Source organism: Notechis scutatus, chromosome 3, assembly GCF_049901735.1.
Source record: "Notechis scutatus isolate UNSWTSFEM ecotype Mainland chromosome 3, rNotScu1.2, whole genome shotgun sequence".
Taxonomy (NCBI): Eukaryota; Metazoa; Chordata; class Lepidosauria; order Squamata; family Elapidae; genus Notechis; species Notechis scutatus.
Window position 1 is genome coordinate 182924991 of NC_142011.1, and position 144179 is coordinate 183069169.

General features: G+C 37.2%; 1 protein-coding gene across 7 annotated transcripts; it reads right to left on the minus strand.

Moving 5' to 3' along the window:
* Positions 1-28954: 28954 nt before the first annotated feature.
* TRIQK (triple QxxK/R motif containing) lies at positions 28955-86298 on the minus strand. Of its 7 annotated transcripts, none has more exons than XM_087961998.1 (5): positions 86178-86278; positions 83907-83951; positions 65080-65159; positions 40619-40704; positions 28955-32641 (listed from the first exon to the last, which is right to left on the minus strand). In XM_087961998.1, the coding sequence occupies exons 3-5, from the start codon at positions 65138-65140 to the stop codon at positions 32528-32530; spliced, it is 261 nt and encodes an 86-aa protein (XP_087818124.1). In that variant the 5' UTR covers positions 65141-65159; positions 83907-83951; positions 86178-86278; the 3' UTR covers positions 28955-32527. The 7 variants fall into 7 exon arrangements, with proteins under 7 accessions (XP_087818124.1, XP_087818125.1, XP_087818123.1 ...); XM_087961999.1 differs by having other exon boundaries at positions 86007-86187; XM_087961997.1 differs by having other exon boundaries at positions 85975-86187.
* Between the last annotated feature and the right edge of the window lie 57881 nt (positions 86299-144179).

Sequence of the window (144179 nt, forward strand, 5' to 3'; positions counted from 1 at the left end):
ACTGAGATGTAGAAAAACATGTTGGACAAAGGCAATGACAAACCATTTCCATAGAGTTGCCAATAAAACTCTATGGACATATTCACAAAGTCATCAAGAACTTACTTTTCAAGTCAATAATACATTAGATGTAGGAGTAAGGGGATTCATTAGTTGATGTGGCACTAAATATTTGGAGGCCACAATCAATGGTTTGTATAAGGTAGGTCATTTTTAAAATTCTATTCTTAAACCAAAACAATTACCAAAATTAGTTGCAAATCCAAAAATGTAATAGTCCTTCAAAATTAGATACTTGGAAAGGAATGAAAAAATGAAAACATTACAGAAATGCATTGTATTATACTGTCCTTGTTTTCTTCTGATCTTTCTCTTCTCCTGATTGTCTTCATTTTTATTTTTCTTGAAATCAAACTTAGTCTTCTTCTCCACTCATATTTAGACCAAGTGGTTCTTCAGAAAGTTCTTATGAAAGGTCATCACTAGGATGTGGATGGTAGAATTCATCAAACTCTTCCCTTATCTGTATAACAGTTCATCCCTCCTGCACAAATGTACAAGATAGACCGGTAAACTGTAGGTATATCTATAGAAATACAGATTTGTTAATATTCTAACAATAAATAGAGTTAGTTCTCAGCTTATGACTACAATTTGGACTAGAATTTCCTTTGTTTAGCAATATAGTTTTTAAGAGTTTTATGACCTTTTTCCTACTGTTAAAAAGAATCACAGACATTATTAAGTGGATCATGCAAATGTTAAATGAATCCAGCTTCCCTCATTGACTTTCTTGATGGAAGCTAGCTGGGAAGACTGCAAATGGCAATCACATGGCTCCAAGACACTGCAAATATTGTGAATACATACTAGTTGCCAAACACCAACACCTTAATAAACAAATAGTTGTAAGCTGACCACTACTTCAAACAGCACTTCGTTTTCTGATCTTCTGAATTATTAATTTTGTGGACATTGTGAAAGTTTATTATTTCTGCAGCTTGGCTCTTATTATGATTTTCTAGTTCCTATTTTAGTTCACATTAATAAAATTCAGGATAAACTCACCTCAATAAATAAAACCCAGAGGTTTTTTTTAAAATATGTGTTTAGCATATGAATTTGGTATGTGTCTTTAACAACAAGAGAAACATTAAAAATCTTAAGCACCAGGTTAAATATGTCACTAGCTCACACCTCTTGGTTTTTATTTTGAAAAGTACTAATTGACAGAATTATTCAAAATCTTTTTTATTGTTGTTAATTTGCATGGACTATGCATCTGTTTATCTCTTGGTGCAAATTTTTAAATCATTGCAATGTACAATTATCTCAAATTAGGTATGGAGAGTTTCCAAGAATAAATATCCACTTGGGCTCATGTCATTTTCTATATTTTTAAAGATAACATGTTGGTGCAGAATGGGTGGCTTATTTGAAAAATAAATTCCAAAAACATAGTACTTACTTAGGTTTGATTTTATTGAATACATTTTCTAATATTTGTTTGTTTATACATCTACAGGTGAAGCATGGTGGTACAGTTTATAGATGGCTACATTCTCTGTTCGTATGAGACTATCATCAAGTTTAGTCAGGTTTTTTTCTTGCACATTAACTACAACATACTTTGTTGCTGAGAAGCTATTTTCTGAATATTTTTCCTATATACCTCATAAATATTTTAAATAGAACAACCATTTACCAGAATTCTAAAAGCAACAACAAAAACGGAAGCTTGTGAAATTCTCTGGAATATAATTTTAAAACCTGTTATGGCATAGGTGCATTACTGGTAAAGGTAATATTATTAAAACAGAATATTAAACATCTTTAAAACTTTTAAGGAAAAACTATTGTTAGAAATATCTACATTAATATCTATCTTCATTCAAAAACTAAAACCATATGTAGATAATTTCCAACTTTGTACCAGAATGTAAAATGCTAATGGCTTTTTTAAAATAAAGTAGATAAACTCTCCTTATTCTGAGGAGAATTACTAATTTTGAACTTCGGAAAATATAGGATTTATCTGATAAAGATGTCTAATTCCGCATTAGAATATAAAAACAATGTGTACTAAATTAGACTTCGGAACCATTAAACTCCCATAGTTGAAGTTGGTAATCCAGAGCATCTGTGATTTCAGACAAGTTATGCCTCAACTGATGCTCTATTTCTACCTGGACAAGAACAAAATCTGGCATTTTATGCATGTAAAGCAGGTATTCTATATTCAGGGCATCTTGGATTTAGCTTGGTCTCAGTTTCAATGTAACTTATGTTTGATTTTCTCAAGTGGTAGATGGCCTAGTAGTGAAGATGCTTACCTCTCACTCAGAAGGTTGAGAATTCAATCTGAGGTAGAAGCAGATGTTACTCTCCTAGGGAGCAAAGAAAAAAAACATTTGACTATTATTTTTTTATTATTATCAAAATTAGGGTTCTTCAAATTTTGACAGATCCCTTGTTGAATCTAGACTGAAAACTAGTAGTGGATCTCTCTGGTTTAAATCCAACATTTAACCACTATCCCAAGAAAGACACATTTAGCTTGCTTATCCATTTGGCCAATAGCGATCAACAACCAAGATTGGTGGCATTCAGGTGGATGTGAATATCAAGTACTTCCTTCCAGGAATCCTGTCACTCAAAATAGTACTGTCAAAAGCACTTGGTCCCCAAGAGATTTAAATAATTGGACTTCATTCATTCAAAAGACTTTGAATGGCATAGTTTTTAAAATAGCATTCATAGGCAAACAAATTACTCATTGAAACTGATTTTATTTTTTAATGAGTTTCCAGGGATGATAGCAACCATCCTGTCTAAGCAGCAGAAGCTGATATCTCAGCCTTTTAAGGTTCAAATGACAAAAGGAAAGAGCAGGACAGAGGAGCAGAATATAAAGAGATTGATGTCAAAGTTCACCTACTGAACACCTGGATGTCAGAGACAGCTATAATGATGTGCCACCTGCTTTCCTTCTTCAAGGAATATTTGCTACAAAATGCCTCCCATTGTTGGTCTCCCTACATACCTGGCAAATTAACCAAAAACTAATGCCTCACAGCCTGGAGGAAAACAATGACACACAAATGACCTTGCTTTGTGTCAGAAAGGCAAAACAATCTTCTTGGGAAAACCTAATTAAAAGCAATTAAGTCATAGCCAAGTGAAATGGGTAATGCTCAGGTTGTGTTTGCATGACATGGCTACCCATGTTTAACTGACTTGTTGTATACTGGCTTAACCTCTTTTTGTGGGTTTATGCAAACACTCTGTAAACTGAAGAGGCTGAACTCACAAAACAAATAAGGCTAAAATATAGTTGTTCAAATGATGCTACAAATGATTACCCCCTGCTTGCATTAGCATGGTGTTGATTGAAAGAATAGAACTCAGCTGTTGAGTAGAAAAAATTGGGAAATGTAATAGAATTTACTTCCAAGATAGGTGACAACAAACAATCTGTCCAGAACAGAATAGTAGTATTTTTTTTTCTCCTAGTGGCAATGTCTCATATCAGTTGAAGTAATGCTTTCTTGCAGTCTTGTAAACATAAAGTATACATCAGTTTTCCCAAACCTGCCACCTTCCAGATATGTAAAACCAATATTTCTTAACTACAGATATGCAGAAACAGGAAGAAAAGAGATTTTAAAGTGATTCCCTTGCAAAGAGAAAAATAAATATGTCTGTAGGAACAGAAAAAGTAATTAAGCAGAAGTTGCACAAGGTCACAAAAAAATGACTGAAATGAAGCCATTCATGGGAATGATTACTCCCCAAAATTTACTTATGGATTTTAGAGTTAATTTTAATGTTGACTTTGTATCTGTGATTACCCAGAGTGTACCACAAACATAACAAAATCCAAAATGTAAATAAATGTCCTTTAATGCCTCCAACTTGGACCCACTGTTCAATAATATTCAGTTGGAGATAAAACATACTCAAAAATAGTCTTCAAAAGAAAGCAGTACAGTCCAAATTTAATGAGCAGATAGAGGTGAAATAAAAAACCAAACAAAGTACAATGATGAAATTTCCACAACGGAACAGGAGAAGTATTTATCAAATTCAAGGAGATAGCAAGGCACAGTCTCTTGGAAGGCGCCAACCAAGATAACTTCAGACCAAAATAAAACATGCTTTGTTTCCAGTGTTTGCCAATACGCAGGTCCAAATTCTTATGCAGTTCTCACACCTGCAGCCCATGAAGAGGATCAAGGCCCTCTCCTCCTCAGTAGACCACATCTCTCCCTTATCCTCTCCTGCCTGTGTGCCCTAGGATGGATAGGGGATGGGCCTGGGTCCTCCTCTGCCTGCTCAGTCGGTCGCCTAGATACTTCCGATTTTACGTGGGAGAAAACTCGAATAACCAAAGACACACACACACACACACACACACACACACACACACACACACATATATATATATATATATATATATATATATATATATATATATATTTGTTTTCTGAGGTTCTCGCGGGTATTTGTATGTGGATCTTTGGTTATTTGGGTTTTCTCCCGCGTAAGATTCAAAGTATCTAGGCAACGTTTCGATGAAGTCTCATTCATCATCTTCAGGCTTGCTTCTTCGGCTCTGTGCTTGAAGTTACTTCTAATTTTACATGGGAGAAAACCTGAATAACCAAAGATCCACATACAAATACCCGTGAAAACCTCAGAAATACACACACACACACACACACACACACATATACACACACACACACACACACACACACACACACACACACACACACATGTTTTCTGAGGTTTTCACAGGTATTTGTATGTGGATCTTTGGTTATTCGGGTTTTCTCCCATGTAAAATTAGAAGTAACTTGGCGACGTTTCGACGAAGTCTCATTCGTCATCTTCAGGCTTGTGTCACCTAATCCAAAAAGAAACCCCAACCAAAATCCAAGACAGAGAACAAGAGAACGGCAAAGCCCTCCTCCCATATATAAAAGGCACTACAGACAAAATCAGCAAGATCCTCCAAAAACACAACATTAAAACAGCATTCTGCACAAACAGAAAAATATCCACCATCCTAAGAAACCCTAAAGACAAAATCGAGTTAGAAAACCAAGGAGTATATGAAATCCCTTGCACCGCCTGCCCCACCACATACATCAGACAAACTAACAGAAGAATAAGTGCACGCATTGAAGAACACAAGAACTCAATCAAAAAAGAAGAACCGACGTCTTCCCTGGTCCAACACCTCAAAGCCACAGGACATGAGATTGACTTTAAAAATACCAGAACTATCGCCAAAACCGAACACTTCAACAACAGAATAATCAGAGAAGCCATAGAGATAGAAAAACGCCCACACAGCATGAATAAACGAGATGACACCTCCCGCCTACCAGCCATTTGGAAACCCGCCCTCATGAACAGACTAGTATCTAACATGAAGAATGACACCAGACCCACACCCATGAGGGTCACACAAGATGCTACCACCACACTTCCACGTAGGAAGCAGACTCACACCCACACAGAAGATGAGACATGACCACGGACCAGAAGCCGCACTGCAGCTGCATCACTACCTGCTTCAAACCCCTCCAACCCATACATGAAGTGAACTGATGCCCACCATGAAGATGCGGCACGACCACAAACCCAAAGCCAAACAGCAGGATCACAGCTCACCAGCTCAAATCCCCCAGCAACTAAGACTAACCTGAGCACAACCAAGCCCCCACCTGAACAGAACACACCCCCAGCCAATCAGAACACAGCCAGCCCCCCCAACCAATCAGAACACAGCCAAACCCCCAACCAATGAGAACACACCCCCACCCAATCAGAACACAGCCAAGCCCCCACCCAATCAAGTCACACCCCCACTAGCAGTTAAAAGGAAGAAGCAGCTGCAAGCTCACATTACTCTGAGAAGCACAAAGCTGAAGACACAAGCCTGAAGATGATGAATGAGACTTCATTGAAACGTTGCCTAGATACTTCCGATTTTACACGGGAGAAAACCCAAATAACCAAAGATCCACATACAAATACCCGCAAAAAACTCAGAAAACACACACACACACACACACACACACACATATATATATATAATTTTGTTACATCGTAAAATATCATGGTATCAACAGCGTTCTTGGCATCTATACAGGTTTTTGGTTTAAATATAATATATTATATTACATTTGTCTAATATTAAATAATAGCTTTAACTATGATTACTGTTCTTATATCTTTATATAATTTACAGAATTTTGTTTTACTTTCTTAAGGATTATTTCAGTTAGGCTTTTTGTCTCACTTCTTAGTTCTGTTTGTTAACCATTTATACCAATTGTTCCAAATTGAAAAGAATTCAGTCATCTTTTTTCAGTTTCATTGTTAGCATATTCATCTCAGCACTTTTCATTACTTTATGTATTATTAGTTCTTCATTAGGAGTATTTGGGGTTTTCCATACTTGCGCAAAGGCTATTCTGGCGGCTGTTATGATGTGTAATGATGTGTAAGTATTTTACTTCTTTCGGTAATCTATCTTTGATGGATATAATGGCTTTTTAAAGCAACACCAATTTTTGTCATAACAGAGTCTGGCCCCCAAAAGGAAAAGACATTTTGTGAACAAATATATTATCTTGTATTTAATATAAAACAGAAATCCAATTTGAGGAATTTATAAAAAAAACAAGTTGCTCTCCTACTGAGCACATTTATACACACAGTTTACTGTGCCCTTGGGTAAAAAAGCAGGAGTATATGTGCAGATTTAATAAAAATTAAGGGAATTAAATAAGTTGCATTTTCACATGAAGTGTTTTATGCTCAATGTCTCAATATTTATGCAGCATGTTATTGATTTATTCTCATGTCAAAATTCAGGCTTTGTATCTTTCATTTCATCCAGTGTTTCAGGTCTTGTACCCAGGAGAATTATACACCCACATAATTTATGATGTGACAGCCATTATATAATGAAAATGGGGGTAGGGGTACCTTTAAATTAAAGATAGCTTTAATTTGCAATTGTAATACAGTGTAAAAGGATTATTACATAGCGGTTGCATGCTGAAGGAGATCTATAATTTCAAAGTGAAGAAGGTCTACTGTGAATGTGACATGAGAGAAGAAAAATAGAAAAATCAAATCAAGTTATGAATATATAATTTCATACTTCATAAACTCTTCTAGACAATTATCAGTTGATTTTTTTTTAGAACAGAACCTTTTAAAACTAGTAGAGATTGCCCCAAATACAATAGTTTGATGTAGCATAGTGTAAACCTCTATTTTATTGGTGAATTTACAAGTGTTTGTAAATCAAAGTCTTTCTTGAGGGAAATAATGTTATTTATAATAACCTCTCCCAGTCTGGCAATTTCCATTTGTGTTTAGGAGATTTTTGAAGTTTGCAATTCAATACATCTGAAGGTTGCTATGTGAATGTGTAAATGTAGATCATGTATGAGAAACAGTTGCTGTAGGATATACACAATATTGTGAGAACAATGGCAATGGCATTTAGACTTCACAGTGCTTCGCAGCCTCTCTAAGTGGTTTACAGAGTCAGCATATTTCCCTCAACAATATGATTCATTTTTCTGACCTCAGAAGGATGGAAGGTTTGAGCCAGTGAGAATTGAATTCTTCTGGCAGCCATACTGCATTCTAACCACTGCACCACCACGGTATGGTTATATTTGATGTTAGACAGGAATTTAAACATACCATTTAAATTTAAAGATATCCATTCAACCATGGAGATTCTTATGTGACTTTGAGCAAATCACTTTTTCTCAACTCAACAGGATTGTTGTAAGAATAAAATGAACTCCATTTTCCAGGTATACCAATTAAGGTAACTAGAGGAAAATCTGGATATTAATATAATAGGTAAATGAATGAAGGATACACCAATGAAGGCTCATAACTATTACCTCATAATGAAGCTCATAGTGCTCATATCAATATAGTAAATATCAGAAGGCATTTGTAAAACATGACAATCCAAACTGGAAAGAATTCATACTTTTTTCCATCTGCCTAATGTTTAGAGAAATAGGTTCATTAAATGGAAATTATTTTATTCAGATTTCCTGTACCAATATGCAAACAAAATTGTTATTTGTACTTCTTTGAATCATGCAATGTAATTTTCCAGTCAAAATTTATGTGATTATTAGTAAAAAGAGCAAACATGTATAATGAGTAAAATGGCAAAACTGCATATGTCAAGCCAAATTACATAGAGGAAATATATATGTTTATAAGAATACAACAAAATATGAAATTTAATGGAGATTACATCAAATGAACATACACTAGGAGAAATGAGAAACCATAATTTACAGTTTTACCCATTTTCTCTTAATAGTGCCCAAGATTGTGTCCATCAATTATTTCTTGATTATGATGCTTCTGTTATTTTCTTTTTCCAATAAATATTGTAAACATTCTTTATTTCCACTTTCCACTTTATCAAATTCAGTTGTCAACTAAGCCCAGAAGTGCTACTGTCAGCTGGTGCTTCAATTAACACCTTATTAACTTCCAGCCGTTCTATCAGGAGCCCAGGGTTTTCCCTTTTCTTTTCTAATTCAAAATTATAAATCACACCATACTTTTAAAAGGTACCTTTCTGAGAACACCCCAGTTAGGCAAACTGTATCCAGCTATTGTTCAAACCAAGGCATCTGTTTTCTCCCATGGTAAAGGGAGCACGTGAAATATTCCAATTAACTCTTTCAAAGCATGTTTCCATTTCAAAAACATACATAAAATACATAAAATTACATAAAATAGACAAAACCACCTTCATAATATCACCTGGGATATTCTGAATGGAAGAATGATCTACATTTAAAATAACAGAGATGCTTATGTTTTGTTTCATTTCTAGAATCAACAGCCAAAATTCAGTTTTTCTCTTTGTTTATTTATGTGACTATATCTTATGAAGGGTATGAAGAAGTTCCTGTATATCAGTAGGTTAGTCCTGGAGTAGACTCACCAAAATTAACAGTATAGCAATAAATGTAAACCATTTACAGGGAACAGTTTTCAAGTAAAACAATTATAAACAATTAAACTCTATGTTCAATTAACAATACAATATTCTCTTTCCCCAAAGCGTTCCCGATTTCTGTTTCCTTTGCTTTTTTAATATATAAAGCTGAAATTGCTCCTTTTGCAGGACTTCCCTACAATAACATGAAGGCTTATTAAAGGGCCTTGAATTATTTTTGCCTCTGCATGGCTCTAGGGATATTCTGAGTATTGACCCGGTCTTCTCACATGGTGTAGCAATATTTCATGAGAAGCCATGAAGAAGTGGGCATTACATTTATGTAGAAAGAAAGGGAAATGGAATCAATGTAATAAATCCTATTTAAAAGACTTGCCTCTTTACCCACTATTTTCACCTTATTTACAGGGACAGCTGCAATGCCAGAATTAATCCATTCAGCCTAGACCAAAAGCTCCGTATTATACAACAAGGGTTTTTACTTGATTTCATTGAGGGCCGCCTCAGGATTGTTTTGACTTTGGGCAGCCAGGGTAGGTGTGCTCTGTTTTTGCTGGCAGAAGGCTGCAGGTGGCCGTGGTGGTGGAAAAGGGATGCAGAGCAAGCCAGATCTAAGCACCTTGTGGACCGGATCCAGGCCGCAGGCCTTGAGTTTGACACCCTTGTTATATATATGGTCTGAGCTGCAGATTTCTTTCCTCAATTAGCAGATTCCTCCCTTCTTCTTCTATGCCTTTCTTCACTTCAAGTATTCTGAAGGAATGGAGATGCTTGGTGTTGCTGCAGATTTCCTTGGCAGCATGCAAATCTCATTAAAGCATTAAAGCAGCTCTGAATGATCCAATTTGGATTTCTGAATCAAATAATCACATCAATTCAATTCAGAAAGGTGATTTGAGTCAGAAACACAGCCTTCAGTATATGCAAAAACAAATTAAATCATAGAATTGGTTCAGAAAACTGATTCAATTTAACCATTCAATTTAAATCTGATTTAGAAAGTCAATATGATTCATTCATTCAATCAAATCAACTTTGAATTTAAACATCACATCAACCTCATGTGTAGCTCTCACAAAAAAAATCTTAATCAGGCCACCCTCAATCCTAGTAGTGCTATTAAAGATGGAGAATGATAATCAAGACAATTGCAAAAGATGCGACTCTTTGAAAGTCAAAAGTTTAACCAAATATTTGATCTTGACTAGGAAATCCCTCAGTATGAATCTCATATGAGAAACCTGAGCCAGTTACCAATTCTTCTTGCAAGCAAACCAGTGGTGGGATTCAATTTTTTTTACAACCGGTTTTGTGGTATGGCATGGTTTGGTGGGCATGGCTTGGTGGGCATGGAAGCGGAAGGATAATGTAAAATCCCCATTCCCTCCCCATCCCACTAACTTGCTTTCCAGCTACATTCTCCTGTGCAGGGCAACAAAAGAAGACCCAGCTTATCAGCTGGGACTCAGGAGGCAGAGAATAGATGGGGTGGGGCCAGTCAGAGGTGTATTTGCCGGTTCTTCAAACTACTCAAAATTTCCACTACCAGTTCTCCAGAACTGGTCAGAACCTGCTGAATACCACCTCTGAAGCAAACCACAGAATTGTTTTGAGGCTGAAATTTAGAACAAGTATTTAAAGAAAAAAATACAATTATAGTAAACAATAATTTATCTACCTGTAGATAAAGAAGAAGAAAGTATGAAAAAAGAGGAGAGAAGGAAAACATGGCAATTTTCATTGGACTTTGGGCTTTGTTTTTGCTTTTTTAGTGCTAATAAATAAGATGGTATTCAAATAAAGACACCAGATTTGATTAAGTAAATATGAAGATAGTTTTCTTACAAAGCAGTGGATATATAATAGTTAGCAGATCAGAAGGGTCTTGTTTTACAGGTCATACATCACTGCCAGAGTGATGGTCAATCCATATAAATACTATATGAGTGTATGTGATTTCAGATTTGGTTTGAAGTATATATTCAATTCTTTAGCTATACTTTAACTTGATTGCTTCCTTTGCTTATTAGTTAAATATACCAATACTTGAAGCAATCCAGTGTAAACATGAACTCATAAACACCTGGTGCACATTGGAAAGTAACTGAGCTGCACATCACTGCATTCTTCCCCCTTTTTACACAGATTATTGTTCACCCCATGGTCAAATTAAATAATAGTAATAATGCTCAAATGAGGCAGTATCTTGATGGGGTTGTGGAGTTTGTGTGCTCCGAGAAGGATGAGGTTCAACTATATTGTACAGGACTCATCAGAGGATCCAAATGCAGAGTGTATTAAAAATATGGTAAGATGTAATTTTCAGAAACCCATAGTGGCTTAGTTGTCACTCAGATCAACAAGGACTATGATCCATGTTAGAGTTCATGGACATCTAGTGACAAATGGACTATCAGACTCAGAACTGTTGTCTGAGCAACCAGGGCAGCAGCTGTAGAACTACTGAAAGAAAAATTGTTTACCTGTTGCAAATATATGAAAATTGATAACAAAGAAATAATAATCTGCTACTAAAATCAAGTCCAATAAGAAGAGGATATCTGAAAAGAGTGCACCAGTTCAGGAAAGACCAAAACCCAGAATCAGAAATACAGGTAGTTCTCAACTTACAACCAAAATTGAGTCCAAAATGTTATGTTGCTAAGTGAGAAATTTGTTAAGTCAGTTTTGCCCCATTTTATGACTTTTCTTGCCACGTTTGTTAAGTAAATCACTGCAGTTGTTGAATTAGTAACAAAGCTGTTACATGAATCTGGTTTCTCCATTGATTTTGCTTGTAAGAAGGTTGTAAAGGGTGATCATATTACCCTGGGACACTGCAACTGTCATAAATGTGAGTCAGTTGTCAAGCATCTGAATATAAATCCATGGGCTGCAGCAGTCAAAAGTGTGAAAAATGCTCATAAGTCACTTTTCTCAGAGTCATTGTAACTTCAAATGGTCACTAAGTAAACAATTGTAAGTAGAGGACTACCTGTCATAATAATAATAATAATAATAAAAAAGAGGCTAGCAGATCAACTTAAAGAATCTGGATAAAGATGATTGCTAGATAGACATCCTTTAAACTGCCAATGTCAAGCACACTGAAGTAAAGACAAAAGTTAGAAGTGAATATATTGTGAAAGTGAAGATGTTCTTAAAGTCCAAACTCAATGGAGAAAATATCATTAGGCAATTCCAGTCATTAAATACTCAGCTGGAATAGTGGCCTGGACTCAAGCAGAACAAAAAGCTCATGATAGGAAGACCAGAAAAATAATGAAAATGAATCATGCCCTTCATCTACGCAGCAGCATTGACAGACTCTACTTACCAAAGAACGTAGCTCAGGAGGAATGTTGCTAGTAAACCAGACAGCTGAAGAAGAAAAAAAGGACATTGGAAGAATATCTAAGGAACAAAATGCACTGAAGCTAGTACGCTTACTGTATATCATAAAGACCAAACTGACCTACAAAAAGACCAAAGGAAGGATAGAAAAAATGCATGCCAAAGCAAAGAATTACATGGCCAATAAGCACACACACACACACACAAATCAGAGGTGGTATTCAGCAGGTTTTGACCAGTTTTGAAGAACCGGTAGCAGAAATTTTGAGTAGTTCATAGAATGGCAAATACCACCTCTGACTTTATAGTATCCTTCCTCTGCCACGCCCACCAAGCCACATCCACAGAACCAGTAGTAAAAAAAAATTGAATCCCACCACTGACACACATACACATATACACATAAACATACACACACACAAATCCCCTAGCAGACAAAGCAGATAATAACAGAACCTGGCAATGACTAACAGTGGGCAAGTTGAAAAAAGTCAGACAGGGACTAATTGTGGCAACAGAAGACCAAGCCTTAAGAAGAAATGTATACAAACCCAGAATTGAGAAGATAGCAACAGATTGCAAATGTCACCTCTTACAAAGACCTCTGTGATCATATCAAGAGCAACTGCGTTCTCTTCGCTGATGATGTAAAGCTATTCAACACCACAGACAATACTACTACCCTCCAAAAAGACCTTGACTATGTATCAGAATGGTCAATCAAATGGCAACTTCAAATCTCAACAAATAAATGCTCCGTCTTACATATTGGCAGAAAAAAATCAGAAAATAAAATACAAGCTAAATAGTCAAGACCTTGTTGAGGATCCAGACTTTGTCAAGGATCTTGGAGTACTCATCTCAAATGATCTAAGTGCTAGAGCCCACTGTAACTACATAGCCAAAAAGGCATTAAGAGTTATTAATCTAATCCTACGTAGCTTCTTCTCTGGTAATATCACACTACTAACTAGAGCATACAAAACATTTGCTAGACCTATTTTTGAATGCAGCTCATCAGTCTGGAACCCATATCATGTATCTGATATTAACACAATTGAAAAAGTCCAGAAATATTTCACAAGAAGAGTTATCCGCTCCTCTACTCATTGCAGAATATCTTATGCCACCAGACTTGAAACTCTATACCTAGAAAACCTAGAACTATGCCACCTCCGGTCCGATCTAAATATAGTATATAAAATCATACATTGCAATGTCCTACCTGCAAATGAATACTTCAGCTTCAATCATAACAGTACAAGAGCACACAGTAGATACAAACTCAAGGTTAACCGCACCAAACTTGACTGCAGAAAATACAACTTCAGCAACATAGTGGTCAATGTTTGGAATACTCTACCTGACTCTGTGGTTTCTTCCCCAAACTCCAAAAACTTTAACCTTAGACTGTCTACTATTGACAGTCACCCCCTTCCTAAGAGGCCTGTAGGGTGCCTACCATCCCTGTCCTATTGTTTTTTATTTTTCTTATAAGTATCTATCTCATTTATACAAAACTATATTTATTCTTATACCTGTATCTTGTAAGCAATTGACAAATCAAATAAATACTAAATAGAAACTGTGATCTACCTAGTTAGCTGCTGCAAAGATTGCCCAGACTAGCTGCAAACAACAGTATAACAAAAGTAGCAACAATGGTGCATTGGAATACCTGCAACAAATACCATTCACTGCAAGGAAGAACTGGTGAGACCACAAAATAGAGAAAGTCATAGAAAAGGAAGAAGCTAAAGTTCTCTGGGATTTTAACAATTGTTGATTTTAAAAAAGACAAAAAACTTTGGAAAAAAGTAATTGTGGCAGTGCCTAGAGACTGTAGACTAAAAGAGAAAGAATTGGAGAAAATCACAAAATGCAAAGACCTGCAAATAGAGAATAACTAAAAGCAGAATAACTACTGGCAAAAGAAAGCAAAGAAGGTATCAGTACTAATAGGCATCTTGAGTGCAATTGCAAAACATCTGGAACATCATTTGAACACCACTGGCATTGACAAAATAACTATCAATCGTGAGAGATAGCTTACTTGGAACAGAGTACTTCCTGCAACAATACCTTTATCACTATCAAACAATAATTTTGCCTATCCCAGGTCCTTGACAGGGACTCAATAGGTGGATTAAAAAAACCAAATCCAGTCTAAACATTGGACTGACTGTGCAACCAACCATAATAATAATATAGGCATTTAAAAAGAGGACAGTTGCTCTTGGCTGAAAAATATACAACTGTAGCAAATCCCCCCAGGAAAAGCTCTGACACCAAGGACTTTTACCTCACTGACAGCCCATCGCAGTTTGCGTGCTTCTCTTAGGAACTGAAGTGGCAAAAGTTCAGGCTGTTAAAGGAGAGATTGATGGGTGCTGTCAGGCTTTACCTGTCAGTGTGCTGTAACGGCAGGAATGAGCTATCATCCCTTGGGACTTATCCCTTCACAACACAGGCACCCGTCCCTTTCAATGAGGACATAATGTCCTCTTGCCACTCCCTACAGCTTCCCCCATTAAGAAACAGCCTGCTTTATAGGCCTCACAGTCAGAGCTCAAAGTAAGACATTAGTTAGGCTTATTTCTGACAAAGCCTCATCTTCTATAACACTACTGCTTCCTGAAGCTGATGGCTGGCAGACGAACAACGGACCTACATTGCAAGGGCTGCCAAAGACCATCACCCTCTATCTGTTTCAAGAAACCATAAAAAGAGTCTTGAAATTGTACTTCAACAGTGTAATCCAGATGGACACAAGCCATAGTGTTGTGGCTGTTGGCTGCCAGCCCCTCCAGCAGCCGAATCAGAGAAGGAGGAAGAGGCGTGGGAGTCATGGTCAGCATCAAGGCAACCTGAGAGTTCTGAGGAAAAAGAGGGAATGGAACTGGCAGAGAGAGAAAGACAGAGACAGAGACAGAGGTTGAGCCTGGGCCGTCCGTCAGCCCTCAGATGGAGAATCAACAGCGCCCAGGTCTGGAGGTGGTTGATGAAGAAGAGGAGGAACAGCTGGGTCCAGTGCCTGACGCATGACTGTGCAGAAGACAGAGAAGAGGAGAGCAGTGGAAAGCTGTGGGCCGATCCTGGGGAAGGAAGAGCCACCACTGCGAGGTCCCACCCTAGCTCTGGGGATAAAAGGCAGGGGGTAGAGATGAATAGGTGTGGCAAACAAATATTCATCTTCCGGCTGAATGGACTTGTCAGCCTGAGAGAAACTTTTTTCCATTATTTTCCTAATAATGGAATCTTTTGAGTTTACTTCAGAGGGTTTGTCGTGTTTGGGGAGCTGGGTTAGAACACATAGTCTCTCCACCATTGATACATTACATACATTTTCCAAATTTGTCATTATATACAAATGAACTAGTTCCTGTATGCAATGCAGATGGGTGTCAGTTGTCCTTTCTTTTGATGATACACAGGTGAAACTCGAAAAATTAGAATATCGTGCAAAAGTTCATTTATTTCAGTAATGCAACTTAAAGGTGAAACTAATATATAAGATAGACTCATTACATGCAAAGCAAGATAGTTCAAGCTGTGATGCGTCATAACTGAGATGATTATGGCTTACAGCTCATGAAAACTCCAAATCCACAATCTCAGAAAATTAGAATATTGCATGCAATCAATCAAACAAGGATTGTACATAGAAAAATATCGGACCTCTGAAAAGTATAAGCATGGGTACTCAGTATTTGGTTTGAGCCCCTTTTGCAGCAATTACTGCCTAAATGTGGCATGGAAGTTATCAGCCTGTGGAACTGCTGAGGTGTTATGGAAGACCAGGTTGCTTCAATAGTGGCTTCAACAGCTCTTCTGCATTGTTCGGTCTCATGTCTTTCATCTTTCTCTTGGCAATGCCCCATAGATTCTTTATGGGGTTCAGGTCAGGTGAGTTTGCTGGCCAATCAAGCACAGTAATCCCATGGTCATTGAACCAGGTTTTGGTGCTTTTGGCAGTGTGGGCAGGTGTCAAGTCCTGCTGGAAAATGAAGTCAGCATCCCCATAAAGCTTGTCTGCAGAAGGAAGCATGAAGTGCTCCAAAATCTCCTGGTAGATGGCTGGGTTGACCCTGGACTTAATGAAGCACAGCAGATGACATGGCTCCCCAAATCAACACAGACTGTGGAAACTTCACACTGGACTTCAAGCATCTTGCAGTGTGTGTCTCTCCATTCTTCCTCCAGACTCTGGGTCCTTGGTTTCCAAATGAGATGGAAAAGTTGCTCTCATCAGAAAAGAGGACTTTGGACCACTGAGCAACAGACCAGTTCTGTTTTTCTTTAGCCCAGGTAAGACGCTTCTGACGTTGTTTGTTGTTCAGGAGCAGCTTCCCAAGAGGAACACATTTGAAGGATCAGTCTGTGTGTGGTGGCTCTTGATGCACTGAACCCAGCCTCAGTCCACTCCTTGTGAAAGTCCCCAACACTTTTGAATGCCTTTTCCTGACAATCCGCTCCAGGCTGCAGTCATCCCTGCTGCTTGTGCACCTTTTTCTTCTACACTTTTCCCTTCCACATAACTTTCTATTAATGTGCTTTGATACAGCACTTTGGGAACATCCAACTTCTTTTGCAATTACCTTTTGAGGCTTTCCCTCCTTATCGAGGGTGTCAATGATGGTTTTCTGCACAACTGTTAGGTCAGCAGTCTTTCCCATGATTGTGCTTCCTACTGAACCAGACTGAGAGACTATTTAAAGGCTCAGGAACCCTTTGCAGGTGTTATGGCTTAATTAGCTGATTAGAGTGGGACACTTTGAGCCTAGAATATTGAACACAATATTCTAATTTTCTGAGATTGTGGATTTGGGGTTTTCATGAGCTGTAAGCCATAATCATCTCAATTATGTCAAATCACGGCTTGAACTATCTTGCTTTGCATGTAATGAGTCTATCTCATATATTAGGTTCACCTTTTAAGTTGCATTACTGAAATAAATGAACTTTTGCACGATATTCTAATTTTTCGAGTTTCACCTGTATATGTGGCCAGCCACATTGGGAATAGATTCAAGATAAAGTGAAAGGTTTTCCCTACTTTCCCATTCACTTACAGAACTTCACAGCACAAGAGATGGTAATGGCTGCTAGTGTTATATCTCTTATGAAAAGGATTAGATAAATTCATGGAAAATAAATCTGACAAAGCCTATTATATGATAGAGCTAGAATCATTCAGATTCAGAAGCAATGTATTAGTTTTGGGATTTTATATTCCAGGCCTTGCAGGCTTATTGCATTTACTTGATTTTTTTTCTCTAATGGAAACAGGATGCTGCATTAGTTAAACCTATGACTAGGAGTTTCAGCTGCTTTTTAAAAGGAAGAGCAATGCACTCAAGAAGGATATTGTACACAGAAATGTAAATTGACCAATAAAATGAATAGGAAGAGAAATCAGATAGAGGTTGAAAAGGCGCTCCAGTGTTCCAGCTATAAGCAACTAATGTCAAGGGGCAGAAACAGTCTCATGTGATAATTGTATTAAACAGTACTGTAGTGAGATCACCCTTCAACTTTCTCTGTGAAATATATATACTTTTCAGAACTTTAGAAATTCTTTTGCTGTTATTAAATCGGATAGCTGATATGAAAAAGTCCAAGGGAATAAATTGCTTCACGTCTTTCTCTGGATTTTAAATCAAAAGTGAGAAGCTGGGATGATTGAAGGCACAAATGACATAATTTGCATCATAGCAGGACAATCGCAGGTAGCCTTTGGCCTTCTCATAGCTAAAGTAAAGTCAACCTATTCTTGAAAATTTTATTGAAATTTTCTTCTCAACATTTGTCTTCGCAAAAGTTTTCTCCCCATCAAACTGTATGAAAAGGATTGGAATAATGCAAAGGAATGTTCAGGGCCATATTCTTGTCATATGCTCACCTGTATCTAATCATAGCATGGACATGCTCTAGTAATTCTTTTCTGCCACGATATTCTGCTAAATTCCTCATTTCCTCTCCAGTCTATGAGTCAGAAAACATAAATTTTTTAATACCATCATTAAGACAGCTCACCACAAACCTTAATCTGAATTTCCAACTGCAGCCTTAAGGCATATAAAATCTGTTCAGCTTTGTCACCTCCTAGTTTGGAGATATAGGTGTCTGGCAGTAATATAGCAGTGACAATAGAAGCAAGATAGGGTTCAGGAATAGGACAAGACATGTCCCGCAAGTGTAGTTTCCTGTTAACTGAGGAAGGGCAATAGAATTCATTTCAAGAGTTGGGAAAGGCCATATCATTAGATTCTTCACAATTTGGCATTCTTGAAGTTGGAAGTAGCTCAGATTCAGTGTAAATTTGAAAAAGTTAAAACCAGTCTTCTCTTCTTGTTATCATGGAGGTATGGACAGGATAATTAATTCTTCTTGCTCCTAAACCCAGAGCAATGGTTATGACTGATTGACTGACTAACTGCCTTTTCCTAAAGTCAACTCCTTGGGACATCTGGAGTGTCTTATTCCATATAAAAAGAACAAGATTTTGAAAGATACAAATAAGTCCTGCATAGCAAGAATTCCATAGATCTCTAAGTTAATGAAAGGCTAATTTTCCAGCGAGGTGACAACAATGATAGGGGACTTTGTGATCAGCATGGTGGCTGATGCCAGCAGCTAGTGAGAAGGCCTCTGCTATTATTCAAACTTCTTCCTACATTAATTAATTACCTTCACAGCTGTATTGCTTAGAAGCAATGTAGATGGTAGTTAAGGAGGAAAAATATACATTATTAGCAGTTGCTTTGTGATAGTTATTGTTTCTGAGACCTTGTTGTTCTCAAACCCTGAGTGTTTGCATTCCTGTAGTGTTGTTTAAAAAAAAAAGCTATCCAGAGAAAACTATCCTCACCGTAGGCTTCCTTGGAGGCTTAAATGGATCCCTTGGTGGTCCTAAAATGACCCTTTCAGATACTTTCCTTCTGAGGCAAGAAACCCATGGTATTCCCTGTTCCTGCCCCCCCCCCCACCACCATCCCCAACTCAAAGTTGAAAGTTTACTTCTTACATTTCATTCCTGAAAAGCTTATTCCATCGTATTCTTGTGCTCTTTTCCTGGGGTTAAATTCAGATGTGTGTTTCCCAAAGTGCTGAAAGAGATTCAAAGATCCCTTCGCACTTTTGAAAACGATGCTAAGACCTCTTGCCTTCCTTCTGCACCGCTCCTGTGTTTGGTTCTTATTGACAGCAGAACCGAGAGCCAGAAAAATACCTCTCTACAGCGACAGAATGGCATCCAGAGGTTTGTAGTTCAGGGATGGCAGCTCTGTAGAAATGTAAGGGGACAAATGGAAGACCATGGCCAGCTGGCCGCTAATCAGTTTGGCTCTAACCATATTTACACCTCGGGATTTTGTCTTCTAAAACTTTTTTCGGCAGCTCCTAGAGCCACGAATAAGCGGAATGTTAATTGAAGGTCAGCTGCTTTCCAGAAATGTGTCTACATGGGGAAAAACAATTTTGGAATAGCCCCTCATTTATTTTTCAACAATTTATGGGCAGGGCAAAACAGCTATTTGTTATGTACAGTATATCCATCCAAGCTAGGAAAGCACCTTTGAATAAATAACAACAACAACAATAACAAACATCTTACTATTAATATTCTACAAATGAAACACTGCTTATAAGAACAAGTGAAAGATCCTAGGTATGATGCTTTTCATATTGGCAGAGTGAATAGTTGTGGTTAAAGACAAACAAAACAAATTCTTTCTACTTCCTGGAATATTCTCTCAGGAACCACAGGAATGTAGCCTTTAAAGTGTCCCTCCCTGTAATAAATTTGGGGATTGATTTTCATATTCTCTTGAGAAGTTTTTTTTTTAATCCCCCTCTGGCATTCCTCTGAAATAAAAGGAAATATCCGATATCACAGTGAGATAAATGTAATTCTAGTGTATTGTAGAGGACTGCTGACTTGTAGAACTGAATCCTCATTGATTGAAAGGTCCCACCCTGCTTTCCAAGGTGCAGAGCAACATTTCCCAATCTAGGTAACCTAGGTAACTTAAAGATATGTGGACTTCAACTCTCAGAATTTCCCAGCCATCTTAATGTTGTCCAGGTTGAGAATCACTGATGTAGAGGCTGGATCCTTAGCGTGGATGGGCTTCATGTTGCATGATGGAGCTGTTTATAGCATCCTCTTTTACAGGAAAGGTGAGAAATGTGTTTCTCAACCTTAACAAGTTTAAGAGAATTCCCAAGTCCCAGAATTCCCATCCAGGATGGGAATTTGGGGAGTTGAAGTCTACTCCTCTTAAACTTGCAAAGGTTGAGAAACACTGGGTTAGAAAGAGGCACTTGATTTGTTGTGGCAAGGACTGGGGACCGCTGTAACTACCAAAGGGTCTTGGGAGTCACAACAAACATTTTTGGAAGACATAAGTTGGGATGGATCATAAACTGGATGACAGCTTTAAGCTTCCCTCATTATTGACTATAGCAGAAACCAGTTAACAGCAAATTGAACAATTAGAACAAAAATTGCCACGTTGTTACTGTTTTTTAACTTTGTTTACAAAATAAAAAGTGCTGGAAATTGCAAATAAACATCAACACTTTTTGATGGGGAGACTTTTATTTCACAGAAGCTAAGGGCATAATTTCAAATATATATTTTATTTGAAATAAATTATAGTGAATCTACCTCAGGGCTAAAAGAAATCTAGGACCTAAATTTAGACAAAGATTTAGATAACTGTCTTTGGCAGGATGAAAGATTGTTATCAGCATCTATACAGGAAATACATCTTAAATTTTTTCATTGGTGGTATCAAAGTCCAGTAAAAGTCTCACATTTTTAAAAAAATATTCAGTAAGTTGCTGGGAAGATTGTAAATTGAGGGGAATGTTATTTCACATCTGTAGGAATGTAATAAAGATTTAGATTATTTTAGAAGAAGGGGTTTAATGACATGTCACATGTAAACATGAGATTAAATTCTTTCCAGAGTCAGATGCTACATATATTTGACACTTAGAACAAAAGAATGCAAAGTATAAAAATAGTAAGTTTCCATTTTATTAAGTTATTTCTAAATCATGTGATGGATGGCACAGTAAGATATATTCTATAGGTTGTCTTGAAAAAGTTGTGAGAAATTTTTTTTTTTCCTAAAAAGAGTGGGATTTCGTTGTTTGTATCAGAGATAAGCATCCCAACAACAGCTTACATCAAAAATTATGGGCAAGTTAAACAGTACCAGTTCAATGTAACTTTTCTTGATTTAAAATAAATAAATAAAGGAATTAAGGGAAAAGCTTATGTAAGCATCACCTTTGGAGTTTCTTTTAAGTATTTGCCAGCAGATGTACAAGAGAATCTGTAGTTGAGTCAGTAACATTTAGTGATTCATTGCTTTACAGCTTGAACATGTGTGAGATATTTGCTATTTATACCAAGTAACAAACACAGATGCTACAGAAAATAATGTTTGAACTTTAGTGTTGTATGTTAAAAATTAAATTAAAATTTAATTGACCTTTTAGAAGGAAAACTGAATTTTTGTGATATAAATAACGCACATTAGAATTTATTTTTTCTATGTACACAATAAATCACTTGCTAGTTACAGAGGTGGAAAACAGTAGTCTTTTAATATGGTACCCCAATTTTTGGGGGAAATTGACTTGTAAGTTGTCTTTTGGCACTGGGAAATTTCAGTTCTATTTCTGAAATTGTAAGAACCAACAAAATGCTTTCTTTGTTTTTAAAACAAAGACGAAACTTCCCAAGGTGATATATATTAGGGAGATCATTCAACTCACCACGTGTAGATATATGCAGAAAACAAAGTGTTACCTTGATTCAGTAATATTGGAGTATTCTTATTTATCCATTTATTTGATTTATACCTCACTTTCTCAAATTGCAGGATCCCATGGAGAGCAGCTATTTGAAGCTTATTTTTATGTTGTCAAGAGTTTCAATTTCTTTCATTGTTCTTGCTGTCTTACCAACAGCTGCACTAAGGAAATTCATTTATTCTATCAGCTTCATGATAACCCAGTTACAAGGTATATTTTTATGTTTTCAGTGGTAGAACACGACAGATATAAGATTGTAAAGCCTGATTGTTGGATGTTTCCTTTATTCTTGATGAGTATTCATGTTTGGGATATCTTAGCAGGTCATCTACTGGTCATTTCATTTTTTGTGCCTTCAGTTCAATGTTTACTCCTGCTCAGTGCCTGCATTTTTCTTTCCAAAGTGATTTGCCACTGTCTGCTTCCTAGGGCTGAGAGAGTAACTGCCCAAAGTCATCCAACTTCCTTTGTGCTCAAGGTGAGATTAGAACTCACAGTCACCTAGTTTCTAGCCTGGTGTCTCAACCACTGCACCAAATTGGATCTCACTTTTAATATTGGTCTTGCAAAACATACTCATATATTTATTGGCCACACTGCCTGAGTGGTATCATCCAGCTAGCTGCTGGAATTCTGCCAATTGTAGTTTCTTCTTTGGAGGTGCTCGGATGGGAAAACTGCCAAGGGTGGAATGGGAAATATACCCAAAAGCCCAGATAGGGGGAATGTGCCCTTTTGGGGCCTAGTCTCATCTGGACTAGGAGGCCAACAAAATGTTTCTTTCTTTTGGTGGAAACTGACATTCAGGAGTCCACCTGAAGAGCCTGTCCCTGCAGTTGTTATGTAGCTGCTCCATGTTCTTCCATCAGAAAATTCTAAAAGCATCCATGAATAATATTGACATAAAGGACATTGGTTTTACTGCTCTTTTTCAACAACATCAACAAATTCCAAGATATCAAGATGAAAGGTTTGCTCTTTATCTAAAGGGGTCTTGTTGGGATGGTGCATTTAAGTCAGTTTTGACTTCTGGTGTGTGCCTGAACAAGTCCCTGCAGTTTTCTTGGCAAGATTCTGGAAGTGGTTTGCTTTACCAGGCTGGAAACCAGGAGATTTCTAGGCCCTTGATAGGGATGAAAACCAAGGGAAGACTTTCAGCCAGTCACTCTCTCTTAGCCTGACATACCTCATAGGGTTGTTGTCGTATAAAAAACAGGAGGGCGAATGAGTATTAGGTATGTTTGTCACCTTGAGTTATTTATAAAAATATTAAAAGTAGAATTAAAAGGGTTAAAAGAAAGTGACTGTCCCAAGGTCACCCAACTGGCTTTGTTTCTAAAGCAGAACTATAATTCACAGTCTCCCAGTTTCTAGTCTGATGCCTTAACCACTATTCCAAAGTGGCTCTTTAACTATAGCTATATTTTAAAATATACAAATCAATGTACAAACCAATGTACAAATCCTGTAGCTTAATAACATTTTGGGATGTATAGTAAATGTGCTTACCCAACAGAGGAAAATTACTGCTTCATTTTACTTGTAATTGGTTGCAATAAAGTTTAAACACAGAATTCCCATCCCCATCTCCAGCTTAAAGGATAGGTAAGGTTTTTTAAAAAAAGCAATTCCTTAGGCTCAACTTTTAAGCACAGACAATCTGAAAAAAATGTGCAGTTTTTAAAGCTGCTTCCTTGGCTGTCATGCAAGAAGCCTTTTTATAAATGTGGACAGAGATGCCACCGGTCCCTCATCAAAGCAAGGCTGTTTGTAACAACTGTCTCAAGAGTTCTTGCTGGCTTAATGAGCTGGTAGCTGCCTGTGCTGGAAAGACAGGCAATCATATGTGTCTTTATCTGTTCATTAATCTTCACTATTCTCAAGCTGCTCTTCTCTGGCAATTCTTTAAGTTTGTGCCGCATGATCTCTCCCACAACTCACACAAGTTGTGATAAATAAAATACAGGAGTTCCAGGGCTCGGCTGTATCCTCATTAAAGACTAATAATGAATCTAAAATCTAAACCACATACCCAGAGAGGAAATTTCAACATAATAGGGCAGTTTTGTCTTTCCCCTTGTTTCACTTGAGAATTCAGTATCTTCCAAAATCTGATCTGCAGAGATGTATTCACTTTGACAATGTATTTGTCACAGAGAGCTTGCATTAACAAAATGGCACGTTCATTTAGGCACAGCTTCTATTTGGCCTTTTTATGAGTTACGATAAAAATCATGGTTAAACTACACATTTGCCCCAGAGCCTATGTAGAATTCCATTTTGAATTTCCTTGGCAAAATTTAATGCATATATATGATATAAAGCTCAAATGGAGCTTTGATTACTTTCACTGACCACAATTTCCTTACCTGAGTGTATAATATTGGTTATGCACTTCATATCATCATGAAAACATTGTTTGATATTCCATGGTGGTCCAAGACTAGAGTTTATTGCATTTCCCAATCTGGTGCCCAAATACATTGAGCTGTAATGTCTAACATCTATGAGCATAGATGGTGGAGAATAATGCAGTCCATTGCATCTGGAGGGCACCTGGTTGAAGAAAATTACACTTGGCTGGGTACACTAAGCAGAGTCATACCTGATTACTATTTGGATTGGAGATGATCAGGAAATATCACGCTGTAGATGTAAATGATTTATCCAAATCAGACCTTTTAAGTTGTTCTAATTTTTGGTGTACTCTATAGGGTGATGTTCACATGCATGGATATTTCATTTTGGTGTTTGAAGGCTGTATTAAATATGAAATAATAATTAGATTGATAGAAACTGGGAAGTCATTCTCCTGCTTAATTTCAATTTCCTACGCCAGTTTAAAGTTGAACTAGTTTTTCCTCCTCCTTTCAAACTTTGAATTCCAGTCTTCATACACATCATGTTGTCAACCTCTTCTGCCTCAGTGGTTAGAGCATCAACTTGGATAATCATTAAGTTGGAATTTTCAACAAACTCTAATTGACCTTACTCAGTCATTGATTGTATAAAAGCATTGTCCTTTCTACATCCTTCCCATAAAAGCAATGCTATTCCATTTTTTACATGTCTTGAATGATAAACAGTGCAATCTTCTGAAAGTCTCCATCTCTAGTCTGTTTCAATATACTAATGACTAAGATGTCAATGTACAGTTGCTTCATTTCAGTGTTACTCTCCCATATTCATGTTCCTTACTTTCCATGTTTTCACTATAATCCTATTTTGCAGCTTTAGATTTTCTTTTCGTACATAGAAAGGAATAAACCACAAGACCTTCCAAAGATTTTAATTTAGCCACATCATAAGCACCATCAGTACTCCCAAATATACTGCTCAGAAAAATAAAGGGAACAGTTAAACAACACAATGTAACTCCAAGTCAATCACACTTCTGTGAAATCAAACTGTCCACTTAGGTAGCAACACTGATTGACAATCAATTTCACATGCTGTTGTGCAAATGGAATAGACAAGAGGTGGAAAGCAGAGGCAGTTAGCAAGACACCCCCAATACAGGAGTGGTTCTGCAGGTGGTGACCACAGACCACTTCTCAGTTCCTATGCTTTCTGGCTGATGGTTTGGTCACTTTTGAATGCTGGTGGTGCTTTCACTCTAGTGATAGCATGAGACAGAGTCTACAACCCACACAAGTGGCTCAGGTAGTGCAGCTCATCCAGGATGTCACATCAATGCGAGCTGTGGCAAGGTTTGCTGTGTCTGTCAGCGTAGTGTCCAGAGCATGGAGGCGCTACCAGGAGACAGGCCAGTACATCAGGAGACGTGGAGGAGGCCATAGGAGGGCAACAACCCAGCATCAGGACAGCTACCTCCGCCTTTGTGCAAGGAGGGACAGGAGGAGCACTGCCAGAGCCCTGAAAAATGACCTCCAGCAGGCCACAAATGTGCATGTGGCTGCTCAAACAGTCAGAAACAGAATCTATGAGGGTGGTATGAGGGCCCGACATCCACAGGTGGGGGTTGTGCTTACAGCCCAACACTGTGCAGGATGTTTGGCATTTGCCAGAGAACAGTAAGATTGGCAAATTTGCCACTGGCGCCCTGTGCTCTTCACAGATGAAAGTAGGTTCACATTGAGCACATGACAGATGTGACAGGGTCTGGAGATGCCGTGGAGAATGTTCTGCTGCCTGCAACATCTTCCAGAATGACCGGTTCGGCAGTGGGTCAGTAATGGTGTGGGGTGGCATTTCTTTAGGGGCCGCACAGCCCTCCATGTGCTCGCCAGAGGTAGCCTGACTGCCATTAGGTACTGAGATGAGATCCTCAGACCCCTTGTGAGACCATATGCTGGTGCGGTTGGCCCTGGGTTTCTCCTAATGCAAGACAATGCTAGACCTCATGTGGCTGGAGTGTGTCAGCAGTTCCTGCAAGATAAAGGCATTGATGCTATGGATTGGCCCGCCCATTCCCCAGACCTGAATCCAATTGAGCACATCTGGAACATCATGTCTCGCTCCATCCACCAACGCCACATTGCACCACAGACTGTCCAGGAGTTGGGGGATGCTTTAGTCCAGGTGTAGGAGGAGATCCCTCAGGAGACCATCCGCCATCTCATCAGGAGCATGCCCAGGCATTGTAGGGAGGTCATACAGGCACGTGGAGGCCACACACACTACTGAGCCTCATTTTGACTTGTTTTAAGGACATTACATCAAAGTTGGATCAGCCTGTATTTCCCCTTTAATTTTGAGTGTAACTCCAAATCCAGACCTCCATGGGTTGCTAAAATTGATTTCCATTGATCATTTTTGTGTGATTTTGTTGTCAGCACATTCAACTATGTAATGAACAAAGTATTTAATAAGAATATTTCATTCATTCAGATCTAGGATGTCTTATTTTTGTGTTCCCTTTATTTTTTTGAGCAGTGTATATTCAACGGCTCCACAATAGCATTTTTACTACCATCTGATTTGAGAGGCCCATCATCTAGCATTATATCATCAATCACTTTAACTTGTCTATCCATGTTTTCTTAGTAAAATTAGAAATTCCTTACTATTGCCTTCTCCCATGCAGTATGAAATGGTGCCTTTGTCATCACAAAACTGATCAGCATCTTCTTATATATCAGCAGCATATTACTGCCTGCTTATTTTATCTGGGCACATGAAATAACTTTCATACGTTGAGTCTTCCTGATGAAGATAGAAAATCTTGGAATATAGTCTCATTATTTGCTCATCCCCCCAGGATCTCCAGCCCAACAAATGATGAGAGAAATACAGCATTACAAGATTTGGGAGGGTAAGTTAGACCACAAACGATCGGCATTCCACTTTTTTTTTATTATTGACAAGATCAATATATTGACATAACCCAAAAAATCACCAGGAGTCAAGCTCAATTCTTTTTAATATTTTTAGTACAAATCTGAAAAATGAGTTGTAGCAGGTTTGAATCAAGATTGATGGCCGTATTGAGAAACTTGGTCTTCGTCATTTTTGTCAGGTGTTAGATTTAGTCAAAGCTGACTGTTGAACTCTTTAAAGTCACACTCTGCTGAATACCTCCAGCAAACAGGTTTATATTATTAATACATTCCATGTGCTAAGTAGTAGACTTGGAATATTCATGCATGGCTTCATCTTTATACTCGAATCCAGAGATTATCTTTTTTGTTAAAGTAGAAAGTACAGAATATGTTAGCGAGAATAATCTCATATTTTTAACAATGGCATATAGTCTTTAAATTAATTGGCAAAGGAAATGTAGTAAAATTATATAGTAATTCCAACATTTAGCCTATGTGTATTCTTATGAAATTCCTAGCTACTTGCAGGGGTGGAATTCTATTGGTTTGGACTGGTTCAGTAAAACCGGTTGTTATGATTCTGCACAGTTTGAAGAACCGGTAAATTGTGCCACTGGCTGGCCCCACCCCTTCCTGCCCATCCACTCATCTCGCTCTGCCCAGTTATTCCTCATCTTGCCCGCCATTGCTAACCTGCCTTCGCCCACCATTGCTGCTTGCCTTCCACCACGGCCCTGATCTCCCTGGATGAGTGAGCCTACAAGCAAGCCCTGGTCGAGTCGACTCTAGGGACGGCCTAGGCCGCTGTGCTGTCCCCATCCCTGGGCTTGCCTGGCTTGCTTCACTGCGACCTAGCTAGCTAGCTGCCCCCCCACACCGCATGGCCATGCCGTGCTGGTTGGGAATGTTCTCCCCTGGCCACGAAGAAGCTGCAGGGATCCATGGCTGTGCCGGCTGGGAGAGAAGGGAAAGTTCTTCTTCTCCCCTGGCCACGAAGAAGCCATGGGGATCCATGGCCATGCTAGCTGTGAGAGAAGGGAATATTCTCCTTCTCCCCCTGGCCACGAAGAAGCCATGGGGATCCATGGCTGTGCCGGCTGGGATGAGTGCCAGCTGAGAAGCCAGACGAGGTGCTCCTCCATGTGAGTGACATTGAGTTGGCCACATCCACACAGTCACATGACCAAGCACACCCAGCTGGTCATATGACTGGGTGGGCGTGGCTTGGTGGTCACATGACCATCTGGGCATGCTTGGTCAAGCCACACCCACAAATTAGGCCACACCCACGGAACCGGTTAAGAAATTTGAATCTCACCCCTAGCTACTTGTTTGTTCCCAATATTTATAGGTCAAGGTTGCTATTGCTTCCCAAAACTGGCAAAATCCGATAGTGATATCTACAGAACTGGAAATTATTAAAATAAACAAATAAATAGCATCTACAGTGTAGTAATTCAGAATTATGCATGTTTATTCTTCCAACCACATGACAAAATTATGCTGAGACATCTGTTTGAGAAATACTAGCACCTAACATTTTGGCTGTTTCCTCACCAATTTGAATTTTTAGTAAACATGAGGAGAAGCTGTTGTTCAGTGAAGTATATTGATGTGCCATGTGAAATTGTTTTCGTCTTCTCAGAAAAAGACATATCTATAAAATGTATTTACTATACAACACATGGAATTCTGAATTACATTAAATAAGATTTGCATAAAGAATGATCATATCCAACTGGGGCCCAATCATATAAACTCACAGACCAGTTGTAATGGATACATATACCAATACATATCCCTCCTTGACCATAGAAATCCCTCCTTGACCAATTATGTAGCCTAAATTGCCTTACAAAAGGCAGAGATTATGCAAGGTGGAGGTCAACATGATTGCAGACTGATAAAAGTGACCCCTTCAATAAGAGGGAACATTTGCCAGTCAATTGATTTACTGGAATGAATGTAATTGTTTATTCTACATAATATCAGCAGAATCTATTAGCAAGGTATTGGAGAAACATTTCTAATATCACATTTTTTTCTGTCTCAAAGAACTGTATTATTATTTGCTTAGCCATAACAATTTTTCATGATTGAACAAATCTACATATATAATCCACACATTTTCACTATTTAAAGTAGTTGCTTTAAGTTTGGAATAATCAACATTCTCTCAATTAGCTTGTAAATAGAACTAAGAAGTATTGTGGTTCCATGCTAATAAACTAAGTCCAACTGAAACCTTATTTATTAAACTTTCTAATTCTGACCAATAATTAGGGTCATGTTACCACCCCAATGCTATTTGAATGGTTAGTGTAAGCATCCATGTTTGTGGATCTCATCATAACCTTTGTAGCCAACATTTCTGAACAGAAAAACACTAATCAAATACTTTAATCATCTATATTTTAAAATAATATTTCTTTGGAATGAAGGTTATGAAGAGAGGGCAGTCGTGATATAGCATAACTAGAATTATATCTTTCAATAAAGTTTAAAGAAACTCTAATGTTGTTTTCTGTATGAGAAAGATTTCAGAGACAGTATTGAGAAGAGATGAAAATGGTTTTAAAGCTACCATATATTTTTATATTTCTTGCTGATATTACATGATACAATTAAAACATAATTTTCATCTTTATGTTAATGAAGCAGTGTACTAATTAAACTCGACACTGAGTGAACTTTCTATTTACACGTTTTCAGTTAGCCCAAGAGGAAGGAACTTTGCTTCAGAGCATATGTGAATCCTAGTGTTTCTATCATCCAGGTGCCATTTCTGACAGAACACATGTGCTCTGAACAGTTGGCAATGAACAAAAAATATGACTACTGATACCCAGCTATAGAGGAGTCAGAAGAATGCTGAAAATAAATTTGCACCAAAGTGGCAATGAAATGGGAGTGATTTTTTTCTGAACAGAGAAATTTGATGTAGCCACCATACAGATAAGTTGAAATTAAAAAAATGAGTAATATATGGCTATTTGATCTCTTCTTTCAACTTCTCTTGACAACACGAAGGTTTTCTTTCTTATTAAGGTGAAACTTTTCAGTTTCCATAAAAAGATGTAGTAGAAAATGAGTCAATGGTGGCTTGAGATTGCCCTTTCTGTGAGACCATGTTGCATAATACCCATGCCATTTTTACTGGAGGCTTTGGAATAGATTTCCCTTGTTATTGTTTCTGGTTTTTCTCACAAACAGCCGTGTTTAATTTGGTGTTAAGAAATACATTCAAATATATCTCATATCTCTGATATCTTCTTGGTCTTGGTTTACTGTAACTATTATTCTAATAGAATTTCCAGGGTTTCTTTTTTCCTAAAAGAAACTTTGAAATCAAGGTAGCCATTGCAAATTGGTTTTTAAAAAATACATAAATTTGTTGATATCTGCATTTGCAGGGATGCAACCAGCTTGGTAGAATTTTTGAACACGTGTATTTCAGAATGGTTTCCACTTAAGTCAAAGGCCTTGTATTTGAATTAGGCTGTGCTCTGTGTTCTATTCCTAATAGACATACTATGAAACATTTTGATTTCTAGGGCTTTGCTACAGGGCTAAAATGCATGTTTTTCACATAATATTAACATCAATTATTGTGTTCTACAAAAAAAGAAACTTTTGAAGGATTACTAATGAAGTAGAATGTAAACATGTGATTTTCTGTCTTATTAAAACCAAAAGTATATGAAATGCGGTTTTGATACATTGGTCCTATGGTACAAAGAGGAAGCCCTTATAATATTATAATGACAGAACTGTGCATAAAACACTCACTTCCCAGCAAATCAGTTTAACTTATAAAGTAAAGTATGCTACAGGTAGTCCTCAACTTACGATTGGTCATTAAATGACCCTTAGAAGTTATGATGATCAACTGTGATGGCTCATTAGTTAGACTGCAATATTGCAGGCTAATTCTGCTGACTACCAGAGGTTCAATCCTAACCACCTCAAGACTGACTCAGCCTTCCATCCTTCCAAGGTCAGTAAAATGAGGACTTAAATTGTTAGGGGCAATATGCCGACTCTGTAAACTGCTTAGAGGGGACTGTAAAGCACTATGGAGCAGTCTATAAGTCTTATGTGCTATTGCTATTGCTATGATGGACCTCCCCAGTATTTCTAATGACCCAGTTTTGCAGTTCCAATAGCCGCCCCCCCATGGTCACATGATCACATTTTGGTGCTTGGCAATTGGCCTGCATTTGCAGCATCCCATATTCACATCACCAGTCACATGGTGATTTATGTTTTTTGCTTGAAACTGGCATTTAAACTGGCATTTTGCTAGGAACAGGTTTCTAGCAAAAAATGTCCATTGAGTACAATGGGTTTTCGTAACAACAATAGCATTCACTTAATGGCACCTGCAAAAAAAGTCATAAAATCGGGTGCAGTCACATGGTGACCCACTTTACAAGTGGCATGACTTACGACTCTAATTCTGTGCTCAATTACAATCATAAGTCAAGGACTAGCTGTATACAGTTTTTAATCCAAAAACTATCATGCATGACTCACATACATTCAGCACATATAAATTATTTTTGTTTTGGAGATAAGAATTAAAAATGGGCCGAATCACTCACACAACAATTAGTAGAATCTGGAAGTAATAGAAATATGTGTACAGATATCACAGTTCATATTGGTTTGTGTTTGAGTCATATCTGTAATTCGTATTTGTTTGCCAAGTTCTAAGGAAATCAAATTCTTTTCATCCACACAATAACACTAATGAATATAGAAAATTGTTTTCTGGAATGAAATATTTCCAGTTGAAAAACGAAATGAAGAAAAAGGTCAACTTTAGCCAATAAACTACAGTTTGAAAAGGAGAAGAACCTCATTAATATCCATAAGACTAGCTGAGATAGTCTCAAGTGTATTATTAATTTCAGAGTTGCAGGAACTGATTCCCATTTTGTCCACTTTGATGACGAGCAGCTGTTCATGGCTGAAGTCGACAAGAGTAATGCTTTTCTAGAAGAAATCTTCAAAAACAATTTGGCTAATTTCCATCCTTTTCCAGACCTAGGTCATCTTCTTCAGAAAGGTTAAGATAAAAGAAAGCATAACATGCCAATAAGAATACCAATATAGCCACAAGGATAAGGCTGACTTCCTGTATTAAAAAGAGAAAAAAATTAAGTATCTTTAAGTTAAGTATCTTTAAGTTAAGATCACTTTAAGTTAAGTAAGAGCTGATATGATAGTTACATTTATAAATATAAACATTATAATCAGTAACAGCTACTGAGATATCCAAAAACAGACTATTATCCTGCAATTTAAAATATATATAAGTATTTTTTGTTTTTAATCTTGTACCCAAGAGAATCATAAATCATGGCAATATCTATCTGGATAGAAGATTATGAGCAAATTTAAGGGATATAGATTGTAATACTATTTTTTTTTAATAATAACCCTGAAAGAAGGGAATGGCAAACCATTTCTATATTGCTTTCAATTAAACTATCTCTTTTTTTAAAAACAAGTTTTATTAAAAATTTCAACAACAAACAAATCATTACATATTTAAATCTTTTCCTGTCTTTCTACAAAATTTTCCCCAATATTCTCATAAAACACAAACAAACACAAACAAACATAAAAAAATCTTTTAGTAAAGTACCTTGGCCCCAGTTACCTCTCTTTGCATGGGCAGCGCATATCACTCTTCACAATTTTATCTTATTTAATCCATCTTAATTAAATCATTAAATTTATATCTTTTGCCCATTCATTATCCCTCTATCTCTTCTTATAATAAAAAGAATTTCTCCTGAAATCACTAATCAGAGTATGATGCCTTTCTATCCTCCCCCTAAGTTAGTAAAATTAACATTCAACATAACAAATACCCAATTCGGTTCTGCTTGGTACATTCTATCCACCAAAAATGTTTAAATACATTGTATCCTCCTTTCCTTCAATATTTTATTACATTTTAAAAATCAATCATTATTAAAAACTTCAACATTTTAATTTCTTATTAAATCTTAAACCATTCTAATTTACTATTTCAAATATAAATGTTACAATACCATCTTCTGTACCTAGCAGAATCTTTCTTACAGAAGTTTATATTTCATCCTTTGTCCCTAAAAAAATTCCTCTTCTCCCATCCAATTTTAAAACTTTGAGGCTTTTCTCCGCCTTTCCCCTTTCTTTCTTCCCCCACCAAATCTTCCTACCCCCCTTCTTCTTCTAACCTCTGCCTTGCTGGGATCCCTTCTCTGTTGTGTTCCCTTTTTCTCTTGTTTGCTATCATTATATTTACTTTGCATCATATTTTTCTCTTTCTCAAATGTTTTTTTAGATCTTAAGTCCTTCATTTTCCTTGCTCTCTTCCTTCCTTCTTCCTTAGATAAGTTTTGGGATTCAATAAAGATGGCGTCTTCGTCTTTTCCTTGTTGTTGTTCTTCTGGAACAACTTCTGTTTCCATCTGTTCCATTGTCTGTTGGTAATTGACCAGCGCCATTTCTAGAAATAGAAAAGCTTTTTCCATACCATCTTTGCAGGCTGCTTTTGTTTGCTCATATTCATCCCTCAGGTCTTCAAAAGGGAAAGCCATTATAAATAAATCTTTTCTTTTCTTTATTCCTCTTTCTTCTTACACCAACCAAATATTCCGAGAGAAAGGTAAAACAATCCCAAAATCCACAATCCTCAATAAATCCAAGCAAGCCAAAATTCCCCCTTCCTCTTCCAGGGGTGGTATCAAACAAATACAAAAAGAGTCCAAATCTATATTTTAAAGCCTTATTAAAATTATATTTCTGTCCTCAAATCTTAAAGGCATCTCCTCCAACAAGATCCAAATTTATATATTTTCTTTATCCTCTCCCTTCCGGCTTAATTCCGTCGGGAGGGAGAGTAAACTTTCCTTTCAGCACCTCAAAATAGCCGCTTTTTTTCTCTTGTGGAAAAAATCATCAAAAAACCATCTTTTCCAGGAATTAAATTAGATAAATCTCAAAGCCCTGGGTCGACCAAGAAGAACTTTCACTTTCAATAACTTTCTCTTCTTCCTCCTGCGCATACTTGCCCGGCTGCCAACTTCTTTGTGGCGGCCATTACGGACCGCCGCTGCACCGTCCTGGTAAAAGAGGGTTCTGCCGGCCAGGGAGGGGGTCTGCAACACCCCCAGACCCTTCCTCCGGATCCCCCTTACCTTCAGCTACCCCTGCAGGGCAGCCTTGCTCCGCACCCGTCCGGGTCGGAGCCCCAAAACGGCCAGCGCGGCAGGGATCGCGCAGCTTCGCGAATCCCTACCGCTCGCGAAGCCGACAAACCGGAAACTCCAATACATCTACATAATCAGAAGATTTGAGGAAGGTTTTTTTTTATTTTGAACTTCAGAGTGTATATCTTAACACAATATTATTTTGAAACAGCTATTTTTTGCCTATCTTTTCTAGACCGAAGCTATGAAATTGGTTAGCAAATCTTGGAGATTGGTTAGTAACTCTTGAAAATACAGTCAGTGGTGAGGGATTTGTGCTTATACTTCAGCACAAAGCTATTTCAGATTATGGCTTCCAACCTGTTCTAGACTATGAAATGACATATCATAAACACACCTGAAATATTACGTGGAGATCTGGAGAAACATAAGTCAAATGGGGGATTTAGTTCTTCCTGCCACAATCTTAATGAAACTCATTTCTCACCTCCCACTAGAAACACAGTTTGTCATAGGATGCTGTTTCAAACTGGAATAAAAGCTCTTATTATTGCCAGTCTTTATGGTAACAAGAGACTGGTAAAAATGGATTTTTGACTGGAATCAGGATCACCCTAATTGTGGTTTCAGTCTTGCTTATTCTCTACAGAGTGGTTATACCGATATATTAGCGCTCAGCACCATTTTCTATTGGTGGGCACCATCATGATTTCACATATGTATATGTACAAAAGGCTATGTGGTATACTCATTACAGTGCTAGACTGGAGTGAGTAGACCCAAGTTCTATTTTTCATTTAGGCCCGAAAATCAGCTGGATGATTTTGGACCAATCAATCCCACTTAGGCATAGAGTCAAAAAACATCTATGAAGAGGCATTCATTCTGCAAGATATGGAGATTCTCAGTCATCCAAGTCATGGTTGTCCCAAAGATGTTTTTTTCAATAAGCAACTGGACATTTTTTGTTTTTCCTTGAAGACATTTCAATTCTCATCCAAGAAGCTTCTTCAGTTCTAACTGAATAGTGGGGAATTCCCCATCATTCAGTTAGAACTGAAGAACCTTCTTGAATGAGAAACAAAACGTCTTCAAGGAAAAACAAAGAAAGTTGTTTTGTTTCTTGAAAAAGCACCTTCATTCATTCTGCAGGGGACTGATTCAGGTTGATGTGTGCATGTGTGTTGGTGTGTATGTGTATACACATGCGTACATGGAATATATACACACATATGATAGTTTTGATTAAGTAATTGTTCAGCCTAGAAATGTTTCTACTAAAAAAGTTTGGAATCATAGGGAATCATTGTCATTTGTGAGAGGCAAATTCACAGAAGACTTTAGGGTTATTTAATATTTCATGCCATCCAGTCATAAAAGAATATAGCTCTTTACATTCTTTCAGCTTTCAAAAGCAACTGGCCTAGTGCAGGGAAAACAACTGAAATCCATAATAGGTACATAAAACTTTTGAAAGATGTGAATTTTATGGAGGTTATAATCGCTCAGGTCTCAAATTTACAGCATGTAGCACTTGAGAAGACACCATATGCAATTTAAAAAATAAAATAAAACACATTATCAATAATGGTTTAGATAAAGTAACAAGAGGAGGAGAAAAGAGGTCAATGGGATTTGGAAACAGATTTCTTCTACATTACATAAATTAGAATAGACTGAATGATTTTCTCAAAGCAATGATTTTCTTTTCATGAACATTAAAAAAAAATAACCAAATTTAAAAGGATGAGATTGTTCTAAAGAGTTAAATTTCTGTCAACCTCTGAAAATGGGGAGTTCTGCTGGCTGATCTGACATGTTCTTCTGGAACATACTTTACTCGCATTTACAAGAATCTATTTTATATTTTTGCAGTATTTTAGATGCATAATTCAATATATGCCATTTACACACTTTTCAGTTACAGCTTCCTTGGGCTAAGTTCTCTGTGGATTATCATTCTGCTAATAGCCCAAATTTTCTTTTACACAAAAATAATTTGACTCATGAGCTCGTTTTAAATCCAAAACCAAAAAACCCTACCCTATTTAATATTGCTGTTGTACTACTACCAATCTCCATTTTTGTAAAGAATGTAAGAAGGTTAGTTTAAGCTTCAGTATTATCTTCTGGTTTTATCTAATAGAATTAAAACACAGATAATCTCCAAAATTATTCTAGGAAACCACAACGACAGATCATCGAGCATCTTAAGGAAATCCAATGCATGAATGGCACTCAACTACCAAGTTTTTTCTGGTCAGGAACAGATAACGAGATCCTACCATCTCCCTGGATATTATAGTTTCTATTCTGCCTGCTTTTCCCATTTCATTTTGTCTGGTAGCTGGCTTTCTCCCTAGGCTAAACTAGTTTCAAAATTGGACCCAATTGATTAATGGCTTTGTTGTTATGTATTTCTCTCATTATATGAAACCTCACCACAATCCCATCGTGCACTGAACTCCTCTGAAAATTATAGGAAATGCCATTTCTTTTCCACTTGTGCTTTTAAACTGAGTCGTAGAATCTCAACAGAATTTCTTCCTAAAATATAGCAGTGGTGTATAAAATTGCCTTAAAGTCAGCTTGTTTATTCCTGTTGACCTCACCTTGCAGCATGGCACTCCATGCTTTCTGTTCTTTTTTTTTTAAATAATGTTTATTAAAAAAATTTCAACAGAATTAAGAACTTCAAATGTTGAATTAAAAAAGAATAAATAAAAATAATGAGAAATGAAAAAGACAGAGAAGAAAAACCACCGTGCATGATAAAATGTCCACATTTCCAACTTAAATCTGAAGTACCTTTATACACTTTAGACAATTTTTCTGGAATCATACACCAATGGTACATTACTTTACCAAAAAAAATATTTTAAGTTAAGTTATAACATAGTACAGTATGAATGACAATCCGTTTAATCACATATTTTCACGGTGTTCAATCAATATGTTATGTTCAAAGTTCTCAGTCCATCTTCTCACACAGTCTTCCACTTGTTCTTCTTCCGTTTCAAATTTCAATAAAGGTTTATGTATGTCAGCATAATTACATGTTTTCTGTTCTCAGATGTTAGCAGTAAATCTTAACCATTTAATCTTTCCTATGAAGATTCCTAAAGATGTTCCTGATCTTTTGCAGCAACCTTTGTCAAGCTGATGCCCTCCAATTGTAGAAATTCCAGTTGGAGGGAAACACACAAAAATTTCTCGGATAAGTGGATACGTTAAGCATTCTTAGAAGCTTAAGAAAATCTATTGGCTTGTCCCCCATATTACATCAAGCCATAATTACTCAACTACAGCTTTCAATATAAGTTACAACTATCTGGGTTTGCTCAACATATGCCAAAAATAAACAAACTACACTTTGGTTTAGTCCAATATGTGCATGAGGTCACTATGTTAAAACAGATCAGGTGTTTAACAAAGTATCTTGTGAAACATGGCATGAAACTGTTTATTTCTAAACTTGGAGAAATTATTGATGATGGCCATGGTTTGGATACAAGCATGATTTTTTGTTGAAGAGCTAAAAATAATTCCCATGAAACGAACATTTTAATACTGAAACTATCAACACACGAATAGCTCATAATATGTATCAAAAAGCATATAAATACAGCAATCAAACAGTCATCCTTCTTCAGGAAGAGTAAAAAATAGTGGATATTTATTGCTCACAAGTTGCTACATTGACATTATCAACATAGATAAAAATCACTCTTTGGGGAAATTAACAAAGTATTAAATGGCAATGACTAAATGAAACTTTTTTATTTTCAAGCCTACATGAAAATGGCAGGCAATCAAAATATACCAGAGTAAACTAATTAACATGCTAGAGATGAAATCAAAAGTATCACACTGGGGTTGATTTAGAAAAGTTTACTCTCAGGAAAATAAGATCAAACTTTTGCAAACTTTTGTAAACCTACTTCAAGCTCCAGAGAAATTAGGAGATCCAGGGCAGTTCAAATGGGTATAAATATTTATTGTAAACTTAAGCTCTCTACAAGAATCTGGATTACTAATGGCTAAAGCAATTTGGTGGGAGATAAGGAATTCACAGTGGGCTGGACTTAGATCTCTTGTGAGCATGAAAGGATTCCTGACTGATTGCGTGTTTGACCCTTTCTTTGGGCTCAGCCTAGTCATCTCCTACATCTACATTCCTAATGAAAATTCAATCACTGCAGTAAACAAAGTAAATGTTGAAAGAATGTTTCATTGAAATTTTTTTGAAATGCAATGAAATTAGAGTTCCATTTTGAACAATAACAGATCGTCCAACCTAGTAATAGCTAGCACTTCCTTTCTTCATGAAATTGTTCTCATTCTTTATTTGTCTGTTTTCATACTACCTCAGGTTGTTCTTTCCAATGTAATGAAATCTAAATATAAATGGTTTATAGGAAATACATATCATCTTTATACTCATCACCACATTGCTAACAACGGCCTGTAATACTTGCTCTTGTTGGGATTGAATGCAAAGCTCTCGTAAACTAGCAAATTAATTTTAGGATTGTACTACCATATTTACAGGTAGTCCTTGACTTACAGCAGTTTGCTTAGTGACCGTTCAAAATTGCAACGGCACTGAAAAAAGTGGCTTATGACCATTTTTCACACTTATGACCATTGCAGCATCTCCATAGTCACGTGATTTACATTTAGATGCTTGACAACGGACACACATGTATGACGGTTGCAGTATCTCGGGGTCATGGGAACACTTTTTGCAACTTCTGACAAGCAAAATCAATGGGGGAGTTTGTCCTAGTGTACCATCACTTGTGCACCAAGTATGAGCCAGAAACGTGCTACAGCTGCCAAAAAAGCTAATGCAGTCCTAGGCTGCATTAAATCAGGGATAGTACCAATATCACAAAAGGTAATAGTAATACTTCATACTGCACTACCGAGGCCATACTTGGAATACTGCATCCAATTCTGGCCACCAAAATACAAAAAAGATGCTGAGATCCTAGAAAGATGCGGAGAAGAGCAACTAAGATAATAAGGGATCTGCAGGATAAATCATACAAGGAATCATTAAGGGAGCTAGGTATGCTTAGCCTAATGAAGAGAAGGATTAGTGGTGACATGATTAACTGTCTTCCAGTACATGAAGGGTTGCCACAGAGAGGTAGAGATTAAATTATTCTCCAAAGCTCCTAAGGGAAGGACAAAAAGCAATGGGTGGAAGTTCATTAAAGAGAGATCCAACCTGGAATAAGGAGAAACTTCATGACAGTGAGAACAATTAACAAATAGAACAGTTTGTCTCCCAGAGCTGTAGGTGCACCGTTGCTGAAGGTTTTCAAGAAAAGATTGAAAAACTGTTTGTCTGGGATAACATAAGGTATCCTGCCATAGGCAAGGGTTGGACTAGAAGCTTCCTTCCAGCACTATGATTCTATGACATAATGATCAGAATGACTTTAACCACAAACACACAACTTCTCTGAAACTTACTGAAATCAATGACATTTAGATTTTTTTCAATAAATCAATAAGATGTACAGCATTATATGGTATGCTTGGAACAATATTTATTTTCATCTAATGTAGATCATAAGCTGCTTTAAAACAAGGATGCTTATCAAATATGTGCATGATACCAACAATATGTTTCAGAAAATTCAAAGTAATTGACTCTCAAACAAAACCGCAGGTTTTTTTATTTTAGTAATTGTAGTTTGTTGGGTGGGTTAATTCAATGAATATATTAGATTCTGGCATTTGGTTTAATTAGCAGTGGCATAAACTAATTCTCGAGGAAAACATCAATGTCATAAACAATCTCTTAAAGAACAATATTCACCCAACAAGTTTTTTCTGGATAAAAGAAACTCAATATTTATTGGATATTGATGTAAATATGTATATACTAGCCATACCTTTATGCCTGGTGCAGTTTTTTTGGCCTCTGCTTTCAGTCTTGCTGCTTTTAACATTGGTTTGTTTTTTTTATAATCTTGTTTTCCTGTTGAGGAAGGGGAAAATGTATCACTGAATGCCTTCCAGGGTAAATGAGGGATAGTTGTTGTTTAATGACCGTGGCGTACCCCAAAAAAGAGACAATTGCTATCTTTAATAGACACAAAGAGCTACCATGGTATGGAATTGGTAGTTCAACCACATTGAGATATTTGCTTAAATGGGGGTTACATGAGACTCTAGTCTGAACAATTTATTATTTTGTGTGTGGGATGGTCACATACAATTCCAAAACACTGCTGACATAACATACCACCCTGTGGTGCCAAATCCAGTACATGCATACACAGAGAGAAGAAAGGCACATGAACAGAGCAATTATTTCATGAAAATTTTTACATAGTAATCAAAATGTATATAATGTTTCCATGCAGTGAGATTAATTCATTAAATTACATATTGAGGCCACCCAATTTCTTAAAAACTTTGGCTCTCTTGCAATTAAAAAAGAAAAAAAAAACATATAGAAAAAATTACAGCAGACTGGAAGTTATCTACACTACCAATAAAAAAACAACAACTCAACACCATGGAGAGTCCATAATCACTCTTTTCCAAGACCCATGGAAACAACCAAATTGTCATTAGGATGGGAGTCACACAAATCTCTGAGGATCTTGGGGGAGGAAGTAACTTCACAGCAGGGGCAGGCAGCTGTGGTAACTTGTGGACTTCAACTCCAGAATCCCTGAGCCATCCATCCACAGGATAACATGCTTTCTCTGTTTGCCATGAAAAACCATACTCTTTGGAAATAACTCTATTGTATATAAAAGATGCTTATTCCTATTCCCATATTCAGTCTTAAAATAAGATGCATTCCTCCTTAATAATGATAGGTTTTGATAACTTTGAAGTAATTTCAACTGCATTATAGCAGTTTGCCTTTCTGTACTAGCAGAGTCAGATTAGCTGAACGCTACACTTTATAAAGTTATTTAGGCTACAATCATAGGCAAATATATTGACAATAAGTGCAATGCCAAGTATTTGTTAGGCTCAAGTTTAACAATGGTGATATACCATTTGGGGCAAGAAGTGAGAGATCAGCAAAAGGTATCAGGAAAAATCTATTTCATAATGTGCTTTAATGCTGCACAAAGCCATTTGTCATTAAAAAAAGATTATCCCATGAATCTACTCTTCAGAATTCTTACATTATAAAAAATGTGTCCTATTCCACAATGAATGCAAACTTAAATGTCATTTCTGCAAATTTACCCTATCAAATGCCAATCTATGGTGTTTTTCTTGATTGCTAGTTCCTTTCTCCTCAGCTTTAAAAAACCAAACAGAATAGAATAGAATAGAATAGAATAGAATAGAATAGAATAGAATAGAATAGAATAGAATAGAATAGAATTCTCTATTGGCCAAGTGTGATTGGGCACACAAGGAATTTGTCTTGGTGTAAATACTCTCAGTATACATAAAGAAAAGATACATTCGTTAAGAATCAAGAATCATAACGTACAACATTTAATGATAGTCATAGGGTACAATCAACAATCAGATCATACTAGGAAACAGTCAATATAAATTGAAAGGATACAAGCGAAAAAATTACAGTCATACAGTCACAAGTGGGAGGGGATGGGTGATAAGGCGTGATGAGAAGATTAATAGTAATAGTAGTGCAGACTTTGTAAATAGTTGGACAATGTTGAGGGAATTATTTGTTTAGCAGAGTGATGGCGTTCAGGAAAAAACTGTCCTTGTATCTAGTTGTTCTGGTGTGCAGTGCTCTATAGCATTGTTTTGAGGGTAGGAATTGAAACAGTTTATGTCCAGGATGTGAGGGGTCTGTAAATATTTTCACCTTTTTTTGACTCGTGCAGTATACAGGTCGTCAACGGAAGGCAGGTTGGTAGCAATTATTTTTTCTGCAGTCCTAATTATCCTCTGAAGTCTGTGTCTGTCCTGTTGGGTTGCAGAACCAAACCAGACAGTTATAGAGGTACAGATGACAGACTCAATAATTGAACTTGAACTTCTGGTATCTTCCTTTTTACCTAGGGCTGTAATTTATTTTGGATGTTTCTAAGCATTATTTTGCTAGCATATGAAATGTAGGACATATGATAGTTTGCAAACTGTTATGTCTCCTTTCTTTGATATAGATATATAGTGTAACCCCATGATGGCAAACCACAGGTGGCACGCAAAGCCATTTGTCCAGCACGTGAGCTGCAGGCAAACTTCAATCAGTGCACATATGCACGCCTCACAGCTGATTTTTTGACTGGTTTGAGGCATTTTTGGGCGTCCCAGAGACTTGAAAAAATCCTCTGCAGGTTTTGCAGGCCAAATAATAGGCCCGTTTTGTCACTTCCTGTAATACTGGAAGTGATGAAACGGGCCTATTATTCAGCCTTCAAAGCCTGCAGAGGCTTTTTTCAAGCCTCCGGGAGGTCAAAAAAGGCCTCAAACCAGCCAAAAAATCAGCTGTGAGGCACAGTGCAGGTAAGGGGGCAGGGGGGGAAATTGTGCACGCATGCGCAGGGGACATGGGGGGGGTGCACTCATTGCCTCCTGGGTGCTGGCACGCAAGCGTGCACGTAAGCACAGACTCAATTTTTGGCACAGGAGCCCAAAAAGGTTAGCCACCACGGGTTTAACCTGTTCTAATATGTTCACCATTGGTTGTTCTCCAGACTTGCTGACATACTTTGGTTAGAGTCTTTGAGTATTCATCCTTAACAATTTCTTTGATTTAATTCCACAGTTCCTTTGGATCGCCATCAATGAAAAAATATTTGGACTCACAGAAACTGGAAAGTCATTCCAAGGGCATAGCGTCCAATTATCTTTTCTCCTTATTATTTCCAACTGGCATTCCATTCTCCAGCCACCTCAAGGACAACTAGCATATATTTAGTGTATGATGACAGCATGACAAAGAGGAGTAAACATATACACACAATCCACATAAATATATACAAAGCTTTTATGGGGATACAGCATGTCCTCATAACTGGATGTCCAATTCAGCTATCCTAGTATTGCTTCATGCAGATCTTCTAGGAAACCAGAGAACACATATTGTGGGCAATCCTGCATAATATGTTTAATGCTTTGCATATCAGCACCACAATTGCAATAAGCACAACTATGATAGCTTATATGCTCTTTAAATTTCATATTGAACTTAATCATAAAAGCTGTCAGCCTCTTATGTTTCAGTGGTTGAAGCATAAACTTGAATATAACAATCTTATGAAATGATAGTCCATCAAGTGTAATAGGTATTATTTCACCATTGATCCCACCTAAGTACTGTCCTTGTTATATTTTTCCTATAAAAGCAACATAGCTTTCTTTTTTGTGTCCCAAGTAATAAACAGTATGATTTACTGAATGAAAGTTTCCAACTGCAGTCCATTTCTATTCGCTAATACCTAATATGCCAATGTATAGCTGATTCATTTCATTTTTCATTGTCTGAGCTTTCCCATCTTCATGCTTCTTACATTCCACATCCCCACAGTAATTCTATTTCTGCAGCTTCTGATGTTCTTTTCCCACATAGCAACATCAGTAACTAGATACTACAAAAGCTTTTCTCTAGCTGTGTTATAAATACCACAAGTTCCTCAGTTGCTCCTCAGTAGCATGTTGAGTGCCATCCAATGATGATGTTGGGCCCATCATGCAGCAACATATTGTCAGCCAGCTTATCTTATCCATGTGGTTTTTCCTATTATCACTAAAGATCATCCGTTCGCAACATATTCCTTTACCTGCTTCTCAGTATAGATGCTTACTTGCTTTATTTGAGCAACTGGGATAACTTTCACGCCTTGGGTGAGTCTGGAGAGTCCTTGGCCCTAGTTCCAGAAATTCATTGCTCATCCCTCCCAGGAAGACTATCCGCATGACATTGAGGTAGCACAGCAAGATTTGAGGGGGAACTGCTTTTTAATGAACCTTAATTTTGTTGTCGAGAAGTTAATGGTTTAAATATTTAGCTTAAGTTATTGTTTTAATATGTATTTTATCCAGCCCTTTTTAGTTCACATTTTTAGATATAGGATTTTTAACCCTTCCTGAAATAAATGTTTAGTTTGAAGGCAACTTATAAACATTATAATAAATTAAAAAATAAATAACTAGCACCTGGTTTATCATTATCCTGATCTTCAGGTCTATCTATAATCATCAATAATTATTTTGCTCTTTCACAAAAAAACCTTAAATAAGACAGTATTAGGACAGATATTTCAATCAGCCTTACAGCAATCTACCTTCTTTTTCCATTAAGTAGAAAGATATAAAATAAAGTACCTTCTCTTTCCAATAAATCATTCATCTTCGAAGCAATTATGCAGTACAAAACAATGATATATAGGAATAATTTCTGAAGCAATAAATTTAAATGCAGATAAAAATAGTTTGGGCTGAAGCACAAGGTCTAAGGACAATTACGTGCATTGGATGAGCATCAGATCCATCTGAGGAGAAGTAATACAAGATTTTAATCGGTACCATTATGTCTTAAGAAGAATCAGTTGCTTTCAACAAAAGGTTATTGATGTGCTGCATGACTATGTCCAAATATCCAGAAAGAGCCCATTAATCAGGGCAACATATCAGTAAGTGGTTTCAGGTAGTCTGCTGAAATAAATTTTATGTTCTCTATTATTATTTCCTAAATCTGACTGTGAATCAATTTATAATTGGCAATATATGCGGAGGGAATTTAAAGTCAGTGTTAACAACTTGAAATTACATTTACTGCAAACATAGTTATGAAGAATTGAAACCACCTTTACTGTAAACAATCTATTTTTACAATGAATCTACAGCTGGTAAATCTCAATAACAAAGCATCTGTGATTAATTTTTTTACTCTCCTTTTTAAATATTAAAATCAGAGGAGAGAATACAAGTTTGAATCAATTGTGTGTAAAAATTTACAACAGACATAATGAAAGATAAAAGGAAAATAGTAACTTCCTTTAAATACTTGACTCATCCTTTTTAAAACATAAAAATAAAAACCCCAAGATAACCACCTATATGGCGAAGCTACCAGATGAACCCAAAAGATTGCAAACTGAAATATTTAGCTTATACAAGCAATGCAAACTCCTTTGAAAGTTCTTCAAATAATACATTTTCTAGATCAGAGTTTCTCACTTGATGATCTCCAGAGGTATCCAACTAAATGATGAGTTCCCAAAGTGCAGTCATGTGACTGCAAGTGAGGGTTATCATTGGAACTTCTAATCTGGGTTGTAAGTACTCAGCCAAACAGATCCATCAGAACTTTGAATGGTGGCAAAGCAACCAGTCATAAGTCAACGACTACCAGTGCATAACTACTAACCACATGCTGTTATGTCTGTCTGTCTAACAGATAACCTCTCCCCACAAACCACCCTTCCAGTCAGTAAAGGTAAAGGTGCCCCTCGCATATATGTGCTAGTTGTTTCCAGCTCTAGGGGGTGGTGCTCATCTCCATTACAAAGCCAGCATTGTCCTAAAAAGTCTCTGTGGTCATGTGGCTGGCATGACTAAACACAGAAGGTGCACGGAACATGGTTACCTTTCCACCAAGTGGTCCCTATTTTTCTACTTGCATTTTTACCTGCTTTCGAACTGCTAGGTTGGCAGAAGCTGGGACAAGTAAAAGGAGATCACTCCGTTACGCGGCGCTAGGGATTCGAACCGCTGACATGCCGACCTTTCTGATCGACAAGTTCAACATCTTAGTGTCCCTGTCTATATTGATTTGTGTTTGAGTCATTTGACTACTTCAGTCAGTAGTTCCCTTGAATTTTCCAGTCCTCCACCTCCTCCGGTGTCTACTGGCTAGACTGCAGAAGTATCAATGCCATACACTGCTAAATCAAGTATTTATGTAATCTTCCATTATTATAGTACAATTCTTAATGAATGAGAAGGCTTTCAAAATCCAACTGTACATAGAAGTAAAGGAACAAAATCTGTGTAACTCAGTGATGGTATTCAGCTGGTTTGCACTGATTTGGGCAAACCGGTAGCAAGGATTTGGCGTGAGTCGCCCAAATGGTAGTAAGTTCTGGCTGGCCATGCCCCCGACCCAGCCGCCCAGTCACCCAATCACTGCTGGCTCACTTGCCCCACCCACCTGATGCTCACTCACCCCACCTGCCTGATGCTCGCCCCTTAAGGTATTTTTCTGCTCCTGACAATCAGCTGTTCATACGATCAGCTGTGCCGGGATTCCCCTAGCCTGTCTTACTGCTTCGCCCAGGAGGATTCCAAGGCCCAGGAAGGCAAAAAATGGAGGGAAGGGCACAGCCCCCCTCTCCATTTTTTGCCTTCCTGAGCCTTCTGGGAGCAAAAACACCCCTCCAGGAGGCTCTTCTGAGGCCCAGAAGGCCCCAAAACAGAGCTGCACACCCCCTCCAAGCTCCGTATTTTTTCTTTCTGAGCCCCAGGGCCCAGAAGGCCCAAAAAACCAGGGGGGGAGGTGTGGCTGTAAAAAAGCAAAAAAAAAAAGGAGAAGCCATGCCCATCCAGTCACATGGTCACATCCACCTAGCCATGCCCACCAAGCCATGCCCACATAACTGGTAATAAAAAGTTTTGAATCCCACCACTGGCTGCATATGATACTGAGTCAGCTTCAACTATTAAGTATGAACAGGGGTGTCCGGAAGAAGAGTAAAACAAAGTCAAGATGGTCGCAATGACAAGCTGTTATTTATTATTCATTTTTCTCATTCATTTTTGTTAATTTACATAAATATTTGCATATTATACTATATAAACATGTATAAATATAAATACATACAACAAAAATTGAAGAATTGCATGTTTTGAGTGATAAATGCATTTTGATTCAAAGTATTTGTTCAAACTGGGCTTTCAAATGCCTGGCTGGTTTTTAATCTGCTGATCACTGCCCAGAGTTGCAACTGGTGAGATGGTCAGCTATATAAATCAATATAATAAATAATTGCAAACTAAGTGTACTATGTTTGTCCCCATCTCTATACCATTGCATATATTTCCACTCCAAAAAACACAGGTAAAAATATGATCAAGTGCCATCACTGACTGGAATCACTGTCAAATTTTCACTTATTAGCCTGCTATGATTATTCACATTGTGGTCTTTGTATGAATTAAACTTGTTCAACAGTTTAGCCAGATTCCCTACATCAGTCTACTCTGGAAATATCCTAGAATTTTAGTTGGCTTATGACTGGCCTTAAGTAATCACAAAAGTAGGGGTGTCAAATTCAAGGCCCATGGGCCGGATGCAGCCCGTGATGTGTTCAGATCCGTCCCGCACAGCCACCCAGGAAAATGTAAGGGGCTGGTCCACATCACTTTGTTATCCGGGTGGGTATGCGTGCGCCCAAGAGACGGCAAGCGCACACCATCCTGGGCCACGCCATCCTGGCAGGCGCATGTGCACACAGGAGGCAACAAGCCAGCGTCTCCTCTGCCCAGCCCACCTCATTTCAGCGTGGATGCCCCCATGTTGCAGATAAGCACCGTGCCCATACCAACATCTGTCTTTTCAGATGTGTGTGCATGTGTGTGCACATGAGCTGTCTGGTAGCAGAGGCTCTGCAGCTGGCCCTCCAAGAAACAGGTGTGGCGGTGGCAGCACCGGCAGCAGGCAGTGTTGGGGGGAGGCACGTGATGCGGACCACCGGACACGCCTGCTTCATCCCATGTGCCCCACCTACCCTGGCCCCTGGAGGACAAGCACAATGCTGATCCAGCCCTCAATGAAATCAAGTTTGACACCCCTGACCTAAAGCTACTTTATCAGGGTGTTTCTTTTCTCCTTTATGTCTTGATTGCAGCTATTAACCAGGTCTTCTCCTTTCTGCTTTGTGTTTACTGCTATCCAAGCATAACTAGTCTATTAGCATCTGGTGATGGTGTAATGAACATGTCAACTTCAGGACTTCCTTGGTTGAGACTTGAGCTCCTGCCCTTGGTCCAGCCCATAAATATTGTCATTATTATCCTCAGACAAAGTTGTTCTTTGCTTGCATTTGCAATTCTAAAAATTAATGCATTACTATTTCTTAAGTATCATCATAGTGTACAGTGTGCAGGATCACATTATGCTATCAGGCAAACACCCTTTTATAGAAAATACAGCTGGTTCAAATTCAAAAACATTTCTTTTCACCTGCAAATGGACTTGCTTCTAACTTGTTCCTCAATTCATTGTCTTTTATGAGTGCCTGGAAATATCTAATTGTCTTTAATTCAAAAACAAAACTAATTTCAGTTCTTTAACTCTCACATACATGTTCAAGATAATTCCTCCTGGGATGATTACCAAGTTCTATTCATTGCTCGATCTCCCAAACAAAAGTCCATAAATTTATTGCCCATTTATACAGACCACACCAATTATGCCACAATTGAATGACAAACAAGGAAGAGTCAAAATATTTGAAATGCGAAATATACAATCTAAATTTAATTACACAGGCAAAGTATCTGAAAATGAGTTATTTACTGCATGCCAAAAACTGACATACAGTAAAAGAAATCAACATTACAGATTTAAAATCCCTTTCAGCACTTTCTCTCCAATTTATATCTGCCAAGAAACTGCTGTCCTGAATATTTTTGTGCTTGTACCACAATAATAAAAATACATAGTTTCCTACATAATGCAGGAAACAACAGTGCAAGTAAGTTGCCTAATATTTAATTTTTATTAAGGACTTTTTTAAAAAATCATGATTTTTCTACATTAAGCAGTCCTGTTACATTCCTTTAAGTTTTCTATGCATCCTGTTCTGTGAGGTAATTCATTTTATCTTTTTTTTACCTTTTATTAAATGGATGTAATCCTGCCACTCCAGAACACAAATAAGCACATATATGGCGTTGGAATAGAAGATAATATAGCACCAATGCTCAATCAGCTTTTGTGTTTCCAGCACTGGGAGGTCAGCTGTTACTTCTTTGTCTCTAAATGTTAGGGATAATTTGATACCTACAACACCAATTCCTACTTACTAATTTATTCAGTGTGCGCTCCCTTTTTAAGTGTGGTTTAATTTGCAGATCTCTTTGCTAAATTTGTGGGTTTTTTCTGGTTTTATTTTCAATATCTCTCTTTTATGAAACACATCAAAGTTGAAAGCAAGCACATTCTCATCTATTGTGCACCAAATATCCTTGCTGTCTGAATTTATTATGAGCTCTTTTCCTAGTGTAATTTTACCTATTCATTTTATTTATTGGATGTGGCATTGTTAAAAGTATTCAGAGTACACAAGGGAAATCTATAGAGAACAAGGTAATCTAAAAAGACACATTTCTGAATTTATCATTACTGTTGAAAATATATCCTGCATTCCCAATATTTAGTATACGCCTTAATATTTGACATATATTTAAAAAAAGAAAAATATTTAAAATACATTTAGCCAGCCTATCAGCTTCAAATAAGTTCTTTTCTATTTGGTTCAGTGAGTGAAGGCTTATCATTTACCAAAGAGGTATACTAGACATTGTTGATGCCTTAACAGCAATTTACCAGAAAACAATCCATCCATAGTTGCTATCATACTCCATATTATACTCCCAATGTCACTTCTATTTATGCATTTATTAATTTTGTGTCCTGCCAATCATGAATACTGTAGATTCTCGATGGCTCATAACATTAAACAGTGCAATATTGTAAAATAATAAAAATACAAAATACAAAAACATACAACCCAAATCAGCATCTTGCATCAACTCTCAACCACAGTTCTTTGTTTTCAGCCATTATGAGTAGCCAAGAAAAGTTGGGGCTAACTGAACAACTTGTTTTTCTGTTTGTTTCCAGAGCAAGTGGATATAAAGCATTGGGTTACAGTCATGATTGTTATTTAATAAGAATGCTTAGTAAAAACTGGAGGCATTTTTAGAAAACAAGGATCGTGTTAGAGAGGAGTTCTTTGTATCACAACTTTCTATTTTTCAAAAAGACAAGAAAAAAGGGAAAAGGAAGAAGAAAACCTCTGTATGAAATTAAATCATAATAGGGCAGAAAGTTTCATAGGCATCAAGATACGATTCTCTGCCCACTATATGTCAGTCATTAATTCTATGAAGTTGATAAACATATTTATATGCAAGAGAATTCAATATTTGATGTTTGTGCTAAATATATGTGATTGTCCTAGATATGGACAAGTTCAACTGACCCGCACACAAAGCTATTTCGCAGTTAATTGACATGTTAGTTAATCATTATCTATTTTCACATGTATGCTGTGAAATGAGTTGTCCAAGAAGGGATGATATATAAATCCTATTTTTGGAAGTTTTCTCAAAACTCTGATAGAGGAAGAACTTGACTCATTCTGGTATCAGGTCCCCGTTTTCCTCTGGGTAATATCATAGGGCTAGGCACTATTACAAAGCATTCTTAGGAAGCCTATGGAGATGGGATGTTAATATTCACAAAGCTAATTGTGTTAGTAATATGAAACTTCACACTTCAAATAAAAGGACTCCAGCTACACTAGCATTTAAATTAATAGCAAACCTATCAAACTATAACTTCATCAGCAATATCACAGTGCCCTTTTTATTGGATCTTACTATTAACACCCATAGATATGTGGGGATTTTTCCTTTATAAAAGAGGAAGAGAGGTTTGATTTAATACCGTTTCAATTGCTGTGATTAAAGATGTTTTTGGAGTCTATTGCTAACTGAAACATTTTGATATGCATTGAATATAGTCAGAGCATAAGTACTTCAAGTGTGCATGAACCTCCTTCCCAGCACATAGCCTTTTTCTTTTTTTTTATTATTCAGGTTTAATGGTAGCTCAAATCATTGGCCATTTCTCAATCTTGAGAGATGGAACAGCTTGACACTAATAATACATTTGCAAAGGACACATCATCATTTAACACAACATTAAGTGCTCAGGAACAACTTTTTTTTATAGCAGACACAAGGCATTCTGAGCTCAGGGCTGACATATCATTACATTTTATGCCACAAAGATAATCCAGCCAGGCATTCATGAGAGGTAAATTAATTTTCAAGTAACTGTATTTCAGCTTTAAGCCAACAAGAAGGATGCATTAAAGTGAATAAGTTTCTTTTATGCTATCACCAAGGGTTTCTTTCCCTGAATAAAAGCCTTTCTTGAGCATAGCAATATATATACCTTCAATTAGTTTCCTTCCCCCTGCAGTTTCAGCTGAGAGATCTGCTTGCACAAGTTAAACTGTAATTTTAAATCCATAAAGCAATCCGTTTCTATATGCTGAAGCAGACTTCCTCAAACTGATACCTCCCAGTTTTGGTACTGGGAATTCTGGGAGCTGTTTGCCATAATATATTTGAAGGTCATCCTGTTGGAAAAGTTGTACAAATACAGAAAGCCAAATTGATACAAGTACATGCAAATCAAAGCTACCTATCAGGGATCATACTCATCTAAATCTTTTCTTGAGGGCCAAGTACGCCTGCAGCTAGTGTGGAGATTCTGCAAAACAATCACACTTGTCCCCATGCTTAAAAATAGTCCTTGACATACAAACATTCATTTAACAACAGTTCAGAGTTACGATGGTGCCGAAACAAGTGACTTATGACTCATCCTCAAAATTGTACTTGTTGCATCATCTCTATGGTCACATGATCGAAATTTGAGTGCTTGGCAACTGGCTTGCATTTACGATGGTTGAAGCGTCCCTACTGAGGCCCTTGCCAGTTGGCTTCCACAAGCAAACTAATGGGGAAAGCTGGAATTGCTTAATGATATGACTGACTTAACAAATGTGCGATTCACTTCATGATGATGGTAAAAATGGTTGTGAAATCAGGTCCAGTCATGTGATGACTTGTTTTAATGACTGCACTGCTTAGTAACCAAAGTTTTGGTCCCAATTGTGGTTGTAAGTCAAGGACTACCTCTAGCTCCTATTTCTATGTTGCATCCTAAAATAGAGCAACAGGGAAAAGAGGTCCAAAAGGCCCATGAATCAAGGGTGCAATGCAACCGGTATAATAACTGGTTGCACACGTGCACGCCAAATGTGTGCTGTGTGCACGCAGTCCACATTCAAAAAAAGCCCATTTTCAGCTCTTCAACTGCAGCCCCTGTGAATAAAACAGCTGGGGCGCAGCAAACTGCCAATCAGTTAAGCTCTAAAAACAGGAAATAAAGGACAGGAAAGAGCAGAGGAGGGCAGGGGGTGGGCCCAAAGCGAACTGGTTTGGAGCCAGCCGATTGTCAGAACAAGGGGTTCACCCGATATGGTCTGAACCGGTAGAATCCCACCCCTGCCATGAATCTCATCGTTGTATATTCTATGTAAAGCTTCCCACCATTGTCTGCATTCAAGCAGTTTTAAATATTAGGCTTATATCTTTCTGTTTACATGTGATGCGTTACTTTGTAATGGTCTGTACAGATTCTCAGTCATTTGAATCATGATCTGCTGAGACTGAGAATCTCTACAGACTTTTAGCTATACAATTTGGATGAACAATTTGGATCAACACCCTCTGAATGGTGTGAGAGTAGGAATAGTTTTCCAGAGGGGGGGGGGAATGCAGACTAGAATAGAATAGATTTTTTTATTAGCCAAGTGTGATTGGACACACAAGGAATTTGCCTTTACTACAGGATATACATTTGACTACAGGAACCAGGAGCATTACTCAGGTGACCCTGAGGACACAGATAAATCTCCAAGTGCTTCAAAAACCCTCTAAAACAGCGGTCGCCAACCAGTGGGCTGTGGAAAAATGTTGGTGGGCCGCAGAAGAAATGGCCCCCAAAAGCAATTAATCTGGGCCGCACAGTTCTCTCACCTCCCGGCTTTCTGAGGGACCCCTGAGATACACGCGCCAACCAGGTCCCACACATGACGGCAGCAACGGCAACAACAGTCCCCAACCCCCAGCGCCCACTGTTAGCTCTCCCCATTTACTGCTGCATCCATTTTATCTCTTGCTAAATCTATATTACATGTTACATGATATTATTTCAACAAAGCCTACTATACAGGTCAATACAAAAATTCAAATGGAAGCATTGTAGACTAATGGACATCTAGCTTCTGCTTGAAGACATGTTTCTTGCCTTTACATATTTAGAAAGTTTTTTTCTGCAGCTACACTGGTTTCCACAGCTGTCCTCCATATTTTCCTCTTCATTGGCATTATTTGGAATTGTTCTTACAATATTTTCCCCTCACTGCAAACTACTGTATCATCTCAATCTCTCTGAATCACTCATAATTTCTGCACTATATCATCTTCAGGGAACTTGTAATTCTAAACTACTTTCCTTCAAAATAAATGTCACTTGACAGGCCTTAACAGTTCAACCATAAAATAAATGACACCAATATCAGTTTACATAAAAGAATAGAGGCTGTAGATACTTATAACCAGATGGAGCATGAGCAGAAAAATGCAAAACAATGTGCTCCAACTGTATGGAGAAATATTAACTAAAATATCAGTCAAGAAAGGGACTGCAGCTTTGGACTGTTGTACTGGACATGTTAAAAAAAACACAGAATAAGCAAGTGTTGAAAATGATGGATGGAATGCTACCTTTGCAAATTTTCAGATCATGGAAAAGTGACAGCCATGAAAATGTCAGTGTGTGCAAAATGCAGAATAAAAATTAAATATTACTCCGCATCTGTTTATCTAGGTATAAATGCCATTCCAAAGCCTTTCTGTTTAGCTATTGGGGCTTAGACTTCGGTAGGGGAAAGGATTTTCAACAAAATAATTGTCAGAAAGCCACTGGGAAATATCTACCTGCAAATTTTTTTCATTTGATATAGAGCACAGATGGCACAGCCAAAAACATGTGATGAAGTTGAGGAACAATCTTACTGATTCCACCAATTCTAACAAGTTGTTTTCTTTCCATGGGGGATATTTTGGCTCGCCCATTTGTAATTTCAAATTACTCCACTGTTTATTAATTTTCTTTTCAGCAGGTTTCCAATTTTATACTGGGTTGGTTTGATTGGCTGGAACAAGTTTGAGCATTTCAGAGAGATTTTACAATTATCTGTTGTAATGGTATTCTTGGTTTTTAACATCCAGAAGAACTTCTGAACTGCACAAATGATAATTTTACTCAGAATTATAGAATGGCTATAAAAATCAGGCCCAATGTAAGGAATCCTTACTAAACAATCATTGCCTCTATTATTCAGTCTTCAAAATCTCTCCTCTTATCAGGTTTTCTCTAATCCACATTTTCCACCAGAAGATTTCTTATATTTAGATTCACAATATTCATATATTTTAATGGGATTTTAAACAAGCATCAGGACTGATTCTTACAATTAATTTCAAAATCATATTTCCATTCATCTGGTCCCTTAGTCTATTTATAAGTTTACAAAATCAGTGTTATAGTTATCCTTTTTGTTTAAAACTTACATGAAACTTCTTTCAATGACAATTGAAGGAAAGCAATCCAGTATGATAACTTGTCATTTTACAGATTTTTAAAATCCAAAAAGCAATTAACAAGCAAAAATGATTAGAAAAGGAAATAGGCAAACCCAGTGTCTGTCTGAAAGCTCCAAGTCATGGCTTGGACATAGTTGGGTTTTCTTGGCTCTCAGAATTCTAGCATCAGAGACCATTTTATGGTCTTCTTTGTGGGAAACCTCTGTATGGCTCATTTGTAGGAGATTCCAGATCTTCACCATATCCAGAGAGAGGAATTTTGAGGTGCTGATCCACTCACTGGTTTCTTGTTCTGCTATGGTGGTTCTCGTGAAAGCAAAGTCATCTTCCATCCATCATTGCTTCCTCAGAAGTCCAAAACTGGATGGTGTATTCTATGTGTGGTCTAACCAACACATAATAGAGAAGAAAAATGTTTTCTCTGATCTTGTGATTATAGAGGATAGTCTTTGCTTTCATATGAATTATATTCTTAAAATTGTAATAGTTATTTGGTGCTTAATTTCACTGCTGTTTAATGAACAGAATAAAAATTCTGTTGCTGAAAAACTTGGCTGATGAACTTTGTTGCTGAATTGTGAACTTTGTTATTTCATGAGTTTTGTTGCTGAAAAGCTGAGCAAGTTAGTTTTTATTATTAGAGCAAACCTAATGAAAACTTTTAGGGAAAAACAGTGGCAAATAAAAATCCCACTTTATCATCTATAGTTTTGTTTCTAAAATTATTCAAAAATCTTTTAAATTTTAGTTCTGCCAACAGACAGGAAGTTGGCAATAGTGCACTGAAGTTGTTCAGGATGTTAAAATAAGGAAAAATTCAACAAGACAAAGTTCACATTCATTTGAAACAGTAGGCATAATAAAGAAAACAACATTAATGGATTTGCTTGATGTGGTTTCAGAAATCCGCAGCAAAAGCTCTGATTTAGTTCAGTGGGAAACAGAAGTAGAAATTAACACACAAGAATCACCTTTGAGGCTTTTTCAGTGAAATACTAATTAATTCAAACAAATTGTTTGGAAGATTTGTTTACTCTACCAGATTGAACACTATATTATGCCTTTTTCCATCTGATTTCTATTCCTTTCACAGTATGAAAGTATAGCTTTTGGGTGTTGAGGTCTGATTTATTTTAGTATATAGATGCCACCATATGGCGCATGGTACCAAGAAGTACAAAAAAAAAACCCTAAACCGAACCAAAATAGATTTTATTAATAAAACCATTAGACCCAATAGAACAAATCCAAACAATCTATCTAAGAAGGGATATTACCACAGCCATTACAGACCAACTGCCAGGAGTCTGAAAAAGGAGGAGTCAAAGCAAGTTACGCAAAATCAATTACAACCCTAAGATGTAACTTACAACCAGGAATTTTTTACTTAGAAACTTGCAAGTGGGACTATTCCTAGGAAACTATGTCCCTTAACACAGAGACTCCCATTCCCCAGCAAAACAAACCACAAAACGTGACCAAAACTACAGAAGTCTAGTATCTGGACAGAATCAGCTCTCCAGCTATGTTTATATGTAATGATAATGAGTCTAAAATCCTGATTTATACCATCATATTGGGAGTTTCTTGTTTCCTCCTGCAGGTATGTGCAGGGAAACAAACTAGCTGAAAGAACGCAGTCTGATATTTAAAATTGGAAATAAGGTTTGTTTTTTATTATCATGAGTTAAACTAGGGTTTGTTACTGGACTTATAATTTTCCTCCTCCCACAAGTGAAACATTGTGATAATACTCTGTGGACTGACACTGTTTTTGGGTTACAATGACAACGGCATATTTAATCAGCTGACATGATGCTGTGTAGATATTCTTCACGCTCATTCTCACAGCGGGACAATTGCTGACAAATTTCAACTACTGAAGCTTTCATTTCTGCCATGCGAGAAACTTGTCTTGCACAAAACGTCTGACATTAGTAGAACATTAGTAATGTACCTTACACAATTCTGTGAAATGCCAAACTTCACAACAATTTTCTTTTGAAAGATCCACCCATTGACCTTGATCAATTCAACCTTTTTCACATGAAACTTGTCAGCTTCTGTCACTGGTCATCCACTTTGTTCTCCCCATATTATCCCCATATTATAAATCATCAACAGATGGCAGTACTGATATGCTAGAAACTCTGACATGTTCTTTAGCATCTTTTCTTTCACTTCAGTTGGTGGACAGTTGCTGTAAGAAAAAGTTGTGTTGCTGTTGTTTGTGAAATGGAAACCTGCAGTAAAATACTCATTGGTATGGTTTAAGCAACCTGCCCTGATTGATTTTTGATTGCCGAAAGAATCACACCAGTTGAAATTCACTGCCAAATGCAAGTTGTTTATGGTATTGATTATGTTGTTGTAAGTGTATCACTGGGCCAGAAGAAGATTGTGAATTGGAAAGAGCTTATTTAGGTGATCAAGAACAAAGTGAAAAGAAAATCAGAAAAGAACGATATACCAATTACAGGATAAAAATGGAATAATAGAGACAGATCAGGAGAAAAAAAAGGAAATTGTAAGAGAGTACTTCGAAAACCTTTACAAACAAGAAGTAGTTGATTTAAATAAAATAGAAGAATATTTGAAAGAAGGAACTCTCTATCCAATATCAGAGGACAAAAAAGAGATGCTGAATAAGGAAATAAGTTTAGATGAGCTAAAGGCGGTGATTCAAAAACGAAAAAGAAACAAAATGCCAGGCCCAGATGGGTTACCAAATGAGCTGTATAAAGAAATAGGTGATATACAAGAGATAATGCCATTAGAGGTTTGCAATGGGGTATTACTGGAAGCTAAAATACCAGAATCTTGGAAGGAAGCATCATAACATTGATTCCGAAAAAGGGCACAGATGCCAATCAAACAAAGAATTACAGACCAATATCCCTTTTAAACTCAGATTACAAAATATTTATGGCAGTAATGGCAGAAAGATTAAAAAAAATACTCAGTAATAAAATTCACCTGGATCAAAATGGATTTCTTCCCACGAGGCAGATCAGATATAACACAAGAAAAATAATAGATATATTGGAACATTATGAAAAGCATCCAGGAAGCCAAGTGGCTTTGGTCTTCCTGGATGCACAAAAGGCCTTTGATAACTTAAATTGGGACTTTATGAAAAAGCAGATTAATTTGATGGATTTTGGAGATAATTTTGTAAAAATGTTGAATGCAATCTATGTCACACAAAAGGCCAATGTATTATTAAATGGAGAAATTACCAAATCATTGGAGATAAGGAAGGAAGTCAGACAGGGATGTCTGCTTTCACCTCTGCTTTTTATAACTATTTTGGAAACTTTGTTGAACAGAATTAGATTAAATAAGGAAATTAAAGGAATTAAAATTAAAAATCAAGAATATAAATTACAAGCCTTTGCAGATGATATAGTCTTTGTCATAGAAGATCCAAAAGGCTCAGGATCAGCTCTACTAAATGAAATAGATAAATTCGGTAAATTAGCAGGATTAAAAATCATTAAGGAAAAAACCAAAATGCTAGTTAAAAACATAACAAATACTAAACAAAAAAAACAAAACGGAAGAAAAGACGGGATTACAAATTGTAAATAAAATTAAATATTTAGGAATCTGGTTAAGAGCTAGAACATTAAATCTGCGAGAGGATAATTATACCAAATTACTGAAACAGATTGAAAAGGACTTGGAAAATTGGAATAAGATGCAAATTTCATTATTAGGTAGAATAGCAACAATCAAAATGAATGTTCTACCTAAAATATTATATTTATTTCAAGCAATTCCGATATTACTGGACAAAAAATTCTTTAAAGATTTAGATGAAATTGTTGTCAGCCTTCAAGAGTCTCCTGTAGATAAGAATATCATCAAGATAAACCAACACCCCTTTGTATAAATGTTCATGCAACACCTGATTGATCATTTGCATGAATACTGCAGGGGCCCCCCTGTAGGCCAAATGGAAGAACGTTGAATTGGAAACATTTTCCTCCTTCCCAATCTGAATGGGTGAATGAGAAGGATGTTAGAGCTCCTAAGCTTATCAAGGCATTTTGTACTAAATATCCTGATAAACCCTAAAAAATAGTATGATGGTGTTACATGTATATTTTCTATTACCTTCTATTTTTATCTTTTTTAGGACTAACGTCTCTTTTGCAGGAGGGCCGAATGTCAGCCTTCAAGATTTTCTCCCTTTGCTTTGCATCTTTCGGCTGTCATAAGTAATGGGGGGAGGAGGGGGAAATGTTTAAGGAAGTGAGCTGGAGGTGTTACAAACCACAACTGTATAAGCTGGGGGGGAGGTAGATTCTTGCTTAGGTTTCTATCCTATGCTATGCGCAGCTGCAACTCTTTATCAAAATATGTCAAGGTCAACAGACAGAGGCCTCATCACCACCTGGAGATGCCCACATGATGATATACACAACTTTTAATTGGATGAGCCAATTGAACTATTGGGGGTGGGAACGTTGCCATTATTTTGTATATGTGATTTATGCGCCCATTTTCTCAGATTTAGAATTCTTTTGTTGCTACCACTTGATTTCCAGTAAAAGATATCTTTTCTCTGATTAATGAAGTCTAAGTATTTCTTTCTTAGATTTTGAATGGAGCACCAGCTGACATTTGTGATGAAATTTATCTGGGCAAAGAAGAAAACAAGGATTAAAAAAACTTATTTACAAGATAATAAAAGCAAGGGTGGATTCGGACTACCTGTCTGGCAGACATACTATAGAGCAGCAGCATTAGTGTGGATAAAAGATTGGATTGATTTAAGGAATAACAGGATTTTACAACTGGAGGGACATGATTTACAGCTAGGCTACCATGCATTTCTATGGAACCCGAATAGTAAAAACAATTTATATTTTACTAGACATGTATTCCGAAAGTCTTTAATTAAAGTTTGAACTGATATAAGAAAGAATAATTATACTAAAATCCCGAGGTGGTTTTCAACGATGGAGGCAATGTTTCATTTAAACACAATGGACATCAGTAAAAAACTTAAAATATTATCAAATATTAGACAGCGAGGGAAGAATTAAAACGAAACAAAAATTAGAATCACAAGAGATAATTTTGATAATTGGTCATATTTTCAAATAAAATTGAGATACAATAAAGACGTAAAGGAATATGGAATTGAGATAAAAGATACATATTTGGATAAAATACTTTTAAACCCTGAGAAAAGTTCAATTTCCAAATTATATAATTATTTATTAGAATATGAAATGGCCGAAAAAATTGTGAAAGGTCCCATGTTAGCTTGGGAAAAAAACTTTGGTTATAGTATTGATCTGGATGCCTGGGAAGAAATCTGGCAGAAAAACCTGACACTAACCAAATCAATAGCACACAAGGAGAATCTATACAAAATGATGTACAGATGGCATCTGGCGCACTCGAGATTGGCCAAAACATTTCCGACAGCCAATCCTTGCTGTTGGAAATGTAAAGGGAAATTTGGTACATACTTTCATTCATGGTGGACTTGTCCTGAGATAAAGAAATATTGGGTAAAAATAAAAACATGGATAGAAGAAATTATAGAGCATGGGCTGGAGTGGAAACCGGAATTATTTTTGTTGGGAATGATCAAAGGGGACTACTCCGCTAAAGTAAAATATCTGACCATCCATTTATTAACTGTGGCACGTATCTCACTAGCACAATATTGGAAAAACCCGAATGTACCACCGATACAGGTTGTTATTCGGAAAACAAATGAGTGTGCCCAATTGGAGAGGTTTATGCTTAAAATTAACGGGAAGGAGAATACAGATTATTACCGGATATGGGATAAATGATATAAGTTGGTAGATAATAAAAGGGGAAACATGTAAATGAACCTAAGATACAAATTATATGCAGCGGTTTATAATATATTAAGTATATAAAAACAGTTAAAGGTTTTAAACCTTCTTTTCTCTGTTACTACTATATTATTATTAGCCATTTATAATACTTTCTGTGTTTATTAGTTAAAAAACATGAATGTATTCATAATAGAAGAGTAGTTATAACCCAACGTGAAAATAAATGGAGTATAAGATGTGACTAGTACTAGCCAATAATGATTTTTAGGACTTACCAAATTTGACAACAAATGTAAAAAATTATGTGTTATTATTGTTTCTGTATTTTTGAAATTGTACATTTTTAAATTTGTAAATAAAATTGTTTTAAGACTTCAAAAAAAAAAAAGAACTAATGTTGCAAGTGGGTAATCTACCACAGCAAGGAAATTACTGAGGATTTTGCAAATTTCCTTTTTTGCTGTTATATATTTGGAATCCATGCTGCCTTCTAATTGGCATTCAAAGGCACTTAAAAAAAATTATGTGCAGAAAACTTCCATAGAATTAGTCATACCTAAGGGTATATCATAGTCCAGATATGAAGAGCTACACATAGCATTTGGGAATTTACTGGAAAATTTTATCTCCTTCTCCAGTACTACTTATAACTAAGGAAAAACAATGGATAACAGTGGGAGACTTTCACAGAATACAATTCTATGGTAGTGGAAGAAAAAAAAAATTCAATTTATGATGCAATCATAGATCCACTAGGGATCCTGACTAGTTCTTCCTGAGTTTATATATTCCAACATTCTTACAATGTAGTCTTGCGTCATGAGAAGTAATATACTTCTAACTGTATGTGTGATTAATACAAGGATGTGAAAAACAGAAGTGGTTTCTTAATTTGTGAATTACTGAATTTATCTTTTGACAAAGAAAAGTCAGGTTGTACAACTGCCATTATCTAGATCTGTGAAATAATTTTTATTTCAGTTATCTTTGCATGGCAAAGAACAAAGGAACATTGGAGACTTAATTCAGATTTAATGGTAGTAAAAGTCATTTTTAAAAATATATATGAATTGCATTACAGCACACAGTATGTATTTTATATGCAGCATTTTTAATCTATATTTTATGAAGATGACTTATTATGGAGATGACTTATATGTTTAAGACTTTATGTTCATTATTCCATTACAGTATGTGTTCTGAAGGTTTTGCTCGGTCTACTATAACAAAAGAATCAGTTTCCTCAAGTAATTAAATAACAATATTGGTTAATGGCAAAATTGGACATCAATTGAACACTTTTTGATAATGATTCATTCAGTGATTAATTACAACTTTCTGTCCTAATTAAAGTTCATCAAATAGTTCAATTATTAAAAGTTATTAAGTAGTGTTTCAAACTCCTCTATTGTAAAAAAAACTCCATTACAAGGGAAGTTTTCTCGACCTCTGCATCAGACACTCACAGCATTATCATGATATCATGCACATCTTTTTCAGGTGGTTATATTTTTATTCTTTTACCAATATTATTCTTTTATCAATTATTTTCTTTTTTTAGGCAACAGTCCATATTTATTATATGAGCTTGATAGTCAGTCTCTGTTTTTAGCAAGCTTAGGGCTATGCAAATCCTTTCAAAATGTTTGTACAAAAGCTCATACAAGCACACCACTTTGAAACATTGAAGCAGCCATAAACAAATTGGTAGAACTGCCTCATTAACTGAATGTACAGACAAACGGCAACAGATTATGAAGCAACTGTGCAAGTGTGGAAAAAGATATGACTCCTTTAATGATTTTAAGAAAGGGGGGCTTTTTAATGCATGTCTGCTTGTATAGTGCACATCATTTTTTTCAGAGGATCTGCACAGTTGTAGTCTTTTCCACAGCTGCTCACAGAGACAATTATCTATATTCAGTTTGCGTCTGCTGAGTTAAGATGCAACAGTGATGATACATAAACAAATATGTATAGTATCTCTCCTCAAAGCCATGACTCTGAGTTTAATAGCCTATAGTGAGTTGGAAATATTTATCCAAGATTTTTGCTGGTAATTTAATCAGTAAAATATGCCAAGATGTGCCTTGAAGGCAAACTATGACAGCTTATGATGCTTTGCAAAATTACAATTCAGTTACCAGTCACCCAGAACTATCTTTGGTGCATACTGTAATTGGCTAGTGGGCATTTCTCCAACTGTCCCGGTTGCCTTGAAAGAGTAACATCGTAGACACTTAGCAATCAGGTCTTCATGTCCTTGGACAATACTGTTCCAGCATTCAAGGCATCAGGGAGTAAGACAATCTACTTCTCCAGGGGAAGCAGTGAGTGCAAACAAAATATTCCAGTCTAAGATAGGAATGAATCACTTATTTTTCATTATCAATGCAAATTTCACTTTATACTATGTAGATAAGTACCCCAACATCTCAAGAAAGATACAGTAGATATGAATATCTCTATTTCCAAAAGTGTAGAATAGGTAGTCTTTTATTGCCTGAATTCTTTTGTTGCTCTCAGTCTACTTCACCATAGGCACACACAAAGTACAGTTCTGATTTATGAAAGCTTAATGATAGTAAATATATCTGTATTTAAGCTAGAAAAAGACATTTTACTTTCATCAAATTAGAAGTACAAAACTCTTGGGTGGACTGCTGAAATTGCTTCCCCCAAATTAGACATGGTCTGAGGTGTAAAGTGTTATAAAGGAAACATTTGAACTTGATATGATGTCAAATGAGTATATCAGAAGAGAAATGGTTAAGGAGTTCAAATCTATTTCAATTTCAAAAGCCTAACAACTCATTTAAAGGCAGCAAAAACATTATCAGATTCACTGAAATTTGTTGTACCTGTTGTAATGCAGATATAATAAGCAACATGTAATAAATTCAAGGTGGGGTTGGCTATTCATTGCACAAACATACAAATAGGAAAAAAACAGTTTATAAATAAGTAGGTACAGAAGTCACGATGACTTTTGGAACATTCACATCAATGTCTACTGAGTTTCCAAAGAAATCTGACATTAAAAATGGACAACAGAACACTCCACAGGCGCTTGAGACATGTTTCCTAGATCTTAATTATGCTTTTCAGTTGAAAAGGTATATCTAGGAACAAAATATGGAACACTCTTTCTTATATCTATTATTCCCAGCAAACCAAAGAAAAACCATACAGCAATCGGATGTAACTCTATAAATTCAATCCTGTAGTTGCTAAAAGTCCTGAACATGAACTGTTAGAACCAAAAAAAAATATGCTATGGTCTTCTTTTCCCACAGCATTTTATTCTTTTGCTAGAAAATTTTTTAAAAATGGGTTTATTGTCAATGCAGAGGAGACAGGAAAGAGCATCATAAAATATACTGATTTTAACTCTTTGATTAGTAGGAATTCATTTTAAATTTTTGCTACTTTTGTTTTTCCTTATTTTTTCTTTTTTCTTTTTAATTTATATTGGAATTTGGGAGACTGGCTGCACAATGAAATAATCACTTGTCCATTTTGTTGCTGTCTTCAACAGCTTCCTAACTGTATTATCAGGCATTAGTTTAATTAAGATGTTACACTGAATCAGTTGTACTTTATCCCAACTGACCCTAAAATTATCCTGAGCGTATAGATCTGGCCCATGGGGCTGCCCTAGAAATAGAAAAGGACTGGCCCGCAGTGCCTCTGCCAGCGAAAACAGAGCTCAGGAGCTCATTTGCACTGGCAGAGCATTCGGGCCGCCACAGATGCCCTCGACACGAGTGACATATGACATCATATCCACCTTGGCCACGTCCACGCAGCCCCTCGAGGTCAAAGACAACCCTGATGCGGCCTTCAATGAAATCAAGTTTGACACCCCCGGCCTATATTCATTCAGTTATTCTTATTTATTTACCATTTTGTAACCCATCCCAACCACAAGATTTCTAGTATAGGCAACACTGTAGAAACATAATAGCAATTATGTTTTCCCATGATTGTTTTTAAAAGGAAAACAAGTCTACATTGTGTTTTCATTAGGAAGCAGTATTAATGCAAAACTTTATATAAGATGAGAGGGATAAAGATAAAATCCAAGAAACTTTTACCTATTTGTTTTCTGTATTGATCCACAGGTATTTTTGCAGAAGAAGCATCCTTTCTACCCATTTTTCCGTATTTATGAACTCTATAATAGAAGATTAAAAATGCTTAAGAAACTTCACAGCCATTTTAAATGTAGGTCTCATGTAGCAACATAACTAACCAATCAATACATTATATACAGGGAATAAGGAGAATGCAGGGAAAATATAAACAGAATTTGGTTGTGGAGAAAATAATCCATATAAATGCATGACTACTACCACTTAAAATTACTTGTTTTGATTTGGATCAACAAGACTTCATACTCTATCTGAATGTAAAATCCACCAAATTCAATGACCTTTCCAATATGTAAAATTAATTGTTAATATGTACTCTCAGGAATTATTTATGGAATCACATATTGTCAATCACATTATAATCTCAAAAAGACAATTAAATTGTAAACTGAATGTGATGCAAGCTTATGCCTAGATTGCATTCTCTTGTCTGTTGCAGTTTCTCTAAAATAGAAAAACCTCAGGAAGAACATAGACTGGTGAATGTGTGGTGAAACAAACTAAATCTCTCTCTTTCAAGTCACATATGTTACATTGCTTGACAAAATGAAATTTATCCTGATTCTATTCGTATTTTCCAATAGTTTCTTCCTAACATTCCTGAAAGGTCCTCTTTGTCTCAATGACCTAAGCAACAAGTGCTTAAGGTTTTACCAGTCACCTGACAGCAAATTTCACCCTCCTTAAGAAGAAAAGCATATTTATAAAAGTCCGTGACTTATTTTAATTCTCCTTCTCTTATTAGTGGTGGGAAGCAGAAACCTTGTGAAATTTTAAACAACACAGTGGATGGGGGGGATATTAGCAAATCAAGGAGGAATCAACTTGATCTGTAATATATAGTACCAGGGGTGGGATTCAAATTTTTTAACAACCGTTTCTGTGGGCGTGGCTTAGTTGGTGGGCATGGCTTGGTGGTCATGTGACTGGCTGGGCGTGGCCAACTCAACTTCATTCACATTGAGGCATCCATTTCCTCGCCTGGCCTCTCATGACTGTGGGGATGCTGCAACAGTCGTAAGTGTGAAAAATGGTCATAAGTCACTTTTTTCAGTGCCATTGTAACTTTGAATGGTCACTCCACACAAGCAAAGTACCAGCAAAGGAGTGGAATAAAACTCCAGAGACGTTCCTGAGACAGGAAGTCCAGACCTGCCAAGAATGTAATAAGGATTAACAGAGAGGCAGTTTCTGTAAGCAACACCAGAATGTTTCCTTCCTGCCTTCCTTACAGGATTAGGCCAGTAATTTCTTCTAACAACTGGTTCACCAAACTGCTTAGAATGTTAACAACCGGTTCTAGCGAATAGGTGCGAACCTGTAGAATCCTACCCCTGTATAGTACCATTCAAAAACTTCTAAACCATGGAATATCAGATGAATGCCTGCATCAACAAGGCATTTCAACATTATTCTAAAGAATCAGTCTTTCAAAATAACTACACTATAGCTTCTGTGAAAGCTCTAATTATCTTTTAACTCTTCAAAGATACATTACAGATATTAATAGATTTATCCCCTTTCTTTGAATTGTGAGCATCACTCATAAACTATTCATATATTCCTACATGGAACATTTATAATTGCCCCTGCTGATTCTGTTTGTCTGTCTGTCTATCTACACACACACACACACACACACACACACACACACACACACACTGGAACTACACATAACAATTTAAATACAAAATCTATCTATCGATACACACGCGCACACACAATGGAACTACAGATAAATAACATAAATGCATTTTTTTATTTTGTCCCTCTTTATCCTACCTTCAATTTCAGATATGAGGAACAAAACGAAATAAAAACAGAGACAATTAGATGAATAGGTATTACACCCAGGTTATACTTTATTTCATTCATCAGAAAGAGCTAACTTAAAAAAAATGTTTACTGCAATTTAATATTTGCCACAAAACATCAGCAATGAAAAAAAATGTTTGAACTTCCAGTAAAATACTTAATGGAACATAATGTCAATGTTGTTATTTAAAACAAAGTAGTAGTTTGGGCTAGTAAGATGAAGCACTTAGATGTGTATGTGCTTCAAACTGTCACTGATTTTGTGGCAACCAATACCTTTAAAACTGCTGTGACTTTTCTTTGTTCCTTCAGAGCTGCTCAGTAATCATCATTCATTTCAACTGCTTTGATAGTTAGGTAGTAAACTCCCAAGAAACCCACTGAGACATTAGCACATGCAGCCACAATGTCTAATAAGACAGCTATTTGCATAAAAGATCAGCCACAATTTAAAACATCTTGCAATATATGTGAAAGGGAATAACGATCTATATTAGCATGTACAAAACCAAGATTGTTTTCACAATTGAATTCCCAGGGGACCAAAGCTCATCACCTTTCCCTGATTAAAAAAAAAAAATCTGAAAGTTGCTATAAGCCTGCTAACTAAAATATGGATTCATAAGGAAAAGAATGTTGATTATTTATTCATCCTCTTGAGGAACAAATTTGTTGTAATCATCATACCAGCTCACAAAATCTTTTACAAAGGAAACTGTCTCCTCTTTATACAATTAAACTCACCTTCCTTCTTTTTTCTTTTTGAAGAAGGAATGAGTTCAACCCTTTTTCTACTGTATGAATATGGGAAAGTCCTAATGATGGCAAATATAGCAGAAGTAAATGGTTTTCTTTGCTCTGGCAACATAAAGTGGAAATCGTGATTTCATATATAAGGATTTGGCTTGGGATTAAAATATTGCATTAAAATGCCATCACAAAGATAAGTTCCATCTCCCTGTCCCCACCCTGGCTTCCTAATTTATAAGGAGCAAAATAGAAGAGCCAGAACCCTTTTTCATATTGAAACAGTTTTGCTACAGCACATTGTCTCCACCTTAATATTTCTACCGACTCATTTCTCAACACAAGAGAGAGACAGAGACAGAGACAGAGACAGAGACAGACAGACACACACACAGAGAGAGAGAGAGAGAGACGTAACTTTTGAAACAGAACATACATTTGTAATTTTGAGGTTACATTCAAAGCCTGATTCAACTATTTGAAAAAGTGGGGGAAAAGTAAAATTGATAAAAGCTGGGTTTTCCAAAAGAAAGTGTTCATGTTGAATTTATATTTATAATTTATAACCTATAATTGTATCAATTCTGTCTCTTAAGAATTAAAGTTATTAAATAACAATAAAGTATCCAAAGTATTATGTGAAGCTAAAGCTATAAAACACTAAGAACTTTACCATCAACTTTAAACATTCAGCAGTAGCAAAACTGAATGTAATGTTTGTTCTTCCATATCACAGCCCCATTTTCTGTTGAACGTTCCTAGATTCCAAGTATTCATCAATGACGTATTTGGATACGTTTGATTTTTGAATTGGGCAAGCACTACGCGGCCTCTGTGTGTAGAAATGCAGAAGTTCATTTGGCTCTTTCTGTAAATCTACATTTGAAAGAAACTTTATCATAGCACTATGTAATAAGGAATTCTACTTCTGAATTTAGAAAAAAAAGTATTCAGGCATTGTGTACTGATAGAATTTGATAGAAATTGGCAATTCCTTGTTTATGTGTAAACCATCTGTTTTGTTAAATTTGCACTATTCTTAATTTCTTAGAGATTTTTTACCCAACATATACTTTAAGTCTTACCTGAGTAACACCACAAGAACTCTATATTTATAGAAAATATCACATAAGATATGAAGTGGCAAGACTGACCTGTTTGATCAGAGATAACATTTTTATTAAAGACTGGAAACCTGTTATGAACTTTTTCTTGAAAATGGGGGAAAAACTGAACTGGTGATTTGTGGATTTGCTGATTAAAAGTGGTTGAACATGGGAAGAAGAGAACTATGATGTAATTTTAATGAGGAGAAGGAATAAGTTTTAACAGCTATAAAAAAGATCAGAAGTTATTCCTTGATCTTTTTTTTTCTTTTTGAAACTCTTTGCACACTTTTTGTAGCTATTTTTTTTTCTTTATTTTTACTCTATATTGATTCACATTTCTTTTACTTTTGTAGTGTAAGTAATGTTACATTACTTCTGTACTACAAGTAAAATTTGTTAGATCCTGTTTCAAGGCTTAGAAATCGAACCAATTTTATCCAGTATTAGCCAGCCATTATGTATGCACTTTTCTTATGTACTTTTCTTCTTCAATCAACTCTCAGCAATAATTATATCCCATCCTTAAATGAAACATATTTAAATATACCCCTGATGGCACTTTTATTAAGTTGTTTATCTCACACTTCTTACACTAGCTCAAAAAGTCTATATTAGGGATTTAGATAATATTCCAATTTATTAGTGTGATCAATGAATAAACTGATGAACTGCTAAAGGCACAGATCAGCAATAAAATCATTTCCTTAATTGGATGACCATCCTATTTAAAAACTAAATACAAAATAAATAATAAATCAAATTGCTCAGTACTTTTCTTTTTGAAAGCGTATTCCTTCTGGATTGAGGTTTTTAGAGATAAGTCCCATAGTTAGAACGACTCCCAAGTATTTAATACTGCCTTTAATGCAGAAGTACACAATTTGAGTTCCACAGTGGAATGAATTGAAAAAGCTTCTTGGAGGAGAAACAAAAAGTCTTCAGAGAAAAACAAAGAAAGGCTAGTTGCCTTTTGAAAAGCACCTAAGACCTGAGCTGTTGAGATTCCGTCGATCCAGTATGTCTTTAAATGTATAGTTCCAATCCTACACAGGATTTCTTTTTCCACAAAAGCCCCATTCCAGTGTTTAATTTGTGGAACACTATTTATTTGTGCCTTTTATTTTATTCATTTGTTTGCTATTTATTAAATTTCTAAACCATCCAATTCTAGACAACTCTGAGCAAAGTCACAAAGTTAGAAAAGCAACAATTCCATAAAGAAAAAACAACACAATAAAATATCCAAAGGAACAAAACCATCTTTTATCATCCTCTCCAGTTCATTTATTCTATTGTTCTGTTCTGTTCACCAAAAGGGCCCATTCATCCATCTTAACCAAAAATCTGGGAGAAAGGTCTTTTTAAAGAGTGCTTGAATGCAAGTAAAATGGAAACCCACATAGGTCTTTGAGGTGGATGCATTCCAAAGGGGAGATACAATGACCAACCCAGTGTTTCTGATAATCTCTCTGCCAACGTTGCTGTCTTAACATCTGCAGAAGGAAAACCTACATATCAGTAGTGGTATTCAATTTTTTTTACTACCGATTCTGTGGGTGTGGCTTGGTGGGCATGGTGTGGCTTAGTGATGTGGTGTGGCTTGGTGGGTGTGGCAGGGGAAGCATACTTTACAAACTCCATTTTCACCCCACTCCAATGGAAGGATACTGTAAAATCTCCATTTCCCCCCCCCCCCTATGCTGGGGAAAGGTTACTGCAAAATCCCATTCCCTCCCCACCCCACTAACCTGCTTTCCAGCTCCATTCTCCTGTGCAGGGCAACAAAAGAAGATCCAGCCAATCAGATGGGACTCGGGAGGCAGTGAATAGATGGGAGCAGGACCAACCAGAGGTGATATTTACCAGTTCTCTGAACTACTCAAAATTTACGCTACCGGTTCTCCAGAACATGTCAGAACTAGCTGAATACCACCTCTGCTACATTCTATTGGCATCCTTCAGTCTCAAAAGACTATGGTATCGTGCTCTGAAAAGAGGTCCTAAAACAGCATGTAGTGTGGCTAAAATGGCCAATTCGAGAGTGGTAATCCCTTTCACACTGAGGACAGATACACTCTGTCTCCAGATACAGTCCACTCCCCAAATTTCACTCGTTCCGGGACTGCCTCTTTACCTCAGCCTGCCGAACGAGTATCTCTTCGAATTGGAGAAGGCTTTGCTGCGTCTTTAGCCTCCCAAGCTGAACAATCAGAAGTCAAGGTTTCCCAGCTGTTAATGTCCATTCCTAAGGCCTTTAGATCCCTCTTCAGATATCCTTATATTGCATATCTGCCTCTAGGGTGTTTTCCCTATTCTGCTACCCTGTTTCTCCAACAATATGGCCTCCCCCAAGAGGAAGTCCCAGCATGTTTTATAGGCATGAAATGAAATGAAGCCCCTCCCCCCCAATTAAGGCCTATATTGAAACACGTGAAATGGGGGGGAATGGTGGGGGGGCTTGCCGTTAGGAAGTACTTTTGTTGCACACCCAGATATGGTGCTGCCTGCGTTGACCCCGATACGAAGTGCCCCACCAACGCCGAGGTCAACATCCAAGCCGTTGCCGCCCGCCCGAAGATGCAAGGGGGGGGGAATTAAGTCACCCCCGAAAAGACGGCCTAGCCATTTTTTCGGGGCTCAAAAAAAAATAAGACCCAGCCTTATTATATGAGAAACACGGTACTTAAGTTACAGAATATTAAAGAGGACTCAGCATTCACAACATCCTGATTATAAGTGGAAGCCTCTCCACATGTTCTTGTACATGTACACAATTTCTTTTGGAAATGTCAGTTGAGACATTAGTAGGTGCAAAATTTAACCAAAACAGACAAGGGGTTCTGATTTTAGCAGCATCTGAATACAGCTAGTATTGATGTCACTATTTACAGTGTATTCTTTATATTCAATCAGATATGAATGATCAATTTCATCTCAGAATGGTCTAACATTAGGATCCTTAAAGATGCATAAAGGAAACATATTTGCTTTTAAGCATTACAAATGGAAAGATGAAGGCTGGTTACCTTTAAAAAAACTAAGACACACACACACATTATCTTAGGCAACATATTTGAACTCACTCATCATAAAGGACCTATTGTTTTTACATTTTATTTCCTAATCTCACTATCTCAGAAGCTATTCATTACACACAGAGAGAGATACATATATATATACATAGACGTAAATGTACAAGATATAAATCACACATACTGTTTCATTCACATACTGCAGTGATTAATAAGAATAATAATATCCAAAGGGACATTCTGTATGCATAGCAATATCTACTGGCATAAGAAAAATTCAGGAAATTAGTAGATCTTGTTTAATGCATTTTGTTTCAGTTGCAGAAGATGATAAAATATTAATAAGTGTTTTTGATCGTGAAGATAATGAAATTTTAAAAGGTAGTTCATTAGAAAGAAACAGAATTAAGAATTTGTAGCTAATAAAATGAACTAAGATTTTAAGTAGTGATTCAGCAACTAATGTTATATACTGTGTTTAATTACTGTAACTGTTCGGTTTTCTATTTTTTGAGAGCCACTATAAGGCAGAGGTTAAGATGTTGGAATGACATCAGAGAGAATTGGGTTCTAGTCCTGTCAGGCACCAAAAACCAAGAAAGACACATAGAGTTACTTCCAAGCAGGTTCCTAATCTATAAACAGAAATCTATACTTGCATCATTAAAGATACACTCTGAGAATTGCTAAGGAGGACCTATCATAGCCCATTTTCTCCCAACCAAACTATCTAAACTTCGCTATCTCTTGGCCCTCTGAAATGCAGTTCCTCCCTCTTGGAATCCAGGCTACATTCCACCATAAGACCATCCATAGTCACAGTTTATTGTGGATGAAAGGAAGGAGGAATTTCTAAGTTTCTATAAGTATCACAGGACGAATGAATCATGGAAGCTGATGATTTCACTGCTTTGGTAGCTGCATTGGTAATCAGTTGATTTACAGATGCAATTCAATGTGGTGGCTATCCTTAAGTTCTCTCGTGGTCCAGACCCAATTATCTTTTCCTGTATTCATTTGTCCCCATTCACCTGTTAAAATGCAATAAACTTCTTATAGATCTTGTCCTTACGAAGCTGCCACATGACAGAACAACCAAAGCAGGCATTTCCATTAGCTGGTCTCCCTCTCTGTAGAAATTAGAGTGATGGCAAACCTTTTAGGCACTGAGTGCCCAAACTGCGCACATGCACGCCCAAACTGCAAGGCTTCTGTTTCCCTGCAAATGACGGAGAGAAATGCCACAGAGAAATGTGGTGGACCTGAGCTGGGGCAATGGCGCATGCGCCCACAGAGAGGGCTCTGCGTGCCACCTCTGGCGTATGTGCCATAGGTTTGCCACCACCGAATTAGACCATCCCCATCCTTCTAAGGCCTCCAGAAAATGCTGAATACCTATTTTGTACAGGAGAAGTGTGTTCTGTGATTTGAATATGGGATTGTAAGCATTTATATTTCTTGGTGAAGTTTTTTTTAAATTTTTTATATTTATATGAATTGCAGGTTTTCTGGGATTTTTTTTTGTTGTTGTTTGCAGCATATTGTTAGCCATCTAGAGCCTGTGGAAATGGGTGGCAAAGTAAGTAAGGGAGATGAAGAGGAGAAGGAAGGGGAGAACACATGCTTAGACCGTGAAAATGGACACGTTACTATTCCCACTCCTATAGAAGTTCAAATTTTAGTTCAGAAAAATGAAGGAAAAAAAATCTGCCTTTATACAATTCAGCAATAGAATAATTGTTGAGCTGTAGAATGTTTTTCCTTGGAGATTTTCAAGATGAGGTTGGGCAATCAGCTATGTTTATTAACTTACAGAAATGCACGAAACATATAATTAATTTACAGAACTCATTTGTTCATGGAACTCATTTCCCTGAGATATTACAATAGTCAATAACTTTGATGGCTTACAAAAGAGACAAATTCAATAGCAGTAAGTCTATTTGTGCTTATTAGAAATCTAGATAAATCAGGCCTCCATATTTAGAAATAGTGTTTTGATGTTTATTAGATGCTGAGAGCAAGCATTATAATGCCTTAATGATAAGACACTACCCCTCTCTGAGCCACCTTGGGTGATCATCTTTGAAAACAGGGTTATAGGCTGATGCAACAAGGGGAAATTTAGTGATTCATGGACAGTTTCCAAGTTTCTGCTTTCATTAATTTAAAACATACCGATAAGAGATTCTTGTGGGTACTTAACAGAAGGAAGTGCAAGATAATGTCACCACATTGTCTTCCTACATAGTGACTGTCACAGTGCTTACACCTGCTGTAGATGACTCCTGGTTTTTTTTTTCCCTTTTGGACTACTGGGTCTTTTGGTTCATTTAAGTTGTTTTGGAGAGCTTTAATTGTTTTGTGTACAATATGATGCAGAAGATGATGCAGACAGACAAAAGACTAGTAGGGCACATACTTGAACACAAATAACAGTCAGATGACCCAGTGAAAACTCCATCTCATAATACATGGACAGACTTAACCATAGCTGGGAAGCTATGAACTTCTAGACCAAAATAAATCCAAACATTCTAGGGTTGTCATTCAGACAAATTAATCATTCACAAAGGAGGCGATAGTTACAGAAATCAGTACTAGAAACTAGTAAGTTCAAAATAAGGAAAATGTGAGCAGGATTTGATGGAAACAATTTTAAGATTCCTTTTCATCCTCCTTTGCCCCAATACACTCTGTGGAAAACTTCATCCAGACCAGGGATTCTCCAGAGCAACAGGGGTGGCAAGGAAAATTATATTACTTAGCCTGATTCCAGTAGAAAGCCTCTGTTGAATCATAGTGTTTTCCATAAATGGAAGTGTACCATCTGTTCATAGAATGACCAATCTGGATTCACACTATTAACCATAAATAAGCACACGTATTAATGGAAATGAAAATAACTGAATAAACATGTGTGCTTGCATGTGTGTGTAATTATACATAGAACTTGCACATCAACAACACGAATATTTTCCACTCACTAAAAATGTTTCATAAATGTTATTCAGCAGTCCTCTTCTCTTTTGCTAGGTAGTATTATAGTTTTCAACATCTGCCACATAAAAAATAAGTGTTCTTCCAAAGACTTACTATGCCTGAAAATATGCTTAAGAAGACTTACATCAATAATTACACTAACATCTGAGGATATAATTGTGCCTGTAAGGAAAGGAGGTTCCTCCTGCTGCCATATTCTGAAATACTTCCATGAATTTTCAAATTTAATTAAATCTGTGAATGATATTCTATGTAGAGTATAATGCCACTACTGTATTTCCCAATTCTTGTATTCAAGACAGTCAAGGTTCCAGGGAATAAGAAGAGTGACAGGAATTGAGTGAATATCAGCATATTGGAATAATGTGACTGTTTTACATTGATTTCCAGTAGATCTAACCATGAGGTAAGGGTCAGTTCTGAGGCTGATAAGCATTCTGAAACTAGTTTCCTAAAAGACACTAGTAAAATAATTAATTACCATAAAAACATACATCTTCTTGTTAGTTCTGGGAAAAACCATTAATAAGAAATTTTTAAAAGTCTTGATCCTTTCATTTTAGGAGGCAATTTTTAATAGTTCAGTTGGAGTAGTCCTTGTTATCCCATTCCTTTCGCTTCATTTATCTTGATAGTAGACTTGGTATGACTTGATCCTGGGGAAACTAATTGATTTTGGTTTAAATCTATTGATCTAAAGCCTGACACCAAGCTGGCTTTGAGATCTCACTGTGCCAGTCCTTCAAGGTAGTCCAGACAAGAAACCAAAATAATAAATCTAACACTACTTTTATCGTACATAGCTTGCAAGTTTTAAATCCCTTCTCTTGTTTTTCACCCTTGTTTTCTAAAGAACTAGGGAGGGTCCCTTTTGAGATGCTCCCCATTCCTTCTACAGCCCAAGACATCTTTTGTCTTACCATAACCTAGGCTGCATCTCCTCTTCCTGTTTTCCAAGGTTATTCTCACAGACCATTACACATTGAAAGAACTTTGGCACCAATATTTCAAAACTCTTTGAAGACAGATGTGTTATTTCAAGTATTTAGAATTAAGGCGATAGGTGATGTGTACTTAATGTATTGTCCTCCACATTTATGAATCCCACCTGATCAGACTAATGCTCTATTCAACGCAGCATCCTGCCAACCATACAGAAAGTTCATTAACAAAGGCATAGAGACAACTGTTCTTTCTCAGAGTTACCCTCGCTAACAGTGCTTGTTGGGAAAGGAAAAGCAGCTTTGCCATCACTAATTTTCTTTTGCTGCTTGTGAAGTGATCCAATATATACAATAGTTGACTAGCTTGGATATCCTTAATTTTGGCACAATTCCTTTGGGTGAAGCAATTATGTCTGAATGTAACTGACTAGCCTTGTAGGCAATACAGTCTAGTATGTTCTGTTCTCTACTTGGATGGTCGGGTCTGGCAATACGCCAGATGACAACAGATCCAGTAGAGTGATCATATTATATAAACAGACTGAATACAAATAAAGGAAATAACATGTGGAGTTATTATTAAAAGTTACATTGGCAAAGCCAAGACATCTGTCACTGTTAGGAGACATGGCATTCTCTATATTCAAAAGCAAGAACTTCCGGAGGTAATTAGAATTCTTCCACCCTAGTGATGAAGAGTATTAAAGAACAGCTAGATCCAAAGATCATTCAATATTCTAAAGCAGAGTTGTTGCAATAATATTACTGCATTTAAGATTATACAATCTGACTCTTTGTACATATCTTCTCTTCATTCTCTTCCTTCTTCCATCCCACTTATCTTCTTCAAGTCTGTTCTGGAGAGTCACCCAACCTTCCAAAGCAGAATAGGAGCAACCCAAAAGAATATAGAGGAAAGTAAAAATTATTTAACCAACAAATACAATTCTACCTTAAAAGGACATGATTGGCTTTTAAAAAATTGCACTCTGTAGGCCTCCAAAACTGCCAAATTTAGATATGGGTTATAGCATAAACATTTTGTAAAGATTTACAAGAACATGTTATAATCATTCATCCTTGAATTCTAGTTCTTGGTCTCTTATCTATTCTAAGCAGGCTTATGTTTCTTCAGTGATATATTCAGCCATCGTCCTGAGAAGGGAGACAGACTTTTCTGCCTTTCCATTGGATCTTAGCAGAACATGAGAAAGAGTTACTTCCAAAAAAATTCAACAAGAAAGGAGAATATCCTCCAGTCCAAAAGAGTGCTTGGAATTCAAATATAATTAATTTAATTTAATAATTTAATTTCTTTTGCTATGTGATCTTATCTGGATTCAGAAATTAAGACCTGATCTACTCCATACTCAAAAAGGATGCTCCAGTATGATAAGCTAGATTCAGAAGTTTTTTTAAAAAAAGCCATGAGGAGCAATAGCAAAACATTTTTGTTGCCAAAAAAACCCTACATGAGCTATGCTTGAAATCACCATAAGCTGAGCTTGAATTGAAGCAGAGTTTAATTTATTTATATAGAAAGGGCAAATGTGTTTCCTTTTGTTGAGCTTTCTATAGTTCAAAGAGTTTAAGCAGAGGAAAAGCAGCACATGCCATACTATGGAAGACTGTGCATAGTTTGGGAGAATTCATTCTGATGTGAAGGCTGTATATATGTGCAGTAAAGCTCAGGTGTGGCCATATGTCAGCTCACAGAACACTTTTTCAGTTCACAACTGTTCCATGGCAACTGTCCAACTCAGAGCTGATGGATTCATTGCAGACAACAGACTGGATTGCCAGATGTGCTTTATTTTAGAGGATTATCTCTTATTCCAAAACATCACAATTCTACAGAAAACAACAGTTGCCCTTTACTCTAGGCACAACAGCGTAAGAGTCTTATTGCTAAAACTGTGATCTGCCAAACCTGGCGATATACAAACTAGACTGATAAACAGCAACAAAGCATTTTGCTTTTAAATGTGAAAGTCAAACAATATATTGCCTGCAAGCCCATATAACACATGTTTCATGACAACAGAAAAGGCTGGAGTCTTTACCAGGATCTTCAATCGGTCTTTATCCCAGTCCACTATTCCATTTTGTTTGAAGGCTTCCACCATTGTTCCTCTGCCAAAGAAGTTCCCTATCAATAACCTCAACGATTACAGACCAGTTCACTCCTATCATCATGAAGTGCTTTGAGAAATTGGTCTGCCGGCACATCATTTCTGGTCTTCCGCATACATTTGATAAACACCAGTTTGTATACAGAAAAAATAGATCTACAGAGGACGCTATAGCCATCACTCTTCACATTGCTCTGACTCATCTAGAACAGCAGGAGGGCCATGTGAGGATGCTTTTTGTGGATTTCAGTTCTGCATTTAACACAATTTTTCCACATAGACTAGTGTCTAAACTTCTGGACTTGGGCTTTCTTATTCAATCTGCCTTTGGATTATGGATTTCCTGTCTGGCTGCTCACAAAGGGTCAGATTAGGTAATCATACCTCTTCAGCCCTTATTTTTAAAACTGGTACACTACAGTTGTGTGTTGAGCCCCTTACTCTATACTCTTTGTGTGCATGACTGCATTCCCACTCACGTTAGTAATACTATTGCTAAATTTGCAGATGATACAACAGTGGTGGGACTTATCTCCAGGGGAGAGGAGTCTGCCTACCAAGATGAGGTGGACCGGTTGCTTTCATGGTGTGGAGACAACAACTTGGTCTTCCCAAGCAGCTTATTGTGGATTATAGAAGGAACAGATCAGACATCCAGCCCTTGCTTATCAATGGAGACCGAGTAGAGCAAGTGGCCCGTTTTAAAGTTTCTGGGTGTTACCCTAAAAGAGGACCTGACCTGGGGTGCTCACATTGCAGCACTGGTCAAAAGGGCCCAGCAGAGATTATACTACCTGAGGCTTCTCAGAAAACAACTGAATGAGAAACTGCTGGTGACCTTCTACCGTTGCACCATAGAGAGCATTTTAACATACTGCACCTCTGTATGGTTTGCCAATTGCACAGTGGCAGATAGGAAAGCACTCTAGAGGGTTAATATCATTGCCCAGAAGATCATTGGTTGCTCTCCCCTCTTTGGAAGAGCTTTATAGCTCCCGCTGCCTTAAGTTCAAATCATTCTCAAAGATCCATCTCATCCTGGGAACCCTTTTTTTGAACTATTACCATCTGGCATACGGTACAGAATAATAAAAACAAGGACAAATAGGCTGAAAAACAGCTTCTATCCCAGGGCAGTAGCTCTTTTGAATTCTGCTGTATAGTGCAGTGTTGGTGTGGTGTCAGGGGTTTCCAGTTCAATGTGTGAAGGGTGAAGGATGTGGGTTTGTGTTTATTTTCATGGTCATGGTCACGATGTGCACTGAAGATGGTGTTTGATTTCGTTGTACGAGGTGCAATGACAATAAAGTAAACTAAACAGAAAAGCCTTTTTGCAAAGTAAAAATGAGATAGGAAAGTAAGAGCAGCTTACTCTTCCTCCTTGGTGTTGAAACGGACATTAAAGTCCCATAGGAAGCAGGGAGGAGGGTATTTAGAAAGGAAAATAAGCACACTACCCAAGCAATCTCTATGTCACAAAAAATATCATAAAGGTACTAATATGTACCATTGTATAAAATGTTTCTTCGCCCTGAACTTTAATATTCAGACTTTGGGCAACCAACGAAAAAAGAAATGGGGAAGCATGGATCTGAAGCCTGGAAAGATCAAAATTCTGAATGTTGTAAGTTTAGCTTTAAGAATGGATGCAACATGATTAGGGCTTTTCAAGGGAAACTTGGGCTTCCTTAGAAGTCTATCAAACAATTCTCCATGCATGGACATGCTCTCAAGAAGACACAAACATCCACTAGCAGCCTCCTCTTTTCCTACCTGATCTCCATTATGTTTCCCACATTTGTCCCCAGCCCAATAGAAGGTGACCCAAGCCATCCTTAGCTGTTCTAATGTTCTAACAGTGCTAGTTTACCTCTTATTCTAACATGGTCCAATGGTAACTTCAACACATATAAAATAGGTTAGTTTTGTTTTACCCCATACATTTGGGGGGGGGGGAGAAATCAGATGATTAGCAGTCCTTGGAAACAAAACAGAAAGGAGAGAGACCAGTGATAGGAACAGAAAAATTGAAACATTAGGTTTTGCTGATTCAGATTTGAGTGGATAGCACATAATTCTGGGGAAAGATCCTAAAACCCAAAGCCATCTGGCCCAAAATTGACATACTTTTCTTACAGTGCATTGGATCTTTTCTGACATTCATTATCAGGCTGAAATATCTGTAACAGCAAAAATCCACAAAGTCCTAACCTGAAGGGGGAGGTGATTTTTATCAGTACTACTGAAATAGTTTTTAATCATGCTGAAAGGGGGAAGTATTCCATTAAGCAAAATTAGAAGGTTCAAAGGCAGGGAACCTTCCATGCCTGTAACTGCTATATCAATCCACATTTTAACAGTCAGAAGACCCTCTGCAGATCCTTTTGCATCTGATTTGGTTCATATCTCTCACTGAATGATCAGATCAGACCAACAGACTTGTATCAATGTGAACTGAAAAATAAATTTCAGAATCTTCTGAAACTACACACAAATTTTGCTACCCATGACAAATAAGTAGATCAAATGTGAGCTATATCAAATCACTACATAATATTGCAAGATTAAGATTCTTGATAGGATTTGAGATTTTTCTGAAAAACGGAAACAATATTTTCTAGGTCCTGGGTAGCTGAACTAAAGTGGACTACAGGTCATTTATTTCCATATGTAATATATAACTCCCACTTTGGTAATGGGATATCTAATTTTATTTTGTCTTATCTATTATTCATTGTATATGGTACCAGAAAAGTCCATTTGATATTGATGATGGATATGTCTAACCATCAAGTACATTAGGCTTCAGTACACTATTTCTATGTCTGCTTTGGGACCACATATAACTCTGGCCTTTCAAATAGTAACTGGCAATATGCTTAAGCTGCCTGCTAATTCTAAAATGTAAATATCTAGACTGTTTAGAGAGCAACATACATTTTCAGTTCTGAATCTGTTTACATGAGAAACTGCTCACTTTCAGTATTTTAAAGTGTAGATGGTCCAATAAATAGGATCAGTTCGTTCATGTATTTTATAAAAAATGCAGAATTAAAGCACTCAAAACATGCAATGATGCACGATCCAAGTCTCCAAGGTTGCATTCAGCCCTTTTAAAAGCCTTGAATACAGCCCACTGAGACTTTCAAAAGCTATCGTGTAAACTGAAGTGGTAAATTATGATAGAAATGCCTGAAGAAAAGTAGTTTCTACATTTAATTTTAATCAAATGGCACAAAAATCAAATCTAGTTTCCTTTTTTCCTATTTTTGGAAGTGCAGGCATTCCGAGACCAAAGGCAAACTTCATCCTGAAAAAAAAAAACCAAGAATCCTGGCCTAAGGACAACAGAGTTACAAATAAACTACAGACTACACAGTTCAATATTCATAACCTGCTGAAGCTAGAACTGTAAAAGTTAATGATTAACTCTTCTTCATGTATATCACAAAGCCAACGTACAAGCTGGCATGTTTTGCTTGAGAAGTGAAATGGCAAATGCTACCACATGGAGCTGAAACAAGCTGATAAAGATTTCTGCAGAACTTCTACAATTCACGCCATCCCTCTCACCGCTGTTGAACCTAATGTGATTGCTATCTCTTCATCATAAGCACTAAATTTGCTGCTAATGTGTTGAAAAATTGTTGCAGCTCTGGCTTCAATTTACAGTTTGCCAAGATCATCTGCTCTGGAAAAAGAAACAAGGCCCAGCCAAAGACAGCATGAAATATTTGTAAACTGAACCTGTTATTAGACTCTTGGGGCATTCTTATTACAAACAGAAAAAAATAAGCAATAATACAGCATTTATATTATGCCAACAGTTATCAGTTCATTGAGAGGGGTTTTTAGTTCATTTTTATTAATTTTACATATAATGTATTCTTCTTAATGTATTTTCATTATTCTTTCTTTCATTTTTTATTAAATGGACTAATAAAATAAAAAAATGTAAAAAATGAAATTTCTTTATTTATTCATTTATAAATAAACTACAGACTATATTGTCGCCTATTCGCCCATGGCAACTCGAGGCGGCTTACAGAATGTAAAATCATATTTAAAATAAAACAACAATAAAAGCAAACAAAAAGAATCAAATAAATTAATAAAGTACAATAAAACAAAATCTGGGAAAAAAATAATCACCCCCAATTTCTACCTCCCCACCCCAACGACAACAGATCACACAAGCCATTTGATGGGCTCCATCCCACTCTGGGTTCCCCAGGCCCGCTAGCAGAACCAGGTCTTCAGTGCCTTCCAGAAGAGTGCTAGAGAGGGGGCCATTCTAATCTCTGGGGGAATGATGTTCCAGAGAGAGGGAGCCACCACGAAGAAGGTCCTTCTTCTGGGTCCCACCAGGAGTACCTCCCTCAGGGATGGGACCCGCAGCATTCTCTGCCTCCCTGCTCTAATGGGTGAGGTAGATGTGACCGGCAAGAGACGTTCCCTCAGATAACCTGCTCCCAAGCCATGAAGGGCTTTAAAGGTGACAACCAGCACCTGAATTGCACCCTGAAGCAAATCGGTAACTAATGCAGCTCTCTCAGGAAAGGTGAAACATCTGCACAAAACCATGCAGGCCACTGCATTTTGCACCAACTGGTGCTTCCAGATGTTCTTCAAGGGCAGCCCCATGTAGAGCACATTGCAATAATCAAGAGAGGAAATGACTAGGGCAAGAGTGATTGTGAGGAGGGACCATTGGTCCAGGAAAGAACATAACTGGTGCACACAATTTTGGAATCATCCCCCCCCCCAAAAAAAAAAACCAATACAATGACAAAGTATTAAGAATTTTCACAATGTACATTCTTAAAGATTTTTGTATCCGACTGAATTTGTGGATTTATGACAATATCCCTCAGTAAATATTAACTCCAGCTAATCTTAACAAAAAATCATTAATATATTTAAAATTAACAACTTCAATGAACACTTAACATAATAAATATTAATTCCTCCATACATATTCATCCCAAGTTTGCCCTGCTCTTTATTTTAAATTTTTCCTGTGTGAAGGTACTGACCCACGTTTTCTGCTTTTCTCAAAGTTCCACTAAGTGGAGAAATATTCTAAATAGACAGGAACAAAAAAACAAACCTATCCAAAGAAGCTCAGCTTACAATAATACCTGCCAAATGTGTTATATATGCATACGTCAGATAGATAAAGTATGAAATATTAGTAAAAGTAAACAAATATATGATACGTGCATGTGGCATTTACACACCCAAGTTTTGAAAAAGAATAGATACAGGTTTAAAAATACCAGCTGGGTTTAGAAATTCCTTCACTCTATTGTGGGCACCAGTGTGAACTCATGAATTTTGAAACCCCTGACCTATGTTTCAAAAAAGTACAGACAAAACTTATTTGGGCAGTTGAATATTTGCATTGAATAAACACATGCTCAGAGGCTTTTAAAAATCCAAATCCCATTATCTCTGCACCCCTAAGGCATTGCTCAAGTTTAAATCCATTGTTTTCCTGTTTAGGGCCTCATATCACAATATGATTCTTTTGGCTTGGCATATATAAATACAGAGTAACAACATTGAGCCTCCTTATTCTACTTTGATTTTAAAATTTTATTTTTCATTGGCTTCCAGTGAAATGTTCCCAGATTGCACCGAGCAACACTAATTCCCTCTACAATTTGCCACCAGGCTGACTTTTTATATGCTTGCATACATTTAGATAGCAGAAGAGCTGCCAACACAAGCTTCGATTCGGTAGTATAACAGCTATTTACAGGCACAATTTTCTTAGTATCAAAGGGAGTTTAGTGACACTACTTCTCATACTTGTGAATATATTACAAGATACAGTATAAAGGTAAAAATGTGAGCCTTCTCCTTCCTCAGCCCCAAAATTGCCTAGCCCACTACCCCCATGCCCCCCCCCCAAAAAAAAACACCTTGATGGGCCATCCAATATCCGTAAGAATATAAAACTTTTTTTTTTAGGAAAGTACTTACTGGAACTGCAATAGCACCACTGAAGATTGTCTTTAGGAAGATGATCTAGAACAGAAAGAGGTAATATATAGCTCTTAGACTAATTTCACATGATTCTTGGTCTGGTTCCAAGTGCTTTGGCCTCTTCAAAAAGTTTTTTTTTAACCTTTGCCTATTGCATAGGCAATAGACAGAAAGAGCCAAACTAAATTCATACAACAAATGCAACTATAAAGAAGTTCATTTGTTTTTGATTTTGCATACTGTGGAAGCCCAACTATTGAGGTTTATAGTTTAGGATGATGTATAATCCCTTATGCCTCTGATTTTTCAAGAAATCTGGCTCAAAAACAAAAATATGAGATCCCATCCTCTTTGGGATCAAAGCTTGTCTTTGTCTAATGATTTACAAGATTATCTGGTGTTACCATAGATAGCAAAATATCTTGGATCTATACTTTAAAGCAGGGGTCCCCAACTACCGGGCCCCGGACCAGTACCGGTCCGTGGATCATTTTGTACCAGGCCGCAAAGAATGAATAATCGAGATTAAAATATATATAAAAATGTTTTTGCTTCCGGGTGTCTTATTTTGAAAGACAACCACTTCCTCCCTCGCCTAACTTCCGTGCTTGACTCTTTGGTGCGTATTTATCCTGCATCAGCAATGCAAGCTAGCCCTCGCAAAATGAGCCAGAAACAGAGTCCACACCCACTCTGTGTAATATGCGGTGACAGACTTGCTAATGAAGCCATGAAACCATCAAAACTGCGCCACCACATGGAGACAAAACACCCAGCATTGATTAAGGTTTTTGTTATTAGAACCTTCACACCCCTACCCGATCCTTGAAAAAGTGTTTCTGCGTGAAACTGGTCCCTGGTACAAAAAAGGTTGGGGACCACTGCTTTAAAGGGTCCAATTAAATTGAACTTTATCATTGTAGAACTCTGCAAACATATTCTATCAACACCAGTCCTAGCACTGATGATGTTACCTAGTTTGGGTAATGAAACATGAGCAAAACAAACAAGCTCAGAGACCACCAAGGACTCCCCATCAGTCCTAGTGGGTTTATATAGTAATGAACAACAAACTGTGTAATTTGATAGGAAAGGGAGGTAATGAGAAAACTATGTATATACTTATACTTATTATCTTGTAAGCAATTGACAAATCAAATAAATAAATAAAATAAATAAAAGTCAATTGGATAATTCCTATCTATAGCCTAATCTTGGTTTACGGATGTTTGGGAACTACGCCTTTTGTGATTGATCCCTGTTCAGTGTATTCAAGAGATGTTTGCACATCTGAAGCATCCAAGCCTTTGCCAGTCATCTTGAACTTGGAAAGCCTTATTGCAGTCTTGTCTCAAATCAGGCTGAAAGCAGGTAGTAAATGGGTAATATATTCCATGAATTATATCAGTATTTTTCTGGTAACTTTAAGATCTCTGGATTTCAACTCCCCGAATTCCCTTGCAAGCAAGCTTGGTTGGGGAATTCTGGAAATTGAAGTCTACACATCTTAAAGTTGCTACGTTTGAAAAACACTGCGTTCTATTTTCTCAATTTCAATCACTTCTTGCCATTTAGCGCTAATTTCGCCACTAGATATTATCAGGATTAGTTTTCCCCTCCATCAGCGGACGCAAAGTAGGGACTATCTTATGCCTGGCTAGCGATTTCTAAAAATTGCGGACAAACACAGCAAAAATTCCCAAAGCAATCCCTCTAATTAAGCGAGACTGGCAAGAAAACCCATATGAAAAACAGCGTCCTAACAATCAGAGGGATGGCAGAAGGAATAACTTTTTAAAAAAAAAACGTATTTCTTTTCCCTTTGTGGCTTGAGGCTGAACGATTGGTTGCAAAGATTTAAATCAGTGGAGAAGAGTTTACGCTCCCCCTTGCCCGTTCTTCCTCTTTCCACCCCATTGCCCAAGTGATATTGCCCAAAATCAATATGGCGGTTCTATTGCTCTCTAGACAACGCCCCCGCCGAAGAAAATACGTATGCCCTGAGACCCTATTTAGATGGGCAGCAAGTTCTAACCAATAACGACCTAAGAGCTTCTTCCCCTACCAATCAGAGGGGAAGTACGAAGTTTGACTAACGGAATGGTCCGCCCCCTCTCCTCCTCGAAAGTGAGCTGTGATTATGATGGCGGTTCTTTCGGTCTTGCCGGGCAGAAGCTGTCAGACTAAAGCGAGAGCGATTTAGTCTCCGTCCCTTCCCGTCCCCCACAGCTGCCACGCTCCCAACCGTAGCGGTTACTGCCTCGGTACCTTCTGAATCAAGCATATCAAGCGCCGCCTCCGCTTCTCATCGATAGCGGACAGACGCCTCCCTCGTTAGGCGGAAACGACCCGCCTCTCTTGGCTGCCCGCGGGAGGCAGAGGCTGCTCTAGGTAGCGCCGCTGACTGGGGAAGGGCGATAGCCGCCCGCCTCCTTCTCAGCTGCTGCCCCGGCTGCTGAGATCTTTTTCCGAGGTTGCCTATTGTCCGACCTGCAGATGTGTTTGATCCTCCTGTATAGCCAGCCTATGGGAATTATAGTATAGGTAGCCCTCGATTTACAATAGTACATTTAGTGACCGTTCAAAGTTACAACGGCACTAAAAAAAAAGTGACCTGACCATTTTTCACACTTAATCCCATTGCAGCATTCCCATGGTGACATGACAACTGGCTCACACTTATGTCCTGGCGTCATGTGATCCCCTTTTGGGTCCTGACAAGCAATGTCAGTGGGGATCCAGATTCACTTAACAACCACGTTACTAACAAAACAATTGCAATGATTCACTTAACAAATGTGGCAACGAAAGTCGTAACATGGGGCAAAGCTCACTTTATGAATGTTCCACTTAGCAACATAAATGGGCTTAATTGTGGTCGTAACTTGAGGACTACCTCTATCTGGTTCTGGAGAAGTAGGGTGTTGGACGGAGTTATGACTTGGGAGTCATGAGAGCAGGTTTTTGTGTAGTGTGTAGTGTACCCGGATAGAAATCAGCAGACTCTGTGTTCATGTTATGGCTTAGGCTCAAAACCAGCTGGTGACCTTGGGCCGGTCACTTTCTCTCAGCCCTAAGAAGCAGGCAATAGTGGCAATACCCTATTTGTTGCCAAGAAAATGAGAAGTGCATCCATGAAGTCAGCAGAAGTTGAGCTTGAGCTTGTGGCAGGGTGGTATAGTGAGGGTGTCGTACTCCCAGTTCAAGAAAACATTTAGATAGGCACACTTAGATAAGTGTGTCTATTTCAAGCTTTTGGCTCAACTTTTTTCACAAAGGAAAGTGTTTTGTAAGATGTTGAAGACTCTTGATAGGAGCAATTGTGAAATGCATTACTTGTGTAGTAACAGAAAAGCTTTTGATACAGGCAGTTGCAGAGATTCCAGCAGCTGCTGTAGTAGCAGTCACAGCAGTAGTAAAGCTAAATCCATACATGTATTGACGGCGGCTAGAATATTATATGCACAATATTGGAAAAATGAAATCATACCTTCAGAAACAGAAATAATATGGCATGGAAAAATTATGGCATGTGCAGAATCAGATAGATTAACTTTAGAAATAAAAGACATAGAGTAAATATAAAACATGGAATAAATTTTATCAATGGTTATATAATAGAAGACAAGGTTGAAATATTAGTTATGATTAGATTAATTAGTAATTAATATATTAAATAAGGAGATTATAAATGATGAAGTAAAATGTATATATGTATAACAAGGATAAGTTGGATGTATTGTGTTGTATTCTCATAATTAAAATTAAAAATAAATTGAAAAAAGAAAAACTAAATCCATTTTCTATTACCATGCAAATATCAGCCTAAGTCTCCATGGCTATAGTCTTCAGGGACAGTGAGCAGATTTTCACAACCATTTTGGGACTGTGTTCCCAAGTACCCCCTTCATTTCCTGTCATATATATAAATATTTAAAAAACCTTTGCCCTTGGAGACATTGTTATCCCAAACACAACAATCTGCTTTGCATTCAGAGCTACCCCAAACATTCTTCAAGCCTATTTTTGCCTTTCAGCTGGGAAAATAGAAAATACAATAAATAAATATAAACAGATGTATTTTTTTTTTCCAGAATACCTCTGATACCTTGCTCTGCTTCATGGGAGGATTGGTTATATTGGTTGGTATAATCCTTATTTTAATGGATATTTATTGTTTCAATTCCGAAGAACTCTGACTTCACAACTACACCAATCAAATTATAGATGAATATATCAAGATTTAAAAAAAACATCAATTGGAAACCAAACCCCCCAAAACCAGTCAGTAACCGACCACATGCAACAGAGCTTTGCACATTGAGACACAACTTATGAATCCATATTCTCTTAGCTTGATTCAATGAAAAGATACAGTGACAATATGAGACACACAGAGTTGCTCTATGAGTTGCATGGCCATATAAATTTGTTTAATAAATCCTGAATGACTATGAATAATTTGAAGTAGTATATAATAATTTTATTATGTAAGCATCTCCTCACTAGGGAGTCCTCTGAAAATAAAATTGGCCATCAGAAAGTTGTGCACTATCACTTAAATCTCTGTCATGTGGGAAATAAGGAAAAATAGCTTCATATTCCATTATTTGAACACTTAGCCATTGAGTCTATTTCTCCCCATCCCTTGCTTTCACCCTATTGATTTTATAGCATTTTACTAAATGCTGTCATCCATACAGTTGTCCACTATCATTTTGTTGACAATGTGAGTCAATATTTCATTAAATATTGCCTTTTGGCTTTACCCTGAATTGTCTAGAGTATATAAAGGTTTTTTCATTATTTATTCAATGATGCCACTAAATTATGCATTCTTGATTTTAAAGATAATAAAATATTTTGTTTACAGTTATTATTGTTCTGGCATCAACTTTTGGATTTCTATATAAAATAATTAATCTTGTTTTGGGAAGGGAAATGAGAAATGACAAGTCCCAGCTCTTGTTGCCTCAGGGATATAATTATAATCAGAAATACAAAAATGGAAAAATCATAAACTTCCCACAACTGAGACTCTAGAAAGTTTCATCTCAGCATGAAACTATGTTTTAATTATTACTATTGTTTGCATTGTTTATACTGTAAATAAACCAGGCAGAGTAAAAATGTGTCCTATTTAATTCTTCATAGTACTTGTTTCACTGGAAGATACATTTATTTTTTGTCTCTCCCCATGCCAGTACTTACAAATTGTGTTTTATAGCCAGATTCAGAGCACTGACATATACCAGTACATGAAAATACGATGTAGCAAAAATTGAATAGGACAAATTCCTGAAGCTACAATTAGTCTTCCATATAACTTTTTATCTCCAAAGGTATTATTTATATTTTTTTAATCTTCCTTAGGAAATGAAAATCAGATTTGTTAATGGGTATGTATTTGTACATTTTACTTTGACCTTTAACAAAAAAGATTCCAATACTGCTTTACGTAGATTAGTAGTAAGATAGTTTCTCCTTTAGATATACAGTCTAAAATCATGAAACAAAGAGGGAAGCACAGATACAAGCTCTGGCACCAGTTCTATCTATCTATCTATCTATCTATCTATCTATCTATCTATCTATCTATCTATCTATCTATCTCTATCTATCTATACCATATATACACTTTAATACAGTCCTTTCGATTTCAAAGAAGCTTGCAATAAATATGAGAGTGGGACTGCAATTAGAGAAATGCATTGTAATGTCTTCTGGATCCATAGTAATTATTTATAATTATTTGCATCGTAAGCATGTATTCGTGTGGGTGCACAAATGTGTGTGCATGTGTGTATGTGTAAAAAAAAATACTATGACTTTTATAAAGAAGGGCATGCAAAAATACATAGATTTTAAATATGCCTGCTTTACTAGAAGAATGTTTTTCTTGTTCCACTTTTATAGCTCTTTGTCTTTCAACTCATTTATTAACCACACAAGTAATGGTATAAAGACTATCTTTATTTCTGTAAGTTTTAATCACATATATTTCAAGGAGTCAAGCGGAGTGTTCAAATAATGCATTTTAAAGGCCACTATGACACTGTGCAGTTGTATGTGATGAGGAGATGCTACATTTACTTTGAGAGAGAGAGAAAGGGAGAAAACTGTATTTCATTTGTTACACTACTAACTTCACTTTAGGTAATTGCATTCAGCTTTATTATTGCCCAGAGCAATAACTGATTGTTAGTTATTGAAGTCTGAAATGATTTTCTCATCTCCCAGGGGAATCTGGAGATTTACATGGTGCACAGCAGTAACTAATAGATATAATCTGGTCATAATGTAGCCAAAGAATGTGTTATTTACTTATTGAGAACATAGATGTTGAGCATTCTAACATTTCCTCATGAAGTGGGGCAAATTTTATTTATTATATTTGAGCATCATGCATGGGTTTTTTTGCTTTATTTTGTTTTGTTTCTTTAAAAATAGATTTAACAGGTTTTCCACCTTTGAAAGATGCTGATACTTAATTCTGTTTTTCTGTACTTGGGAGAAAGTTCCACTGCATTCAGTGGGTCTTACAGGATTCAATCTGAGGGATATCATAAGAGAAAAAATGTCAAAATCTGTTCTCTATAATTCCAGAGTGTAGATACAGATTAATTAAGAAAAAAAATCAAAGTAACAGATTTCATAGCACTTTGAACAATTCCAAATGGCAATCAATTGTCAAAATGGTGTAGGTTCCCTTCAGTGCATATGTTCAAGCAGAGACTAGAAAGCCATTTATCAGGGATGTTTTGTTTCCTGAACTGGGCAATCAATTTAATTCAGTGGCCCAAATAATATTTGGTTGTTTTATAATAATAATAAGCCTGTCTCCTATATTTCTATTAAAATTAGTGCTTTCCCATAACCAAGTTAAAGTTATATACATCAGTCTTTTGGCAACCAGAAAACTCAACATAAATTGTGATGACCCCATTGTTAGCTGCACTCTGTTACAGTAATAAAGACAGTAAATGGAGGTATTTCCCCATATTCTTTTCCATTCTCACCAACCATCACCTATTAGTGAGAAAATAACTTATTAACCCCTCTCCCTAAAATGGAGTGGAATAGTGAAGAACTCTTCTAGATTGACACTTAGAACTACAAGTGCCCAATTAATAGGTGGCAGAAAATAAGGATAGGGTGCAGGATAGGGTGGAAGGGACTTCTCGTTGTCATCACAGTCTGTAGTCCATACCTTTTATGTATCATTAGAACTATTTCTGAACATGGGTATCCCATGGCCAGGAGAACATAGGATGATACAAGAGAGGGCTGTTCTGATGCTTCTGCCTGACACAATTCTTTGCAAGGGAATACCAGTCCTGGTAGTGACCAAGGACTTCTGACATCATGGCCAGTACCTGAAAGTTGCCAGGAAATAGCTACAGAGAGCATGTGTGTTATAATTAAGTAGTTGAGATTGGTGTATGCTTGGCAATCATCACAATGGCACCTAGTGTTACTGCCAAAATGAAGTTAATTACAAAGGTATAGTACAAAGAGCCATTTGGGACAGAGTGGTATTCAGCAGGTTCCAACCAGTTCTGGAGAACCGGTAACGGTAATGTTTTGAGTAGTTAGGAGAACCTGAAAATGCCACCTCTGACTGGCCCCACCCCCATCTATTCTCTGCCTCCCGAGTTCCAGCTGATCAGCTGGGTCTTTGGTTGCTCTGCACAGGAGAATGGAGCTGGAAAGCAGGTTAGTGGGTTGGGGAGGGAATGGGATTTTACAGTATCCTTCCCTGCCACACCCACCAAGCCATGCCCACCAAGCCATGCCCACAGAACCGGTAGTAAAAAAATTTGAATCCCACCACTGATTTAGGAATTCTGCCAGCAAAAGCCCCTGAAGATAGCAAGTGTCCAGTTTCTCCTGCAGCCAGATCAAAATTATTCCATAAAGCAGTATCTAGCAATCCCAGCACTGTCAGTAAAGTGTGCTTAATTATGTCTGTTGCAAACAATGTGTTGGATGAACACTACGATAAAGACAGATCAGCTAAAGACACCTTTAAGCTACTTCTGTTATGGGATGGGGCTGAGACAAAGGGAATGATATGAAAATGTGGCATTGCATTCTAATAAAAAAAACCAGTGTGATGCTTAAACAAATAAAATACCAGAATTTGGCAAATAAAGCCTTTCTAGTAAAGTCATTTTACTTAAACAAGTTTTTCCCCCTTCAGCCTTAATTGGTTTTTTATTATATTGTTAATCCGTTCCTTTTGGCATTATTCTGGAGTTCAATCTTTTGTCAATGCTATGGAAATTTATGTCTACTCTTCACCTAACAGCTAACGAGTACTACAACTTGTTCATATGCAAGGATAGAATTGCAGGAAAAAAAACCTATGTATTTTATATACATATGATACAGTTTTTACATATTGCTGCTGCATTTCCTGCTTCTAAAATCTATTTTTATTAATATTAAATATTTTCATTTTTAAAAAGCAGAGTTTTTGAAATGTGTAATTCTGAAGTTTTGAATATCTTTCCTGTCATAATTTTGCTTTTCCATACTTAATTAAATGCTTTCTTATGCTCATACAGCAAACTAGAGTCACTAGCAATGTAATCCAGGAGTCAGTTGACCAAAGCAGTTCAAAGTAGCCCACTAACTACAGACGAAGTCACCTAAATCAAGCCAGGAAGACTCCAGCAGCTAATGTGACACAATATCCCATGATGGACTGCAGATAATGTGCACTAAAGCTGTCATATATTGCACTCAAGTTGTATATCATATTGGTCCACTCTTGGAAACTCACTCATGCCTCTGATACAGAGGAGAGTTTTCTTTTAAAGTAGAAGAAGAGTGCAGGTTAAATTAAAACCCCTTCTTTTCCCTGGAGCATTGTCCATCTCTACTTTCACATTCATCTTTTCACTAACCTTTCTGCTTCTTCAGTTCTATCATCTGCTCCTGTACACACAGAACTTGAAACATGCCAAAAGAAATCTTATAAAATATCCTACTCCACCTTGGTATTCTCTAGATGTCTTGGGAGTACCATTTCCTAAATTCTAGGCAGTAATAAAGAACAGCATTTCAGTTTACCAACATTGCGTCTTCAAATTGCCACCCAGCAAGTGCTGTCATATTGTGATCTAAAACTCCTTCTCAAGTTTACTCAAATATTTCTTTCATAGCTAATATTTCTCATATATAACTCCATCTTTAGATACTTTGATTCAAATGGAATTGAGTCAGAGATACTAGTTTTGTTGTCTTTTTGCAATTGCTTGAATCATTTGAGTTTGTTTTTTTCCTAGAAGCTTTCCCCTAAATTGATGCATCAAACAACATATTTATTTTGAGCTCTGGATTCATAAATGTGAGGCATGTCAATTCTTAAATTTAGATGGTTTATTTCATCTTATTTGTTAGCTACATAATTTACTCTGAAATTTGAAGTCCATTCTATATTTATCAAGTTGATTTCCTATCTAAAGATTAAGAATAACATCCTGTTATATCTGCTTTATCAGTGAGACCAGCTTTAATTTAATAAATATTTATTTATTAAATGTATATGCTGCCCATCTCCCTATCAAGTGACTATTAACTATTAGAACTTCCAATTTCATTTTTAAGAAAATGAGACTAAAGTATACCTAGGTTTTTTGTAATGTACTACTAGTGACTTAACTTAATGCATTGGATTGGATCCAAAGTCAAGCTATTGCATCAATAGGATTTAAGTTAGCCTTTATACAACCTATAATTCTGAAGTCTGCTTACCATGCGAATGGTCCCTATAAAAATACTTTTCCTGACACTGGTTGTTTATTTAATTATCTTTGCAGACTAAATATGCATTAGTCAATGCTGACAGTATTGTAAATAATTGATATATTGCATTACATAATTTAGACTGCAATATCATTAGAGAAATCTAAAGCTCTTCAAAATCAGTTTTTAAAATGAATTCTTCCATTGCTGTCAAATATTCCTAAAATCCAAATTAGACCCAATTCATTAATATAATATTCCTCAACATGAGAGGAATTTTAAAGGGTACATATTATTTGCAAAAATATTAGCATTTCAACAACAGTTAAAATGGCTTTATATATAGCTAGATCAGACTTTTGAATAAAGACTTTATTATTTAAATTACCTTTTCATTAATGCATATCTATGTTACATATAGCTAGAAATTGGTGTTTTCATCTGATGGATTCCATGTAGAGAAGGCTGCCTTGTATGACATCAAAAAAGCTAGTGGAATCAAAGTATTTACACCAAGCTAATCTGTTGTTTCCATTAAAATACAACTAAAGAGCTTATCAGAACAATAGCCTGAAATTATATGGTCATTTGCAACAGATACAATATTTTTTTTCAGTCAAATACAGGAGCTTTCCATTGAAGTGCTTCATTAAATTAGCATGTTAATATACAGCATGTATATATTAAATACATTTTAATATACAGTATGTACAATGTAAAAGAATGATGCCGATTTATAAATAGATAAATAATAAATAAAGTTTGTTCCAGTGGCTAAAATACTAGGCTAAAAAACAGGAGATCATGAGTTCTAGTCCTGCTTTAGCCATGAAGGACAATTCACCTTACATGGTGATTGTTGTAGGAGGAAGGTATGTTGCATATGTTTGCCACCTTGAGTTATTTGTAAAAAAATAATAAAGGCAAATAGAAATAAATAAAATTATGATGGCAGTTTATATACAGTATGTACTCTCAATGTGTTCTAATATCATGTCATGGGATTTCTCTATTTCTTTGGTATTAATAACAGGCAAGTAAATACAAGTGCATTTGTTTATTTTGTTTGCAATGAAAGCTGACCACCGAAAACAGCTATTCTGCCAAGTAAACAGATAGAATTGAGTAAGTTAAGAAGTTAGCAAATTTGGTTCAAAGACATGGCTCAACAAACACAAGCAAAAAACAGATTTTAAATACTGCTCCCCAAACTTTTGAATGCCAGGGATCGGTTCTGTGCAGGACAGTTTTTCTGCAGACTGGGGGTGCATAGTTTCATACACTGCCTGTATTCCATGCATGTGTGGATGGGGCTCTGCTCATTTACATGGGCCCGTTCCTGGTGGGTTGTGGATCAGTGCTGGTTCGCAACTTGGGGATTCGGGACCCCTGTACTAGAATACTTAGTACAATAGAAAAGGCAGATTTGAGAGTATTTGGTGTTCTCTTGGTTGGTTGCTTGCTTACAGACATTTTATTATCCATCTAGGTAACTTCATTAGTGCTCCTGAATGTGGATTTTATTCCCAGTTTATATACCAGATTAAATAGTAGCTTACACTTCCAGTGTTTGTAAGAGTATGATTTTCTTCTTGGTTCTGAATATTGTTCTGCTTAATTGTTTGTCTGATGTTAATCTCCACTTATCTGGGTGTTGGCTTCTAGAGAGATATGTTCTGGTCTTTTTGTTCCCTTCTAAAATGTTTTATTGTCTCTTTTGAATGGTTTGTGCATGTGGTTTATATCGATATGTAAATTGATGGTTGACTTCTTTGCATGTCAAGCTTCCAGAAATTCCCTAGCATCAAATTTCTCTTGGTCTAGGATGCTCAGTTTCCCAATTGAAACTATGGCTGAGTTGGATTATGAAATTAGGGAGTTTTTATTGTGTTTTCTGACTGCTAGATGTGTTCATGGATGCTCCTTGCTAGTCTTCTGCCTCTCTATCCTAATATAGCAGCTATTACAGTCCTTACACTGTAAATTGTAGATGACTTTTGCTTTTTCTTCTTGGGCTACTGGGTCCTTAAGTTTATTTAAGATATTTTCAAAGGCTTTAGTTGGTTTAGGCGCTACAGGGATATTGTGTGGATTTAATAGTAAGTTGTTTCTAAGGTGTTTTTGACATATGGCAGTATTTTGTATGGCAGTTTTTGATGTCTGGCAATGTTTGTATGGCAGTGATATATGGCATTTTTATATATTAAATTATTACATAAACAGGAGGAAAACCCCACACTGGCCAGCATTGATAATGTTACTTAGTTGGTTAATGAAACATCTCTAAGGAAACATCCAAGTGCTTGGTGGACATGTAAAATTTTTGGATTCAAATAAACATATTGATATAGAAGAACTTAAAATTAATGTTCAATTGAAACAATAATCAGATTTTTTAGAACTGATGGAAAAGAATCATGGAAGATTATTTCAAAGTATGATTACTAACAGTAAGACTATTATATGGACAAAGCTAGACACACACCCCCCACAAAAGGAATGGTTGGTGAAATTAACAAAACTTGCTGAGATGGTCAAAAGCACTTCTTTGGCCACTATTGACATTCATCAATGACTGGAAACCCCTTATGTGCTTTGATTATAACAGTATACTTCCAAGAGGAAGGTTGGAATTACTTTATTGTTTTTTCATGCTTTCTTTTTTTCTGATTTTTTTGTCTCTTTTTTCCCTTTTATCTTTCACATTTCTATATTTTTTCTTTGAATGTGCTTTTTATTGTATAGGTAAAATATTTTAACAAAAACTATTTTTAAAAGAATTGCTTTGCACAAACTCCATGGTTCAGATGGAGGAAGCATGATTTCTATAAAGCAACCCAATATAGTTGGGATAAAGCTTTGCAAGCTATTCGAGATATGTGAATGGTGCAAAAAATAATAATCCCAGGCATGGTCAGTACCAAATAAAATCAAAAGTGCTTTCATTTTCAACATTTTTGTAAGCATTTGCATAATAATGCTTCCAGTTTCAATGCATTGTGACATTTGTTGTAGCAATGTGTATGTGTAGAGGAATCAATACATAAGTCATTTTCACCATCTCTTCTCAGCCATGTTGGTACAGAAGACTGATATATTAATAGCTTCTATTTAATTACCTAATTCTGGAATAAATGTTAGATAATACACTTTATTTTGTTATTTTCTAACATAAAATGTGTAGAGGGAATTTTTCCCTCAGAATCCTTAATGAATTTCTCACTGACCCAGTCGGTTGCTGGAAACCAAAACAATATTTTCCTGTGAAACAGGGGTGTTTTTTTTTGTTTCCTTCGTACAAAATTGCCTGTAGTTTTTATTATTGCAAGAACTGGCCCAGTGAACTTAGCACAGAGTCGAAGGTCTCAATGAGAACACCATGATTAATGAGTTAGCCATTAATGCCAGTAGATTGAACAACTAAAATCTGATTATATTAAAGTGCTTCCCAAACATTAGGGTCACATTAACAGTTTATTGAAACAAGCTGATAAAATTTTAAATGGTCATCTAATTCCCCAGGGCTCCTAATTGTTGCATGATATATCACTCTGTAGAGAAATCTATTACATTGTTCCAAATGAGAAAATGCAATTTACTGTACCATTAGTGGGGCGGCCAAAGCATTTTAGTCCCTTGCAGAGGGAGCCTGGCCAGAAGACTACAAAATACATAGGTGCTTCCTGCACAAAATATTCTTAGCTTTCAGACATATTTGCTAAAGAGACAATTAATAAAACATACCAAATTCATATATTTAAAATACATATACATTCAGGATTTAATTCAGGATTGGTGTATGGATACGGCTGAAATTACAATAAACTCTTTTTTTTTAATAAATCCTCTTGAGCATCAGTGAATCAGAATATGCATCGTTTTCTTCTTTTAACTGATATAATACTTTAGTATCTGCCAGATTCAAGGAGGATTTAAAGTTACAATCCAGTCTTTTAAACATATATCACCCTTTTTTTCTTCAGCAATGTAGCTTTGTATAAATATAAGATGAGGCAGATCTTATGTAAAAAAAAAATTAAAAAATCCAATAATAATCAAGCCTAACTGAATTAATTGAGAAGAAAGCGCAGCTCAACTATTACAAAAGAATGTTATTGTTAGTAATGGGCAGAATCCAGAGGTGGTATTCAGCAGGTTCTGACCAGTTGTGGAGAACTGGTAGTGGAAATTTTGAGTAGTTCGGAGAACCTGGAAATACCACCTCTGACTGGAGATTTTACAGTATCCTTCTGCTGCCATGCCTACCAAGCCACACCCACAGAACCGGTAGTAAAAAAATTTGAATCCCACCACTGGCAGGATCTGAATTAGTCTGCCCACAGCTTTCGTTAAAGTTGTCCCTAACTTGATCAGAGAAGACCTATTGGAATGAAATTTTGCTGGTCCGATTTATAAAACTTTGAGCAGGTCAATGATTGTAATTGAGAATAAACTGTTTCTAATTTTTCAAAAAAATATTATTTTTAACAGTTTACATACCTAAATGCATATAATCTTGTTCATATTTATAGTTATCTGTAAAACAACTCCTTTGGAGATTACAAGTTAACCATTTCATGTATTCACAACTATGTATACACTTATACTTATTATCTTGTAAACAATTGGCAAATCAAATAAATAAATAAAAATAAATGTAGCAGGCCTCTGGTTGAATGGAAATGCAGGAAAACAACTACCTAACATTTTCCCTGCCGCTTCCTAAATTTTAAATTATCTTTAAGAGAGCAGACAAGCTTCCTCCTGCTTGTTTTAATGTCCTCCCGGAATTTTTAGATTAGGCATGCTTCCTGGTGGATTTATTTCTCTGTCTCTATAGAGTGATATAAAAATTCTGCCAAAATAGGTGCATCTGTTCTGGATAGATTATGCCAAAAATTAGACAAGATAAAAGAAAATAATGCAATTAGAAAGGCAGTTTGAAGACATTAATGATCAAAAAGGTTAATTTAGAAAGAGAATATCCTAATTGCTTTGATGAAATATTCCTACACCTTTTTCATCCAAAACTGCATTTTATCAGAAACCACTCAGATGCCTCCGAGAAGCTCCTAAACTCTGAATTACAGAATTTTATAGTCAGAACCAGTCATTTAGATAATTAAGTCCAATTCCTGCTTAATGCAAAAATCAAATTAAAGCATCTCTATTAGATGGCTGTTTAGTCTCCATTTGAACACTTCCAATGAAGAGAAACCCACCCACTGTCTGAGTAATTGTTTTGTTGTCAAATTGCTCTTAATGTGTTCTATTCTAATATACATTCAGAATCTTCTTTTCAGTGGTCTATAACTCTGTGTCCTAAATTCTGGAACCAGAGGGTTTCTACAGATAGTTTTGACCATCTTTTAAATACATCCTTTCAGGTATTTGGAGAGCATGCTTACTTTTTGTTAGATCGGGTAGATCGGTTCTCAGGAAGACGCGAGACCAACAGTGAACATTCAGCTCTTTATTGTATTTAGATCAGTACAAAAGCCTTGGAGCCGCGACAGCCCTTCATATAGGGCTGCTTGCGGCTCGCCGGCCAATGACGGGCATTCGAATTCCCCGTGATCAGTTTGGCCAATCGTGGGTGATCCGTCGAGACCCAATCAGTCGGCCAATCGGGTTGTGGTCCGTGTGGACCAATCAGTTTGCAGGGTTTCAAGAATGTTAATACAGAACACTTTTCACATCAATTTTTTCAGGATTAACTTTTTCCAATTTGATCATTCTCTCTTCAGAGGATTCAGGTTTTTTTGCCTAAAATTCTCACCTCTTCCTGCTTACATGGCCTGGAGCTATGACAGCAACTAGGATTTCCATTAAGCAATGTGGTCACATGATGTCACATTTACAACCACTTAGTGATAGTAATCCTGGTCCCAATTGCTGTTATAACCTGAAGATTATGTGTATGGACTGCCTATAAGTCTTCTATTGCTATTATAGTCCAGTGAGTCATCATGAGTCCAGTGGTGGGATTTAAAAAAATTTAGTACCAGTTCTGTGGGCATGGTGGGCTTGGCGTGGCTTGGTGGGCATGACTTGGTGGGCATGGCAGGGGAAGGATACTATAAAATTTCCATTTCTTTCCCACTCCTGGGGGAAGGATACTGCAAAATCCCATTCTCTCCCCACCCCACTAACCTGTTTTCCAGCTCCATTCCCCCGTACAGGGCAACAAAAAAAGATTCAGCCAATCAGCTGGGACTTGGGAGGCAGAGAATAGATGGGGGCGGGGCCAGTCAGAGGTGGTATTTCCCGGTTTTCTGAACTACTCAAAATTTCCACTATCAGTTCTTCAGAACTGGTCAGAACCTGCTGAATACCACCTCTGCATGAGTCTCTTAATTCCGTCTCTCTTCCCAGGACTTAAATGCTTCTGTGTTCTTTGTTTACCTAAAGTCTTCTGAACAGTTGCTTCAGGGCCTCCTCAGTGACCCTCTACAGGGAGGCAATCGCTATCTGCTTTAGAAGGTTCCATTATCAAACTACCTAGTCTGACTCTTCATTTTTTACCATTTTTGAAGTTAGGAACAACATTGTTCTTCTCCAGTTATCCTGTACTTTACCACTTCTCCAAATTTTCTCAGCTATTACCTAAGCTCAGGCCATCAGTTTCTTCAAAGTAATTAATTTAGTCCTGGAGATATAACAAGATTTAAAATTGTTTTTTCTCTGACTAAATGATTATAATTAGTAATCAAGAAGCTTTTAGTATTTTCCTTCCTTGGTTGAGCTGCTGGTACACCTTTGCTATCGTCTTCTGTTGTATTTATTTAATTATTTGAAACATAGCCGAATAAGCTCTTTTGTTGTTAGTATGCTTCAGCTCATTTTCCATTTTGCTGTTTTAATGTCCTAATATCCACCTTTCCATGCTACTTCTCTGTAGCCTTCCTTTATTAACTAATTCTCTTTCCATCTTCTATACATGTTTTTTTCTTCTTATATCTTCACTAAGCTTTTTTATGTGGCATGTATATTGACTTCTTCCCTTTTTGAAGTTTTCCATCTTTGGAACTACTTGCAATTGTATTTTAATAACTCCCTTTTAGGAATTTCCCCTTCTTTTGGGTTGCCTTTTGCTTTAGTTTCTTTTGCCATGAAATGCTATTTATAATTGCACTATGTTGATTAAAATCTACTTTTCTAAAGCTCAAGGGACACAAAGGACTACAATTAGGCTTAGTTCCCCTTGAGCTCAAGAACACCAAATTATATTTGCCTTGGCATTCATGTAATCCAGCCTTCCTCAACCTGTTGTCCCCCAAATGTACAGGATTTTGGCAAGTACAATAAATATGGAAAACATGAGATGAGAAAAGACTTATACAATGTTTATTTAACCATGTAAAATATCACCCCAGTCACATATTGCATATTCCAAGAAAATTCCATATAAAATGGCATGTCTCTTCATCAGATGTAGACCTAACCAGCACTAATTATCCAAATTTATTTACTATCATAGATATAGTATGGGTTAGGAGAGGACAGAGAAAAGATGAAACTGATAGGTTGCCCTAGTTTAAGTACTGAACCAATCTATGCTCAGGTTGCTGCTCCAAATACTATAGTTAAACAATTCAGCCTGGTTATTTTTTCTCCACTAGAATATCAGTGTTTTCTGACCCCACAAAATTCTCACAAGGCTGTACAGTTAAAGTATTTTTTAGACAAGATATTTCTAAAGGAAACTCATTGATAAGCATGTCATAATTCATATATCAAAATCACTGCAGGAAGCACAGAATTGCAGATTAGTTCTATGTCAGCCTGATAATGTAAAATATCAGTTTTATGTGCAATCCATGTTTAACTTTGTTTTAATGTTAGGAAATACCTTAGGTATAATTTGGGCCATTTCTTCAGAGAGTGTAAATTGGTTTCTATCACAGAAGGGAGATTGGCTTTTCATCTGAAGGTGACTAACTAAAATGAAGGATTTTTTATTGATAGCTGAAGTAAGTATCATCTGACAGCATCCTCTTAGCATCCTTTAAAATGTCACTGATAGCATAAATATCACAATAACATTTAATTAATGTTAAGTTGGCACATATCCAGGAAAAGCATCATAAATGTTGACATTCTGACATGTTTAGTGTGAGCGTAATTCAACTGTTTAAATTAAGGGAAATCAACTTAGTTAGAATACAGATATTCTTTTCATCTCAGATGATAACCTATGTTATCGTATTAAGCAGTATTCTTATTGGGAAACATTCCACTGTCCAGCAACTCAGTATTACTGTTAGAATGCCATAGAAAAAGAACCTAGAACCCTTCAAGTATGGGTACCATCTCATGCAAAAATATGAATGGGTTCCTCTTTGCATGTGTGTAAGTGGGAAGATAGGAGACAGACTTTTGAGCACCCAGAAATATAGTAAACATTAAATTCAACCAGCTCATACTCTAACTAGAGAGGTTTGTGATTTTTATGGGCTGCAGGATTGCATCAATTCTTGAACAGCATGAGAAAGCAACCGGAGCCCGGCGGAGGCACTCGGCTTCAGGCGCTCCTGTCGATGCCTTCCCTTTGCCTTTGAAGGTAAAGCCAATTATTTTAAAAATGACCCTACTACAACAAAGCCCCCCCTGCCCGAGAGAGAGGCGAATCTCCCAGGGCCGCAGCGCAGGATCAGCCCACCTCAGGAGAAGCGCCCAGCCGCCATCCCTGCCTGGCGCCCGGCAGAGCGTGAAGAGCTTCTCCTGGGGTGCCCAGCGCAGCTGACAGGCGGGCCCTCCTTCTGGCAGCAGAGCTCTCACCAAGGCAGCGAGCGCCTCCCCACCGGACCCTCTGCTCATCCTGCCAGGGCCGCGCCAGAGCCATGCGGGCTGGCAGAGCCAGGAAAGCGAGCTACGGGTGTGCACCCACCTGCCAAGCAAAAGAGCCGGGCTGACCTGAGCTTGGCTTTCTTTCCAAGTCCCTCCAGTGCGAATCCAAAGGTGCCACCGGGAGAGGCTGCCCGAGGCAGTGATAATGCCCACCCGTCCGCAGACAGGGAGGCGAGGTGATGGCAGCACTGCTTCCCTGGCTGGCAGAGAGAGCCCGAAGCCGCCCATCCTTTCCACCCCTCGCCCATCCCATTCCCATCCCCACACAAATGCTCCAGCAGCTCCAAACGCTGCAGCTGAATGGGCATCAGGCAGAGTTTCTGACTTGGCGGGACTCATCTCGGAGGAGGACGCAGCGCAGGCCGTCGCCTTGCTTCCCTGTCCATGATGGGTGGGCGCTATCACTGCCTCGGGTGGCCTCTCCCTGTGGCACCTTCTGGTTTGGGCTGGAGGGACTTGGGAAGGAAGCCAAGCTTGGGTCGGCCTGGCTCTTTCGCTTGGCAGGCAGGCGCGCACCCACGGCTTGTTTTCCCAGCTCTGCCCAGCCCGCACGGCTCCGGCGTGGCCTTGGTGGGATGAGTGGAGGGCCCAGCAGGGAGGCGCTCGCTGCCTTGGCGAGAGCTCTGCCACCGGGCAGGAGGGCCCTCCTGTCAGCTGCGCTGGGCGCCCCAGGCGAAGCTCTTCGTGGTCTGCCCGGTGGCAGGCAGGGATGGCAGCTGGGTGCTTCTCCTGGGTTGGGCCGATCCTGCTCTGCAGCCCCCTGAGATTCACCTCCCCATGTGGGGTTGGGCTGCCCCCTCGGGCAGGGGAGACTTTGTTGTAGTAGGGTGTCATTTTTAAAACAATTGGCTTTACCTTCGAAGGCAAAGGGAAGGCGGCGACAGGAGCGCCTGAAGGCAAGTGTCTCAGCAGGGCTCCAGGTGCAGGGAGGAACCCTGGCTGGCCACGCATGGCTGTGCCAAACGCCGCGGCGTTGCTCTAAATGCTGCGGTAGCAAGGGAGAAGGGAAAGCAACGGTGGTGGAAGGTCTCCCGATATGAAGTGCCCCACCAATGCAGGCAGCACCATATCTGGGTATGCAACAAAAGTACTTCCTAACGGTAAGCCCCCCCGCCATTCCCCCCCCCATTTTGCATGTTTAATATAGGCCTTAATTTTGGGGTGAGGGGCTTAATTTGATTTTATGCCAATAAAACATGCTGGGCCTTCCTATTGGTGGAGGCCGTATTGTTGGAGAAACACGGTATACAGGATTTTTGTTTAATAAGGAAAAGAGTGTTTTAATAACTGAAACACAACAACAGTGTCCTTGCTTTCTGTATCACCCCTTTCTCACATTTTTCCTCATCTCTTCCTTTGCTCTACATTCAACCTTCTTATTCCAGTGGATCTTCCTGAAACTTCATTTTATTGGGTAAATTCTAAATCAATTCAGATCCCTGCACTTCTTCCTTTGACCTGGATCATCCCCAGCCATCTTCTGCCATTCTGCTTCTCTCCATTTAGGAGGCATCAGAAATGAAGCCATATTTTGACTTCTTCAGCGACAGACTGAAACCTCGTCTCTGCGAGGCTTCCATCTGTGCTCGCCGCTGGAGCGTCCCAAGCCGGCTGGTTTCGGGCTTAAGCCACCCTGTAGAGGTGGTGAAGAGGGGGGAGACTGCCAGCAGGGTTGAGGAGAGCCGCATCTCTCCTCCCCAGCTGGCCATTACTTCCTTTTCCGAAGGCGGTTGCAGTGGTGGTCAGAAATGGCCACCACAAAGAAGAACTCGACCGGAAAAGAATGTGCAGGAGGAAGATAAGAAGAGAAAGTTTTGGTTGACCAGGTCAAACAGCAAAAGCAACAAATAAGGTACCCTGGAATTGAAACTGTTAAAAAATAATAACATTGTTCCCTAAGAAGATTTTTAAGCTGCGAAGGAGAGAGAAAAGGGAAAAGATTTGGTTTTCTCCTTTTCCTATACTGACAGCTAAGAGACTTAAGCAAGAAATTGGAAAAAAAATCCACTTTGACATCAATAGGCATTTAATGCTGAAAATAAAAAGTCAAAGGGATAATAAAGATTTCTGGATAATTAAAAGCTTTTGAAAACAAGAAAGGAGAGAAAAAGAATAAAAGGGCATGATCTGGAACGGAGGAGACTGCCTGGAATTAAAAAAGAACTTCCAGCAAAATCTCAACAAGACTTCCAAAAGATACATTCTAACTGAAATATTGCAACAAAAACCCCAGGAAGAGAAAGTTGAAAAAGAAATAAGAAGATATAACTCGGGACTATCTGGATTACTTGATGATTTCTGGATTCTTGGTTATTGTTTTGAATGACTAAAATCAATTGGGTGGTTGTTTAAAACTGTTTAAAATGGCTCCACTTTTAGAAGAATTGAAAATGGAACTTAAAAAGTACAAAGAAGATGCACAAGAAGGGAGAGGTTCTTTTGGCTTCGTATTTCAGTTTTTAGAAATGGAGATTTGGAATTATGAGAAACAACAAAAAATGCCTGCAGAACAAGAAGATTGCGACAAAGAAGAAGCCATCTTTAATGAACAAGTAATCTTAGATGGGGGAGAAAAAGGAAAGGGGGGAAAGAATGGAAAGTTTAAGATTGGGAAAAACAACTCCAAAAAAAAAAAAATAGAGTGAAAAATAAGTATAAAATCAGAAAGCAACAGAAGAGGGAAATGCAGAAGAGAGAATTAGAACTAGAGAGACAAAGGGGTAAAAAGGGGAGGGAGAAGATGAGAGGGAAGAGAAAAAAGGAAAAGAAGTTATAAAGGACAGAAGCAAAATATAGAGAAACAGGGCCTATTTAGAGATAATGGGTGAAAACTTAATGGAAAAAGGGATTCTGCAAAGGTACATAAGATAGTATGGTTATATTAGAAGCAGAAATAATTTTAGAAAATATGAAACAATGTATGATTAAAATGTCTGATAAAATAGCTACCATAATTCAGTGGAATGCTTGTCAATAAATAAATGTAACAAAAGGTATATTTAATGATTTATAAAACATATGTGAAGAGAAATAAGGGAAAAATTAATTATAGAGATTATATGTGTTTTTAAGGAAGTATGATATTTAATTGAAAAGAAGTGTTAAAGATGTTAAGATTTTAATGATTATTAATGATAGAACTGAACTGGAATGGAATGAGGGTTTATAATTACATATATTTACAATCTTTCTTTTTTTTTTTAAGAATATAGTGTGTATTATAAGAATGTACCAAGCAGAATTCAATTGGAGGTTATGTATTATGTATTATATTGAAGGTCATAAACTTAAGGTATATATTGAAGTTTAAATAAGAGTTGAATGGATGTAATTAAAAGATATAAAGGTGTCATACTCCAATTAGTAACTACAGGAGAAAATTCGTTTAATGAGAAAAGATAATATGAAATTGAAACAGAACAGACAAAAGTATAAATATAATGATTTGAATTGAGATTAGATAATCAAAATAAAATTGAGAAAATTGAAAGAGGGGAAAAACTATATAGAAAATGTAAAATAGTATAAGATATGGAATAGAATACAAAAAGGAGCATGAAATTGAGTTTTGTGTCTGTATAAAGAAGTCCAACCCGGGACCATGCTATTTTCAAAAAAGATCTTTTACTTGTATTTTGTATGTGTGAAAACCCAAATAAAACTTTATTAAAAAAAAGAAGAAGAAATGAAATGAAGCCATATTTTACATTTCTTTTATTGACAAATTGGGGACTTTACGGATTTCAAAGCAAAGCGCTGCCATCTACCTGCAGCATTCTTATTTCCTCAAGAATCTCTCTCTGGTTCTTTGTTGTGTACTGCAGTATTCTGGAGTGGCTGATCAGCTCTGCTGACCAATCAGGGGTGGGGGCGGGAAATAGAAGATATAATAGCTTATGAAGAAGAATTTTATATTGTTCACCAATATGATGCAGGAGGTTTCACAGCAGAGCAGCCAGCAGTATCATTGTGTATATCTTTCTCCCGTTTTCTTTTTTAATCTTTTATTCCAAAGGACATCTTTACATCATTTACATAGGTGAACAACAGACGCAGCTTTAGCCCGAGGCAACATGAGGTTGTCATTTTGAGAAGTGGAGCAGAAGAGAGGAAAATGTGAGCTATGGAAAATGCAATCTCTGTTTATGTAATTAGTCTTCTGCAGCAAAGATAAGTTTAGGACATCTTAATAACTAACAACTTTATTATCGGATAACAATTCATGGATTACAATCTAGTTCATCAGATGCCTGCAGTACAGAGAGTTACACAGAATTGATGAATAGCAGTGGGGGTTTCCAGAATTTCCCAGAGATTGTGCTCCATTTTAATTTGTCTTCATCGTATAGGTATCAGTTGGATTTGGGGGTCAGTCAGATGTCAATAAACTTAGGTTAAGCAGGAAACATGATAAGTGAACACCAATAAAAACAAAACTTCCCGAATGTTTTTCTGAATATTTATTCAAAATCCTACAAATTCATGGTGTCTTTAATGCTATTGTCATCCCTGAAATAAATCACTGTGTGTTCTTCCTGTGATCTTTCAGAAGGCAATAAAACAGATTGTTTTTAATGGCTGTTCCAGCAATGAAAAATATCTTTGTTAGGTGGAAACAACAAATTGGATGCTATTTCAATTCCTTTTAATGGCGCGAAGATCTTTGCAACATGCTGTGAAAAATATTCTCTTAATGATAGGCCTGTGGCACAACTTAAGGAGTCATCAAGAAATAAATGCTTGGCTGTCTGGCTGGCAGCTTGGTGTCCCTTAATTGAAGTATTATAAGATTCTGTGAAGAATAAACCCTCTGGGGTATTGTAGCTAAATGGCACGGACACCTCTGATGAGACATGTAGATGAAGACATGTCAATAGAATCTTCACCAATTTGCTGTAATAGGAGGGACTGATTAATTTCATAACCATGGCTGCTTCTATTAGCAAACTTAAAGAATGATTTGGACTTTATTAAGCAAGATGTTTCTTTTTTTCCAAGAGACTCCTGCACCAGAGTTATTTATTTCCAAAAAATGAAACAATGTTCTGTTCTTGTAAGGATTTTAGTTTGTTGTTTTGCTTGTTACATAATAATGTAATAGACAATTAAATAGAAAATGAATAAAGAATAGAACAGAACAGAACAATAACTTTATTGTCATTTTGAATGTACACCAATTGGCATGCATTAAAATGAAAATTCATTGCATGCAGCTCTTAGAAGGTCACCACCTCCAATATACACTACATAACCATGATAGAATAAATAACTAAATAAATACAAAATAGACAAATAAATACAAAATGAAGAGGCTAACATGTTCTGGGACTGAACTCAGACTGAAATTCAGACAAGCATCTGCAGTACTCAAGACTTAACAATTGTTGATAAGAAAGACAAAAATATCTGGATAGTGGACATCTCAATACCTAGAGACAACAAAACAGAAAAGAACTGGAGAAAATCACAAAATACAAAGACCTGCAAATTGAAGCAGAACAACAAAGAAAGCAAAGATCAATAGTTATAGGCATCTTGGGTGCAATCCCTAAAGTATCTGGGGCACTACTTCAACATCATTGTCATTGACAAAATTACAATCAGTCAATTGCAAAAGGTTGCTTTACTTAGAACACCTTACATCCTGTGACAATACCTTACATACCATAGCATCTTCTGGGATACCTACTTGTCCCAGCCCATAATGACACAGAAGAAAAAATGTCCTGGATAGAAACAAGAGTTTCAGACTCAAAATACAGATGGCACTCCTTTACCATTGTCCATGGTTCCATTACCACAGTATCCTTTGTCCATACTTGCTGAATAGACCAGACCCAGATCCAGGTAAAGATGTGCACTTATCCAATGTTCTGGTTTATTTCCTTACTATATGCATAAGCCAAATGGCTGATGGGCTTTTGTGCATATATGAAGTATTTTTTTTCCATAATTTTATGATCCTTGCTTTTGTTAGCCATCTTTGCTGGGCTAGAATGAAAGCCCCAGGATTAATAAGGCTCAGAAACAAATTCACTTCCCTTATTATTTCTAGAAATGTTCCAACATAGCTCAGTGTCAGGTGAGTCTGCCAGAAAAGGGGGTGAAAAAGTCAAAAATGTAAAAAGAGGGTAGAGCCCCAGTCACGTGGTTGTGGCTGCCGTGTTGTCTTTTTTGAGCCACATCCACAGACATCCTGACTGAAATAAAATATCTCTAAAACTATGTATGACATTTTTGTTAAGTTTGTCATAAAAGCTAATGGAGGGATTTACTCTGTCTCTGTTTAAGTAGGTTAAGCAGCAGCAACTCTGTGTGACATTTGGCAACTCACCACATTAAATTGGCCTGATATTCTGGTTTGGCGGGGGGAGGGGGGAAGCAGTTTCATATCCTTTTGCAATGAAGATGGTATTTCTTATACTGTATACATTTTTAATGTCCAAAAATGGAAATTGAAGCAGCTAAATCAAAATTATGCAGCTTTATATTTTTATCTCTCCTCCCAAGCAATGAAATAGTTTTTAATATTTTAGTATAATTGCCTATGGACATATAGCAGCATTTGGTTAAATATAATCAACTAATGTTTTATGTTTTAGGACCAGATTTAATAAAACATGAATTTTCCCATGTGATCGGAACTACATATTCCAAAGCTTCTCTGCACAGGAATCTGTATTTCTTATGTGGGCTCTAAACTAAAAATGGCTTTTGATTTTTCCTTTTGTAGTAGAGAATAAGGCAATAGTCATTTCTAGAAAATGCTATTTTTACATTGGTCTTCAACACCAGAGAACAATTGCTACTTTCTCTTTTCTAATACATTATGTTCTAAGCCTCAGCTATTTGCAATGAACTAGAATGTCTGTGTTCCAATATGTGTTAGTTTAACTAATAAAGGTATTGTCAGGCTGTAGCTTTAGATAGCATACTTTTCAGTTTGATGGATGATTGCCTCCAACTACCAGAATTCCTTATACATCAAGTTCAACACACAGGTCACCAGGGGTGGGATTCAATTTTTTTTAACAACCAGTTATGTGGGCGTGGCTTAGTTGGTGGGTGTGGCTTGCTGATCATGTGACTGGGTGGGCATGGCCAACTCAACAACACTCACATCAAGGAGCACTTCTCCTCGCCTCGCCTCGCCTCTCATGACAGTGGGGATGCTGCAAGGTTCATAAGTGTGAAAAATGGTCATAAGTCACTTTTTTTCAGTGCCATTGTAACTTTGAATGGTCACCAGTTTTAGATCAAAACTCAAAAAGGGTATGTAAACTCACATTTGAATGTCAATCTTTCTAGCTAGCCAAGAAGCCTTGCTGAATGTCACTCATCTTGGTTCTTTGTCATTAAATGCTTTCTGGCAGCTCTGCTTCATTATTCAATTATTTCTTCAAAGTGCTAACTCCAACAGGGGAGTATTTCCTCCCAACAGCAGTGTAAAAAGCTTAAAACAACCCTTCCCCTTTAAGAAAGTACCAGCAAAGAAAAAAAAAACTCCTTTGGAGACAGTAAGTCTAGGCATACTACCAAGAATGCAAGAAGGGTGGAAAAAAACAAAAGGAGATTTCTTCCAACAACCAGTTCTCCGAACTGCTTAGAAAGTTAACAACCGGTTCTAGCGAATAGGTGAGAACCTGTAGAACCCCACCCCTGCAGGTCACTATTGCAGGGAGGAAATATCACACCACCGTGAGTGGTTTTACCTTAACACATATACTCCCTTTTCCTCAGACATTTGAGCTTTTGAATTGGAGTGAGAGCATCTTACCCCTCTTTCCTCATTCACAGGTTCTCATCCACAGAGCAAATTGAGGGTACGTCTCCAGGTCTCCCACAGTGGATGTGGCTTCATGCCAAGATGCTGATGTTGCACATATGGCACATAAACTGGCTATAATCCATATGGTTTGGGGTGGTTCTGAGCAGAGGACGGGCACAAACAGTAAATTCCATCTAATTGTGAAGGATGGCCTTGGCCATCAAAGCTGTAGTTTCCCACCAATAGTCTTCTGTTAGTTATTTCCACCACAATGTAAAAGAGGGGCAGATTGTAGTCCAGTGCTTGTTCAAGCTTCACTTAGCTTTACATCTGTTCCTTCAAGACATTCTTCTCCAATGGAATTAAGTCTTTTACTTTATACTGAACTTGTTAAGCACAGAGACAATAGATTAAGCTCAGTTCTTTCCTGTATAAGTTCAAGGAGAAGCTATTTCTGAGGACCATAAAAGCATATTGGAGTTGTTCATTGGCTGAACCTCTTGGGAAACAAAGGATGAATGTATGCTTGCCAGCCTGTATGGCTAAAGGTCAAGGAAACATTGTGGTGACAATTTCTCCTACTGTAGAAAATTCCTGGAAGTGGCCCAAGCAAAGAAGAAGAAACAGACATTTTCCAGAAGAAAAGGCCCAGGCCATTTAGTGTACTTTCTACCAGCAGTGGCTTCAGCAATCAGGATTGTGGTTCTATTATGTGATCCAGATTCAGTTTGCAACAGCATGCTTGTAGCATTGCCAGAGAGAAGACCAGTGTCACCTGTTAAATTGCTTACCATGGCCAAATGCTTCATAGTCTATTACCTGAGTAAGACAGAAGGTAGAAAAATCTAGGTTTGTGCCAATTGAATTATATGCAGCCTATCCTGGGGGTAATTAAAAGAATAAACGAACACAGCTAATTACATATTATTTTCAATTACCACCTTCATGTCAATATCCTACTAACTGCTCCCTTATAGTAAATAAGTGCTTTGTTTTTGTACTTTCAATGTGAGTTTTATTTTTTTTAATTCAAAATAATAATTGGTATTGTAGATGATGCAGTCCAACAGCATCTAGTTAAAAACAAGCTCTTTCCACCTGGGCTGAAAAACCTGCCCAAACTGCAAAGGAACAAAAGATCAGCTGCTAATTGACAAGATGATTTTGGAAAAGAGAAGGAAGGCAAGTTGAATGTGGCATGAATTATTACAAGAAGACTTTTGACTTGATGCCACGTATTTTGAATAATCAATTTCCTAAAAATATCTGGACTCAGTATAAACATAGAGAAGCTTTATGGAAAGATCAATGGCACAATGGAAAACATAGTTGTTGGTCAGTGGTGATAGATTGGGAGATATTAATATCAAAAGAAAAAGAGTCTCTCTTTCAGGAAGACTTACTATTTGTCATTGCACAGATTCCTCTGACAATAATGAACAAGTCAGACCATGCCTATCAAACATCAAAAACATCTGCTAAGCTTACCCACTGCCTTTACACAGATGACCTCAATAGAATCACTGCCTAACACTGTCCATAATCAAGATGCCTTATGGCATGGCTGTCAAACTCCAGGCCCACGAGCCACACCTGGTTTAGCAAAGGGGGAGGGGGGAAAGTCCCAATATATCACATGACCGTGACAACATGAGTTTGGCACCCCTGCCTTTTGGAAAAACATCAAAAATCTGGATGAAGACGATCACTAGAAATACCTACTAGCACACTAAAGTAAAGAAGAAGAGAATACATCATGAAATCATAAAGACCTGCAAATTGAAGTAAAACTCCATGACAAAGAAAGGAAATATGGTACCAATAGTAATAGGTACCTTGGGTGCAGTCCCAAAACATTTGGATACTATTTGAACACCATAGAAATTGACAAAATCACCAACAGTCAATTACATAATGCAGCTTCATTTGAAACAGATTACATCCTGTGATGATACCTTTAATACCATTAAACAGCAAAATCTGCCTATCCCAGGTCTTTGTGAAGGGTTTGATAGGTGGACAAAAATGTCAAATCCAATCTAAACATCTTGGTTGATTATGTGACCAACCATACATTTTTAGCTTTATTAATAATTATTAATAATTAACAGGTCTATGTATTTTATGGTTATGCTTTATGGCCTATAGGTGGTAATAATAAAAGATTTTAAAAAATATTACAGTTTAGCACAATACCCAATTTTCTATAAGTTCTGGGTGACAACCAGCAATAAGGATTGCAGCACCCTACATACTTTTGTGATTTAATTGTCAAAAGGGAGCAAGCAGGCCACACTGGAATATGACCAGTATTTAACTGGATTGCTCAGAACATACTAATTTTCATCTTGATAGAGTACTGAAGTCCTCCTGACTTTGTGCAGTCAGAACACCTCCAATTCAGATTGTTCCATTGGAAAATTCCAGATGGGACTGCTTTGTTTTGAACTCAAAACAAAATGTGTTTTTCATTTTGTGCAAATCCCTTAATTTTTCCCAGCTAGCATCTGCTTCAACAGCTGCCCACAGATAGAAAAGTTCCTTGCAGAATTACTAAGGGAAAGTATAGCATCTGCAGAGACAGCCTGAGTAGTCCAGAAACAGAAAATCTTTTAAATGAATCTCTTTCATTTTATACATTGATATAAAATCAGTTGCCTTAGGAAATGGCAGCTCCTAATTGATCAGATCTGGGTTCAGTTCTGGTTAATACTTCATCAGAAGACTACCAGAGAGGGCTTGGGAACATCCCAGAAGACAATTCCCATCCTTCTTGTTGCCAAGAAACGTGCCTAGTTATATCCCTGAAGTTATATCTATATGCTGGTCTATCACCATAATAAATGTTTGATTGGAAGTTAGATTTTTATCTGTCATAGTATTGCAACACTTTTGGAACTTTATATTACTATGGTTCACTCTCTGCTTCCATACTGAGCTGAGGTAAAGAAGCAGAGAGCCCACTGATGTAAGTGTGGGCAGTCTCTTCCTATTCTTACTCAAGGAGAGTGAGAATGCTTTGAAAACAGAGACTATGCTGGTGACACTGACCCCTACATTAAAGGGTTTTTCCTGCTGAGAAGCCTATGAAATGCAATAAAATGGTAAAGAAAAAAGCCATTTCCATTTAACACCATTTTAGCTGGGTTGTTAATAAAAGCAACACGGCAAAAATGTCCTTGCTCTTTATTAGCATTACAGGAGTATAAGCCTATACTTTTACAGTGCTATTATAGTTCCCTTATAAAATAGCTTTATAGCCATATAATGCTCCCCCACCATTATAACAAGGTGATCACTGAATGAAGTGACTTGCATAATGTCTATTAAAATATTTTAATGAGTATTACTGAGGTCTTATGCTATACTTCTGTAATATATTTCTATGGAATCCTTATGATTAAAAAGTAACCTGGAAATCTTTTTTAAATTTCTAAAAACTCTATCAATGGGAACTTATCAGAACTTGAGGGTTATCTGAAACAGCATGATTAGCACCAAGAGCCACTTACAATACTTTAATTTGCTTTCTGGGATAATTTCATGACATGGATATTTAGGGTATCTTGTCTTACCATATAATCCATATTTTCAAGACAAAAGAGTAAATAAGAATAAACTAAAGCTTCACATAGTGTTTCTTCAAAGGGTTTCACATGAATTATGTCAAGAGCAGTTAAATTAATCTTAAAGTGGGAATTCAAATGTCTTAAACAAAACCACAGCAAACCATTTCTATACTGGTACCAAGAAAATTGCACAACGGTGTTCATGAAGTCATCAGGAGTCAAGCCCAACAATGTGAAGGGGGCTGCCCTTTATATCTCAGTGTTATATAACAGAGAGAAGCCTAAAGCAGGGGTGTCAAACTCACGTTGTCACAGTGGCATCAAGTGACGTATCATGACATTTTTTCCCCTTTGCAAACTCGGCATGGGCGTGGCCAGCGCATGACACATCCAGCATGCAGGCTGCGAGTTTGACAGCTCTGACCTAGAGCTATGATCTAGGACTTACTCACCTGGGACTGAATCACGCTCTACTGTATATATTGTGCAACTTCTTTCTAAGAGAACAATGGATAAAATTGAGCTGCCCAAGCACTTAACCAAATTCATATCTCTGTAAAAGAATTCTTCCACATATTCATTCATATCTGACTGGACTTTGCAAAAGGAAATCAGATTAGTTAGGAGTCACCTTTTGCTGATCAAAGAAGCTATGAAATGGCACATTAGTGAATATTCTATAAAAATAGAAGAAATATAAAAACATTCTATTAAATATTTAAGTGATTTGTTTTTCCTTAAAAAAGCTTAACATTGATTTGCTTTTTAAAAGTGTACTTTAGAGAAACTTATATTACAAAATGATTAGAGATCATTTATATTAACATTTTTCATATAATTGTTATTAAGAATTTTAATTACAATATGTACACATATGGAAGATAGCTTGATGTTTTTATGTTTTGTTTGTTTATGCTTGTTTTTAAAAACCAATAAAAAAAATTTTTTAAAAAGAATTTTAATTACAATAATAAAAACTAATGCAAACTTAGCTTAGCGAAAGAGAAGAAAATAGTAAGAGCAGGGGGGAAAGAAAAGAAAAGAAAAGAAAGAACATAATAAATGCAAAACAAAAGAAATATATAAAAGAATGATTTCCAAACTTCATCACAGCAAATATAAATACATTTAATACCTTTATGCTCTTTATAAGGTTGCAAACGTATCTCTTCATCTCATACCACATTCCTTATCTATAAGCAAATCCATAAAACAAACTTTTAAACCTTGATGTCAGAAAAAAAATATTCATAAAAGGTTGCCAGAACATGCAAAAGGTTGATCAATAAGCATTGATTAAGTAAGCCAAGTTTATATCCCTGCCTTCTACTTCTAATAATCTTAATATTTAATTCAATAAAATATTGTTGTACAATAGGTTTTAATTTCTCTTCAGTTCTTCAGTTCTTTCCATTACACAGATTTCTTCAAGGCTTTAACAAGCCTGTTTTGTAGCTCCAATAAAAAAAAAAAATCCAGTCAGTCTCTTCATTTTGCATTGGTTTTTCCTTTTTAATTTTTACAATTTTATATAGTAAAATTGTATATTAATTGTATATTAAGTAAATTGTAAAATTGTATATTAAGTAAAGCATTCTTTTCCAAATCATTTGCTTAGCTTGTCATTTGTAGTTCCATATTCAGTATCTTAATCCTAAAAGTTAGTTTTCTAACAGAATAAGAACTGTAGCAAAAATTCCCAGAATTCTTCAGGATAAGCTATGAAAATAATACTTTTGGGGAGGCATTATAACATCGATGGAAATTTGAAATCTAAATGAGCCTATAGTCATGTGAAGTATTTCACTCTTAGCAAGCAAAACATTACTGTAAGATACTAAAAAAATCATGCTCTTTTCAAATATCTTATGAAATAATCACAAAACAAAAATAAGCAGAATTATGTATTCATATTTCAGCGTCTTCCTTTTACAAGCATGGCTTGCAGTTTGTTAAATGAAACAGTTGCTCCCTCAAGATTACAATCTAAAAGGACTCAGAGCAAAGGGAATTGGGGTGAAATGTGAAGATGAAAATCAGAATGCTTAGGTTCTGGTTCTTAAACCGTATGCATTCTTGCTGTCCAAATGGCTGCCAGATAGCAATTGTGTGATAGGCAGAGCCTTGATGGTGATATAGGACATGTAGTAGAAGTAATGATGTATAAGAAAATAAAAATGGTATAATCAATGCATTTCTGTTGTTGTTCCAATTAATTAGTGTACAATAATTTATTATACACTAATTAATTGGAACAAAATTAGTACAAAAATTTATAATGATAATTTTTCTACATATTTCTCTGTAAAGCCTGAAGAATGTAGTGAAGTCTTCAGACAGAATAAATCTCATGGATTCTGGTGAGATTTTGCCTATGGTGGGATTCAAAATATTTTACTACCAGTTCTGTAGCTGTGGCGCGGTGGGTGTGACATGGCTTGGTGGGTGTGGCTTGGTAAGTGTGGCAGGGGAAGGTTACTGCAAAATCCCCATTCCCTCCCCACCCCACTAACCTGTTTTCCAGCTCCGTTCTCCTGTGCAGGGCAACAAAAGAAGACCCAGCCGATCAGCTGGGACTCGGGAGGCAGAGAATAGATGGGGACGGGGCCAGTCAGAGGTGGTATTTGCCAGTTCTCTGAACTACTCAAAATTTCCACTACTGGTTCTCCAGAACTGATCAGAACCACCTCTGAATTTTGCCATCTCCATGCTGAGCTATGACTATTAAAAATTATTATGATACTGTAATTGAAAACTTTTATAAGGGCTGATTTAGGCACTGATAAAAAATTATAAAAAATTAAATGAATGAAGTAAGCTAAGCCTATTCCAGAGTTCAATGAAGCACATTTTTCTCTGTGTATGTCTGTGCATATAAGCATTAAAAATGTGCAAGGTTTCTGGTGGTATATACTTTTAAGGCACCTAAGCCAAGAGCTATTTCATATGTAGCATGTTTAAATAAAAATAACGTGTCTGGCAAGGTCTAAAAGCTTTTGCAGCTGCAGGGGCATTTCTTAGAAATAAAGTTTGTGTTTACACAGGTGCAGCCATATTTAACAAAAAAAAATTATATGCAATGAAAACAGCTGCTTGTCTGTTTTCTTTGGCAATACTCATTCCAACTGAAACAATTTATATCAAGCCTTTCTCTCTGTTATACCTACGTAAATAACAGGCACAAAATACACACACACACACACACACATACGGAAAAACAAAACAAAAATCAGTGTAAAATATTGAGGTTGCTCTTCATAATTTATCTGTTAGATAAAGTATCAAGCCCAATTTGTACTAAAATCCTTTGAACAAATTTTTGCCAGTAGAGTGTGTGTGAGCACATGTACGTTCATACACACATGCACATATTCACAGTTCAAATGTAGGAACCTGACGCCTTGGGTTGAAATTGAACACAGTGGGAACCTGTTCCTTAGCACAAAGCAACTTACAATGTTTACATTCTTGGCATTATTCAAGAAATTAGTGCCAAAAACTGAAGATATCATCACTGAAGGTGCTAAGCTGTTTCCACCTGGAGCACCGAAATGCAAGCAGGATCAAGTTCTCTCCACCTCTCAACTCAACAGCAGTGGAAATTTGTACTATTCAATGAAAGAAGAGGGCAAGAAATCCTTGTATTGGATTAAGGCTAGCAACTGAAATGCAACTGGGGACAGAGATAATGGGGGGGTCATTTTACTGTACCAAAAGACACGTGCTAAAGAATGAAATAATTTCTCCACCTTCCTCAATAGTTTTCTGTTTTTAGACAAGTCAGTCTTTAATCTAAGCATACAGACCCTGGGGGGTCTATATTAGAACTTGTGCAACATATTTTGTAGGGTTCATTGAAAACTATAGCAGATTTTGGAGGAGACGCATGCTTCTCCCCCTTTTGTTCCAATGTCTTTGCTGTTTACTCCCTTTAGGATTTCTTTTTTTAAATTAAGAAACCCAAATTCTTCTGTCTTCTTCCTCTGCCACTTTGCTAGCCTAGCATTCTTGGCTAGAGGTGATATTCAGCTGGTTCTAACCAGTTCTGGAGAACCGGTAGAGGAAATTTTGAGTAGTTTGGAATACCACCTCTGACTGGCCCCACCCCCATCTATTCTCTGCCTCTTGAGTCCCAGCTGATCAGCTGGGTCTTCTTTTGTTGCCCTGCATAGGAGAACAGAGCTGGAAAGAAGGTTAGTGGGGTGGGGAGAGAATGGGGATTTTGCAGTATCCTTCCCCTGCCATGCCCACCAAGCCATGCCCACCAAGCCACACCACGCCTACCAAGCCATGCCTACTGAACTGGTAGTAAAAAATTTTGAATCCCACCACTGATTTGGGATGAAGAAACGTTAACTTAAGGAAAATAATAATGCTGGCAACAATTAAGCTGATAAGGTAAAAAAGAAGAAAGAAGCCATGTGCTTAAAAACATTTGAATAAGATAGTGTAGAGAACGTGTCAACATCTTAGAAATATACAGCCATCAGCAGTGTAATCATGTATTTAACAAAGCCCAGCAGCTGACTGCAAAGTTTATCTTCAGCTTTTTGTGTAGGGCAGATGTTTCATTTTAATACTCTTCATATTGTACATTAGGATTATGTATTTTTCTTTCTTTTTCTCTCCCTCTTTTCAACAAGAGTATAAACCTGACATGTTACTAATGTCATTTCACACTGTGGGCCAGATGGTGAAAAATGCAAAGCTTACAGATCTGTTTATATAGAGGGGTAGGGAAAGGCAGTCATTTTTTTATTATTATTATTATTATTTCTGAAAAACTTCCAGCTCCATCATTTGTGCCTTTCATCTGAAAACTTGGGGGTGAATAGAAGAAGAGTTTCAAGAACTTCAGGAAATAGACTTGAGATTAAATGGTTAAACATGTAATGCGATGATGGGGGTAGGCAGATAGAGAGGGCAGCAGTCCTGTTATTTGTGGCTGCCACAGCAGGGCACTGCGAACATTTACAGCTTTGACACAGGTCATTTCCAATAGAACTAATTTGGCAGCTGTTTTATTGTAAAACATAAAATTAGTGCTGTGCCGAATTTTTGTCAAGTTTTATTTTCAATGGGAACAGTGATGCTTTAGGAGTTAGAACTGTCAAGTGGAAGATGAAAAATACACTCTGCTTTGTCATACTTTTTGCATTTGTTTACAACCATCATTCTCCCAGTCTGCAATCTTTCATGGAAAAAGTTTCTTTTAGATATGTTTCCATCCAATCAAGAGTTGAAGTAGTAAAATGTATGATCTCATAATTGCATACAGCAAGTCAGACATGTGACATGACAATCTTATGGGGCAAACCAACCAGATGGCTGTATCCTTACAGAAAAATGAAGAAATATATCCCTATGGCCTGCACAGGTTTGCCAGTAATCAATCTCTTCTCTTTAAAATTACACCCTGCACACTCCTAGCAATGAGGGAGAAGTGGCTCTCCAATGTAGAAAGAAGAAAAAAATCAGGAGTCAATGAGCATTGACATCCAAGAAAACAAACAAATGGATTATTAAACAAATCAGCCTGGCATTCTCATTCAAAACACAAATGACCAGACTCAAATTATTCTACTTTTCACACATTATGCAAAGACTTAGCTCTCTGGAGAAAGTTGTAATGTTAGGAAAGAAGGAAAGAAAGAAAGAGAAGAGGACAACCAGCAGCAAAGATAGACTCACTTTTAGTGGCAAAGAATGTATTGTTGGAAATTCTCAAAGACTAGGTTAAGGACAGATCTATACGGTCTCTAAGAGTAAAAAAAATCTATATGGTCCCTAGCAGTAAAAAAATAATTTGATGGCACATCAGTCAGTACACATACTCTATTTGTTGTCCTTGTCAATTTTACATCAGTTCAATATGTTGCATCCCATTTCTCTATAGATTTTTTTTAATACCCACTATATAAACATTTGCTTTATTTTTTACATTGGAAGAGTATTTATGTATGCCACCTCTGTAAGCACTGCATTCTGAAATAGGTAGTTTATGTGTGTGTACAGGTGTATTTTATGCAATGGGATAATGGTAAATTTGAACAGCAGGTACTCTTAAAGGTACAATATAAAATGCACAAATACATACCATAGATTGCAATCCTATACAGCAGGGGTCTTCAAATTTGACATCTTTAAAACTTGTGGACTTTCAACTCCCAGAATTCTTCCTCCGGTCCTGTTAGCTCAGGAATTCTGGGAGTTGAAGTCCACAAGTCTTAAACTTGTCAAGTTTGAAGACCCTTGCTATATAGAGAGAGAATAAAATCTATTGCACATAGGAAGTTATCCTTAACCATCTGAAAAGCAATGCTTAATAAAAATCTTGCAAGCATTGCTATTTAAACTGATAACATGACATAGGAATTGCCATTAGAGGAAAGGAACAAAAAGGATCCTGATAATGTCTTTTCCAACTATCAAATTTTATCAAAAGGCATGTCAGAAAAGATGCGAGGAGACATCTTCTGATTTTTTTTGCCACCATAGACGAACAAAGCTGTCCTACGTCTACAGTGGGAAGGAACAATTCTAAGCTTGATCCTTATTCTCAAGTTTGCTTCATGATAATATTATCACAAACAATAATAAAACTTGAAAGCCTCATTATCACCTTATTCACCTATTAAAACAAGGGAAAATCAATTCTACTGGCCAGTCAACTTGTGATATCATTGTTTCTATTCAAATTTAACTTAAAACAAGCATAGTCCTTTTCTCAGAGTCTGGATATGTCTATTTCACTTTTAAAATATGTACAGAAGAGTTGATATCTGAAACTTTTTTCCTTGCTTTCTTAGATTCTAATTTGGATAGCAATCTATTATTTTCAACTACTGTATAAAGCCCCTTCCATGTTTTGGCAGATAAACAATATAGAATAGTACAATCCTATGCATATCAGAAACAAGTCCCAGTGAGTACAATTAAATTTACATCCTGAGAATGGGTTTAGGATTTCAGGCTAAATATAGCTAATAAAAATTAGTCAATCAACCAGTAATGTTGACGAACATTACATTTGACGTTGAGAGAGAGAAGAAATCTTATAATTACCTCTATCATCATTTATTAAAATTAAGGGACAACCATGTCATTTTTCCCCCTTTAACATTCTAAAAGAAAGAAAGAAAATCTGCCTATTATCTTTTTCAAGAATCTGACACTATGACAATGGAATAGGAGCTTGTCACACTATAATAGTCCCTAACTGCTGGATAAATGCTGTGCTAGAGCAGAGACATTTATCAAAAATAAACACTGAAGGAGAGCTGACAGACATTGATCCTGTGATAATGCTCTGTTAAAATGACTATTTCTCCAGTGCCAAGTGACTGATGTAGATGTAGTCATTATGTCTGAGGAACGCTCATCTAAATGCCCTCTCACTGTGCCATATTCCAGCCGTTAGCTTTTAAAAGTTTAACATGCTTTAAAAATAAAAAATAAAGCATGCTATCCATATTCATTTTTATTTGGGAAGAGAAAACAGCCTGCCCTGCATAATTTCATATTTCTAGTCCTGCTTTATTTTTCTTGCTCATTTTCAAGATATGGTTGGGATGGGAGAATAGCAACCTTAGAAAAGCTATTATAGTGTAAAGAATGCAGTAGGGAGAACATCAGAATAAATGACCAGATATCTAGATGCTATAAGTCAGCATTTCCTAAATTTTGTTATCTCCCAAAATTTTGTATGTCATAATTTTATGTGCCTCTGTCAAATTCCCTGTCCTATCTAATATTGTGACTACACTGTCCATTTCATGACTTTCATTAAAGTTTCAGGCATGGCTTAATTCTACAACTGATCTCTTCTATATGTGTTTGATTATCCTATGTTTAGCTGATTTCTAGCCCAAGATAATTGGAATAGATTACCTTATACATCTATATCAAATTCGATTGCATCATGTGACATACTGTGATGTATCGCAATGTTTTTTGCCTTTGCGGAGCTAGGTGGATGTGGCCTGCACATGACACATCCAGCCCCACGGGCCAGTTTAACACCCCTGACCTATATAAACCTGTAATCTTTAACCCACTTTATTTCTTGGGGCCAAAAAACATTAAGAACAGTTTAGGCGAGTCTTCTCCAGCTGGGTGTCTCCCAAAGATGTTGGAATATTATTTTCAGAAGTCACACAAGTGATGATGGAACATATCTAATTGGACAAAAAATAGCAATAGCACTTAGACTTATATACTTCTCCATAGTGCTTTACAGCACTGTCTGGGCAGTTTACAAATGTTAGCCTATTGTCCCCAACATTCTGGGTCTTCATTTTACTAACCTCAAAAGGATGGAAGACGGAGTCAACCTTGAGCCACATCAGGATTGAACTGCAGGCTGTAGGTGGAGTTTTGCCTGCAGTACTATAGTACTGCAGTGTAACCACTGTAACATCAAGGCTCCAAAAGATTGCATATATTTATTGAACAAGTGAATGCTGAGAAGTAAAAATAAAAATCACCCAATCTACATCTTTGATATATTTTAGTTCATATGTAGAAAGAGTGAGAGAACTTTCAACACATAGATATTAGATATCAAGGACCAGCAACTAAAAATAATCTGCAGATGAGTTTGGAGGCACATTCATCTATTAAATAAATAAATGAGTTGGTAATATGCCAAGCAAATATGAACACCTAACAAGTATCCAAGCCAGGCATTCCATAACTGAGACAATACAACCAAAATGGCACTCTTCTAACAAACTACTAGAAGGTGACAACACATTTCAGTTTACTTTGTAGTATTCATTTCCTTGGAATGAATGCACTGGGCTGCAGCCTTAAGTAACTAAAAGGACATATTGCCAGAAGAATACAGTACAAGCTAGTTTGTTTAACTTTCTGCTTGATGTTTCCAGTTTCTTAGCATAGTGTTACACATCCTGAGCTTCAATCACTGACCCCCTCCTGTGTAAAATTTACAAAACCTCAGAAAGTTGGTGGAATAACCAAGGAAATCATTTTTCAGTCAATTGAGTTCATAATGGCAAAAAGCCCTGTGAATGCTATCTTATAAATTAGAAGATCCCCTGCTTTCTAAGTAGTTCAATTGAAATCAGCTTTTTGCATTTATCCTTTAGGTCATTCATGCTCAAAATGCTGTTAGCTCAGAGTCCAAAAGTCAGATTTTAAAGGGAAAATGTCAAGTCCTTTTAGGCTGCTACTGACCTTTTAAACCAGATTAGAGACTTGCAGCATTACACATGAATTTTCTACATTTTATAGTATAATAGTTAACAAATGATCAAATGCAGCTCCCAAGAATGTTCTTTGTACAAGTTTGACATTTCCAGTTTTAAAAAGATATCACCATTTCATTTTGCAGAAAATTACTCTAGAGAAATTAATCATTTCCTGCCCTGTGGGTGTGACATACAAGAAATGACCACATGCAGCTTACTTTAAAATTCTTCACCTCTGATCCAGCTATACTTCTGCTTAGAACTCTAAATCATTTCTAAAGTACTGTCTGATCTGTTAACATATACCTGTCAGTCAGAGAAGAGAATGACTTGGTTTAACACCATCTGCTTTACTTTAAAACTCTTTTTATTCTTTAATTTCATCTTCAGAATCATTCTTTTATCTTCAATGCAAGCTGCTGAGAATTTCCGAGTTCCACTTTTGTAAGTCATAATGTCATGGATTCTTATCCATCCAGTGAGAATGTCAATAAATAACCTATTACTTTGGTTCTTGCCATTGCTAATATGGGTTTCCTAATTCTTTTCACTTATGGGATTTTTTAATCCCTGTAATTTATTTACCTACAGGGCAAACCCACCCCATTGCACAATAAGTTCCTCTATAAATGAAAATCAGCAGACCAACAAACAAAAATGTAAAATTCACACAAATATTTTGAAATGCAACAAATTAAAAATGTGATGATAGTTCAGCATAAAATAGATTTTAAAACTGAACAAATATTGCTCGCTTCTAGTGGCGGTTCTTAATTTCAGATTAGGACCTAATGAACCCTTCAAAAACCCTCTTATCTAACAATGTCAATTATATCAATCATTTATTCTTCTCTTGGCCAGAAAAGCAGTAAAAAAAATTAACATATGTGGAACTCTCTTCAAAAATTCTATTATTATAAAGAAGAATGGATCCCAAGAATATGTGCTTTGACCTGACACAATTCACATCTAGCATCTATCTAAACAATCAAGGTCTGAAGACCAACTGTAGTCCTGTTGGGCTAAGCATACAGAGAAGACAATTTCCTGTGTTAAAAGTGTTGCATTAGCTGCCAATTCATTTTGAGTCAAATACGAATGCTTGCTTTTACCTTTCTATATGATTCTGTTGATCTCTGAAGACATGAAGAAAATTTGTCTTCAAATGCCATGGATTTTCTTGCTGATAAGCCTGCTCTCTAGCTACCCCAGTTTTTTCAGACTGTTGAACCAAAGAAACAGGTTTTCTTATTTTTCTTAAGAACTTAAAAGCACTTTTAAATGGACTTTTTCCTTGTCAATAGCTTTAAAATGATTTGTTAATATTTTAAATTCCAGTTTATGTTTCTATAATAAATTTCTATGAAAATATAGCAGTATGGACATTAAAATTTAAAAGGCAGTTCTAGTGTTCCATAATATTGGATCTCCTGATTCTGAAAGGAACCTTTCAACCATGTGTAATTGTAGACATTCTTCAACTCAGGAAGAATGGAAACACGTTGCTCTAGTTCATTTAAATGAAACTTCTGCACAAAACCTTTATTTTCGTTTGTACCACACCATCTCAGGGTAGAATATTTTTATCTTCATGTTTGGCATTAAAAATCTCGCTGCTTGGGGAGAATCTTATCTAATGTTGATTGGCTATTCAGAGTGCTGATAGAGAGACAAGGAGATATCCTTGAAGCAAATATTCAGAAATCCTTAGGTAAACAAAGGACAGAAGCATTCCTTAATTTGGGGGGGAGAGAAAAAAGAGAGAGGGAGGGAGGGGGAGAGGGGGAGGGGAAGGGGGAGAGAGGAGGGGGAGAGGGAGGGAGGGAGAGAGGGGGTTCAAGATGATTTCTCCCTGAGTCATTAGCACACATGCAAGATTTTGTTTCTCTAGTCTATCTCAGTAAAGTCAAGTTTTGGTCTTCCTCTGGAGTCAATTTCCTCATCTGGTCTACCTCAATGGGCTGACATCCAATTGAAGTGGTGTACAGGAGGCAATTTAAGAAGAGTCCGGCTGGATTGGGTGTAGTCCAGTATTCTATAACAAAAGTGAAAAAAATGCCTCCAAGAGCCTGAAACGTAGGAAATGTTAAACCCAACAAATTGTAATCCAGAAATTGAAAAATAGCATCTCCTGCAACTGGTAATATGTATGTGTGAACACACACACACACACACACACACACACACACACACATGCACACACACACACACATTACTTTTGCAAGATGAAATTACCATAGACATTTGACAGATGCCATTTCCACTCCCCCTTCCCACCCCTGCTATTGTCAATTCTAAAAGAATGCTATTTTAAAGATTGCGTCAGAATTCATCAAATCGTTTACCTATCACTATAGATAAGCTCTGCATAATGGAAAAGCTCTGTAGTGTGACAGGAAGATTAGGTTAAACTGAAGCAAATCAGTGTGATAGTTTTCCATTACCTGAACTCCAAACAGGATTGTCAACAAAGGCTGACATGGAATAATGATTCTCCTGCCATCTCACACTGAGCAGCACATAAAGGATAAAGGCATATTTTGATATATGTAACTCCTCTTATTTTTCTCAGGTATATCATGTAAGTCAGCAGGTCAACCTATAATTACATCTCACCAAAGGCAAGCAAGCAAAGGTTGAATGACTCTCTTTCTTTTCCTTGCAAGCGGAGCTGTATTACAATTAAATCCTTAGCTCTTCTTTAGCCTACAAGTTATAGAAGGAACTATTTCATTTAAAAAAAAAAACTGCCTACAATGGTGTTGTTGCTGTTTAACTGCTATCCAGAGGAATTTCTCTGTGGAACTTGAAATTTCTCAGGCCACCAAGTCAATTTTCTGGATCCCAATGCAGACGAAGAGCAAAAGTGGCTGAACAAAAATTGTCCAGCATCTCAAGAGGTTTCCCCCCAGATCAGGGGGTTCTGCAGGATATGATTAAAAAAAGACAAGACAGTGGCCACAATAGTGTGATCAAAGCTCTACCTATTTCTTATGTGCAACCCACTGCAGACCACCTATGACAATTGTAAAAAAAATTTGTCAAATAAAATTTACACTGGGTTGTGTGTGATAATATTAATTGGTTAAAACTAATTTTAATTATAATTAGCATTAAAATTGAATGGGTTAATTCAGTAGTCCCCAACCTTTCCAGCTTGGTGGACTGGCTGCGGGGAGGACAGGAGATAGTTCCATGCAAATGTCAGGCGCATGCGTGAGAAAATGGCAGGTGTGCACTCGCTCGGCTGCCACTTTTGCGGCCCGGTTTCAAACATGGCCCAATAGTGGACCATGACCCAGGGATTGGAGAATCCTGGGGTAATTGAGTCAAAAAATCAGAAGAAATCCTCTCTATTCTAATTTGGTCAGATTAGACCTAGAATGTTGCTTCTAGTTTTGAGCATGACAATTTATAAAGGATATTGAAATTAGGCAGCACGTCCCAAAAAAATGACAAGGATCTATATCTTATGGGGAACAATCAGAGGGGTGGGCTTCAAAAAATTTAGCAAAGGGTTCTCTGCCAGGTTGCTGGGTGGGCGTAGCCATGCTGGGTGTGGCGTAGTCAGCTTCCTGCACCATGGTGGTAGTGGGTGTTTTTGATCTCCCCAAGTTCCAGAGGCTTTCTTCGAGCCTCCGGGAGGGCGAAAGCAGCCTCCCTGGGCTCTGGAAGCTCTCTGAAAGCTGGAAACAGGCCCATTTCCAGCCTTCCCTTCCATTTTTTTGTCCTCCTCGAGCCTCTGCACATGTCCTGCATTTACTTGCATCCAAAACAGGCTGTGTGGGGGCTCCTGGGAGGGACAGGATGGGTGGGGCCAGGCAGGAGTGGGATTTTGGGGTTCTCCAAACTTCACAGAATTTTAGCTAGGGGCTCTCTTGAACCCCTGAGAATCCCCAGAAGCCCACCCCTGAACAATTAGCATTGGGTAACATGGAGACCCACTACTGCCTGTTGTCCTCTAGTAACAGAGGGATCTCATGTAGAAGAATCATTCAAAGTTGGTTCAAAAGTGTCTAACCAGCAAGTGGATGACCATTCTAGGTCATTTGTTAGAGATGTGGATTCTTCTAGGCAATCTTTCAAGGATATGGAAAGTTTGGATTTCTGAAGTAGGCTGTGGATATTGGTTTGTCGGATATCAGATTCCTGGGTTTTTTTTTGTTTTAAATAACAATGATAGTCATTAACTTGAAATTTCTCAGGTCACCAAATCAATTTGCTGGAACATAATGTATCATTCGATCAACCTCAAGATAATAAATTTGCAATGAACTAGCAACTATCTAATAGCAGAAACTATAGCAGTCTGTAATCTAACTGCTGAAGGGAAGGAGATGTGCCAGCTGGATCTACTACTAGAAGAGGTAAAATACTGGAAACCACATTCACAAAAAGGCTTAAGACAACTTGGGTTGGAAAACAATAATTGTGAGTCAAAGCTAGAAAACATCTTTTGAGGTCCATTTGCAATAGACTGAGACTATTGCACAGTTTCAGCACTCGGGAAATGGTGAGCTACTGATGGGCCAAGCAGAAAATGAATCCACTATTAGAATCATTCTATGAAATTAATTGGCAACAAGAAGGAGATCCTGTACTTTAAAAAATTGTATGTTATTGAATATTGTCTGATCATGAGATGGTTAAAAAAGTGGGAGTAGCCAAGTTCTAGGAAGACATGTTTGTCAACAGCTGTTGCCTATCCCATGTCCATTCAATTTCAGAGCCAGTTTTTCCTTAGTAGCCTATTCCTCAACATGATAGCAGAAGAGAACAGCTTGCATTGGCTAGAAAGCAATATCTGGATCCAGACATGGAAAATCAATGGCTGAATCTGATTGAGTTTTGATTTCCTGGGTGTACCTTTTTTGGGATGCCATGATAGTTTACTGAATGTCCAAATATTACATCAGAAAATATTGCCCAAGTGCAAGTTGTTTTATGATAGCCTAAAATTCTTTGTAAGCATTTTCTTACTAGCAATATTTAGCAAAGTATGGAGACAATGTGGCTAAAAGGACTGAAAATCACTGTGTTAAGAGAGTACTTTTATAAAATAATTTACATTGTTATACGACACCAGATAAATTATCTTAAGATGTACAAAGCTACTTCTAATCAATGTTAGAAATGTGACAAACATGAAGGGGATTTTACCATGCATGATGGACTTGCCAAATACAAAGTAAAACTATCTATATCCATATCTATATATCTATATATCTATATATCTATATATCTATATATCTATATCTATATCTATATCTATCTATCTATCTATCTATCTATCTATCTATCTATCTATCTATCTATCTATCTATCTATGGATCTTTGGTTATTCGGGTTTTCTCCCGTGTAAAATTGGAAGTATCTTGGCAACGTTTCGACGAAATCTCATTCGTCAAAACCCGAATAACCAAAGATCCACATACAAATACCGCAAGGCTTGGTTCGGAGTATTTTCCCACGTCATTGTAGTTGTTCTTTTAAAGTTGTAGCAACGTTTCAGCAGAATCTCATCTGCCATCATCAGGCTTCTGTATAGTGTTTGTCTGTGAGTCAGACTTTTACAGTGGTTTCAGATTTAAATTTGGGGCAGCCTATTGCTGTGCAAGAATGGTTTTTTCTTCATCCTGATTGGTTGGGAGTCTTGGTCTGTGTTTATTGGTCTCGGAGTTTGCTGTGTTCTGCCAAAAAACAGACAGAAGATATTAGAGATACCAATCAAGCAGAACACAGCAAACTCCGAGACCAATAAACACAGACCAAGACTCCCAACCAATCAGGATGAAGAAAAAACCATTCTTGCACAGCAATAGGCTGCCCCAAATTTAAATCTGAAACCACTGTAAAAGTCTGACTCACAGACAAACACTATACAGAAGCCTGATGATGGCAGATGAGATTCTGCTGAAACGTTGCTACAACTTTAAAAGAACAACTACAATGACGTGGGAAAATACCCGAACCAAGCTGAAGGCCATACATGTAAGTACCCGCGAAAACTTAAGAAAACATATGTGTGTGTGTGTGTGTGATAATGCAAATAATTTTAAAGATGAATTGATTCAGATGAAACCAGAACTTCTTTTATTGGGACTTATGGATAGCCAATTAGAGGAAACTTATGGTAGACTGATTTTGTAAATAACAAGTACAGCAGACGAGGAGTAATTTTGAGGTTGCTAAGCTCTTTTCAATGATACTGAAAAGTAAGGAAGAAAATTCTATGTGAACTTCAATAAGAGACCATGTGTTAATGATGTCGGACCATTATCTGATTTATTAGTGAGCTGACAACTTCCTGTTTGGTTCCTTGGCCCATTTCATCTGATTCAGCCTTCCAGGTCAGAATAGTTGCTAAGGCAGAGGAGGCAATTGCCATCACTACAGAAGAATTTAAAGCTTTCTAGTCCTCGCAGGCAGCCACCATCTTGCCCTGTGTTTACCAATTTCACGTGTCATTAAATTAGCCCTAAGACACCTTTTGTGTGACATGTGGAAGTAAAGCACAGCCTGTAACTTTAATGACCTTTTATGCGATTCAGTCTATAAAACACAAAGCCTGCCCAGCAACGGTTTACATTAATGGCATTTAAAAAAATATTTTAATATTCAAAAATACATCCGTGGTGAAAGGATTTGGCTGGTTCTAAATTAAGGCTAGTTGCATAAAAGACATAGAGGGAGAAACCTTTAAGACTGGTAGATTATCTTCAATAGATAAGTTCATTTGAAAGAAAAAGAAAACAACTATCAAGTTCGCAAAATGAAACTAGAAGGGTTTCAATCCTGCACTTAGTGAAGCTGCTTGAATCCTATTCAGGTTAATCGAACCGAAAATATTTGGCTGCAAACTGTACTGTAACAGTTACTGTGGCATCTGAAAGATTAACCAATTTATTATCGCATTAGCAAGTGTGATCCAAGAACCCTTGGAGCTCTCCTCTCCATTTGAGATCAGCTATGATCAGTTCAGTGGCACAACTGACTACAGAAAAGGTATTCTCACAAACAGCACTGTTTTAAGTTTGCATCTTTGCTCATCATGAAAATAACAAGAAAGATAATCTTTATTTAGCCAAACAACCTCTTAAAGCTCTTTAAGTGTAAAGAAGACAGTACTGAATATGACCATTCATAAGAATGTAAACATTTTGAAAGCAGGATTCTCTGGTTTAGCAGGATATTGAAACTGTCTGATTCTGAGCTTCTCAAGCAATTTAAGTATGTTTGGTCAGCAGGACTATTTAGCATTCTGGAAAGCACACCATAGGGTGATGTGTTTGTCTGGGGGTTGGGGTGGGGGATAAGGTTGTCAAACATCTGAGAATGACAGCCTCAAAGATAAAGTGAAAAGGTGACATGTGTGCAGACAAGAATAATCTTTGGGGCAAATATGTGCTTGGGATAATGAGGACCATCATTTAATTCCTTTTCTGAGATTTTCAATAGAAAGAATAGAATTAAAGATCAGAGACCACTCCACACCGCCTGTCTTTTATTCATTATTTGTATTAGATGTAGCCACAGGATGTGAGTACAGGGATAACTTCACTTGCAAACGGAGGCAAATATACATGTTGCAAGATAATGTTGCAAGATCCAATCTGGGTCAGTCACGGGGAAAAGAGATTTCGTCTTCTGAGCTTTTGGAATTGTGCGGGAGCCCAACCTAAGGGAACTTCTCTCTCACACTCTAATGTAAAGTCGTAGAAATGCGACTTTAGCAACCGAGTGGTCAATGTCCACAATACTGTACCTGACTCTTTGGTTTCTTCCCCAAACCCCAAAAACTTTACCCTTAGACTGTCTACTACTGACCTCACCCCTTTCCTAAGAGGTCTGTAGGGGGTGTGCATAAGCGCACCAACATACCTACCGTCCCGGTCTTATTGTTTCTTTTTTATTTGTATCCATTTCATGTATTCATAACCATGCTTATACTTATACCTGTTATCTAATACTTGCTTGACAAATAAATAAAAAATAAATAAATAAAATAAAAAAATAAATAAAGATGGACTCCAGCATGAGTCTGAAAGCTTGGAAGACTAAACCTCTGGTCCTAGTGACCAACCCAGATTGGATCCTATAACATCATTTGGTTGGACAGTTTTAAGTGATGAGAGAAAAATATCTGGACAGTGTTCTCTGATGTAAGTTATTCCTGCTCCCTAAAGCATTGTGCCTCAACCCGGAAAACCCTAAAATGTATGAACTTAACTGTGACTTGGAGTCCACAAATTTTAGACTTACTGAAACACTGCTCTAGAGGTTGGCCTGTGCAGGAAATAAATTTCATTCCATTCAGAAAACCCTTTGCTAATGGTTGGACTATATGACCTACAAGGTCACTTCCAACTCTGTTAATCTGTAATCTAATTTGTGTCACAGAGATAGAATATTAACCCAACTTGTGTTAATTTTCTTTCATGTCATCATCCTTTCATAGTCTGCAAGAAGTCTGTTGGATGACCTTAAATGTGGTAGATAGGTCCATCTTTCTAAGTTTGATTTTAAATATGGTCTACAAAATAATTGATAACCTCAAATGATTTAAGCCATAAACCATTCATCTTAAAGCTGTGCAAAACACATGGAATCCACTTGATTATATGCTTCATGCCATTTCTTTTACTGAAGCTATACTGATACATTCTTCCTTGGGCATTTCATAGATGGAAATAATTGTTCCAATTGAAGATAATATATGTAACTCAGGGTTAAATTGTAAGCTCCCTACTTGTTCAGAAGTGCATTTAAGGCAGCAAAGCAATGTACTCATTTCACCCCACTGTTTAGAAACCATAGGAGTGGAGAATCTCTTAAGTAAGCTATTGCCAAATGGTTGTTTACATGAGCTTGCATCAAATCAAAACAGTCTTCAAAGGTGGGTACCATCCTACTTCATATACCAAATTCTGACCTAGCAGCAGAAAGCCTCAAAGATATACCACCTCTATCATTAGGCAACATGAAAGCAAATTCAAATGGTGAAAGAGTCCAGATGGTAAATTGAAGCAGGAATGATTCTTTCTTAATAGCTGGAGCAGATGCTTCATTGTTGTCCAGTCAGCCTGTCAGATCCACGACTTAAACCTCTATATAGAAATGATCCTTGGCTCCATTTACTGAGAAAGGTATAGTTTTATTAGAAGTCAAGTGTATTGCAGTAATGCATAGCCAGAACAGAGAATCATATACCAAAATCTATAAGTTCAACTTTTCCCTCCCTTAACTACTTCCCATCGCTGACCCCCCCATGACCAATCAGATTCAAGAAAAATGTTTTCAGAACAGTCAGTTCAAGTGCAGGTTGATATGCAGCTGCCTTCTTTTCCCAGTCAAGTGACCTTGAGGCAGCATCTTGGGGAGGCACAGAAGTTACATTCATTTTCCCCCAAGCATCATTCCCCCTCCCAATCACCCTCCCAAGCATTCATGGCAGACTGTCACCGCAAGGTAGCAAGGCACAAGCAAGCATAAAGTGGCAACTGACACAGCCACTGATGTGAGACCATAAGATCCTTCTTAGTTGGCACTTATGGGACAGCCAGGCAGTTGGACATGTATACCAGTGGTGGGATTCTACTGATTTGGCCTGGTTCAAGTGAACCGGTAGTAAAAAAAAACCAGCTACCGGTTCGGCCAAACCAGTATTTTTTTTTTCCTCATGATGATCAGCTGTTCTGATGATCAGCTGTGCCAGGATCCCCCTCGCTGTCTTACTGCTTTGCCCAGGAGGCTTCCCTGAAGCCCAAGAGACCAAAAAATGGAGCGCAGAGGGGTGCTGCGTGGCCCCTCCAGGCTCCATTTTTTTGCCTTCCTGGGCCTTTGGGAAGCCTCTTGGGAGCGAAAACAGCCTCCCAGGAGGTTTCCCTGAGGCCCAGGAGGCAAAAAAAATGGTGCATGGGGGAGGTGTTGCTGCACACACAAAAAAAGAAGAACCCATGGCCACCTAGCCACTCCCACCTAGCCATGCCCACAGAACCAGTAGTAAAAATATTTGCATCCCACCCCTGACGTATACAGTCAGTGTTGCCAAATTTATGCTGGGGATGGGATCTTCAGAAAAGAGCAAATGGAAGGCAGGGATGAGGGCAGTTCAGTAATAAATCTTCTTTCCATTTTAAGTAATATTTCTTTGGCATCATCTAGGACATAAGCAGCATGGATGAAATGATTGGTCCAGAAAGCCAAATGCTATATAATTCAACTACAGGGGAAACACATCCTATGAGGACTCCACTGTATCCAATTCTGTTTAGTATCCCTTTTAAAGAAAGTATCGAAAAACTGAACTGGCCACAAGAGGAAAGAGGAAATGATTTGATTCCACCTAAATCTATATGTCTCCCTAGATTTTTATTTCCCATTCTGAAAACAGTTCTCATGCCCACCCCAAATATTTTCCTTCCTTTCTTGAAACTTTGGAGTTGAACCAGGAGTCATCCACTTGCAAAACAAAAGGGCTTCTGCCTAAATTAGAGGACATTATTTAGCAAATAGGACTTCTGAAACATAGTGAAGAACACTCCAGCTAGAAAATAATGGGATTAGGTGTTCAATGAAGAGAATGATCACTTAGACTTCTATGGCTCCACTATCACCCAGTACATTGATTGAGAATTATAAGAGTTGTGATCTATTTAGGAAGTGCCAAATCAGGGAAGACTCTAACCATTACAACAGCTTTCATCTTATTTAAATCTCAATTCAATAAGGAAAAAGAAGATGGTCTTGCTTTATACTAGGATTGCTAAGGAAAGAATACATTGGATATTCATATCTTTACTTTGTGCACACTATTTTATCTCAAAAATGCTCTTTAGAAATGAGAAATTATTTGCATAACAGCTGCCATATTCTTTGCAATCCTTTTTTATTTGCAGTTTCTCTGCAATTATTTCTTTTTTCTTCATTACAGAAAATATAAGCAGATAGTGACTTGGAAAAGAAGAAAGGACTTGTAATGAAATATGCTAAGAGTTCATCAGATACAGCAAGGAGGGTTTGTGCCTTTGGCAATAAGAGCGTACATGAATGACACTATTGTGTGAGGTCAGCCATTGTATCTCTCGGACCACCAGAAGATGGTCTTTTTGCATTGAGAGATGCTTGGAAATTTAATTCGTAAATCAAAACAATTTTTGCAACCAAATGTTGGTACTCTATTTCAAGTTTTTTTTTACCATCTTATGCAACTTAATCTTTAGTAACTTTAGTATCCATTTTTTTTAGTGTGCATTGCAACATAAGTAAAAAAGGGGTGTGATTGCATGGTCTGCATCTTGACTTTTAAAAAGAAGATTTTTTAATGCTTTCCCCCCTTTTTCTTTGCAAGCTTTTTGTTTTATTTTAAAGATAGCTGAAATGAAGCTTTGCTCTTGAAGTTAAGAAGCCTTAAAAACATGAAAATATAAAAACAGATACAAATATAAAAATCAGGAGCTATTGTATTTCTATTACTCTCAAACTATGAGACCTTTTAATATCAAGGTGTTTTTAAAAACAAAATGACTCTCCCTTCCTAACAATATTATTGTTTTACCTTCAGGCTCTTGTTGTAGATTCTTGCTGTAGATTTTATGAACATGATTCAAATAAATTGGTTTCCTGTCCTTGGTGACTCATTTAATTATTTTTTTATTATCCAAGGAACTAGTTTAATTTAAATGAACATAATATTCAGTTGCTATTACCTTGAGAAAATACTGGCTCTGGTCGTCATAGTTTGCAATTAAAATGTTAAATGCCTAAATCAAGCCTCTTCTATCTGTTTCTGTTTTTAAAATCGTTAAATTATTATTTACTATTTGCTTTTTTCATTGCCAAGATGAGAACCAGATTTTACTTTTTTATTTATTTGGTTAGTATTCTTCCAAAAGTTCAAGATAATATACACTAGATTCCCTCCTTCACTATTATCCCCACAGCAACAAACTTGTGAAGTAGGATTGGGTGATATTCTGGCACAAAGTCTTCCATTGACTTTCATGGCTGAGAGTGGAGTTGAACCTGCATCTCTCATTAAAAATATAGCACCTGAACCCAGTGTTTCACAACCTCAACAAGTTTAAGATGTGTGGACTTCAATTTCCATAATTCCTCCGACCAGAAAATTCTAGAAGTCTAGCTCTACAAAATCTGAAGTTTCTGAGGTTGAGAAATATTACTTTAATCAAACCATCTTCATTCTCTGTTTGCTTTGGTTATTGTTAATAGTATTGTTTCAGTGCTCAGAGGCATCATTCTAGGCATGTCTGCCCCTGATTTTTTTTCTCTTTGCAAGAATAAAAGTTTTTCCATTTATGAAATGGAACACAAATAAGAAAAATTTTATGGGCATTCATTAGAGTATAGTTTAAGACAGGGGTGTCAAACTCAAGGCCTGCGGGCTGGATCCAGCCTGCAGGGTGCTTAAATCCGGCCCGCAGGGCTGGCCTGGAACTATCAAATGGACCATGTGCAGACCCCCTGCATCTCATTTTCACCCTCAATGGCCTCCTGCAGCACTTCTGCAGCAAGCAGAAACTGGGCTGAAAAACCGGCCCAAAATGGCCCAAAAATGGCCCCAAAACAGGCCAAAAATGGCCCAAAATAGGCTGAAAATGGCAAAAAATGCCCCCCAAACAGGCTACACAGCCTGTTTTCAACCAGCAGAGTGCTGCAGGAGGCCATGGGGAGCAAAAACAAAGCACAAGGGGGCCACATGCAGACCCTCCTAAGCCCCATTTTGGCCGGCGAGTTGCTGAGCAGGCACCTGTCCCTCCCATCCCATGCCCCCCTCTGCTGCCGGCCCGCAGAGGAGACTAAAATGCTGGTCCAGCCCTCGAATAAATCCAGTTTGACACCCCTGGTTTAAGTATATAATATAGTGTTAAAATAGGAAAATAGGAAAAGGGGGTGTGAGAGAGTGTGGTTGCAAATTGTTTCTACTATGGGCAAATATTGTTCTGTTGAGTTCCTTGGAGGCAATTGTCAGAGGCTCCATGGTTATTAGGGACAGTGAAAAAGTGGGTGGAGTTGCTGATATTCTGCCTCATAGACCTTCCTTTCTTTCTGTCTCCCTCTGCTTTCTCTCAGCAGCTGAAGGGGAAAAAACAGGTAATTATTGGCAAAGTTCTGATACAATCTAAAGCTACATGCATACAGTTTGAGGTTGAATGTGTTCCTAAGCTGGAAGTTGCCACTCTGATGTATGTTTTGGCCTAAATCCAGAATGACTACGGTCAAACGTAGGGAAACAAAATTCACCAAAATAGCCTTGATTGAGGCAGCATTGAACTGAATCTCCTGTTGCCTTTCCTTTTCTGACCCAAAGTATTCACAAAAAACATCATGACTAAGTGAATGAATAAGTGAATGAGTGAGTGTTGTGAAAAATATACCCCCCAAAGTACAGATGTTTCAGAAAGAGCTAAAGCAAAAAGCATGTCTCTGAGATAATTGCACTACTAAAATTAATATTTAAAAGGAAGCTTACATTAGGACATCTATGGAGATTCTTGGCCATCCAGGTCATGGTTGTCCCTAAGGTGCTTTTTTCAAAAGGCAACTGGACTTTCTGGTTTTTCTTTGAAGACGTTTTGCTTCTCATCCAAGAAGCTTCTTCTGACTGGATGGTAGGGATTCCCCATTCCACTTCCATTCTATAAATCCTTCCGTTACCCACAATCCAATCAGAGCTGAACAAGCTTTTTGGATGAGAAGCGAAACATCTTCAAAGAAAAACCAGAAAAAAAGCACCTTTGGGACTTACATTAGGACATTTCAATTGTTGAAGCCTTCATTGCAGAAATGTGGATAACATGGATAGTGTGCTATAAATATATGCATAAATATAGTATAAATATGCAGAGAACGCAGATACCAGGGATCTGCTAACCTTGCCTATGCCTTCAAGATATCTGTTTGTTTGGGGCGGGGAGACCTACCTTATCTGGTCTGCAAAAATCCGGATGACCACTACATGGTAGCAAACAGTTTTCTTGACATGAATATGTTACTTCAAGGGACTTATAGCTAAAAAGAGACATAGAAGGAGGAAGGAAAAGTTGCTGTCTCCTCAACTGATACTGCTCCCAAGTCAGTTGTCACATCCACAGCAGCAGAAGCTCCTGGAAACTACCCTTAGAAGACTCCAATGGTTTCCCTAATGATCACTGTTGGCCAATGTGGTCACTGTCTTCCTCTTGTCACTCTTCTCTTCCATTCAATTTGTGAAGGAACTGACAAAGTGGGGAAAGGCAGGCCATACTTGCACTGCAAAATCCAGACAATTTGCCTGTATTTAGTAGTCTTTTGAGGGGAAAGGAACATAAATACTTACTATGTGCCCAACTGTGCTCTCATGGAAGAAGGAAATGATGAGAAGGTGAATGTCTGAATTGGTGACAGTCTCAGACCTGTTGCTGCAGGGAAAAACAACTGGTCATCAAGTGATCTTCTCTTCCCTTTTTTTAGCCTACCCTCAATGCTGCAGCCTAGGATGAGGGCTCAATGACTCATTTTATTTGTTTATTTATTTGATTTATTTGATTTTCAATCACTTGCAAGATAATATGTATAAGTATAAACATGAGTAAGAATACAGGAAATAGGTACGAATAAATGGGGACAAAAGGACAGGGACAGTAGGCACGATTATGCATTTATGCATGCCCTTTACAGTCCTCTTAGGAATGGGGTGAGGTCAATAGTGGATAGTTTGAGGTTGAAGGAGTGGGGATAGTTTGAGATTAAATAGTGGATAGTTTGAGGTTAAAGGAGTAGGAGTGTAACAACAGAGTCTGGTCGTGCATTTCAGGCATTGACCACTCTGTTGCTGAAGTTATACTTTCTGCAATCAAGTTTGGAGCAGTTTACATTGAGTTTGTATCTGTTGTGTGCTCTTGTATTGTTGTGGTTGAAGCTGAAGTAGTCATTGACTGGTAAAACATTGTAGTGGATAATTTTGTGTGCGACGCTTAAGTCCAACTGTAGGCAGCGTAGTTCAAGGTTATCCAAGCCCAAAATTTCAAGCCTGATGATATAGGGTATTCTGTTGCGAGCAGAGGAGTGTAGTACTCTTCTTGTGAAATACTTCTGGACTTGCTCAATTGTATTAATGTCTGATATACAGTGCAGATTCCAGACCGATGAGCTGTATTCGAGTATTGGTCTAGCAAAAGTTTTGTATGCTCTAGTTAGCAATTCAATATTTCCAGAGGAGAAGCTTTCTAAGATTAGATTTACAACTCTTAATGCCTTTTTGGCAATGCTGTTACTGTGAGCTCTGGCACTTAGGTCATTTGATATGAGTACACCAAGGTCCTTGACAGAGCGAGGATCGTCAACAAGGTCATCTCTCTCATTATCTGAGAGGTTTACCTTGAAACACAGTCAGATCTCTCTACTTACAACCCTGCATGAGAAACTTGTGAAAAACAGGATATCTCAGGGAAATTTTTGCTCACATTTCAATGCAAAGAAACTTGTTGCTTTGTGAAGCAGCTTTGACCAATTGTTCTGCATGAGCCATCATCAAAGTGAAGTGCTTCTTTGAAGCTTTGGACAGCTGAACCGACAACTTGGATCAAATATGTAAAACTGAATTTGGAAAATTGTATTGGCTCCAACTGAGATGCTTCAAATTCATTCAAATTGCTCCATTTGATTGGACAGATGATCTGAAACAAGAGCTCAGACTGGAGCCAATCAGTATATGATTGTTTGATACAGAGACAGTCAGACAGACAGACAGACTGATCAATCCCTGGCCTTGTGTCGTGAATGGTATGCTAGAGATTGTGTTATTTTTTTTCTCTGGATCTTTTTGCTCTTTTGCATTGTTTTAATATTGTACACAACCCACAGTCCTGGTAGGGTTGAGCAGCCTTACAAATAAAATAAATAAGCAGAAGATTAGCTAGATAAATTTGTTAAATAACTGCTGGTTCCTTTGTGATTTTGAAAATACGTTGCCTGAAAGGAACCAATTCATTCATCCTAACTGAAGGAATGATTTTGTTGGCCTTTCTTTGTGAACAGATAATTGGTGTTAAGACAGGACATGTTGACCTCAGTGGATGGGATTGTCTCATCTGGTTCATAGTTTGACTTAAAAATGAAAGTCTGAAACTATCCACAATATATAAAGTGTAGATGAACTGCCGCCAACAATTATTTTTGCATCTATTCATATCATCCCGGATTCAATTATATAGTTATAATAATACAATAAATATTTAGCAATCCAGCTCTGCACACAAGAGTAAAATACTCCCATTTTTTTGCTTCTAACCAAATAAAATACAGCATAAACTATCAAAGAATTTTTAAAAACGTATCCATTTGTATACCCTAACAATCTGTCTAAATGCAAATCCAATTTCATTTCCTGAAATAATAAGAATGTCAAATCTTCAGTTTTAAAAACAAAAATAAAGGAAGCCTAAAGGTGTTAAAAGAAGGTCTGTAACTATCCAAGGCTGTTGCTGTAACCAAGGTAAGGTCTTGAAAAAAGAGTCTTCATAATTGCAAGTAGCTGAGTTAGTACATCACATGAATAGGATTTTCTTTATACAAAACAGATGTGAACAAAAACTAAATAAGAAAAGTGCCAATGTAGGCATGAATCATCAGAATAAAATTTCGTGCATAGCAAAAGTAACAGCATAATTATATGTTTGCACACATTTAGGTAAGGAAATATGATTATCCAAAAATATTTTAAATATTGTTCTGTTGAGTAAATACATTTACAGGAAAGAACAATTATGCTTGAATTTAACTCAGATTTGCAAACTTAATTTTTTGCCAGTGTGGTGTTATTATTATGGTGCTGAACTAAGACCCAGTTCAAATCCACCCAAAGCCATTTGCACCTGTCATATATAATTCTTACTCACAGTGATATATTAAAAATTTCCCAGTATCAATAGTAGCAGGAAATCCAGACCATGGTGAACCAGCATATAAACATATATTTCCAACAATACCTCTTGGCCCCATATAGACCCCAAAGGCATTCTTAAGACCCATGTAAGAGATGACCAGGCTGATCCCAAGGGAGGGGTCAAACACGTCATTAGTCATGAGTCACTTTGCACCACAAGAGATTTAAGTCTCTTGTGAATTCTACTGTGAATTCCACTATGAATTCCTTATCTACCACTAAATTGCTTTGACCATTAGTAGTTCAGATTCTTGTAGAGAGCTTAAGTTTACAATAAATCTTTATACTCATTTGAACTGCATGGATCTCCTTATTTCCCTGTGCTTGACAACCTAGTTCTTAGAACACAAAACACTTTGTTGGCTTCTTCATTGACCACTGTCTATGCAATCATTTCAGGAGATCAGTCACTCATCCAAAACCAAAACTGGTACAGATAAAAAGATGTTTGTGCTGCTAGAGCTTTGTTACTGACTTGAAGATGACTCTCAAGCCTACAGATTATAAGATGATGTCACAAACCAATGGACATCCCAATTAATGTTAAGTCAGCTTGCCTTCCCTGACTGGCCCGTATCTGAATTAAATTTTTGTCTTTTTCATTCCCAGAGTCTGTTATCAGACTTGGCTCACACACCAGCCTATTAGAAAGTGAATTTCCATACTCCAGCTGTTCTATATAACAGTATCTGGCTGCTATCCATGGGTCAATTGTATGCCAGGCTTTCTAACCAAGACTTAGAATTAATTCACAAATATTCTGGCATGTCACAGCATATCGGGATTTCTCAACTAGACTTATCTCAAATAATAGCTTGGCTGGATTAGAATTTTTATTTTCAAACAAAAATGAAACACCCTAAATAACTGGTTGCCCACTCTCAAGAGAAGGCGTAAATAACTTTTAAATCTTCACATTTAAATCCTCAAGAAGTGAAGACTTCCTTTCTCCCCTCTACTGAAGTAATATCTACTAGATGCAATGTTTGGGACCTTGAAGCTGAGTGATTGTTTAGTTGTCTTATTTGTTGGGCCCATCTCATCCTTCCCACTCCAGGTATTTTTAGAGTAGGTTTAGTCTAGATGTTTTTAGAAATAGGTTTGCCATATTGATTGAAATTTTGGGATTATAATTTAATTCATCTGATTTGGGACATTGAGTTAGAAATGCTGCTGTACAGCCTTCAGAATAGAGATCCATTTGCTGACAAAAAGCAGCTTTGGTACAATCATGACGTGGATGACTGAGAATATCCATAGACATTTGCTGACAACTATATTTAGAATGTTCTTAATTGCTCCTTTTAAGTGTGATTGAAGTTACTACTACACACGATGCTAATCATTGGAGAAACATGATTGGTCCACTTGACCAGAGCAGCTGAGATTGGCAGAATACACCCTGGCAAGACTCCAAAAGTGACTCTTCTTTCAGATTCCCTTTCATACTGCAATCATGACTTGAGTCTATGGAAAGCTGTTTGACTTTTTCTTCCAATTGTTTTGGAATTAGATTAGATTTTTTTTTTACTATAAATATGACTGACCCAAGACTGAGCTGATTTGTTTGACAAAGGGAATGTATTTGATCTCTGCACTGAAGTCCTATCCCAGCTGGAGACTGACAACATCTACAAGCCTCCCATTGCTACTTCACACATCCCTCTCTGCTGTGCTGCACAATCCATCAAACCTGTCCATCAGATCACACACACAAAAAAGGGGGGAACCTCACTGCCTCCTCCTTTTTCAAGCCAAACCTCTATTGCCCACTGTGTTACATTTGAAACAATCATTACGTCTTCAAACTACCACTAAGATGTCATGATAGTGAAAGAAAATAATTAGATGCCAACTTTGGCATAATAGAGTATTTAAAAATCAATTAGGGCCTAATGAGAATACATCTCAAGTTTTCTCATGATTTCACCAGTTGACACATTGTACTGAAGTATGCTTGCACACAACAAATAGCCTATTGTCTTGTGGGAAACTGGAGCCAAGTTGCAGATTGTCTTTCTTTTTTCTTTCGCTTCAGGGCTCCATTTAGTTCTTGGCATACTAACTAATGCACATGAACTTCTTAGCTGGTGAATGTATTTATGGACATGTCAAGTAAGTCCACACTAAGTTGATCTGGGCATCATAAAGTAAGATGGCAATTAAATAATTTCATAATACTGGTCAGGATGAGAATTAAAAGAACCCAATATTGCAGTAGCTGCAGCCCTTTTATGTTCCATATTTCCAAACTTGTCAATCTATGAAAGTTGAAACAGAGATGGTAACTTTTCTGGACACCAGTTTTGAGCTTCAAGATGAAAAGAAAAAACTTCTACACCAATTTCCATAACAGTTTCATCCCAACAAAAACAGAAGCTGGAGTATATTCCTCAACATTGGAAATCCAAACCCACTCACACTGAGTTTAGTACCCATATCAAAAATTAAAAACTTCTTGTTATTACAGCCTCCGAACCTTTAGCAGAGGGGATTGGGTACATATGTTCTGCTAAAGGAACAAATGTTGTGCAATGTAATAACAAGTAAAAGTTCTTCCAGAGAAAGTTTGCTGAAGTTTGCTTCAGGACAGATTCTGAAATACCAACTGCAAGATCAGCACTTCCCTGCAGAATAGAGAGCAGATGTTTCCAAACTGAAGCAGTGGTTGACAATTGGAAACTAAATCCCACAATGGTTAACCAAGCATTGGGCTACAAAACCTGATTATCTGCCACCTAGTTTTTCTATCAGGCATTCTTTTATTTCCTGTAATGGTGTCTCGTTTGTTCTCAAAGAATAGAAATGAAAGGGGACACAACAGCAGAGAGCGAAGACTTTCCAGACCAATGTCAGCCCCGTGGAAAGATTGCAAGGGAGCCATATGTTCACTTACCCAATGGCCACCTCTGGGGCAGCAGCGAAAGGAAGGGTAAGAAGGTTGGGGGACCATGTCCTGCCCAGGTTGTGAATTCCTCAAGTGTGGTCAAGGGAAAAGGGGAGAAAACTGAATAAAGCAGGGGAAATGAAGAGAAGGCTCTGACTATTGAACTTGAAGGAGATTTATTTTTGTGCAAGGATGAATAAAACTCTCCATGACGGAGGCAAGAGTACAAAGTGTCTTATAAGCACAAAAAAGAGTAAAGGTTAAGTATATAATGCAAAACAAACATTAAACCAGGGTTTATCACCCTTGGCAACTTTAAGATGTGTCGACTTCCAGAATTCCCCAGCCAGCATTCTGGAAGTTAAGTATCTTTTCTATCTATAAAAAGGACAGAAACTTTGCCTAGAGAGAACATCAGCTGTTCCACAAATGAGCAATGACTGATCAGCAGCTCTACTGTATTTTGTTTTGGGAAATACCTTTCATGGTAGAAATTATATTCTTAGTTGCCTGCTAGGATTTGGAGAGTGATAAGTCTCTCTCCCATGCTTGGTGCAGAAGCTATTTCTCCTATGTCCAGGAAATACCCATTACTAGGTTTAAATTCTTTGTACTGCTTGGCTTCAGGGTGATTAATTTATTTTATTGCAAATGCACTTTCTATAAGCCTGCCTAATTAAATGTTAAAGAGCAGGCTATGTAATCAACACACACAAAGCAAACTATATAATGAACAAGTGGCACTCCAAGTGTTTTGTGAGTAGGCAGATACTCAAACCTGCATGAGTGTCTGGTCTGAATTCCCACTGCAGTGAGAGACATTTAAATTTCCTGGTGGGGAACTCATTAAGAAAGAGTAGAGAATTGTAATTTGGGGGACAGATTTAATTTTTTTAAATGGTCATATCAATTTCTAAAGCTAAAAATCTATCAATTCAGTTAGATGTGGGATCTGTTGCATCATGGCTACTCTAGGATGCGCTTGGAGAAATGTCTGTGTATTTTTTTAAAAAAGCCAGAAGTCACTCATACAATTTAGAAAAAAAAAATCCCATTGTAGACCTTTCTTTCAAGGAAAAGTGCCTTGCATATTCAAGAAACATTCCATTACTTGTTGACGAAATGTATAAAGTTTCCTATAGCAGCATTTAGTGTGGAATTCTTACTCGCTAGTGTTCTTGCATCATGAAGAGATGGTGTGCCCTTAGAGACTAGGGATACTTTTCATAGACTTCACTCAATCCCCTAAAGAGTCTGCATTTTCTTGATTAGGCCTTTGTGGGAAA

Coding starts and splice junctions, on each gene's coding strand:
- TRIQK (XM_087962003.1), bottom strand. CDS start 86,193: ATGCTTGATTCAGAAGGTACCGAGGCAGTAACCGCTACGGTTGGGAGC. Junction 40,705..83,906: donor GTGGTGCTATTGCAGTTCCA/GTAAGTACTTTC, acceptor CTTCCTCAACAG/GAAAACAAGATTATAAAAAA. Junction 32,642..40,618: donor AAACTGCACCAGGCATAAAG/GTATGGCTAGTA, acceptor TTTTTAATACAG/GAAGTCAGCCTTATCCTTGT.